Genomic DNA, 138,148 nt, shown 5'->3' on the forward strand with positions numbered 1-138,148 from the left:
GCCCACTGTTAATGAAAAACGCGGCCCACCCGGTGCCTAGACAAGGCAAAGCTAAGCTGCGACTCAAGCTCTGTGACCTTTGGCTTTAGCTGTACTGCGCTCATTTCTCTAGGGCTTCATATTCGAGCCGGTCAGCATTTCCCACTAACCTAGTCTGCCATGTTGGCCATTCCCCTCTCGCCCCCCCCACCCCACCCCCCGCCCCCTTCAGCCCCAGCCGGCTTGGATTATTTGCCCTTCATCAGGTGAAAAGCGAAATGGCAGTGACTTGTACTCCCCCCCCCTAAAAAACCCCAGCTGTGGCAGTGGCGCTGTGTTGGCAATGTCATGGCCTCCTCTGAAAGAGAGAGAGTGCCGGGGAATGCCCAGTTTCTCAGTGTGTTTTGGGGCAGAAAGTGGTCAACCTGCTTGTGAAGCCAGGGCCTATTACTATATAAAGGTTACATTGAAAAAAAAGGAAAAGTGAAACTCAGTGAGGTTGCGGGGAGGAGGCAGGAGTCAAAATTAATGCTGGGAGGCTTGCCGCTGAAGTACCTGGGTGTTTCACAGCAGAGAACTAATTAGCATCACTTAAAGCTAAGCACTGACGCACTACCCCATACGGTATGTGACCCAGAAGAAGCCAATGGGCCTTCCTCAAGGGGCATTTGCTCCTGTTGGACCAATAGGAGTAGCTGCCGTTAAATTTCTCTTTCTATAAAGCCATAGCAAGAGCGTTGCCTCTTGCACTAATACTAGTGACGGCTCGCTCACTGGAATACGTACCGCTTCGCAGCCGTCCATTATGTGCTGGGGTTGAGGGAACGAGGCAGTCTAATGCCACTGCTTCAGTGTAGCGAATGCCCTTTCCTGGCATCTTCCCCAGCCCCGGCTTTCAGAAAGGAAGGAAAACTTTCTACTGAAAAGCAAGTCATGGTGGTTGAGTCAATTGTATTAATCACCCACCAAACTCCCTCCCGCCGCTCGAAAAACTGAAATTTAGCAAAGCAAGCTAGTCCGTTATGGGGCATATGCTGCCGTCAATAATTGTGGGGGAATGGCACTGAAAATGGCATGCTGGGGGGTCAGGTGAGGAGGGGGGCGAGCCCCTCAGCTTTGACCAGCATGGTTTTACATGGTGGAAGTCAGGCCTTCCTAAACTACACCTAGTGACTGGTGTCTGACTGCTCTGCAGACACCCAGGGACGGGGGCAGCATGGTGCAGCGAAATCATGCATTAGTATTTTTACCCACTTTTGCCTGGTGTGCCAAAAGGGCTAGTCCCAAGCATTTATGCAACAAAGCTCATGGACCAAATATGCAAGCATGGTCTTAGCCAGCCATGATCCTTGCATTTGGCTTGGCAGACCTGACCCCCTCCTGGTTTCTGCTAGTGCTCGCTTTTGCTGAGATAGGTGTGTGTGTGGGGGGAATTCAAAACCTGCGTTTTGGAGACAATTCATGCATGGCAGGCCTTTTATCCCTCAGCACTGTCACGTTATAGGTACGGTCATTTGCACAGACAGGAATCAGTTTACTGATACCGAAATGCAGCCACTTCTGGGCAATAGCAGTTTAACACTGCTGAGCTGCAGCACCCCATACGTCAGCCCAGAAAGTGAAAACCACTTTTGGGTAATTAGTGGTGGCACACTAATTACCCAAGCTGGAATTTTACCAGCCCTACGCTTGTGAAGAGTCTGCTCTACAAAGGGCTCTTGGCATGGCTAGATGTGTAAACCCGCCTCGCACAGAGACAGCTTATACGGGCCAAAGAGTTCTTTTAAGTGTAGCCCCGGCTGAAGGCGGGGCCTGGGCTCTGGACCGACCACTTGGGCTAAAGGTAGCGCTCATGCAAAAGGCAGCATAGCATGGTGCCTCATACCACCAGCCACAGTTCAGTAGAGATCACTGGGAGGAAAAGCCCATTCCCTGAATCTTCACCACCACTTGTGGCAGTACTTTACATTTGCTCCCAGCAAAGTATTAATCAGGCCCAACAGTTATGAGCTCGTAAAAAGCCAACACTACCACAGCCGAGGTGGCTACTCCTGCACGTGACAATAAGTACGGGCCAGTGTCTAGCCCAGTGGGGTTCTGGGCTGTGACAAAGGCTCCTACACCATTACACACCATTGATAAGCATAACAGGCTCGTTACTATCCTCTGTGAGGCATACAGTTGTCCTCTAACTGACCAGTTTGGCTCAAGGAAGGTTCAAGAGGCAGCACCACCTTCCTGATGTAGGGCACAGACACAACTGGCTGCCAGCATTACACCTAGCACGGGCTAGAATCAAGCAGTCCATCCATGTCAAGGATCCCCACACCAAAAGGGAAGAAAAATATGTAACCCCTGGCCCCTCCCCCGTTAGCAAAATGTATGTGTCTCCCTCTATGGGCTGTTTCTGATTCTCCTACTGCATCAAGCCGGCTAACCTAGGCTCAAGCAGCAAAGGATTATGCTTTTGGATTTGAAGGGCCTGAGTCAAACGTTACCGTTTCAGGCCACGTGAGGTCAGTTAGGAGCATACTGCAGGAGACAGTGCATAGACAGTGTCCGCCGATGCTGCAAGAGGCGATTTCATTTGGATGGGGCGCTGGAACAATTTGTACAGTGGGGGGTGTTAAGAGCCATTGGCCCAAACTGTAAACCTTGTATATGATGAAAACCACAAGCCGGGAGGGGGGAGATGCGGCAGCACCCCCAGCTCCAGCACCTATAAATGTGGATGCTGTACATTAAGACGGACCTAATGGCTATGTACAGCTCATATTTCCTTTCATATCACCTGTGCCACAGACTTAACATGACACATGTTCCATTGAGTTGACATAATAATTTATTGGTTTGAATGCCATTTAGTACCACAGTTTTATTACCAGTGACATAACAAATGTATACAACTGACAAGATGGATTTCAGATTACAAACACTAACTTAAGAAATGCATTTGACACTCAAATGTATTGTTCCGTTATTTAAGTGGACATGTTTCATTAGTTCAGGTAAAAATTCAAAACATGATATATACAGTACTAATATCCATTATATCCACCTGGACATTCCAAGACTTCCTTTAGTCACAATTTTCTGCAACTATGTTGAAATGTCACTTTAAGCAGCTTTTGACAAATAAAATAAAGAGAATTATAGTTAAAAAAGTGCAACAGCCAGTTTGTAGCACGAGCAAACCTGATGTCGGCCAAGGAGCTGTGAAGGAATGTATAGGATACAATGGGTCAAACTGTTTGTGCTGGACCTGTCAGTATAAAAGAACTGGAAAGATCAAGTCTCATGCCTCAAACTGGCGTCCCCCCAACCTCCCACCAAATCAAATTCAGCTCTTTTCACAACCGAGTGACACAAAATAACTGAACTAAGACCTCCCTCCCCAGCGGGGAGGGGAGTCTTCTCTGGACGCCAGTGGGGTGACTGATAATGAATACTTACGGCAAGTAAATCTGTCATGATGACCTTTTGTGGAGTGCAATATTTGTTTGCCAAAAACCTTTGAGTCATGTGACAATTCATTCATGCAGGGCTCTTGGCACAGGCTTAGTATGGCGTTTAAAAGACCCCTCTCCCTCCATCCCCCCCAAATCTGTAAGGAAAGTGTGGTCAGGGTTAAGGACAGAGTCACTCTATCCAGTTAAAAAAAAAAAATCACCGTGACTGACTTGGTTTCACTATCATGTCAGCGTCAGGCTGGTGGCTGTCTCCTACACATCCTGATGCTCAATTACTTTGTTGTGCTTGGTGGAGGGGAACTTAGCTTCACATCACCTCTGTGGTCTGGAGCCAGCCCTGGGTGCAAGTTAGAGCAGCCTCAAGGGCCCCTATGGCCCAGGTAAGAAGCGAATAGCTATACTGTACCGTTCTCGTGCCACAGCCCTGCCACAATCTTTATGCTGGGGGAGGTGGTAGGGAGACCTCTACCAGCCCCGGAGGCCCTGTAGTGTTTTCAGGGAGGCCTTTTAAGGTAGCTCCACAGAGCAGTATAAAACGGCCTTGTTGTAACTGAGAACTAGACCTCCTATTTTTAACCCTGCCATTGGCCAGATGGTCTATAGCTTGCTGTGCCTATGAATGAGGCTCAATGATGCCCTCCCATGGATGAGCTCAAATGCCACAGGTAGGGGCACAACGTAAGTGAGATTAGCTAGAAAGAAATGAATGTGAGATAGTTCGAGATAATCTGTTGACTTTCTAGGGCAGGGGTGTCTACATTTTTGCTGAACCAAGGCCCATTTACCAGGAGGCCCCCACTTAATCTGACATATAATGGGCTGGACTGCAGCCATGGAGAACAACAGGCCCAATTCCAGCATCACATACACAGGTGGATTCCTGCTCCAGGCCATGGGAGTCACCCTCCCCCTGTATGTGAAGTCTCCACTGATGCCCAAGTGTGATACCCCAGTGTGTTCTGGGCAGTGAAGCTCCCCAGCTCACGGTCTAGCGTTGTGGGGTGGGATCTGCATTCTCCACAGGGCCCCCCCACCCTCACATTATGCCACCCATTCATCCTGCCTTACTATCTCCTTTGTCTCTCCCTTGCTGAATTTTTCCACACTGCCCCCTATGCTTGGAACCCCTCCTGCATCCAGGCCCCCCCATTCCTTGCTTTTCAACACACCCTCCCCGCCGCCTCACAGCCTCTGGGAAGCCCAAACACGTCATCCAACTCTGTATATCAAATCTAAACCACTCAAATGGCGTCATTTTGTACTGACCCCAGGGTTAAATCCTTGGGGGAGGGCTCACATCTCCTCTGATTTGTTGCTGTGCTGGATGCTGTACGAGGCAGTGAGAGAGAGAAATTTACTGCCGCAATCAATGCTCGATAAAGAAACATGAATCAGGGACCAAAGATAGAAGAGCACCCGCAAAAGATTGGCTGGGTGGCCTCACTCATTTCTGGATCTACCTTTTCAGTGAAATTTTTCTCTCTCCCCCTTCATAATCGTCTTTCCCCACTAGACTGTCTGGGTTGCTCCACACTGCACAGAAAAGGCCTGCGGTAGCAAGTCTCAGAGCCCAGGTCAACTGACTTAGGCTTTCGTGGCTCACACTATAGGGCTAAAAATATCAGTGTCAATGTCTGGGCTCGGTCTGGAGCCCAGACTCTGAAACCCAGCAAGGGGGGATGGGTTTCAGAGCCCAGACTCCAGCCTGAGCATCTACGCTGTTAGTTTTAGCCCTGTAGCAGGCGCTCAAGTCAGCTATCTGGGTTCTTAGACTGACTGCTGCAGGTCTGCCGGTTTTTGCAGTGTAGACATACTCTATGTCTGTTCCTTTCCCTCTCAGATTTAGCAAAGCTCTCAGTGCGCTTACAATGAAATTTACCCTTGTGCAGAGGTGCCACAGAAGCCCTATGCATTGCTTAAGTCCTCAAGATTGGACATAAGTGGTGCATAAGCCTCATGCTGGGCCTCTTACCTGGGCTGAATAAATAACAATGGCGACCATTGCTCAAGTGTGAGTTGAGAAGATATAAAAACCCAACATACACTGACGGGCCTGAGGCCATGGACCGTGGTCATCAGGAGATTTATGGTCGTGGAGGGTAAGTGTGTATTTCAAAGCTAGTCTGATTGTTGGGTCCCATCCCAGCATGGAAATAGCAACATGCAGATGCACTAGGAGGGTATTGCTCAATCCCCCCAGCTTTTGTGCAATGTTCTCTCTTGGAGTAAACTGGAAAGCTCTGAACTATAATTAGACCCACGATGCCCTGCAAACAGGGCCAGGGTTGCATGCGCCCAGCTGAAGGACCGTGAGTTTTTGTCTGTGCTTATCGACTGACTCTGAATGCTGAATTCTCACACTCCACTGTGTAGGCCCAGGGCCAGCGCTTCCACTAGGCGACCCTAGGCAGTCGCCTAGGGAGGCAGGATTTGGGCGGCGGCATTTTGCCATCCCCGGCGGCAATTCGGCGGCGGAGGTCCTTCTGCTCCGCGTCTTCGGGGTGCTTCGGCGGCGGGTCCTTCATTTGCTCCGGGACCCGCCGCTGAAGCACCCCGAAGACGTGAAGCGGAAGGACCCCCACCGCCGAATGCTCTGAGGCGGAGCGCTGCTGCCTAGGGCGGCAAAAACCCTGGCGCCGCTCCTGTGTAGGCCTACAGTGTTCCTACGGGGACATGCCACAGTCATTGTGTGATTTCTCTGAGTTGACATTCCTTTGTCAGTCACGGGCACTTCCTGGATGTGCACTTTGAAAAGCAGCTAATGAGGCCAACCCCACGGATTTCTAGCCTACATCAAGTTAGCATGACTTACAAGGTGTGATGGTCACTTACATTACATCAATTTATTTATAAATTCACCTTTATGATAGCTTGAGAATGAATCATTAGCAACATTTACACATCACAAGACCACGGAAGCCGAGCTATTTCAAATGCCATTTTGGCTGAGCTTCCGAGGAAGTGCACATGCAATATTCTTCAAGGCATGGCCATTGTGTGCTTCTGCAATGCACTGTAAAGCCATCTGGCTGGATCTGCTATGAATAGAGCCCTTTGTTTTGGCTAGTACCTCATTCAGCTCAGCCTCTCCACAACTGAAGAAATGCCGAGATAGCATGTTAAAGTCACGGACAGGCACTGGCAATACAGAAGGAATTGTCTGAAGGAATGATCTGTGCAACTGGCATGCGCATCTGCACCGAGTCACACTTTAAATCATGCCCTAAATATACCCCCAATCCTGCATTCCTTACCCGCCCCCCATTGGAGTCCATAGGCGCTGTCATTGTGCAAGGGATTCAGGATCAAGTCTTAAATGGATTCTGTTCGAAGTGTGGGCTAAGTTCATTTCTCCAAGGTACGCTGCATACCTCTGCCTCAGGCCTGGTCTACACAGGGCGGGAGGGGGGGGAATCGAGCTAAGTTATGCAACTTCAGCTATGTGAATAACGTAGCTGAAGTCAACGTACTTAGATCTACTTAACGCGGTGTCTTCCCTGTGGTAAGTCAATGGCTGACGCTCTCCCGTCGACTCCGCCTGCGTTTCTCGCCCTGGTGGAGTACCAGAGTTGACGGGAGAGCGCTCAGCGGTCGATTTATCGTGGCTAGACTAGACACGATAAATCGACCCCCCGCTGGATCGATCACTGCCCGCCGATCCGGCCAGTAGTGTAGTCAAGCCCTGGCGTCAGCATCCTTGATGTCAGTGAAAGCTCTTTGCTTGGTGTGATACTTTATGCAACAGAGAGCCACACTATGGTGTGAGGAGAATGCTCCCCAAAGCCTTTGGAGTCAATAAAATTTCTTGGCAAATCATTTCCTCATCACCACACTTTGAACAAAAGCAAAACATTTAGTCACTTAACCACCAAACAGAATAAAAAAAGAAGCATCTGAGACCCTGTCCAGTATACATGATCTGTATGGAATAACACAGAGGCAATTTACCATTGAGACCCTTAATTTAAGCACCTAAAAGCAGTATTTATGTTACTTGCTTTTTAAAGCATTTGCACCATCCGCACCACAGAGCATATTACACTGCTTTCCGACGCGTCACAGCTAACTTCAAACTCCCCTTTCTGGTTATAGTTCATCATTCCTTCACTTAAAGACAATGGGTTTTAAGCTTGTGCTCTATATTCTGTTAGGACTTAATGATCTCTTGGGAGATGAGAAAATGCTTCGTAAAAATAAAGTTGGGAAAAGTGAGTTCATCAGGGAAAACCCTGTTGAATTCGAATTCCCTGGCCCTGCCAGGAGAAGGTATCCCAAAGACTAATGTGTCTAAACTAGAGGCTGAGAGCAAAGCCAGAGATGTGAACTTTGAGAGACTTCAGAGTTGGATGAGAACTTCACAAATTTGCCCCTGTGACAATACCAGGTCCAGACTCTCCAGAATGTTGGGAAAGTTCAGATCTGAAAAACTAGGATCAAATTAGAACCATTCCTGATCTAAACTATTGAATCATTACAGAAGATAAAGGGCAGGTAGCCAAAACCCAGTCATCATTAGTATAACTGTTTTTTGAAGAGGTCTATATATATGAGATACAACATGAAGTGCTTTTTCTTCCCTTCTCATCAAGAGCTAAATTGCTCATTTCCATATTCCACAGGATGTTTTGCATCAGTTATTTCTAGCCATTGACCATGTTTACAGACTGTCAAGCACACCATATCTTTGGGATGTGCCATTAATGTTTTCAAGTCAATCATCAATACCCTGTGAAAATGCTACTTAGGGAAAACAGCCAAATTTGTTTCACAGAGTATTCTGGACCACTCTGGACGGGGTTGTGTTATTATTACAAGTTAGCACAGACCCAGGGGCATCCTGGTGCACATCATTCAGAGTCTACGATGTTGACAACGTGCTCAGGTATTTGTGGTATTTCTTTACCTAATGTAGTGAGATACACAAAATGGCGGCACATGGAAGTGTAGCCTATGGACGAGTATTAGGTGGTGCTGTAAACAAGAGCCCCACAGCGTCTACCTAGAGAAGTGCAAGGTTTGTTTTTGCTATGGCTCAGCAACTTCTATGTGATGTTTGCCGCTGACTTCTTGGCTTCCAACAGGATTAAGTGAAGGACGTTTTTCTAATTTTCTTTTATTATTTTTTAAACATTTCAAATAAAACCATCTTGTGTTGTAAACATAATCTCATTCCTTGGGTCTGCTCCGACAGTCCCAGCTAAGGTTTATGCTTGAAATGGGCTTCCACTGAAATGAAAAAACAAACAAACAAACCAAAAATGACGATGCAATGGATGTTAGAAGACGGATTATCATGCAACCCTTGGGGATCCAATCCACCAGCCGGGCTTAGCTTTGAACGAGTGGCCGTAGGGGCTTGTCTTCACTACAGAATGTTGTTGTGTTAGAACACGACTGCAAAGAGTTGTGTTCACCATTGCGTCAGCTGGTCGTGGCTAAACCCTGATCCCAGAAGCGTTTACTGATAATCGGCTAACAAGATACTGAACATGACACATCCTTGTCTACACTGATCTGTCAGCACTCAACTCGATTGTTAAAAATCAGGTTTACGCACACTTAAGTGGATTCCCATGAAAGGTTCCTTATAAACTATTTTTTTAACTTCAACTGAATGCCGTGTTCATAAAGGTGCTGGAGAATGGGTAAAGCATAATAGAGCTTCCTCTATGCTGCCCCTACCAATGGGCCTCCACTCTAGACTGGCAGCACCACCTCCAGGGTAGGTTTCCTCAGCCTGCCGATACTGTTGATAGGGGTACCACTTTCAGGTGGTGGTGATGGGGATTGTTATTACTACAGTAGCAGATAAAGACCCCAACTGTGATCAAGGCCCCATTGTGCCCCACTGTCCATACACATAGGGAGAGAAAGCCCCTGCCCTGAAGAGCTTACAATCCAAAAAGACAAGAAGACAAAGGATGGGACTAAGGGACTGCTACTGTCCCATTGATGTGGACACCTATCTACTAGGAATTTGACACATTTTGCATAAGCTTCTGAACAGGCAGCAGATGGTAAGGACTTCCCATGCAGACTGGATTGGATTTAGAGGTGGAAGGCTCTGTCTCTCCTTCAGTCTCCCCATTATCTAATGTATGGTGGATAAATGGAGGCCTTAATTCTCCAGGGGTCTCAGTCTGGCAGGGTGACTTACCTGCATATTCCTGAGGCAGCATCGGCCTGCTTATGACTTTCTGAAAAGCTGTAATCCATTCTTGCTGATCACTTTCTGTCTCACAAGCAAAGAGAAATTTTCTGTCTGGGGTCACAATGGTTATCCCATACTGCCAGTGATTTCCCTGGGTGGATGGTGGGAGTCCTTCCAGGACCTTGTAGCTGTTTTCCTTGCTCCCAATAAATACTTCCCCTCTAGCAAAGGCATCCTACAAGATATAAATAAATGATTCAGAGCCCTTTCAAAGTTCCTTGACAAGGTGATGTGGAATATGGATCACGCAGCAAACTAACATTAGTGTTCTCCCTGCAGAGCCTCCAGCACTCACATCAACAGAAAACAGTGAGAGAGGCCTACGAAGCAAATTCCCAAGGTCAAACACCCGCAAAAATTAGAGGTGTTTGAAATACACCAGATTTCAGTTTTGCAAATACTGTAGTTCCTACTTAATAATGAGCCAAACCAAGCCCCTGGATTCCAATCCCTCCTCCCCCCCAAACTTCAGGTGTTCTAAATCCAGACATATTTTGTGCTTTGACCTCATTCCCAGAGAGAGAGAGAGAGAGAGAGAGAGAGACCTACTACTGCCTCTATCCTTCTAATCTCTCACCCCCAAAACTCCTCATTAATGCGGATCAACTCCAACGGTACGTCTACATTACCCGCCGGATCTGCATGTAGCGATTGATCTATCGGGGATCGATTTATCGCGTGTAGTGTAGATGCAATAAATCGATCCCCGATCGCTCTCCCGTCGACTGCTGAACTCCAGCAGTGAGAGAGGCGGAAGCAAAGTCGACGGGGGAGCCGCGGCCGTCGATCCAGCGCCGCGAGGACCCGAAGTAAGTCATTTTAATTCAATCTAAGATACATCGACTTCAGCTACGCTATTCTCGTAGCTGAAGTTGCATATCTTAGATCTATTTCCCCTCCCCCCCAGTGTAGACCAGGCTCAAGAGACAGTGGGTCAGATCCTCAGCTGATGTAAATCATCACAATTCCATTGACTTTTGATTTCACGGCCTCCATGCTTCAGTGGGGTTCTTTCGCTTTACACCAGCTGAGGATTGGGCCCAGGGATTCTGCAGCCTCTCAGGCGCTTGCTCCAATCCCAGACTCTTCTATTTTTGAAGTTTTCCAACCATTTAACCTGCACGTTCCTAGCTGCATTTTAAACTTTTCAGCTTGATATTTTTCTAGCCTGCAAGATAGAAATCTCTCTCTCTCTCTGGTATATAATCTTTGGTGTCATTAATTCCAGTGAAATGGAAATATTGCATGTACTATTATAAAGATCTGACTATGTGGCAATTATTCTCTTACCAGACCTGTCAGTCAAGACAAAAGAGAAAAAGGTGGGTGGCCAGTTGCTTAGAACATGCGATTAGGAGCCTTGAATTCTAATCTCAGCTCTGCCATTGATTTGATATGAGGCACTCATCAAGTTACTTAAATCATTGTTGGCCCGATTCTGATCACATACTGGAATAAATGAGACGTGGCTCCAGTGGAATGAGATCAGAATCAGGCCCTTTGAGGGGATAATAATCATCATGCCTACGCTGGAAGGATGAGGTGAAGATGAGTGTTTTTACAGTGCTTTGAAAGGTCCCATGGTCAACATTAAAATCTTTACAGCTTGGTGTTTGGTATAAACAACTGTCTATCTTAAGTTCTTACGTGTACCCCATTCCCATATTTCAGTATTTCAGCACCTCACTATCTTTAAAGTATTTATCCTCACAACACCTCTATGAGGTAGGGCAGCACTATCGTCCCCATTTTACAGATGGGAAACTAAAGGTATGTCTACACTGGATCTGGAGGTGTAATTTTCAGCTGTGGTACACAGACCCCAGCCAAAAAGATCAGTGTAGTGGTGGGACAGGCTAGCCCCAGGGCTGGATTTAGGGGCAGGTGACCCAGACGACCGCCTGGGGTGCCGGGTTTGTGGGGCGCAGGGCTGGCAGATTTACAGATCCTAGCCTGCAAATTTATCATCTTAAGGACAGGGATAAATTATGCAGGCAAATCGTGCATCAAAGTCATGAAACGGGCTACAAATGCAATAAAAAATTAAGGTATTCAAAAGTTTAACAAATGGGGGGGGGGGAACGCCATTTGGTCTAAGGCTACCCCCAAGTACAATCCCATCTAAAGCCCTATGCATGTATGTAGTCCTGCTGCTTGCACTGCTGTGGCTACACTGCTACGTTTAGCGCACTAGCTCGATCAGAGCTAGCGTGGGTATGTGTACCTGAGCCAGCTCCAGGGAATATCCCAAGGAATAGGGAGGCTAAGTGAATTGCCCAAGGTCAAACAATAAGCCTGTGGCACAGCAGGTCTCCCAAGTCCTAGCTTAGTGCCCTAGCCATGGCCCATCCTTCCTCTCAGTGGTAATATTAATTAATATTGTGACTACCACGGCAACGTTAATTACTAGCAACGATTTTAGTTTGGGATTTTCAAAGAAGCCTCATGGAGATAGGGACCCAGTGGAACTGGGCAAGTGACTCCCCTGAAATCCTTTACCAATCCCAGCCCCGATGGCAACAAAGCACAGAAAAGCCCTGCAAAAGAGCCAAGGGAAAGAAAAATCTGGTAAATGAAATAAAGGCCAGGAAGGGGGGAGGGATAGCTCAGTGGTTTGAGCATTAGCCTGCTAAACCCATGGTTATAAATTCAATTCTTGAGGGGGCCACTTAGGGATCTGAGGCAAAATCAGTTCGTGGTCCTGCTAGTGAAGGCAGGGGGCTGGACTCAATGACCTTTCAAGATCCCTTCTGTTCTAGGAGATAGGATATCTCCATTAATTAATTTATTTTATTTTACTAGATGACCTCCTGAGGTCCCTTCCAACCCTGATAGTCTATGATTCTAAGGGACTCATTTACAGCCATTTAAATAGAGGTTCATGGATGTTTCCGTGACTAACTGTGAACCAGGCTATTGTGCACTGGGCTTTGGACCAAAGTAAAACAACCTGCCCCAAGTATTTTCACTTTATTCCCAAATTAGACCAAACTTCATTACAGGCTATTCCGTGCAGACGCGCGCTGAGATCCAACCCCCTTGCCTTACCAGAGGATCTTTGAAATACATCAACCTTCGGTCGTCCATGGTGAACCATCGCTTCTTGAAACCTTCTGTTTGCTAAAGAGTTGGGAGGGAAAAAAATGATTGAGCAAAGGCAAAGGGAAACCTGGCTCGCTTCTAAGGAGAGAAGTTGAGGGAATTTACGGGGCGCTGGTGTCGTTCAAGGTACACCTCTATCCCGATATAACGCTGTCCTCGGGAGCCGAAAAATCTTACTGCGTTATAAGTGAAACCGCGTTATATCGAACTTGCTTTGATCCGCCGGAGTGCGCAGCCCCGCCCCCCCAGAGCACTGCTTTACGGCGTTATAGCCGAATTCGTGTTATATCGGGGTAGAGGTGTCGTTCTGGTGGGTGAGACATACTCACCAGTTCAGAAAGGGCCGGTTCCACACTAACTTAAGGGCAGAGTGGCTATTATCTGCCAATGGGTGATAATACTTCCCAGTACAACAGGACCATTCATTTCAATGGGAGTTTTAGGGAGGGAGAATTGACAGGCTAATCTGTCAATTGTTTTAAGATACATTTATATCCCCTCCTCCACCACTCAGCCTGTGCCTCTGCACACCCTGGCACTGCGTTCCTCCTTATCAACATTTCCCACACCGGGGGTCTTTTAGGTACAGCATTCGCTGCTTTACAAATGTGTGACGTCAGGAAAAATGACCCCTATGCACCTTATGATGAACAAATGCCTTGGGACGTATGTTTCAAGGAGAAAGAGACACCATCTTAGCACAGCTTTTGTGTGGCTACAATCTGCAGTTTGATCAGCTGCAACCTCCTATCCCACAGCCCCTGATTTTCCAATGTAAATAGATTCAGGGTCTCACAGCAACAGAGTTTACCGAAGTTCCGACCTCAAGAGAAGTTGTAGAAAAGACCTGAATTTCTCATACGAAAAGCAAGCAGAACCCTCAGATGTTGTGCTTTTGGGGCAAAGTGTGTGTGTGTGGCGGGGGGGGGGGGGGGAGGAATGGAAACCACTCAAGGCCATATTTGTACCTTATAGAGAATTAAAAGAAAAAGACATAAACCAGTTTTTTCCCTCAGTGCAGGTTGCCTTTAAGCTTTTTTACCTCCCTCCTTCCAGCTCCTCACGCTCCCAGAGCTGTTCCTCCCAGCCAGTATGTCAATGCCATTCCTCTAATAGCCAGAAGAGTGCTGGAGAATGGCAGAAGATGCTTCCTCCATTCCAACTCCAGAGCCTCCAGCACCCGGCCAACCCAGGAGTTTGAGATCCCTAGATTGTAGCACAGGCAGTAAACGGCCAGGCTACTGGCCTCATTAATTTCAGTGGATTTGTCACCATTAGTCAATTCACCAGCTGATCCCACTGAATTCTAGAAGGTCTGGGAAATCTCATGATTGGCTGGTGTTTTGATTGGATTAGCAGATTTCTAAATTGGTCCAGGTATGTCATGGCCCTTGCAGCTCTAAATCTCCAGCAGGGTTTGTTTATTTAGGGTAGGATTGTGCTTTTTCTTGGAATGCCCCATTTACCTCTATTAGACATGAAGACAGGGCATAGGTGCCGATTCTGTGAGTGCTGGAAAAAAAAATAGTGGGTCCTCAGCACCCACCAGCCACAGCTAATCAGGGTGCCACCAAACAGCTGTTTGGCGGCTCGGGAAGGGGCTTGCAGGAGGCAGAGAGCAGCGAATGGTGTGTGAGCAGAGCCTCGGGGGGGAATGGGCGGAGCCTCTGGGAGGGGGTGGAGCAGGATGAGGCGGAGCAAGGGCAGGGACTTGGGGGAGGGGGTGGAATGTTGACAGGGCCTTGGGGTGGAGTGGGAGTGGAGCACCCCCGGAGAAAAGTTCAGCGCCTATGAGACGGGGCTTTTCTAAGCGAAGTGCTGTTTGAGGAGCCTCATCACTCAGTCATTTGCAGAGTGCTATAATGGCTGGAGCTGACACTGAAGGCAGCTTGCTCTTCAAGTGTGCGAGTCACCAGGATTGATGAAAAATGCCTGTCCTTGAAACAAGAGACCCAAAGCATAGCCCGGAGGTCAAATGTGGCCCTCAGAGTTCTAGAAAGCAGACCGTGGCCATCCTTATCTTTAACAGGGAGCTGCACCTTGCAGATCCCAGCATGGAATGTTCTCAACCCAGCCATCCACGTGCATCAATTTGTAGAATTGCATGCTGGGATCTGTAGTCTCCAGAGACCTCAGCTCTGTATTATATAAGTGGATGGCTGCAATCTGCTCCATGTCATGCAAATTATGCATTTTATGAAGCTCTCTGGCCGTGCCCATGCAGCTCTCAGTTGAGCTAATTATAATTAACAGGTGTCCCAGTCCGATAAGGGCTGATCACAGAAAAGACATCAGAAGGAAACAAAAATGACCATAACCAATTTATCTGGCCTTGATTTCTGAAATGTTTCTGTTCTGACAACTACAATCTCTTGCTTCCTCCTCTCCCCGCCCCGCTTTAAAATGAAGAAAAAGAATTTAAAAAGATAATAAGAAACAGAGTTCCACAATGTTAAAGAAATGCTCCTGCATCTAAAAAGATGGACTCAACCTCCACCCGCTAAATGCTGCCCAACACTTAACCGGGCTATATAAGGAGATCCTCTGTAGCTGTTTTGTAAGACAGGCCCCATAACATGCAGCAGCTGTTAGGGGAACTAGTCATAAAAAGAATAGATGTAAGTCATGTAAATCAATGGTACGTACATTACTACTATCCAGGGCCTGCCATAAATTATGGCATCCTCCTTTTCACACAGTGGTTTTTAAGGCTTTGTTTACACACAATAGTTGCACCACTTTATATCAGTTAAAGCGGTACTGGTACCTGGCGTCTATGCAGTGCTACTGGTATCAGAGTGCTTATACTGATGTAGCTTATTCCAGTAAGGGAAGGGGAATAAACGTTATAGGTATAAGGCACCTTTATACTGGTATAACTGTGTCCACACGAGGGCTTGTACCAGTATAATGGTAAAAAAATCCCACCCCTAAGCGACATAGTGATACCAGTACAAAAACCAGGTGCAGATCAGGCCTAAAGGTTTTTTCATGCATAGATGACATTTACCACTATGAAGAAGGCCAGCACGAGGTCTATGCCTACTGGGCTTAAGCAGTGTTTACGCCATGCGCTAGCACTCTGCATGGGGATGAATTTCACCCATGTATGAAGAGATGATTATACTGTTCAAAATGCTCCTCCTTCACCTGATTGTGTCCCCACTGCAGCTGTGCACTCCTGTGTTAATGAATTTGAGGGACAGGGCGGTGATCTCATATAATAGCTACCAAGAAGAGGGGGTTCTGAGTCATAAGCGGTTAGTCCATATACTAGAGTGTGTGAAAACGGGCATTTACTTGGCAGGAAAGGTGAGAGTCCAGCTTCAACAGCGGAAGCATTTCCTTGCCTTTCCTTTTCCCCAGAGGGATATAAAGCCCAAAGAGAAGAGTCATTACTCAATTCTTGGCACAGTAGGAGATTTTATTCTCTTTTTTTTTTACTTGCTGACAAGGATGCCTGAAAAGCCAAACCTGCTCCCTGGTTGGAGACTGGCAGTGAATCCAGCGATGTGGGCATTTCCCACGTACGCAGCAACCTCTTGTGCTTCCACAGAGGCCTTGAACGCCTTCAGACACCCCTTTTTCTGGCTGCCAGCTGTGCAGGGGAACCTCTCATTCTGCAGGCATGCCAGCCACATGCCCTCCATTCCGAGGGGGTGGGGAAAGGCACTACAGAGTAGCGAGCAACAGCGGCTCTGTGCATGGGATTTGCTGGGAGCACGGTGAGGGGATTGAGCCGGTGGATCTCTTGGTTCAGAACACCATGTAGTGGGGGCACAGTGATATGGAACGGTTGCACGTGCTACCTCTGATGTGGGGCTGATGCAGGGAGAATCTCTCAGTCCCACACCAAGTTCTTTTACTCGTGCATTGCATGGGGGAATGTGGATTTTACCTTTAGGCTATCTCTAGCCTGCTTACAAAGCTATAAGCGCACAGGAAAGTGCAATGAATAGTGGAAACAAGGATGGGTAGCAGGGAGAGCACAAGAAACTGGGATATAAAATCCAGTGTGGGGTGCAGAACAAAGAGATCATTTCAAAGGCATTGAAGTGTTGGTATGTGGCTGGATTTTACACCTTAACCCTCCCAAAGCACCTCTGCCCCACTGTTATGTGGATCACAACGCAGTACAGAACAAACTCATTTTTGGTATGAATACAAAATACATGATGTCCCACCTTTGGCCCAGTTTTTTCCATGTAACCTTCCTTCAAGTAGTTCCTAGAAAGCTTTGGCACCAACTAGAGTTGTCAAAATAAGAAAGCAAAAAAAAGTACAATGTTAGTGCACGTTAGACAGATGGAGACGTGATGTGTTGCAGACACAGGCTTACGTGATGTCCTGCCAGAGCCCCCAGTTATCATTTCAATGGGAGCTTATGGAAAAAAATGCCAAGAGAAAGAGTTACCTACGGCCCACATACAGGCGGGGGACAGCTTATGACACTACTCTCAAGGCATACTAAAGTGGATTTATTTATTCCTATTGTTCTCTCATCTTCCCATAAGAATTTTTCAGTTTCTTTGACCCCGTGTTAGCTTTGTAATACAGGTATGACTACACTGCAAAAAAACCCCAAAACACCCGGCCACTGCGAGTCTCAGAGCGCAGGTCAGCTGACTCGGGCTCGCATTTCGGGGCTAAAAACAGCAGTGTAGACGTTCCTGCTCGAGCTCTGAAACCTGGTGAGGGGGGTGGGTCAGAATATTGAGAACTGGAGGCCTTAAGTTAGGTTTATCCATCATCTGGCACCCAAATAAGTGGCCTCGTTTTCACATGTACAGAGAACTCACTAGCTCCACTGACTTTCATGAGGACTACTGGGTGCTCAGCGCTTTTGAAAATCAGGCCACTTATTTAAATGTCAAACTATAAACTTAGGACCTAACTTGAAGCTTCCAGTTGTTAAATTCTTAGCTAAGAGCTCTCTAATCCTGCCCCCCATTAAAGTCAACAGCACAACTCCCATTGACCTCAAAGAAAGCCAAATCAGTCTGCAGTTTAGGACCCTGTTGTCCCCAGATATTGTGAGAACTGGGGTTGTATCCAAAGATGTAGCGATAATATTTAATTATTCATTACGTGTATTGCAGTGGCACCTGGAGGCCCCAGTCAGGGTCCACTGTGCTGGGCGCTGTACACACATAGTGAAAAGATGATCCCTGCTCCTGGGTTTGAGGAGGGAGCAGACCCCAGGGAAGCCCTGAGACGGTCCCAGTTTCCTATGCCCGCTGCCCCTCAACTTTAGGGCCATGCCAGAGTTCCCTGGCTCACTTTTCAATAGCTACACTATGTCCTTAAACATTCAGCCTGGTTAAAGTAGAGACGAATCATTCTAGGCAGCCACATTTATGGTTTAACTGTCCTACAGGTGTTGCTCATGAAGTCCTTCAGCCCAGTCCTGCTTCCACTGAACTCGGTGCCAAAACTCACCGTAATTCCTATGGGGTTGGGATCAACACGACTTAGAATATTAGGGTTGGAAGAGACCTCAGGGGGTCATCTAGTCCAATCCCCTGCTCAAAGCAGGACCAACACCAACTAAATCATCCCAGCCAGGGCTTTGTCAAGCCGGGCCTTAAAAACCTCTAGGATGGAGATTCCACCACCTCCCTACGTAACGCATTCCAGTGTTTCACTACCCTCCTAGTGAAATAGTGTTTCCTAATATCCAACCTAGACCTCCCCCACTGCAACTTGAGACCATTGCTTCTTGTTCTGTCATCTGTCACCACTGAGAACAGCCGAGCTCCATCCTCTTTGGAACCCCCCTTCAGGTAGTTGAAGGCTGCTATCAAATCCCCCCTCACGCTTCTCTTCTCCAGACTAAATAACCCCAGTTCCCTCAGCCTCTCCGCATAAGTCATGTGCCTCAGCCCCCTAATCATTTTCGTTGCCCTCCGCTGGACTCTCTCCGATTTGTCCACATCCCTTCTGTACTGGGGGGACCAAAACTGGACGCAATGCTTCAGGTGTGGTCTCACCAGTGCCGAATAGAGGGGGATAATCACTTCCCTGGATCTGCTGGCAATGCTCCTACTAATACAGACTTGGGAGGTTCTCATCGCAAAGGGTGTTTTGCTGGAGTAAGGGCTGAGTAAAACTCAGGGCCTGGTTTTGTAACCCTTAAACAGGAAGGTAGCCCCAGGGACACCAACAGGCTACTCGCCAGAGTAAGGACTGCAGGATTGGCCCCTAAGAGCTGGTCCCAGATCATTTTCACATCAGGTATGAGCCCCAGACACCCAGTTGTCCTCTCCTTTCCTCACCTGTTCTCAGATCAGTATGACCCAAAAGCTCACACAGGAGAACCACAAGCTCTAATATGCCATCTGCCTTTAAAGGCTATTACACATGTCTGTGAACTCCCCTTCTGCTGAGATCTACTCAACAATAATTACCAGGGCCTAGGTTATTTTTAAAAATGCTTGGTGCAGATGAGCTGCTAGCTGTGAGATCTCTGCAGATGGATGCGTGAGGCTCTTTAAAAAGAAAAGTGAGACTCACCAGCAAATGGAGCTGACAGGGCTGATTAAACACTTCTCACCTTCCCCCACTCCCAGCCTCGCATTTAAACAAGTTATTTATGGCAAAGCTTTAAAAATTATATTCCTGTGACATGTAATTCCGTCTAACAAAAGGCTCTGATAAACCAGTTATGTGATCACATAAAAAGCACCCTGGAGAATCCCACAGCCAGGTTGCAGAGATCCTGAATATCTTAATCTCCAGTCTTTAGACTGGCAGCCAGCTGCTTTCAGAAAGTAGTTTGGTCTTGACTGGAAAGAACCTTTATCACTTCAAGATTCTTAACCCTTTGCCGCCAAGCATCATGCTAAGCTGCATCCAGGGGGCAGTATTTTTGTGTGCAAAGTGTCCTTTCTGTTGGACACAGACTTTCCTCATGTAGCAGGGCCGGGCGAGCTTAAACCATTATAAAAGTCTGCAGGTTTCTTAAAAGGCGTAGTTTGTGGTTCTTGTGTCTATATCAAAATATCTACCCTATCTGTCTCCTGAAGCTCTTAGCCTGATTCTCATTTACATTTAGGCCGCTTTACGCCACTCGAGCAACGTAAAAGAGCCTGAAAGTGGGTATAAATTCCAGTAATACCCTCTGTAAGATGCCTTAGTGTAAGTAACAATAAGGTCTGATCGAGTTTTCCACCAGCATAAAAAGACGAGAATTTTACCTTCCAAGGTCATACATCCCGGCTGGCAAAATTCTACTCACAACCTAGCCCCACCAGGTAATCATTTCTTTTGATGGGCACGTAAAATCTCATTAGTTTTTCTTCTGTTGTCAATGGTTTCGGGAGAGCAACCAGATTTCTAACATTAATCATCATGCGAATGGCCAGGCAAAAAGATTTTGTGTTTAGGGCTTGTGAATTTTCATGAGAATTTTATATGGCAGTGTACAAACAAATTTAAACAGAATCAAGTACTTAGAGATGGAAAAGTCTTATTAGACAAAGGTTACACTGCAGTGACTATAATTATGCGGCATTTGCACTGCGAGTACAGAGTAATTATGCTTTTCAGTACCAATATTACCACTAGTTCATACAATCATTAGTTAGTTAATGCAAGTGGATTCTAAAATATATGTATTAGGTATAAAACCAAGGATGTAATAGTGCATAACTCAATCATGTTGTTAACTTGGTGATTATATGAATTAGTGGTAATTACACATATCTAAAAGCAAAACCATCATGTAATTAAACTGTAATTGCAGTGTAACTACAATGTAATACACTCATTATATTATAAGGGTAACTCATCCTAATATTATACTATATTTTGTGACTATCCCTGCAAATTGTAGCTAGATCATCAATTCCAGCCTCCAGCAAATGCAAGGCAGATTCTTGCAACAGAAACTGCATCAAATTGTAAAGCAACACTGCACTTGATCTCAGCCAGAAGGCCAGGTTTTGGTAAGACACTCTCCCCCTCACCGTTTTATTTTAAACTCCGTTTTAAATGCGTAGCTTTGTAGCAAGCAGCCCTTTACAACCACAGAAACAGGATCTGGCACAATACAGAGAATGCAGGAATTAAAATGTACACCCCCACCGCAGTTTCTGTGGCTAGATGCAGTAGCAGGTGTTGCACCTGGACGCTAGTTCCCAGCAAAATCATTTGAACATAATAATTGTAAAGCAGACACTGAAGAATGGAGGGTTCGCCAGGCTTTCCAGCTTGTTAAGGAGATGCTAAAAACGACAAGGAAAAACTCACATCAACATCGCTAGCTCCAGGGAACGCCACTTGTAAATAATGGAACCGTGCTGCACGGATGGCATTGAACCAATCCACTGTTTCCTGATAATGAAAAAGAGAGGCTGGAGTCAGCAAACATACAATCTGCACAGTGATCATTGCGGTGATGTTGCTCTGACTTGTCTTCCCCATCATTTTGTCTCCGGTAACAGGGCTCAGCTGTGCTGTGGTTCTGAAGAGGGAGGGCCAGGCAAAAGCAGAGATTTTAAAAATATGCCTAAGCCCCACTGAGTTCAAAGGGTGCCTAAGGGCTTTGCTGAAGAGGGATGGACTTAAGCACATGCCCCAAGTTAAGCACGTACTCAAGTGCTTTGCTGAATTGCAGCCTAAAGATACAAACAAAATTAAATCAAAATCTAGAATGTAATTCAGTTTCCATGGCTGAATTGTACTACCCAGTATTTCTCACATTCGTCTCAATGGTGTTCTTTGAACACTGTATTCTATTTCAAAAGAAGTTAGTTTTGCTCCTTTTGTATTCCCCCAACCACTTCATTAGCCAGCAGTGATCAGCTTGAAAGACCTGGTAACATTCTGCAGCACAGCGTTCATATTCTATTGGAAATAGTGGAATGGCAATTAACCCTTTGAGTACAGGACGAAATATACATGCAGGTGGCAATGGCCACGCCTACACTATGCAGTAATCGTTTTCATTAACACATAGGGTGTAGTCAGCAATTTCTTCTACAACTGCTTAGCTCAGGACAGGCCATGGGGAGACCCTGTGTGGTAACCACAAGCAACACATGTTCTTCTAGTCAGACTGGAGGCTACAGTCAGAGAACTAACAGAAAACCCCTCTATGTTCACTACAACAGAGCCCTGTCTCTTCTCTCCTACATGGGATTGTTATGACGAGGGTTGGACAATACAGAACACACAGTATCACAGTGTACAGCTGCCATTTCATTGTACATATGTCTGAAGTCCCTGCACCAAAGCTTACCACAAAGGATTCTTACACAACATTTCATCTGACAGAGTGCATTTTATTAGCGCTTTGGTAACATGCAGCAGTCTCCAGATGCCACAACATAAAACAGTCACTGCAGAACTGGGAAGTTTCATTTCTCAAAACAAAACGAAACAAACACAGTTCTATTAGGGTTGAGAAAAACTTGTACCACATGAGTCATAATCCATAGCTCCCAGCCTGCAGCTCAACACCTCAGGCTACGTCCTCATTACGGGGGAGGGGGGTGTCGATTTAAGATACGCAAATTCAGCTACGAGAATAGCGTAGCTGAATTCGACGTATCAGAGCCGACTTACCCTGCTGTGAGGACGGCGGCAAATCGACCTCCGCAGCTCCCCGTCGACGGCGCTTACTCCTACCTCTGATGGTGGAGTAGAAGTGTCGATTCGGGGATCGATTGTCGCGTCCCCACGAGACGCGATAATTCGATCCCTGAGAGATCGATTTCTACCCGCCGATTCAGGCGGGTAGTGTAGACCTGGCCTAAGTCAAGCTGGGCCTGGGATTGACTAGGATGTGTGGTTTCCAGAAGAAAGCCCAGGTGCTGCAGGAAGTGAGGTTGGTGATTCAGAAGGTGCATTTATAATTTGTATTACCATAGCACCAAAGAGTACCTGGATACCTGGACCAGGACCCGATTGTGCTACGCACTGTACAAACACAACAAAAAAGACAGTCCATGTCCCAAAGAGCTTACACTCTAAGTGTAAGACAACAGGTGGACACAGACAGAGGGGGAAATACAAGGAAACAATGAGACAATATTGGTCAAGCCTGATAGCCAATGGTCTCAGCACACCAGCCGGTGGTAAAATTTATTATAGGCATCACAGCAAAGGAGAATTTTAATGAGGGAGCTCTGTGGCTATTTACGGTGAGTTCATCCCAAGCGTGAGTGGCCATATGGGAGAACGCTTGCTTGAAAACATAACAAGTGAGCAACGTAGGCTGGCATCACTGGCTGATAGAAAGTGGGAGTCAACATTTCAACAGTGAATGAGAGACTATAGGTAGGTTCCAATTCAGCAAAGGACTTAACCTTGTGCTTGAGTCTCATTGAGGCCAATGGGGCTTAAGCACATATTTTAAATTCTTTGCTGAATTTGGGCCTATTTTAGGGTTTTATACTGCCACCCATTGCCATGATTTCTGACCACCTTCCATGTAAAAATCTATAGTAATAGTAAAGTCCTTAATGGACTTCCTGGAGTCTCTAGCACTTTTTCCTTTTTGGAGTAAATTCTCTCTTTGTGTTATGTCTTTAATGATTTAGATTGTACTAATTTCCATTTTTTCCCCAGGCTGATTTGTGGATTTGTTTCTGGAGAGATTTCCAGATCTTGTGCTGTTGGACTTTTTTTTAAGTTTCATTCAGGACATTTCAAATGAATTTAAAGTATATTACCTGCATCAGTGCACTTTCAACTACTGCATTACAATTCAAAGGTATGAGACAATTGAAGGTGTTCTGGAAGGGATGTCCGACACCTGTCTGCATCTCAATTAGTGTGGAGGAAGATTTTGAAATAACTGCATGTTATTAATACATGTGAAGACTTCACTAACTCACAAGTCTGGAACACTTTAAGTAAGCGAGACTTGAACCTACAATAAACATCTCAAACTCTTTCAAGTGAGGTTGTTTTAGCAGAGGAGAGAATAAATCAAACCTGAAGCCAACTTCTAGGGATGCTAAACTTTTCTATGCTTCAGAGCCAAGATTTTAAAGAGCAGCTAGTGATTTTGAAGGCTTTCATTGTTGGATGTCCAACCTGAGACACCTTAAAATCAGACACCTGATTTTTCAGGACATGATGTGCCCTCGAAAACTCATGGGTCTTTTAAGTGTCTCAAGTTCGGCAAAAATAGAAGCACTCAAAATTGCTAGGCATTTTGGAAAGTCTTGGCCAAAGGTCTGAGATTTTACTTAGTCGTCTTTTACTCTTTTATCTGGAGTAACTAAACAGACCCAGCCCTCACCATACCACCAGAAAGAGGAAGAGCAGAAGGCAGTGGAATCTGATGTTAGTGATGAGCAAATTGAGTTAGAATTATGGGAGGGGGGAGGTTTTTTATCAAAATGCAGATGAAGAATAAATACAATGCCACCAAATGGATCAGTAGTTTGTTTGCTTGGGATCTCAGGTTGGAGGGTTGCCTCCCTGACCCTTGTAACGTGTTATAGTGTTTTATGACATCTTTCCTCCCTACATGGGGGCAGGTCCCCAGCTAGGGTAAATTGTCATTGCTCCATTGACTTGTTTCATAGCTTATTAAACAGCTATCCCGACATAAGGAGGGCAATGGTAAAATCAAGTTTATTCTAGCAAGTCAGAAAAAAAATGTACAGGTGAGTATGGCAAGACAGGAAGATCAACCATCAGGCATTGAAATTAAATTATAAATATAAGGGAAATAATCTCCAAATAATATATCAACCAGAAAAACACGTAAAATTCCTTGCCTATTTTATGACTAAAAGGATGTCTTTTCAAACAGCCTCTGAAGAAAAGAGACTCATTTATCGCTTTATGCCTCTAATACTTCAGCAAGCGGAAACTAAGCTATTGACTGTTACATTTGACTTTGGTGGGGTCTCCGCTCTTTGCCACCTCACTTGTGAAGGAGAAAAAGAGCAACTGCCAACTCCAGATTCTTGATTTTAAGCAACCACATTGTGCCTCCAGCCCCAGACTTGAACTTCAACATCCATACATTGTGGGCCGCGCCTCAGATTCATGAGCCCAGGGAAACCTACAACCTTCCAATGTGCCTTCCTACCTGACAGTCCCCGGAATAGCTGGCTCTCAAGCAACAGATGCTTAAGATATCTGCATCTCCAGTTGTATTAGAGATGCTATGCTGACACCTCTTTCAGTTCTATTGGACCCAGCACAGTCCAGTAACCAAACATTTCAGAACCTTACCAAAGCTCGGTGTAGGGCTTCGAAACAGGGGCAGCTTTGGGGAGAGGGGCTCCCCCAACTCATCGCTTCTCTAGCCTGGAGTAACCCAGCAGCTTAAGGCTTTTCGCCTTCCAAGCAGGGTGCCCTACAGGAGACTTCCTGCAGAGAGGAGCTCAGGAAACCAATTCAGTAGCTAAACCCTGAACACGCCAGTAGCCATATGTAAATGGTGCTGTGTGTGAATGGTCTGGGCTAGTGCCCATGTCACTCAACTCAATTACTCAAATAGGTTTTAATGGTACAATAGACTCAGGAGATTGATTGTTAAAAGTGATCAATTCCCACTCCTCAGCCTTTCCTACCCAAACAGCGTGCATATTTCAAACAAGACTTTGCCCTTCCACAGCACCTTCCATCTGAGGCACCAAACCCACTTTACAAACATTAATAAATTAAGCCTCACATGTGTGCGACAAGTAGGCATCTACCTGGGCCATGTCTGCATGAGAGAGCTGAACCGGTTTAATTTAAATCTGTTTTGAAACCAATATAGTTACATCAGTGCAAACTCCTGTGTGCATGCTCATACTTGTGGCACCTTAGAGACTAACAAATGTATTTGAGCATAAGCTTTTGTGGGTTAAAACCCACCTCATCGGATGCATGCAGTGGAAAATACAGTAGGAAGATACACAGAGAACATGAAAAAAATGGGTGTTGCCATACCAACTGTAACGAAAGTAATCAATTAAGGTGAGCTATTATCAGCAGGAGAAAAAAAACGTTTGTAGTGATAATCAGGATAGCCCATTTCCAACACTTGACAAGAAGGTGTGAGTAACAGTAGGGGGGAAATTAGCATGGGGAAACAGTTTTTACTTTGTGTAATGACCCATCCACTCCCAGTCTTTATTCAAGCCTATTTCAGTTTAACTTAAACCTGTTCCTAGTAGACTAACTAAACAACACAAAAAACCAAACCAATACAAAAAATGCCACCCTTATACCGGAATAAGAATCATAGACTCATAGACTTTAAGGTCAGAAGGGACCATTATGATCGTCTAGTCTGACCTCCTGCACAACACAGGCCACAGAATCTCACCCACCCACACAGTGGTTTGCACTGGTTTAAACTCTCACCTTAAGCTATACCAGGGCAACTTGCCCATGTAGATGAAGCCCTAGGTATTTATGCCACACTCTCTCCTGGTTATAGCATCTGAGTCCCGCTGTTATTTGTATTACATTAGCACCTAGAGACCTCAACCAAGTTCAGGACCCCACTGTGCTACGTGGACTACATAGACACAGTTAGAGACAGTCCCTGCAATAAAGAGCTTAAACAGATGAGACAGACAAAGGCTGGGAGAGGAAACTGAGCTACAGAGAAGTGAAGTGACTATTAGCCTCATTTTGCAGATGGGGAAACTGAGGCCCAGGTAGATGATGTGACTGGAATGAGGTCACCCAGGAAGCCAGAAACAGAACCCCGACCTTCTGAGTCCCATCCTGCCCTTTGGCCAGAAGACCACCCTTCCCTTTTAAAGCTAAACAATATCATCTCCAGCTTTAATACATTTTCCATTTAAAATTTAATACTAGCGTTTAACATTTAGTGCCATTTGAGATAGCAACACTTTGTTTCAGTGAAAACTCTGTGGGAAACAGTGGGGCTCTTTACATAACTATTTAACTGACTGAATAAACATTGAGATGGGCCTGTGATTACTTCACGTTCTGGACTACCCAAGCTCATGAGAGGAGCGTTCTGGCATTAGAACTACTTGGAGAGCAATCCCAGAGCGCTCTCAGTAAGTTTACCTCCCACCCATTGCATGCTGATGTACGACTGAGCTCCGACACTGTATTAATGAAACCTCCCCCTAGAGCTGGGCTACATTCAGTTCTGATGGGACATTGCTAACATCAATTGTTACACTGGGGATGAATGAGGCCCTGTGACAGTAGAGGGAAAAGTCCCAAATCAGGTCATTCCTTTATAGCAGCAGTTCTCAAACTTCATTGCACCGCAGCCCCTGCCCCCTTCTGACAACAAACACGACCCCAGGAGGGGGGACCGAAGCCTGAACCCACCCAAGCCCCACTGCCCCCGTGCAGGGGGCCTGCAACCTGAGCCCCGCCACCCAGGGCTGAAGCCCTTGGGCTTTGGCTTCGGCCCGGGGCCCCAGCAAGTCTAAGCCAGCCCTGGTGACCCCATTCAAAGGGGGTTGTGACCCACTCTGTGGTCCAGACCCACAGTTTGAGAACTGCTGCTTTATAGTCTACACAAAAACAACAGCTCAGCATATAAAAGCTACATCAGAGGTCTGATTCTCCTCTCACTCACCTGAAGAAGAGCTCTGTGTAAGCTCAAAACCTTGTCTCTCTCACCAACAGATGTTGGCCCAATAAAGATATGATCTCACCCACCTTGTCTCACCATTGTAACGCAGGAATAACTCCAGGGCGAGAGGAGAATCAGACCACAAGGTCCTTCTTAAAAGAACAGACAAAGCCACACAAACCACTTCTTCTATGAGGCTGTTCAGCAGGGAGTTTATCATTTTAAAAGAAAAAAACTAGCCCTGTCTGGGTTTCCCCGTATGTTTCATCTTGTCTGTATCTGTCTTTCAGCTGTTCGGGACAGGGAATGTTTCTATTTTGTGTGCTGTACAGGGCCAAGTAGATCATCAGCACTAAACCAATCATAAATAGTCATGATAACATCTACATCTTTCATAAGCAGGAGTCGCTGGAGTAAAATTGTTGCCAGGGAATTGACTGTCCATGACATGAGTGACACCTTGCCAATGTTGAACAGCTACCTCGTGATCAGGTTCATCACCTCCATTGTATAAGACTCTGATACCTTGTCACAGCTTTCACATGTGGGGCAGTGGGAGTTTTTGGAGAGAGCTCCTGTGGGGGGCAGCTCATTGAGATTCAGAAACACACTGCACTATTAACTGTGACTGTCTCCTTGTGCGCTGAGCAATGAACTGCAGAGTGCTAAGACGGAGAAGCCATCGCCACTTGATTCAGACTAGGCTAAAGAAACACAGCTCTGCAAGTATATCACCAAAGCAATCACAAGGTATGCAGACCTAATCAAGCACCCCTTCCTGCCTATGGCAAGACCTATCCGTTTGAAAATGGGGAATCGGTGTTTGCTTTCATCCATCCGTCCATCCATCCTTTGCTAGACAGAAGAGCTAACACCATGGAAGCGCACCATTCTACTGACTAATTTGACTGGACACACTAATTGCTGCCTACAAGGAGGGTCAGAACTAAGCAGGAAGCCAGTTCAGATCCACTGCAGCGCAGCACAAAAGCAAAAAGGTGTTCTCAAAAATTACCTCACCCTGAATCTGTCACAGAGGAAGAGAGATCACTTTTGTTACAGATCTATCAATGGGGTATTGTTTCCTATTAGCACCACGGGCCTGTTTTGTCTGGAGATGAGTTGGGGAGTGAATCTACCCTGCATCTGGACCGCTTGCCACTAGGAAAGCTGTTGGATTTACGAGGTCTGTGTGGACAAATAGTGAGCAACTGGTTAAGCAGCAAGGTGATCCTTCTCCTGCAGGAATGGCTAGTACTGTGAAACCCTGCTGTGCTAGTCTGACAGTCCCTGCTTAGTTTCATGCAGTGTCCAAGGATGAAGGCAGCTTGACAACCAAAGGAAAATAAATCCATAAACATGACAGCTGTGGGCTTTAATTTGATGACCATTTCAGGGTTGGCCTTATGATCCAGTGGGTTCCAAGTAGCTGGGGGAAGGAAATACAGTTGCGAGATGGCTCCTGTCACTCCGGTCCCACTCTCTGAAACGACACCAGTGATGGGAGCCAACCCCTGGATCCTATGAACTGCTAAGCTCCTTGGGTCTGGACAGTGACTGACCACTGCAGAGGCAATGCAGGGTCACACACCCCCCTCCCGATTTCTGCCTCCTATTTAGCACAGAGTTTTTCAATCTGTGGAGCACACACCCCTGAAAACCGTCACCTCCTGCCAGGAACCGGCGGATCAGAACCTGCTGGGAGCCTCCTGGCCCACTCGGGCCCCTGGCTTTCCACTCTAAATGTGCTCTGCCCCCCTGATGCATTCTTGCCTCTCCCATGAGAGCCTGTCGCCAGCCAGCGATGCCCCCTGGAGCTGGCCCCTGCCCGCAGAGGCTGGCTGCCACTAGAAGCTCCCTGAGGCGCTTGTTCGCTGCTGCCCTGACACTCCTGGCTCTGCTGCTGCTCCTCAGCCCAGAGGCGACACGTGGGCGGTAACATCTCCCTCCTCCCTCCACCATCAAGAGTTACCTGTCATCTCTGGATCCCTGCTTCTAAGTCTGGGTCTCTCAGGTGCATTCTGAGGTGCAGACCCTGAAGCCTCTGTCCTCTTGATCCCCCCAGTTGTTTGGACACATTCCCTGCCAGAGACCACGTGGCTGCGGGAGCTCTGGTCTTAGTTATACCCTTCAGGGACCACATGGCAGTACAGCAAGGCACACGGGCTTAGGAAAGGGATTTCTCACACACACACACACACACACACACACACACACACACACACACACACACACACACTTAAGAAGGACAAGAGAGTTACAGCTCTATGGAAAATCACAAACTGCTGAACACCGCTCTCCGGCTGATCTCATTCCCTTTTGTGAGCCTGAGTTAGGTCCTTAGGGAAGGCACGGTACCTCCAGCCTCCACTCCTCTGCTGGGCTTTCTCTTCCTGGAGATGGAACAGCTTCCTTTGGCTTGGAGGAGGAGCACAACTTTTGAAACAATCTCTGCCCCTCTGGCTCAGGTGGTCAAGCCAGGAAACAATTCTCTCAGCCAGGTGTGTAGGCTGGAGGAGGTCCAGACCCCTCCACCCTCCAACTGGTTTCAGCATCGAATGTCTATTCAAAGTCACTGGCCCTATGGGGGGCAGCCCCATTGTTTCACCAGAGGAGAGCCACTCAGTCCGGATGGCTCTTGATGGCAGCCTGTCGCAGCTTTCCAGACAGCTTCCCCGCTACAGAGTGGATGATCTAATCCAGAGCGACGGTTCCAATTACAGATCGTGTTCACACAACCCAACGGAATTCATAACTGGAGGCAGACATACCCCCCAAAACTGTCGCAACTGCCTCTCCAATCTGACTGCCACACAGCTGAGGGGGAAGTGGGTTAGGACTGCATTTTGGGGTGCCCATGGGCAGCGCTGCTCTTACATATATTTAGAGAGACAAGGTGGGTGAGGGAATATCTTTTATTGAACCAACTTGTTGGTGAGAGAGACAAGCTTTTGAGCTTTTACACAGTACATGCATTTATTTAGAGGCATTCAGGGACCACTTGGTTTCTTCCCTCCCCCTCCCCAGGAGGCTCTGCCTCTTCTGCCCCTTCTATTTGCTTCCTATTAAATAAAAAGAGAATTTTTATTGCCACTAACCCTGTGGTTCCATTGATTGGAAGGCGCTAGGCAAGGGGGCACCGCATGTGGCTGTTCTAGTGCATCTAGGCTGGGGTGACCAAATGTCCCCATTTTATAGGGACAGTCCCGATATTCGGGGCTGTGTCTTATACCGGCGCCTATTACCCCCATCCCCATCCCAATTCTTTGCCCTTGCTATCTGGTCACCCTAAGTGCATCCCTTAGACCAGGCTCTGTGGAAGCACCCATGTCACCTGGGACCTAAACCAGCCTATTCCGTTAGCTCTGAGCTCTCACCTTGCCATCTTCATGATAGACAAAGATATTCCTTGTGCTGTTGTCCTTCAAGTAAGTGATTTGTAGTCCATGTGGGTTCCCTATTTTTGAAGGTTGGAAAGTCGCATTTAAATGTTCAATCTTCATAATTGCTTTGGGTTCTTTTGCCTGGAAAACACAGTTGAATGAATAAACATCTGAAAAGCAACCAGAAAAGCATCTTTCAAACCAGCGTGCAGTTCATGTACTCAGAAATGCTCCCTATTCAGGCTGCTGGTCAACAAAACGGCCTGGTGATTATGCAGCCAGCCCACCATGAACGGCTTACCTAGCCCACCATGAACGGCTGCCGTCGTCTTGGGAAAGCGCTTTGCAGCTCTGGGAAATTCAGCAGAGTTGGTGTAATACTATAGCACAAGGGGGGAAGGTTCAGGCCAGAAAAGGGGTGAACCAGCTAGGTCACAAGACAAGATGCTGTGCAATACAGTGACTTCAGACATGCCTCCTCCCTAGCACAAGAACCCCCTCTCCCACGCCCTTCTCAGTCACCTTCCTCCGGACTCCAGATTCCCACTGGCATCTTCACCGGACTAGCAAATGGCCTGTATTTTTGCCTGGCTGAGCACTATTACCAATGTGCTCAGCCAGGCAAAAAATACAGACCACTTACCAAATAGGCCAGGATGCTTTCAGCATCCCAAGCATCCTGGACCAGTCCACTGCTGGCCTGGGAGAACTGAACATTATTCCCTTGCCAATGACAATGAATCTCGTATTGCCACGCTATCTGTCCGGACGCAAAGTGCCAGTTTCCACACGGGTCATGCTCTCTCTCCTACACAAACACATTTGTTTGCTTTTAACTGAACTCCTCACATTGCTCTGATCTGCCCCCACACTGGGAGGTCCTTGGGCAGAGCAAGAGACAGCCGAGCACTTTCCAACCCTTGCAAAGGAGGAAAATCATTTATTTCTCTGGTGAGATCTGTTTTACGGATTAGGTCTAAGTAGGAGTCCGGGAGCTGGGACCTCCTGCGCACTAATCCCAGGGCTGACACAGACTCCCTCCGAGGCAGCTTACTGAACCTCTGTAGCACAGGTTCCACTCATATGAAGTAGGTCTAACAATTAACCTGCCCCAAAGGGGCCCTCTGTGGATTTAGCTACTGAAGGTGAATAAAGCCCTTTGACGATTAAGGACCCTACTACTGTCCACTTGGTACCACTGGTTTTATGCCGCTGTAGCTCCCTTCACTTACAACTGGGTGCAACTGGTGTAAGACAATGGAGAACTAGGCCCTAAAAGTGCTATGCACCGTGCGTCAGAACTTCAGCTGGTGCAAATCAAAGTAGCCCCACTGATGTCAGTCAAGGATCTTGCCCTGTAAGTGCTTTTATTTATTTAGCATGTGCATGGTCATCTAGCCAAGCGCTGTCATCTTCAGTGGCGTGATGCAGTTCTTCCAGGCCACCGCGGAACCTAGTCAGCAGGCATTTATCGACAACATGCGTCATCGTCTGCGTCGCGCCGCAGCTGCACAAAGGGCTGTGATGAAGGCCCCGGCAATACTGGTTGGCTGCACAGAGACCTTGCCCAGTCTGGAACCTGTTCAACAGGGACCACTGGCGATGGGGCAGGTCAAAACCAGGCGGGCAAATTGTAGGGTCGGCGACGAGGGACTGGCTGGGGATTATAACAGATCCATTCCTCTCGCCAGAGCATTCCTGCCCTAACGTCCTGGCGTGGTGGATGAGACCATAATGGGCGACGTGACAGCAAACATGCAGCTGGTGGTTTAAAAAGGTCGTTGTGCAGCGGCAGGCTTGAGTTGGCGCGAACTTTCTCCAGTAACTTGCCAGTGGCAACCTCTCATCTGATATGAGGAGGAGCGATATTGCTCAGAACTGGGAGCCCTGGGAGTGGAGTCGGACGCAGGGTGCCAGAGATGACACGCATGGCAGCATGTAACTGCGTATCCACCAGTTTGGTGTGTGACGATTGACTCCAAACTGGTGCGCAGTGCTCCGCCACCGAATACAAGATGGCAAGCGCTGACGTCTGCAAAGTTGGAGCACGGGCACCCCATGACGAACGTGGCCAGTTTGCTAAGAAGATTGTTGCATGTTTTAACTTTAGCTGCTGTTTTCCTCAGGTGGGCATGGTAACTCAGAGTGCCGTCTAAGGTCACACGTAGATAGACCGGTTCTACTTCATGCTTCACCTTCTGACCATTCAGATAAACATTCAGTTCTCGGGTTGCGCTGGCGTGATGAAGATGGAACAAACTGGAGACTGTTTTTATGACACTTGGCTGGAGGTGCCAAGTGCTTTAAGCCCTGTGATTAGATGCATAAGAGTGGAACAGCCACTAAACTTGCTGGAAGCCATGTTTATTCAGCGGTGGAAATTGACCAGCAGTTTGTATCTATTTTGTTCTAACAGAAACAATGACCAGGAGGCTGGTTCGCATTCTTTGTAATCTCTTCTCCCAACTACTTCAACAGTGAATTTACACTAGTCATACTCCCTTGTCCAATGCCCCTTCTAGGCGAAGATCTCTAAGTGCTTATTGAAATAAGCCTCCCAAGGCCCTCGTGAAGTAGGAAAGCATCATTACACCCATTTTTCACAGGGGGCTCAAATACAGCATGGCATGGACCACTTGGGTCCTGATCAAAGTTATCCCAAAATAGCCAAGTGCCCCTTCAGAGGAGAGACTGGTGATGATTTTGGATTCCTTGGCTTTAGAGTCAGAAGGAACAGACATGCCCTTACTCTGTACAAGTGAGAGCCCATTCCACCTACAGCCAAGAAGAAAAACAAACCAGCTCCCACCTCCTGTAGGTGGCCTAAGATACTTGTACTGAATTCAACGAACAGGCAATACTTCAAATATATCTAATATGCCTTGGAGATGGCAGCCAGCCCGCCAGCCATGACAGAATACACAAGCAGGCCCAATAGAAATGGACCCTGGTAGAATGGGCCTAAACCAAAATCCTGGATTTATGAACATCGCTATCTCTGTGGACAGGCTTCGTGAGGGGTTTTTCTTTTCCCATGACTTGGCTTACAACTACTTGCTTGAGTGAGATGCGCCGTCTGCCACAATTATTTTTGGGCAGGGAGCGGAGTACATCTAGGATCACAGCAGCTGATTTTTACCATGTGCATATGGTCAGACTAGCTGAGCTCCTGTATCCCAGTCACCAGAGGGTAAGTCCCCACCTCACAGCGAATACAAGTATGCAGCCCTGTGCTCATGCAGCCTTTCTGTGGTTTCGAAGTGGATGTGGATACGAGAGGTGGTGGGGAAATCCAAGCAGGGTGGAAGTGTGTGGACAATATGGTTCCCATCACACCCGTGGTTGGTGCTGGCGTCACATTGAGTACCATGAAAGAAGTTTTTAAACCACTGGAGTGGACGCAAGCAACTTCATCTGGGTTACCAGAGACTCTCACTTCCTTTTAGGCTGTGATTGCATTTCTCCCATCCACAAACCAGGACTGCCTCAAAGAGCACGTGGTGGAGATGACGACAGCAATACCCCTCTAAATTAGCCACTGGAAATGGAGGAGAAAGTACCGGGAGAGATGTCTCTCCCTCCATTACCATTCCTCTCCATGACGCCATCGCTCATCAAGCCGCCACAAAAGACAGCTGCTGGTTCGATCCACTATTATTTTAACAGAATTTTTGCCCACGGCTTGTTAACGAAAGATCTTACAATCATTAAGCCCGTACACAAAACGGCTGGCAAATCCTAGGATTGAGGAAATAAGGCTGACATTAAAAAAAGGCTGCAGGGGAGCAGAGGGATAATGCTTGAGGCGCGAGGGAGAGGGATCAGCATTAAAAGTGACACTGTTTCGATGCATCGGCTGGTTAGTATTGAATCTGAATGTCACTCCTGACACCACTAAATGAACTGGCCCAACGGTACTTACAGATAAGGACCAAGATTGGGGTTGGGGAGTTGTGGGGGGGAGTTGTGAGAGGAGGGGAGGAGAGAGGGGGGTGCAGCACTGCCTGGGTTTGACATTAACAAGAGTTCTACTTGGGTGAGAAGGAGAACTGTAGTGTGGGAAACTAACGAGAGGATTTGGGGGTAAAACAAATAAAATAATGTCCAGTGTCCACATCTCACCACATCCTTTCATCCAGCATTCATACAGACTAGCTGCACCATCATGCGTTTAATGGCAGCGCTGCCTCCGGCACAGAATACTGTTCAGAGACACATCATAGAATATGAGGGTTAGAAGGGACCTCAGGAGATCATCTAGTCCAACCCCCTGCTCAAAGCAGGACCAATCCCCAGACAGATCAGATTTTTGCCCCAGATCCCTAAATGGCCCCCTCAAGGATTGAACTCACAACCCTGGATTTATCAGGGCAATGCTCAAACCACTGAGCTATCCAGCACAGCTATGTGTTAAGAGCAGGCAGTGGGGCAGGTGGCAAATCAGCTTCTCTTCCCTACTGACTGGGGCCCACAGAGGTGCAAGGTTTTCACAAGGACGGCAAGGCACCGCTGGGTTTATGCAAAAAGGCCAGGAAAGCACATTGGATTTCTCTGCTTAGTGAGTGCATGACAGTAAAGTTCCTGTCCATTCATCACAAATGTAATTTTTTTTTAATGGCTCCACGTTTCACTTACAATAAATGAGATCCACTCCTGAGAAGAAGACAAATACTTCCTAGCCTGACACTGAAATATAAAAAACCAGATGCATTTTCCTTTATGACTGTTTGTCATGGTCTTTAAGGGAGCATTCAGAATCCAAAGGAGAACTCTTCACTGTCTGCCCCTCTGTGCCCTTGGAGTTTACAAACCAAGGACTGCAGCTGCCGTAGGCTTTCAAATTCCTTCTGCTATCCAAACACCACAGTGGGCCTGCAGCCTCTCCTCTGTTGTGTGATATTGCCGCCACTACAGTGTGGCCGCAGGCATAAAACTGATGTTGAGAGGATTGGCGGCTCCTTATGATCTAGCATCGCAGAGCTAGAGCCAAGAGAAACTTCTTGCTCTCAGAAAACAAAGATGATGGGATCAGGGAGCTGCAGAACTCTACACAGGTGGGCCCAGGTATTTAGATGTTGCTGTGCTCAGTGTTGCAATGCATAACTGATTTCGGAGCCCAAATATCATTTTGAAAGGGGATTTAGGCACTTAGGAGCCAAACTCTCACTGAGAGTTGATGGAATTTGGCCTCCTAAATGCCTAAATCCCCTTTTAAGATGAAATTTTGGCTCCTAAATCAGTTCAGTATTGTACCACTGAGCCCAGCAATATCTAAATACTTTTAGAAATCTGAGCCTTGGGCTTTCGTTCCTAGAGCAGTAGAAGAATAAACGACCTGGCATCTTTGAAAAGTTAGTGACTCCTTATGACAAAATGGTTCCAGGGGGACTGTTTGATCAAAGACAAACCCACATGAACAAAACCTCTGGTGACTGTGCTGTGGTCCCAGATGCTTACATCATTTTTGTTGAAGTACTTCAGTGCGCCTTCCCGTTCCGATAACACAAATTTTCTGCTTAAGAACTGCCCATTGTCACGTCCTCTCTTCCAGAGAAGCCCTTCTCTGTACCCTGCAAAGGAAAGAAATAACAGAGAATCATGAATGAAAAGTTTTGTTTTTTAAAGAGAAAAGCTGAAAAATGAACATTTTACAAGACACAGAGCCGACAGGCCACAAAGCCACTTTTCCCCTCAGACGTGCCTTCCTCACTCTGCTCTCTCTCTCTTTCTTTTGTATCTTGTGCTTCAAAGGTCGCCAGTCTTTGATACCGCGATTTGACAGGCGGTCTGGGATTCGCACTGCACATCGCATTCAGAGACACTGGGGAAGCCTTCAGAGACACTGCTGAGTTCTTTCATTGGTTCCCAATACACCACCCTCACCAGAATGTCTCACCCAATAATCTTGCTCATTTTGCTTGCGCAAGGAGCCCTCTGGAGCAGAACTGAGGCAAGCAGGATCTGGCCCCAAGTGTTGACATTACTAAGGAATCAGAGGGAAAAAATAAAACCCAGTTCCCGGTGGATAGTTGTTGATAACACAGAAAACCAGAAGGACATAGCTGACTGCTTTTGGAGTCTGTCTGCTCAGATAGGACATACCCAAAACTCGGTGAAGCCAATGGGACTATTTCCACATACCTTAACAAAAAAACACAGGGAAAAAAACAACTTACAAGCTTTTCCACTGACTTCAGTGGACTTTGGATCAGCACCTGACTGAGCCATGGGACACTCAACTACTTTCTCCCGCTTTGAGCGGTTCCATCCAGCTCTGAGGTTCTTTAGCAAGACATCACAGGGAAGCATGCGCATAACCCTCAGTGGAATACAATAGGGACTATCACTAGAAGAAGCAGCTTTCACCACCCATATTGTTCCTGTTCGGTTTCCCCACACGGCTTTCACCAGCACTAAAGTCCATCCAAGGATTTTGTTTTTGCAAATTATTTTTAAAACAAATCAGGAAAAGGCTGATTTTTATCCTACCTCAGCATTCCCGAACAGCAAACACAATGGCAACTAACCACTGCATGCCCTTCTCCAGTGGCACAACAGCCGGAATGTGCAGGTTAGCCAGATTATGTGCAGGTTAGCCACAAATGATAACATTTTAAGCATTGTCCTTACTTTACAACATTTTGTTTGTTTGTTTTTTACAAGCAGTTTCCTACACAATCACTATAAATACTGATCGAGCTGTTTGATGCTCTCCTTCAGTTTGAGATCTTAATTATAAAAATATTCCCGTTGAGATTTCTCTCTCAATTTCTCTTCTCTCTTCTATTTAGTTTTTATTATTGACTCTCAGTAGCTAGGATTGTAAAGCGAAACAATTAAATGCTTTTTAACTTGTAACTAAGCTCTCTCTATATGCAAAGTAGCTACAATATTAGTAGGCAGACTATTATCTGCATGCACATTATAAAACGGCAATTTACAGAAATGCCATCCTGGGAGTGCATTTCAGAAATTTCTACCAGTGACTGTTATTGTAAATGTCCATCATCAAGCCAAATTTATATAAACCACAGACAAAAAAAAAAAAAAGTGCTATTCGCTTTCCAGGTATGAGCTGCATAAAAATGTTCTGTATGGATGAGAGCTTGAAGCAAGATAATTTAATTGTATATGCTACTGCTAAAGATACAAACAAAACCCCTAAATGTGCCTATGTTTATAATCTGTAAACCAGTATCACACAACTTTCTTTTTCAAACTATATTTACCCTTCTGGATTTATGAAAGCAAAGGCCAACTGGTCTCCCAAAAGCTGAAATGGACCTTCCCTGAAGTGTTAATCAAAGCCATTAATGTTAGGCATAAATAAACGCAATGGTGAAAACTCTACTGTTGCTAATTCCGAATGTGAACTCCACAGCACAGCATAAATCCAAAATACCCATCAGACTGCTGGAATGCAGGAGGTAAATGGGCCAATAACTTGATTCAGCTGTAAGTGATGGGACGATTTAGAGCCTGTCGGCAGTGCTTTCTTTTCCTTGTCTCTCTATCGGGGTCAGATATTGGAGCGGGTTTCATTTTTAAAATGCTGGGCCCTGTCGTACCATCCCTGACAACCCCTTGGCTGCCAGTAGGTACAGATGTGTGCTACTACTCTGGAAAGAGCACTTGCATTTTCACCCGTCGCTAGGGATATCCCATAATACATTATTGACATACCTATCATTTAAAATTAGTACAGATTGTGCACAGCCACACACACACAGCTATGAGGCATGTACAGCTGCTGACTTTCATTTTTCTGGGTGGGTGCTCCATCCCCACTCCACCCCTTCCCCCAAGACCCCACCCTTACTCCGCCTCTTCCTCCCCCCACTCCACCCCCTCGCACACCCCTGCCCTTGCTCCGCCTCTTCCCCCATCTCCCCCCTCCCCCAGCACCTCCCGCCCGCCACTGAACAGCTGATTGGCAGGTGGCTGGTGGGTGCTGAGCAACCACTATTTTTTTTTCCATGGAGTTGGCGCCTATGGAAGCAGGTGTGTAACAGAAAGGATCCCTCCTTGGAGCTAGTACCCACTCATACACAGCACCGTACAATCCCTGTTACCTGAGGTCGGTTGAACCTAAGTGCCACAAGTCCCACGGATTCACTATCCTGATGCTAGCCACTGTGCAGGTCTCAGCTGGTCCCTCAGCCCACAGCAGAGCAAGTCTCGTGAGGAGCTGCTCACCACCTCTGTGTGCAACCCCTCCCTCATTTTTTACAGTCAAAATCCTGCTCATTGGTTTTCCTCAGACTCTGCGTAGCCCACCACCCACCACCCGTGCCTTATTCACTGCACTAAATCCAGGATAAATTAGTTTCTCTTTGTTTCCTCAGGGCTGATCCCAGTTACACTGATGTAAATGGTCAATGGAGTTATTCCAGGTTTACAGTGATTTAAATCAGAGCAAAATTTGGCTCCATTATTCCATGCTTCTAGTCATCCTGCTCCCACGGGATCACCAGGATGTGTTACACAACTTCCTTTACAGTTACCAGATGGCCCTAGCAGGGCTATTGTCTTTACATTCTGTGGTCAGTGAAATTCTTCTACCTGCCAGCTCTCCTCTTCCCTCCTTTGTTGGAAAAGCTCTGCCATTTTAGGTTAAACCTCTGACTATCTCCTGCCCGAGTACGAGCAACAGAGACACGTATAAATCCAAATAATGAATATAAAAAAAACCACAAATATTCTCTGCAGCACTGCGAGTTGGAACCAAAATTGTTCTGCACCATTAGTACCTCCTTCTCAATGACCTATACAGGCCTTCTGTCCTCGGAGGACAGAGTGGGCCAGAGAATCCAATTCAAACTACAGGGGCATTTTTTTCCCTCTTTCTCTTTCATTTTTTAATAGAAAAAAAAATCTGAGCTCAGCAAGCACCTGGGATCTCTGGGTGCATTTCACCAAGCAGTAGAAATGGGACTCATCGCAAGCTGAATAGTCAGAAGAAGAAGAGAAGAAGCAAACTGAACAATCCCACACCTAATTTTGGCCTATATGTGGCCCGCTAGTATAGCAGCTAAAAGGATCTAGTGTCAACCTGGCCAACAACTGCAACAGCTGCGAATATCAAGATGAGCATGAAATACACTGATTGATGCCAGAGGACTCTCATCACCACCATGGTACAAATTAATTCACTTGACCTCATGAGGAACTGAAGCTTTGAAGGCTTCCTAATAAGACACATCTACCTGTCAAGTCTGTATCCATCAGTGAAAATGCTACATACTCTGTACGCGATGGATCTGAATGGGAATAATGTGTTTCTCCTTTGAGGGTGCTGACAGAAGACAGACAGTCTGTAGGTGACGCCTAGCTGATATGATATGAAAGTGCGAGATTTGCTTCACATGAGGCAGAAACACGTACTGGGTTCTGATGGTCTATGTCTGTTGGTTGCTCTCTTGAATAACAAATGTTATACAGCTTATTCTCAAAGATTTGCCATGTGGTTTACAAATCAAGGGTAGATATTTAAAGCGTTTGTATTTTCTTGAGGAAATCCATATTCAGCATGGAGCTAATGGAAGGGATTGGAGAATACATCAGAATCCATTTCTAGTCGTCCCTTTAAACTAGAGAGGCAGCTCCAGAATCTCAGCAGTATGAGGCATCTGGGAAACAATAACACCTCTCCAGAAGCGGTATGACAGGCTAGCCAGAGGCTGAATTTCGGGGGGGGGGGGAGGGGAGGATATTGCCAGGAGAGAGTGAACAGGAAGAACATCTGATGCCGGCCTGACACGGTGACCAATATCAAAGCTAACAAACCATAAAGGGGAAGCATTTTTTTTCCTCTTTAAAATCTCACCTCCAGTTTTTCAGAGTTGCCAACATTTCAGATGTTTTGTCTGGGATAAAGGGCAGCTGAGGGCCGCTGGGCTCTCAGCTTCCAGGGCTGCCCGGAAGTGTTGCGGTTCAGACAAAGTTTAGACGATGAGGACAGGGTCATAATTCAAAACGATCTGGACAAATTGGAGAAATGGTCTGAGTTAAACAGGATGAAGTTTAACAAAGACAAATGCAAAGTGCTCCACTTAGGAAGGAACAATCAGTTCCAGACATACAAAATGGGAAGAGACTGTCTAGAAAGGAGTACGGCAGAAAGGGATCTAGGGGTTATAGTTGACCACAAGCTAAATATGAGTCAACAGTGTGATGCTGTTGCAAAAAAAGCAAACATGATTCTGGGATGGATTAACAGGTGTGTTGTGAGCAAGACACGAGAAGTCATTCCTCCGCTCTACTCTGTGCTGGTTAGACCTCAACTGGAGTATTGTGTCCAGTTCTGGGGACCGCATTTCAAGAAAGATGTGGAGAAATTGGAGAGGGTCCAGAGAAGAGCAACAAGAATGATTAAAGGTGCGGAGAACATGACCTATGAAGGAAGGCTGAAAGAATTGGGTTTGTTTAGTTTGGAAAAGAGAAGACTGAGAGGGGACATGATAGCAGTTTTCAGGTATCTAAAAGGGTGTCATAAGGAGGAGGGAGAAAACTTGTTCACCTTAGCCTTTAAGGATTGAACAAGAAGCAATGGGCTTAAACTGCAGCAAGGGAGGTTTAGGCTGGACATTAGGAAAAAGTTCCTAACTGTCAGGGTGGTTAAACACTGGAATAAACTGCCTAGGGAGGTTGTGGAATCTCCATCTCTGGAGATATTTAAGAGTAGGTTAGATAAATGTCTATCCAGGATGGTCTAGACAGTATTTAGTCCTGCCATGAGGGCAGGGGACTGGACTCGATGACCTCTTGAGGTCCCTTCCAGTCCTAGAATCTATGAATCTATGATTATCTCAACCACTGGAGGCTTCACAATCCTCCTTCCCTACAAGCCGAACCCCCACAACAAACTTCCCATGCCTGTTGCATGTTGGTTGAGCTGCTCTGGGGAGGCTATCACACCTTGCTAGTAGAGGTAGCACTCCTAGGCCCCAACACACACCAGAGCCGTAACAAGGAATTTTTGCGCCCGAGGCAAGGGCCGGCTCCAGGCTCTTCGGCGGCAATTCAGCAGCGGGTCCCTGAGTCCCTCTCAGAGGGAAGGACCCGCCACTGAATTGCCAGCAAAGAACAAATGAAGCGGCGGCGGCAATTTGGCGGCAGGTCCTTCCCTCCGAGAGGGACTCAGGGACCCACCGCTGAATTCCCGAAGCAGCGGTAGCGGTAGAGGTGCCGCCGAAGCGCTGCCGATCGCGGCTTTTTTTTCCCCCCCCTCTGCCCCGCTTGGGCAGTAGAACTGCACCCCTCCGCTTTGTGCGCCCAAGGCAAGTGCCTCGCTCGCCTCGCCCTTGTTATGGCACTGACACACACCTCCCCTCCAGCACAAAATGATCCTCTTCCCTGACTCTGCCCATCCCCACAGGGGCTCCCTGCCATGCAGGAGTGCACACTCCCCCCAAATATACTACCTACCCTACTGGTAGCCAACAGGCACTGGTTCCACTGCCAGGAGCCTTTCCATGACTGCAGAGGAAGGGGCAGGATTTCCCTGCAGGGGCCAAATCCTATGAGCTGCAGGAGTTGTCCAAAGGACCAGGCCCTAACCTGGTGGGGTCACAGTGTCAATGTGCAGCCCATGAGCACGGGTAGAAGCTCTGTGGCTGTTAACAGCAGCAGTTCCTTGGGCAAATCCCTGAGTGGGGTGAGCAATAGGCCCACACAGCTTGTGAGGTAATGTGGAGCTGCCCCTGAGCACTACAGCTGTTGAATTTTGGGGTGAAATGTTTGTTAATATCACTTTTCACAATGGACTTACTCGCTAGCAATAAATAAATAAATGACGATGATTTGGACATGTGTATTTGCATGTTTATTTGTTTTTCCTAAAGCGAATTAAATGTTTTAGGAAAAAGCATGAGAGTGGCCACCAGCAAGAGTTGGTGGCCGCACTCTGAGGCCACCAAAAAATATGTCCTGAGAACCCTAATTGCTGTATAGCCATAGCTGCTAATCCCCATTATGCACTGGTATCGATTTTTATAAACCCGTTGCTTGCTTCATTTCTCTCTTCCTTCCTTTAGGGCAACGTCCTTAGGAGTCACTTCTCTAGCCTGCCCAAAATGAGAGTCTGCACCCCTGTCAACACTGATAAGCAGAAAAAACATGGACTTGGACTTGAACTGAACATGAACTCATCCAAGTTCCCTAGGCAAATTAAATAGGTCAGCAAGAGGCTCTGATTTGAATGTCTCTGTCTGAAAGATCCTGAAAACAGCTACGGGAAGGCACTTAAAATACTGGCTGCAGAATGGGGGTGGGGAGGGGCTTCCCTAAAAGCAGAGCATTTTACAGGGGATGCTATTAGGTTTGGAAAACGAAACCCCTTTCCCTTATTGATTCAGAATGAAAACAGACATTGAATGTCACAATTTCCCAAGAAGCAGAAATTCCGTTTTCCGACCAGGCCAACCTGCAATGGTGACTCACAGGGGCAGCCCTACATAAGTCAATGGGACTTGTTCAGTTATGAAGCACTAATCATAATCATCTAAGCAAGGGTTTGCGGGATAAGGCCCTAAATGGTCTCTTCATCTACCACAGAATGTCTCCAGCTCTCTTCCCTGACTGTCGTGGTGCTGAAGAGTTTAAGCTGCACAGCTTCTTACAAATAATTGCATAGTCATTTCTTTGAACAAATGCACTTACTGCCAGTTAAGTGTTTACTGGTGTGTAGAAAAGACTTTATTGGTGATGTCAGCAACCCCATGTCAATTAAGAGGGAGTGAGTGGCTTGGGGACTTGCTAATGAGAGATTTTGCCTCTAGGTCACTGGTCCATGGACCACGCAACCAGGTTGGTTGCAACTGATAGTTGTTACCAGCTGAGGTTGTTCAGTGGCCTGTATAAAAACCAGAAAACGCAGAGTGAGCATGGAGACTGAACTACCCTTTTGCCCTCTGAAGTGGTACCTAAAAAATCAGGTTGAGGCGCACTTGCCGGGCCAGGGGGGGGCACTGCGGCTACTTGTGTTATTGCTTTTTTGTGACTCAATGAATCTTCTATTGCTAGTTCTGTCATTCTGGCACCGATCAGGATCACTCAAATACTTGAAACAACCAGTCTCCTTGGAGACTGGACGCATATTCTTCACATTGTAACTGGCTGCCAAGGCCCAGGTCTCCACGCACTAGCACCAAAATGGTTTCTTATGCATGAACATATTTCAAATGCAAGAATTTCCAGTCTTTTAACTAATCAGTCCTTTCCTAACAATCACTTAATATGCAAATTATCTTTCCTGAAGGCCATTTTAAACAGAAAAGAGTTTCCCATTGCCATCAAGTCTGTCTTTGCTGCCTTCCAGGAGCTAATAAACCAATTATTGTCCTGCTGCATTGCAGCGCCTCAGCTATGGAACCAAGCTGCTGATTAAATTGATTGCTTCCACTATACCCAATTAACCCACTCACTCTGCAAATGATTGACTGAATCAGAGGCAATTAGCACTTGAATGGCTAAATCACGCAGGAAGAGATGTCTTGGAAGGTGATTGAGAAGCCATGTTAGGGACATCTCAGTGGCCTTCCAAGGGATAATGTCATTATTAATGTATAGATCAGTACTGGAGCAGCCTGAAAGGGTATGTCTGTGGTTTTAGCTGAAATATAAAATGGAAGACAGGAGGGGCGAGACTGCATGCACACGGAGGCTATTTTCTGACAGGATTTTAGGAAAAAATTGACGTTATTGATGAAGGGAAAGGTAAGATGGGCGAGGTAGGTGAGGTAATATCTTTTATTGGACCAACTTCTAAAAGATACTACCTCACCCGCCTGGCCTCTCTAATATTCTGGGACCAACATGGCTACAACAACACTGCATATAACATATAACAAAGGGAAATGTGTCATTTGCCCCTGGAGATGGAAGATTTGTCATTATCCACTGCGCACGTGGTTGTGGGGTGGAGTGAGCTTCCCCACATCATGCTGGCAAAGCACCTCCACCTGGTTCTGGAGGACCCATCCTCTACACATGAAATGTTCATTCATTTTCCATGCTCAGCGCCTCTGCTGAGAATGCCAACACGGGAGCCCAGTAACATCATTTGTTACTTTGTGTGTGTGCGGGTGGGGCCCATCAGCCCATGTGAAGCTGCATTGAGAACACTAACCCCTTTCACATAGGCCACAGAACAGCTATCAGGAGGTGACAGCATTTAATCACTAGTGACCCTGGCTGGAGTCAAACTGGTAAGCTACTGGTTCCAGGCTCTCTCTCTCTAAGGGTACGTCCAGACTACCCACCATATCGGCGGGTAGCGATCGATTTATCAGGGATCGATATATCACGTCTCGTTAAGATGCGATATATCGATCCCCGAACGCGCTCCCCGTCAACTCCGGAACTCCACTGGAGCAAGCGGTGGTAGCGGAGTCGACGGGGGAGCCGCGGCCGTCGATCCCGCGCTGTGAGGACCCAAGGTAAATCAATCTAAGATACTTTGACTTCAGCTATGCTATTCACGTAGCTGAAGTTGCGTATCTTAGATCGATCCCCCCCTAGTGTAGACCAGCCCTTACACTATATCAATCCTTCAGGCTAAGTCAAACATATTTTACAAAACCATCTGAACACAGATTTCATGCAAGGTATTCTTTGCCACAACATAACACACAACCACTTAAAGACCGGGCTTGCAGGCAGTGTCAGGACTATATGGAGTTAGAGACAAAGTACATAGACATCATCCTTTCCAGAACCTATGTACTGGTCTGGAGAAATCATAGATCAAACACTAGCCCAAGAGACAGCACGTTCCCAGCTCTTTCACACAGAGTAATATAGCAAACACAAATACTGACCTCCAGGAGTTCAAGCGGTGTGAACTAATAGCCTCAGAAGCAAAAATGGAGACAGGTTTAGACCACATCCGGATTGACTTTTGGGCTGGAGCCAGGTTAATGGTAAGGAAGAAAAAACTACATCTATATAGATCAGTGCAAAAATACATATGCTATTTTGCTGTATCTTAAACAAGAGAACAGGAGTATTTGTGGCACCTTAGAGACTAGAGCATTTTGAAATGAAAAATGGGTAGTTTTCCTGCAACTCATCTGTTGGAAATCAATGTAGTGAAATGGAGCCAAAATACAGTGTCTCTAAAGGAAAACATCAGACAGAGCTTAACAGAACGTTGGAGTCCTTGGTTCACTTCAAAGAGCATTGGACCTTTCCTATGTGGATCTGTGTTGTATTGAAGCACAAGGTCCGTTCCTGAGATTTAGGGTCCTGTGAACGTCATCATGAACAAATTTGCGTTGCAGGCTCATGCCTGAAAATCCAAATTGCTTCTAAGTAAATCTCCAACAATAAAGCTAAAATCCTTTAAGCCTGTGATGTTTGCCACCATTTAAATCTGATTAAAATAATTCATGACACCAACTAAACCTAACAGTCAGAAAACATTCCTGCCAATTCTGACGTTACCCAGAGTAATCCAGACCCCCCTTCTCTCAGAGAATTGTCAGCTAAAGGGAACATAATAGGAGATGATGTATCTAATCCAGCTTTATACGTTGTTTTTAACTAGTTCCTTTAATCACACGTTAGGACTACCACTGGAACAGCTCTCAGCAAACAAGAAATTAATATTTTCATCAATACTCCCGGAAGGTATCAGAGATGACATCATATTGTTCCTTCATTTATTGAATCTATAGTTGGCGCATACGGGATAACATATGGCAAGGTGCACAGGTGTCAAATGAAAAGAAGTCACTGCTGGGATGAAAGGTGGCCGCTATTCAAGTGATCAGAAGATTGCACTGTACAGGTTAGCCATTATAAGGTTAGCTGCTAGAAGGGGTGGATGCGCTCCTGGTTATTACAGCTTCCATGAATGCCCAAGGGATGGGGAAGAGGGGTTAGTTTACCTGTGCAGCAGGCAGCCAGAATCTTGAGACTAGCATTCACTGAACACAAAGGGAGAAAGGCGCAGAACCCCCAATGGCACTAGAAACCCCACACAGGGTGCAGGGCTGGTACTGGGGAAGTTCATGCTGCACCCTGTGTGCACTCCCCAAGAAGGTATGTCCATGCACTAGGACGCAGCATGCACACACTGGTCCTGGTCACGTATCTAGCACCACTGGTTTGCTATATTTCTATCCTCCCTTGGACTCTGGGAGTGCAAATACCAAGATTCTGGCCGCCCCCTGCACAGGTGAGCCAAGGTGCAAAGAGCTTTCTATGCCATCTTCTTTCTCTTCACTTGTGCATCATGCAAGAGCAGCCAGAATCTCACCCAGTGATTGCCAGAACTTCGGACTCAGAAAAGGCCCCAGACTATGGGAGAGAAAAGATTCCTTTATTTATAATGTTCCAGGAGAAAAAAAATCACCTTTCAGCCAGTACTTTCAGAAAATGCTGGGTGAGGGGGAGCTTGGAGAGGGGGAGGAAATATATTGAAGCTTAAAGTATGTTTCCAGCTCATCATCTGATCATTTCAGAGATATTCGATACAGTTGTACTACGGAGATTGCAGCCACCTCCTCCTCGTCTATCAGTTTATCCTGTAACTGATTGTCGATATCGTAGCTTTCCTGATGACTGAATTACTGAGTGTTTACATATTAAAGATAACACAGCAATGAGCTGCTATAGTGAAGTTAGACTGGATCTGCTGGGAGATTCGGAAGTGCTCTCCTAAAGAGAATTTCTTTACTGGAAGTCTTGTGGTTGCATTACTGAGAACTGCGGCATGGAATCCAATTTTACAGAGAAATCAAATATTTTTTCTTTGAGTGGCTTCTGCATATTCCCACAAGGAGATCCAGGTGCAGTAGGAATATTGCAGAGGCCACTTGAAGAAGAACTACAGTTACAGTGATATTGATCTATCAGTCCTCATCCTCAAAGGAAACCTGCACAACTCTTTCAAAAGATGAGCCTGGGAGCTTAAATCCATTACTCTGCTAGACACTAAAAATGATGGACTGAACAGACACACTGGATTTATGGCTTATTACAACAATCTGTAACCCCCCAAACCTCTCCCTCCTCTTTGTCCTATAACTGCAGAGGTGTTAACGGGCCTACCTTGAGTGGTCCCTTAGAATATGTGCTAACTACTTATGCTAAGCTGTGATGCTGCAGTACCTTTCCCAGACCTGAAGAAGAGCTCTGTGTGCCTCAAAAGCTTGTCTTTCCCACCAACAGAAGTTGGTCCAATACAAGATATTACCTCACCCACCTTGTCTCTCTAATATCCTGGGACCGACACATCTACAACTCCATTTACCAGTATAGCCTCGGTGAAGCGTAGCCCTGTTCAAACCACAGTTGTGGAAACAGTCCAAACTATTCTCCAAGCCAGGAATAGTTTTAGATGAATCTCTGCATAGCCACGTCTGTAAATAAAACTCGGGCCAGGACAGCTGCTCACGTCACTCAGGACTAGCAACGACTGGAAGAACTCACTCACTAGGCCTGATCCCCAGCTTGTTGCAGTCAATGGAAAAGATCCCCACGGCCTTAGGATCAGACCCTAACTCCAGAGCACTCACTCTGGAATAAATTAGTGATTAAGTGCTGCCCTCTCCCCCCCACTAGCAGTGGTCCAGTACAGTAACAAATCAAGGCAAACATCTTGCCAGAAATCTCATGCAGACAACATTCCCTTTCTGTTTGCTTTGAAGAGCAATCCAAAGGGCTTCAGCACATCTGCTGTTGTCTTGAATGGCTCCTTATCATCGATGATTGAGTGTCCCTCACATTTAGAGTCAAAACTGTTGCTTTACGCAGTGCGCGTATGAAAAACTTGTTAAATGTAGGAATCATTCCGCTCTCCTCTGCCGGTTCTGCAGTTGTCCCAGACATCGGCTCAAACTGCAGGCTCCTGTCACTAGCAAGCTGATTTAGGTGATTCAGTGCACTACACGGCTGCAACAATTTGCTTGTTTGACTTTTCTAGGAGCACTGCCACAAAATAGTGTCATCTAATTTTATGGAATGATCCAATTGTATGGACCCAGGGTGAAATCCTGGTTCCACTGAAGTCCATGGCAACCCCCCCCCCCCTTGCCTTCACTGGGACCAGGATTTCATCTGTAGCTTCTGTATTTTTTGAAGGTTTAATTCTCCCCTCTCCATCGTGTAACTTTCTTGCCTTTTAGGGCATGTCTACACCTCCCCACAGTTCAGACTAAGGGTGTCCGAACAGCAGTGTGCACTAAAACGCTGAGCTGCAAACCTCCCTCTTGGGGAAACTGTGGCACGAGCTTAAAGGTCTCGAGTTCGTAGTCTGAACTGTGGGGCAATGTAGACATGGCCTTTGATACTATGGGAATGGACACCATTAATATTTGTAACTGCCGTGGGGTCTAAAGGCCTCGTTAGAGATTCCCACTGAGCTAGGCCCTCTCCGGCAAAAGCGCTCACAGCTCAGCAAGGTGGCCACTGTGTGTTGGTTCAAGACAAGTTTTTTAACCCCCAGCTTCGGACGTGCTGACAAAGTATCTTCCAATCCAGTGCTGACCACGGCTTCTTCAGCACTGTCAATACTTCTCTACAAGCATCCGAAGAAAGAAATTACTGTTGCAGATGTATCTGCTGAATCAGAGATTTCAAAGTGAAAACAGAGACAGGCTTATTGCGGGGGTTGAATGCAGTGCACCTCTCTGCCCTGTACCACTGTCGGATATTCCTTCATATTGTTCTCATTAGCATAGCCAGCAGCAATCATCCTAGTATAACATTCCAAACCTGAAGCTTTGATATGGTAACAGTCAAACCTATTCTAGTAGCTCTAGCAAGCTGACCTACTTCCCATGATGCTATCAGATGGATAGTCCCCAAATCAATGAATGTTTGCCTTGTTTCACTCTTCTCTTTTCCATTCAAGAAAAGGGCAGGCGTTCATTTCAGGGCTGATCTCAAGAGGTGCTGAGTGGAACACAACTTCAACAAGGGTCAACGGCAGTTGAGGGGGACTTCAGCACATCACAGGATGAGGGCTTATTCTACGGTCTGCAAGATCTGTGTTTTTACATGATTTTATTTGTTGGATCCTGGAAATATAAGGAGAGATGTGATGGCTCCCTACAAGCATCAATGTCAGCAAAATGCTGTTCGTTATCATCAGTTTGACCTGTTATTTGTTAAGCACCAACTATACACTCAGCAACCTACAGAGGAAGATGTGGCCCCTGCCCCAAGGAATGCTTTATTTGGTAAGAGCCAAAAACTGCTTGGCACTGCACAGGACTCAAATGTAAGAGACAGTCCTTGCTTACAGGAGGCTTAGACAAGAACAGTTGCACTGAAATTAAATTTGTCACAGTACTTAGTTATATTATTACTTGTCTACTCGCTTTTCCCTTACTGTTAAAACAGAATTAGCTGCATTGTAAATTTAGACCAACTTTTTGGCTCCATATTAGGAAGCAGGGAAAAGTGCTTTGTACGGTGTTTAAACCCTGAACAACATTGAATGCAGAGATCCCCAAACTGCAGGGTCCGTTGGCAACTTGTCAGGAACACCAGGGGCTCAGCTAGTCTGCACCTAAAAGTGTATAATCAAAGACATATGCACACAAGCTTTATTAGTTCCTTGTATTTGTATCTTCCATTATGTCTGAATAGAAACAATATAAACCTGTTATAGACACAGGGCAGCCTTGGGCCACGTTTTAAGCCTCCCAAAGACTCACTTTAGATCATAGGCGCCAACTTTCCCTGGCGCTGGTGGGTGGTCACGCCCCCCCACTCCCTGCCCCACCCCCATTCCAACCCCTTCCGCAAAGTCCTTGCCCCAACTCTGCCCCCTCCTTGCTCCTATTGGACCCCTTCCCCAAATCCCCGCCCCGGTCCCGCCTCTTCCCCAAGCATGCCACGTTCCCCCTTCTCCCCCCTCCCTCCCAGCGCTTGCCGCGCAAAACAGCTGTTTCGCGGCAGCAAGTGCTGGGAGCTAGTGGGAAAAATGGGCATGCGGCGCACTCAGGGAAGGAGGCGGAGCAGAGGCGGAGGTGAGGTGAGGTGAGGTGGGGTGGGGGGGCGGGGAGCTGCCAGTGGGTGCAGAGCACCCACCAATTTTTCCCCATGGGTGCTCCATCCCCAGAGCACCCACGGAGTTGGCGCCTATGCTTTAGACACCCTCTGGCAATACCAAAGTGTTTTGTTTCTAGTTGGATTGACATTAAACAGTGCCAACCTGAGCTATTGCAATGCCTCCTGGGAGCTATAGTTCAGGTCCCTTGTGCCCCTATTCTTCTCTATGGGCTGGGCCCCCTGGCTGGACTACATCTCCTCTGATTCACTGTGTTCCCACAGCTAGGCAGCCAAAGAGCATCATGGGACATGTAGAGAGCTTAGCCTGTGGGGAGAACAGAGGCAAGAGGGACCCAAACTATAACTCCCATGAGCTGTTGTGGCAGCTCAGGCAGACACAGATTGATGTCAAACTGATCCAAGATGAGAAACATTTAAATTTGGTTCGGCAAACCGAAATATTTCAATTCAGGATGAGCCAACCTGAAACAAAATACTTCATTCCAATTTTCCGGATGGCAAATAGAAAAATTTGGGGAAGGGGAGGAGAGCGGGAGGGAAGCAAACCACAAAACACGGATGAAAAAATTCCTGAGCAGCTATAGTTTCTATGAGCAGAGTTCACTACATCTCATGTAGCCTCCTTATTTTTAAAACAATCCTGCTTCTACTGTAGCAAATGAAGCCATTGATTTAAACTGTGCAAAAAAGTTACTATTGTGAGTACTTCATAGAATATCAAGGTTGGAAGGGACCTGGACCTCAGGAGGTCATCTAGTCCAACCTGCTGCTGAAAGCAGGACCAATCCCCAGACAGATCAGATTTTTGCCCCAGATCCCTAAATGGCCCCCTTAAGGATTGAACTCACAACCCTGAGTTTAGCAGGGCAGTGCTCAAACCACTGAGCTATCCCAGGCTACAACTCTACTTATAGAAGCCTTGGACCTGATTCAGCATTGAGTTAATCCAGTTGATTTGAAATTAGTTACTGTAGCCCAGTGAATCAGATTCCTCCTTTCTGCCTGCTAAGAGCCACCATGTTTCACATTAGCTCAAGGCATCAGCTCATTTACCTACTCATGTCAATTTCCTTCTTACTCGACTTTCACTTTCAGAGGAATATTGATTTCTTTCCACTTTGGCATGTGTTCAGTGTGTTAGTTTCCTGGAGAGTGAGCAAACACAATAGCAGACTCTGCCCTTCTAACTGTGGCCCACACAAGTCTCTACTGCAGTCTAAAATGCAGATAATGCAAGTCTTAAAGGGTACATCTACACTGCAACAAGAGTCCCGTAGCACAGCCGCAGCTGGCCTGGGTCAGCTGTCTCAGGCTCACAAGGCTCATGTCCTGGGGCTATAAAATTGCAGTGCAGGCATCCAGGCTTGGGTTGGAGCTTGGGCTCTGAGACCCTAGGATGGGGGTGGGTCTCAGAGCCCAGGCTCCAGCCCACAACTGGATCTCTATACTGCAGTTTTTAGTCTCACAGCCCAAGTCCCATGAGCCCGAGTCAGGTGACCCAGGCTCTGAGACTTGGTGCCCTGGGTTTCTTATTGCATAAGCTCTCTTTGGATAGAGTGACCAGACGTCCCGATATTTCGGTGTCTGTCCCGCATCCCGAGCGGCAGCACTGTGTTTTTGTTTTTGTTTTTTCTCAGCCAGGGCAGGAAGTTGAAGCTAGACAAATTCAGACCGGAAATAAGGCATACATTTTTAACAGTGAGAGTAATTAACCATTGGAACAACTTACCAAAGGTCGTGGTGGTGTTTTTTTTTTGCTCTGCCGGCGAGCACCCCCCCCCCCATGTGTCCCGATATTTTCTTCCCCAATCTGGTCACCCTATCTTTGGGGGTGGGGTGGCATAATCTCTTAGGAGTGGACAGTATTAATATTCAATATAATCAGTTCTCAAATCCCATTTAACATCCTTGTTTTCATACACCTAGTTCCATAGAACAGAGAGGCTTTCATGTGTGACTAATCTGACTGACAACCCAGGTTTTACTTTAACTACCATATTAGGTGCATGCATTCTTTGAACCCACACAGTCTCTGGTGCTAAATGAAATGTCTAAAAGCTCTCCTATTAGAAGCACTAAAGCATGTTGTATTGTATACAGCAGCCAACTCCCTGATGTCCAGTCCTGCTTCCCACAATGAGTCATTTCCCCTGCATGGCAGAGTGATGTAATTGACTAAAGAATACCAGCCCTCTCTCCAGTTCCCCTGCCACATGTACAGGAGGTGTCTGCCTTGTCAGTAATGCATTATTACTTCTGCACTGCTCAGCTGGGAAATTTCTGCATGTTAAACCATCCCTGACTACAGCACATCAGCATTTTTGTAAAGCCTGTATATCTGATAACCTTGACGTTTGTTTTTAGATATTTTCTTTTACCAATATTTAATGTCACCGTGAACGTGCATGTAGATGTGCACGATCTAAACTCTCAACCCGGACATGAGAGATTTTATAGCGCACATCCGCGCAGAGGGTAAAACTTACTTAGATTGCAAGTTCTTTGGGGCAGGAAGCATCTTTTTTTTTGTTCCGTGTTTGTACAGCCCTGGCACAATGGGGTCCTGATCCATGCCTAGACCACAACACAGACACTTAATACACACACATCCCCTCTTTGGAAACTGATAAGCCCCAAAGTGCAGGATAAATGACACATACTTGCTGTTTTCTTTTTAGAGATTTCAAGGCCAGAAGAGACCATCTAGTGATCATCTAGTCCGACCTCCTGTAGGACACAGGCCATGGGACTCCCCCAAAACAATTCCTAGAACAGATCTTTTAGGAAAACCTCAAATCTTGATTTAAAAATGGTCAGTGACTGAGACACCACCACGACCTTTGGTAAGTTGTTCCAATGGTTAATTACTCTCACTGTTAAAAAAATTTATGTTATTTCCAGTCTGAATTTGTCTAGCTTCAACTTCCAGCCATTGGATCATGTTATTCCTTTCTCTGCTAGATTTCTTTTCAGTGAAACTCCGTTTCCCTTCCCCATTGCTAGTACCCTGCCAGTCATGGACCCTGCATAAGCTGTTTATTATTTTGATATGAAAATACTGTTCCCCCATAATAACACCTCTCTCTCTGTATCTTTCCACCTATGCAAAATGTCACAGCCCGATCTTACCTATCTAAAGACACTGACATATTAAACCCCCATCACCACAGCATGTGAACCTCTCACAATCTTTAGTGTACTTGTTCTTACAACACCCCAGTGGGATAGGCCAGTGCTATTATCCCCATTACGCAGATAGGGAACATGACTAAGGATACGTCTATGCTGCAAGCAGAGGTGTGACGGCAGCACATCGGCACGGGCTAGCCGCTCGAGCACATTCCCCTTGTACAGCCCGTGCTGCAGCTTCACAACTATTATTATCTGCGCTAGCTGGAGCCAAGTGCTGCAGTCACTCTTCTGGCTGCAGCGTCGACAGACTCTAAGGGTACGTCTACACTTACCTCCGGGTCCGGCGGCAGGCAATCGATATTCTGGGATCGATTTATCACGTCTGGTTTAGATGCGATAAATCGATCCCGGATCGATCCCAGAAGTGCTCGCCGTCGATGCCGGTACTCCAGCTCAGCGAGAGGAGTACGCGGCATCGACGGGAGAGCCTCCCTGCCACGTCTGGACCCGCGGTAAGTTCGGACTAAGGTACTTCGAATTCAGCTACGTTATTAACATAGCTGAATTTGCGTACCTTAGTCCGAAGTGGGGGGTTAGTGTGGACCAGGCCTTTGTGACTTGCCCAGGGACGCATAGAAGTTTATGGCAGAGCAGGGACCTGGATCATACTTCCTCTCCTGATGCTCTGGTCTTACTACCTTTCCTGCCCCTCTCCTCAACTCCCTTCACCAGCCTCCTCTTCAAGCACCTCATCCTGATCTTCCCGGTCCTGCCCAGCTCTGCTGCACGCATTTATACCTCTGCTCTTACCTCCTTGTGTTCCTCAGCTTCTCTCCTCTTCCACCAGGGGCGGCTCCAGGCACCAGCGCAGCAAGTGCGTGCCTGGGGCGGCAAGCCGCAGGGGGTGGAGTGCCGGTCTCCGTGAGGGCGGCAGTCAGGCAGCCTTCGGCGGCACACCTGCGGGAGGTTCGCCGGTCCCGCCGCTTCGGCGGCAATTTGGCGGCAGGTACGCCGAAGGCGTGGGACCGGCAGATCACCCGCATAAACGCCGCCGAATCCGCGTGACCAGTGGACCGCTCGCAGGCGTGCCGCCGAAGGCCACCTAACTGCCATTCTTGGGGCAGCAAAAAACATAGAGCCGTCCCTGTCTTCCACACACCTTCTTTCAGGCCATACACCTGAAACTGCCTCTCCCATCCCGTGCACATAGTACCTCACTCGTCTCCATCAAATCTTCCTGTCTTTTTTGAAGCCTCTGCTCTCCTTTGTTCTCCATGCCTTCTTGTCTCCCTGTGTAGGGCCTGATTCTGCAAACCCTTTTCGTGGGTTTCAGTGGAATTATGCACAGAAGGAAGCATGGCACCTGGCGGGGTTTGCAGGATTGGGCCCACAGACCGCAAGTTTTCGGGGTTCAGATTTTCAAGTCCCACCGTATTTTGAGTTTGGGCCCATCTCCATTTATCACACAGGAACTAGGCCTTGGGGGCTCTGTATTCCTGCTGGTATGAAAGCTTTTCATCATTAATACTTGAAATGGAACAAAGTCAATAGTAGATACGTTTTAAAAGACCAAGCTTTTCCCATTGACTTAAAACAGACACAGAGCCCTCTCTGTTAAATACTGAAGTGTCCTTTATCCGTGATAAACGTGCTCAAGACACCAACTTATGCAGATTCTCCTACACGCAGACCTCCCAGAGGGGCCCGGCATTCTGATCCTCAGCATACTTCACCTCAATGTGAATACAGAAAAGGTCAGGCTGCCTTCAGAGACCAGGCCTTCTATTACTGCAGATTCTCTCTATATGGAGAGGCAGGGTGAAAATGCAAATTGCAGGTGTGTGCTAAGCGGGGCCGGCTCCAGGCACCAGCCGAGCAAGCTGGTGCTTGGGGCGGCAGATTGTTGGAGGCGGCATTCCGCCCAATCCTAGGGCGGCACGGCCGCTTTTTTGTTTGTTTGTTTGTTTTTGTCTGTTTGTTTGTTCCGCTCTGGCCGCCCTGTAGGGGACGGCGGCGTGGAGAACCAGAGCGCCCTGCAGGGCAGTCCACTTCCTTCCCTCCCCGCTGACCGGAGCGGAGCCCTCGCGGCAGGCGGCAGTGCAGTGGGAGGGGCCGCGTGGCAGCCCCCTTCTCTCTCTCTCCCGCCTGCTCCCCCCTCCCCCGAAGCCGGTCCCCCTGCACCCGCGCTCCGGCCGCGCTGCAGGTTGTTTTTTTTTTTTTTGCTTTGCCATTCTGGCCGCCCCATTTTTTTTTTGCTTGGGGCGGCCAAAAAGCCAGAGCCGGCCCTGGTGCTAAGGCCAAACAAGCAGAGCTGTTTAGCAACGGGTGCATTGAAAGCACATGATGCCTCAGTGCTGCTTCACCCAGCTAGGTCTCAGCTCTCATTTGCAAAGCTGATTCACCTTAGTGCATGCGTTGCTGCTTCTAGTCCAGTTGGAAATCTTCGCTACCCACTGATCCCTCCCAGATCCAAATTCCGAGCCATACCTGGCTCTCTAGGCTCTGGGAGCACTTCGAGCAATCACGTTCCAGTGCTCTGCATGAAGAGATGCCCCTCCGCTAAAGGTAGTTGTTTCAGGAAGGAAACTGGATTAAGAGGCCCTGATTCTGCTCTCCAATCAGCAGCAGTACTCCTGATATACGCTAGTGTACGTGAAAATGGAATTAGGCACAGTATCTAGGGTTACAGGCTAAATGACTGAGATCTTTTAAATAAGGACGGGACTGAGCTGCAAACCTGCACAGTTCAGAGTTTTTCCAAAGTTCAGGTAGGTTTGAAGCTGGGGTGTTGGTTCAGCCCCTAACTGGTACACAGGCCAGCTGTGCAGCTGGGATTTCATTGGAACTATTCCACAGGTAACAGTGCAACAATGCTGATTTGCTTAATAAACAGCTGTACACATTACAAAAAAAAATTCTCTCTTCACACTCCTACCCCTCCAAATCACACCTTGTATTTTACATGGACCCCAAACATCTGCCGTATGATAAGAGATTATGAGAATCAAACACTATTTTCACGTTGAGGATTAGATCCTTTTCTTTAGGGTGCACGTCATATGGGCACGTTTTGTAATAGCAGGATTGTTAACTCGAGTGCCCTAGCCAAATTCCAACTTGGGAATTCTGCCTACACTTCAGTATGTAAATCGCCAATTACCTCTTGCCTACAGTTCTAGTCAGACCCAGAGCCGGATTCCACTCTCCTTACATGAATGTAAATCAATAGTGTTACATTAGTGGAAGACAGATCAGATGCAAGTCCACAGATGTAAACACTCTGTATGCAGAACCAATGAACTTCAGCCAATGTTCCATATAAGAGTACTGGCATGATCAGGAACCAGAACCAGTTGTGTCATATTGAAGTAGAGTGTTAAAACAACTGCTGGTTTCCACCCCAGGGATGGCTGCATTTAGGGATGGGTAAAGTGTTCTTTGACCTATCACAGAGGTTTAATAGTTTGTAAAGTATTTTGAGATCCTTGGATTGAAGACACTAAAACAAATGTGAATTCTTACATTAACACATATGGAATGCAAAAGGTTTTGCTTCTGTAGCAATTTTATCTGAATTTTAAGAGAAACGTGCAAAAAAATCTTTTACAATAGCAAACACTGTATAAAATATGATAGGACTAAACCAGGGGTCGGCAACCTTTCAGAAGTGGTGTGCCGAGTCTTCATTTATTCACTCTAATTTAAGGTTTCGCGTGCCAGTAATACATTTTAACGTTTTTAGAAGGTCTCTTTCTATAAATCTATAATATATTACATACAACAATACTTTAGTTAAGTAAATAAGGTTTTTTAAATGTTTAAGAAGCTTCATTTAAAATTAAATTCAAATGCAGAGCCCCCCGGACCGGTGGCCAGGATCCGGGCAGTGTGAGTGCCACTGAAAATCAGCTCGCCTTCTGCACATGTGTCATAGGTTACCTACCCCTTGACTAAACGAATACAAATACTGGTGCCACCATGGTCTTTACCCACTTCTTATCTACAATTTTTAGGCCTACACTGTAAAAAAAACAAAAACAAAAACAAAAACAAACAAAACACTTGCTATCAAAATGGGGCAATGGCAGGAAATGCTTGAGCATCATTCAAATAATACAACTTTAATATTCAGCCCTTTTGAGTATGAGAAGAACATTTACGCCAATTTGAGACTAAGATCAGGTAGCAGTGATGTTAAAAGCCAAGCGTAACAAAGCAACAACTCTTCTCTGAAACTAATTAGGAGAAATAACTGGCTACTTGTTATTCAAAACTCCACTCTATGATCTCAGATCGAGGCCCAATATTTCTGACGACTCTTACTATTTGTCAGTCAGTAAGTCACACTTCTTTTTCTTTAAATAAAAGATTTAGTCATACACTCCTTAGGAAAACTCAGATCTTTTTGTCTGGGCCAAGATGATTAACGTAAATCCAGATCCGCTACCTTAAAAAACAAACAAACAAACAAAACCAACACAGGAGATCCAGTTAAAACTACAGCTGGTCAAAAATTTTCAATTAATTTTTGTCTAAATTTTCTACAGAAAATTTTGATTTTCTTGGGGGAGGGGGGAGGTGGTGCATCCTGGGAATCCCTGGCCATAGTGCATCATGGGAGAAGTAGTCCAGATGAAAAGCCCAGTCCATAAGAGGAAAATGAGGACATGAGGCAACCAAACTACTATTCCCACAAGGCACTGCAGCAGCATTTCCAAATCAAAATATTTCAGTTTGAAGAAGTTTGGCTTTTTGATAAAAAATAATAATAAATAAAATTTTCCATGGAAAGCTGACACTTTTCATAAAAAAATCTGTTTAGTCAAGAACCCAAATTTCAATTGAAAAATAGTTTTGGTCAGCCCTAATTATAATAACATCTGATCGCAAGACAATCAACACCTGCAGTGGGATGGGACTTAACTGTGTTGCACAAGAGTCACGTAAACAGACTAGTGCCTTGGACATGCTTTATGTTGATGTGTAGATCAGCTCCAACTCACGATATTACAAAAAATAACATTCACATTCAAGATAGACAGTAAAACACCAAAAGGTTAAAGGAGGAAGAGAACTGAAGGGAATTGAAGTCATCCAAACTTGGAGGAAAAAGAGAGTGTGTGTGTGTGTGTGTGTGTGTGTGTGTTCCGAGAGCTACAGAAACTGCTCACTTCGACACTCTGCCATGGCTCCGCCTTCTCACCCCATTGGCTGATGGAACTGGAGGGGTGTGCCAAGGGAAGCACATTGCAACATCCATAGGCCGTGTACAGTGAGTGCACTTCACCCGCCAGCTGGCCAACTGTTGGTGGAAATGTTCCTCTTTAGGCACAGTCCTTCCCAGAACTTGCCTGGGAGGCGGTGACACACCACACACAGTCTGGCCCAATGCTCTTTTAAGAGGCCTAAACTATTTGGATCTTTAATAAAGGAAGATCCAACGTTTGTGATGTACCAAATACAGGAACAACCACTTTCCAGACAGGCAGACAGACTTATAGTTTAAAACCAGTGATAGAATCCATGAAAACAGTGTTTAAAATGATCTTTTCCTAACAAAAAAGCCAGGTTCAGGAAAGTTCTGTACGTGATTCAGCTGTTCCTTTATTGGACCTTATTCTCCTCTCATTTACAGTGGTATAAATCAGGAGTCACTCTACTGAAATCAATCGAGTTACACCATTGCTAAACCAGAGTGAGCAGAGAATCAGACCCATTATTTATGCAGCACCAGAAATGTGCTAGGCACTTCCCAGACATGGAAGATGACAAAGCCCTGGCCCGAAAGGCTTATGGTCTAACATTATATTTATATAGTCTTCTAACGCATGCCATGACACTTCCAGTCTAATGTTACTTAACATTTGCAAGACACTTGGGGCCTGATTCAAAGTCCATTGACGTCAATGAGAATCTTTCCTCTGACCTCACAGGGTTTGGATCAAGCTTTTGATGACCATGGGACAAAAGAGGTAAAAATTACGACAACTGCTATTTAGTTACTTCCAAATTACTCAAAAGGAAGAAGCAGGAATTGGAGATTTGGAAACTGATGCATCTGTAGTAAATTGGCTTTTGTTAAGTGAGGGGAAAAATATTTATGGTTTATTACAAATTGCTCCTAGCTGCTATTATAAAGCATGCCACATTAGCCGCCTGATCTGCTCCAAGATTTAATATTCCTGGAAGCCTTTCCCTTGTTTATGTTGTCGTCTTTTAAAACAAAGGGCAGCCAGATCTACAGGGGCTCTGCTCAGCCTCGTACAGCTGAGCAATGAAACAAGGGGTTTTGTTTTGTTTTTTAAAACACAAGGAGTTCTTGTGAACTCTTTGGAGAGAAGAAAAAAAAATGCAAAAGGATCTCGTCAGGTCATAGAACGAGAAAGATACTGTGTGTTCCCTAATGAGGCAAGTCCCAGATGCACACAGCTGTATCACATCCAGTCCTACCCACCCTCAGCATTAACAACGTTATTGTTAAGTGATGCACAGGATGAAAGGCAGAGCTCAGACATGAAAGCAGCTCACTTCACACACATTACCCATGAAGAAAGGTGTCAGGCTCCTCTCACAGACCTCCTTACACTTGATGCTCTGCAAAAGTAAATACCTGCCTGGATGCATCTGCCATAGAATTTCCACCCACCCTGCTTTCCCCAAGTACTTTACGGCGGCTTGGGAATTCCTGTGTTCAGATTGCACATCTAGGGTTGGATTTATTCATGATTTTCACTGGTCACATAAAATATTAAGTTAAGGGTCTCTATGGCTGAGTCTGGATGTCACATTTCATTTCCTGCTCACATTTTAAGTCTCCCACGTGTACACATTACACATGCATATGTTTCTTTCCCTGATGCCAGAGAGTTCTTTTTACTTTGCAGGCTGCAACTATTTCATAGCTTTGTGCCCAATGTTAGGCTTAAGCAATGTCTCCACGACCACTTATGTCAGCAAAACTTATGTCGCTCAGGGGTGTGGAACCCCCCCCTCCCCCCCGAGCAACATGAGATTCACCGGTAAGTTGTAGCGTGTACAGCGCTATGTCAGTGAGAGAAGTTCTCCCGCCGACAGAGTTACCGCTGCTCGTTGAGGTGGTTTCATTATGTCGCTGGGAGAGCTCTCTCCCGTCAGCATAGCGCAGCTACACGAGCGATCTTACAGCAGAATTGCTGCATCCGTACGACTGGGCTGCTGTAAGCTCACTAGTGTAGATGGGCCAAAGAAATGGTTTGAACTTTTTTTTTTAAATTGCTAACTTCTTTCTTGTTCTCCCATAAGATGAAAAACCATACGATCACAGATGTTGGGGATGGGAAAGTCTTCCTTCTCTCATGGGATTTGCCCTCACTCATCCTGCCCTTGCAGAGGGATGGACTGTACAGATGAAATTCCATCTGTCTCTGGGTTTTTCACGTGGTTTCTAAGCACCTTCCATATACATCCCTACTGGACTACGTGGAGGCTCTAGACTTTCTGCCTTTTTGGGGTGAAAACACTGCTTGGGGTAGAGTTTTTGGATTTTTTAATTTTATGAATTTCCTTTTATGTATTTGGAGTGGGTTAGGTTGATTTATTTCAGGAGGGGTTTCGGTTTCATTTTATTGTATTGTTTTGGATGGTTGGGGTTTATTGGGGGCAGAACAGGTACTGTCAATGTTGTGAGTAACAAGGCAAAAATCCCATTGACTTCAGTAGAATCAGGATTTCACCTAAGGTCTTTTCTAGGGCTTCAATTAATCACAGTTAACTCACGCAATTAACTCAAAAAAATTAACTATGATAAAAAAAATTAATTGCACCATTAATCAACAGAATACCAATTGAAATGTATTACATTTTTTGGATGTTTTTCTACATTTTCAGATATATTTATTTCTATTACAACACAGAATACAAAGTGTACAGTGCTCTCTTTATATTATTTTTATTACAAATATTTGCACTGTAAAAATGATAAACAAAAAATACTATTTTTCAATTGACCTCATACAAGTACTGTAGTGCAATCTCTTTATTGTGAAAGTGCAACTTATAAATGTAGATTTTGTTGTTGTTACATAACTGCACTCAAAAACAAAACAACATAAAACTTTAGAGCCTACAAGTCCACTCAGTCCTACTTCTTGTTCAGCCAATTGCTAAGACAAACAAGTTTGTTTACATTTACGGGAGATACTGCTGACTGTTTCTTATTTACAATGTCACCAGAAAGTGAGAACAGGCATTTGCATGGCACTTTTGTAGCCGGCATTGCAAGATATTTACGTGCCATATATGCTAAACATTCACATGCCCATTCAAGCTTCGGCCACTATTCCAGAGGACATGCTTTCTTGCTGATGATGCTCATTAAAAATAAATAATGCGTTAATTAAATTTGTGACTGACTTCCTTGGGGGAGAATTGTATGTCTCCTGTTCTGTTTTACCCACATTCTGCCATATATTTCATGTTAGACTGGTCTACAATTTTTGAGAAGTCGTCTGCTTCAGAGATAAAATGTGCTATTTATTATGTATTTTGATGTGCTGAATTCAAATATGACAATTAAAACAACTGATTGGCTACTGTTTCTAAGATATTTAAGTTTTTAAATTTTATGTCTATGTATATTGTGTAGATAGTAGAGTTTTAATCATAAATTGTAAACCTAGGCCTTTTCATGTGTTCATGGTTGCTTTACATGATAATATTTCACCTGTCCTGTTTATGTAACACTTTAAAAATCAGCAAAAGGGTTATATAAATAAAATTTATTATGAAACAAAAGGCAAAAAACTATTATGTACATAGTTTAGTCCTATTCAGTGTCTACTCGGCGCTTCTTGGCTTGTCTCTTGTATTCATTAAATGGAGCATCTCTTGTCACTGTCCAGCAATAGTCTGCAAGCATTGATGGGCTCCATTTGCCCTGATAGCGTTTCTCCATTGTTGCAATGTCCTGGTGAAATCGCTCGCCGTACTCGTCGCTCACTGCTCCACAGTTCGGTGGAAAAATATCTAGATGAGAGTGCAAAAAATGTATCTTTAGTGACATATTGCAACCAAGGCTTTTGTATGCCTTAAGGAGGTTTTCCACCAACAACCTGTAGTTGTCTGCCTTGTTGTTTCCAAGAAAATTTATTGCCACTAACTGGAAGGCTTTCCATGCCGTCTTTTCCTTGTCACGCAGTGCATGGTCAAATGCATCATCTCGAAGAAGTTCACAAATCTGAGGACCAACAAAGACACCTTCCTTTATTTTAGCTTCACTTAACCTTGGAAATTTTCCACGGAGGTACTTGAAAGCTGCTTGTGTTTTGTCAATGGCCTTGACAAAGTTCTTCATCAGATCCAGCTTGATGTGTAAGGGTGGTAACAAAATCTTTCTTGATTCAACAATTGGTGGATGCTGAACACTTTTCCTCCCAGGCTCCAATGACTGTCGGAGTGGCCAATCTTTCTTGAAGTAGTGGAAATCTCTTGCACGTCTATCCCATTCGCAGAGAAAACAGCAGTACTTTGTGTATCCAGTCTGCAGACCAAGCAAGAGAGCAACAACCTTCAAATCGCCACAAAGCTGCCACTGATGTTGGTCATAGTTTATGCACCTCAAAAGTTGTTTCATGTTGTCATAGGTTTCCTTCATATGGACTGCATGACCAACTGGAATTGATGGCAAAACATTGCCATTATGCAGTAAAACAGCTTTAAGACTCGTCTTCGATGAATCAATGAACAGTCTCCACTCATCTGGATCGTGAATGATGTTGAGGGCTGCCATCACACCATCGATGTTGTTGCAGGCTACAAGATCACCTTCCATGAAGAAGAATGGGATAAGATCCTTTTGACCGTCACGGAACATGGAAACCCTAACATCACCTGCCAGGAGATTCCACTGCTGTAGTCTGGAGTCCAACAGCTCTGCCTTACTCTTGGGTAGTTCCAAATCCCTGACAAGGTCATTCAGTTCACCTTGTGTTATGAGGTGTGGTTCAGAGGAGGAAGATGGGAGAAAATGTGGGTCCTGTGACATTGATGGTTCAGGACCAGAAGTTTCATCCTCTTCCTCGTCTGACTCAAGTGAGAATGATTCTGGTGCATCAGGAACCGGCAGTCCTTCTCCGTGGGGTACTGGGCGTATAGCTGATGGAATGTTTGGATAATGCACAGTCCACTTTTTCTTCTTTGACACACCTTTCCCAACTGGAGGCACCATGTAGAAGTAAATTGCTGGTATGATCTGTTGGCTCTCTCCAAATCATGGGCACTGCAAAAGGCATAGATTTCCTTTTCCTGTTCAACCACTGGCGAAGATTTGTTGCACAAGTGTTGCAGCATATGTGTGGGGCCCACCTTTTGTCCTGATCTCCAATTTTGCAGCCAAAATAAAGGTGATAGGCTTTCTTAACCACAGTGGTTATACTGCGCTTTTGTGATGCAAAAGTCACTTCACCACAAACATAGTAGAAGTTATCTGCACTGTTCACACAAGTACGAGGCATCTCTGCTCACTTTGGCTAAACAGAAATGTGTCCCTTTGCAAAATCAAACACTGACAAATAAGAGAGCACGACACTATGATTTCTAGAGCTGATATAGGGCAATTTGTTCAACAGAGTGATGTAAGCTTCATTATGATTGCATCATCCATGACTTCTAGGAATAACATGATGCAATTCATATCATGTATGATGCAATACCAGCTTCAGATTGCATCATTCATTGTTTTGCCTAAAAAGCAAGTACTGTCCAAACCCAGTCATAGATTTATTCATAGATCCAGTCAAAGATGTATTTTAGTCATTTCTGATTTAAATTGAGATCCTTTCCCTTTATAACTCACCTATCCTCCGCCATTCCCAAGTCAAGGGTCGTATATATTGACCCAATAGCATATCTTGAAAACTAGAGCCAATCAACAATTTTAAGCATCATTTTCGTTCTCAGTGACCCAGAATTAGTAAAGTTTGACTACATTTATTTCAGAAGCATTTTGGCTGTAGAGCAGTGTTATAGCAGTCTCAGATGATGACCCAGCAGATGTTCATTTTAAGAACACTTTAACAGCAGATTTGAAAAAATTCAGAGAAGGTACCAATGTGAGATTTCTAAGGATAGCTACAGCACTCAACCCAAGGTTTAAGAATCTGAAGTGCCTTCCAAAATCTGAGAGGGACAAGGTGTGGAGAATGCTTTCAGATGTCTTAAAAGAGCAACACTCCGATGCAGAAACTACAGAACCCGACCCATCAAAAAAGAAATGCAATCTTCTGCTGATGACATCTGACTCAGATGATGAAAATGAACATGCGTCGGTCCGCTCTGCTTTGGATCGGTATCAAGCAGAACCCATCATCAGCATGGATGCACGTCTTCTGGAATGGTGGTTGAAGCATGAAGGGACATATGAATCTTTAGTGCATCTGGCACATAAATATCTTGCGATGCCAGCTACAACAGTGCCATGCGACCACCTGTTCTCACTTTCACGTGACATTGTAAACAAGACATGGGCTGCAAATTGTAACCAAACTTGTTTGTCTGAGCGATTGGCTGAAGTAGGACTCAGTGGACTTGGAGGTTCTAAAGTTTTACATTGTTTTCTTTTTGAATGCAGTTATTTTTTGTACATAATTCTACATTTGTAAGTTCAACTTTCATTATAAAGAGATTGCACTACAGTACCTGTATTAGGTGAATTGAAATATTCTATTTCTTTTGTTTTACAGTGCAAATATTTGTAATCACAAATAAATACAAAGTAAGCATGGTACACTTTGTATTCTGTGTTGCAATTGAAATCAATATATTTGAAAATGTAGAAAAGATCCACAAATATTTAAATAAATGGTATTCTATTATTAACAGTGCGATTAATCGGGCAATTAATTTTTTTAATCCCGCGATTAATCACGATTAATTTTTTTAATCGCTTGACAACCCTAGTCTTTTCCGTTTCCCACCCCAAGCGGATGTTGTTCTTCTCTCTGCTTTGATAAAAGACTGATCTCTGCATCACAAGACTGAGCCAATGTCCACTGAATGCAACAGAGGTCACTTAATTTACTTCTGTGGGAGCTGGATCAGGCCCTGAATCTGGAAATATTTTATGCAGAGCACGGACTTGGTAAGGCCATAGTTTGCTCCCCACCATAAAAAACAATGTTGATATATTAGAGAAGCTCAGAAGAAGTGTGATGTGGGTCCACATCAGTTTTATAGAAGGGGCACAGCATGGCTTCAGTGCAGTAGGTCAATGGGACAGCTGACATGTTTAAGTTAAGCACATGCTTAAGTACTGGCTGAACTGGGTCCTTAATGGGATATCTGTATGTTGGTTTCCCACGTGTTGTAAGTCCATTTGTTCTCTCTTGCCTTGTATTGAGATTGTAAGCATCTTTGTGTTCTGTACAATGCCAAGCACAATGGGTCTGGGCCTTATATGTGCTTATATGTATCAGTAATAATAAACTTACTATGAGAAGAGGAAATCACTGCAACTGTATGGTGTAAATCAGCAAAGCTTCACTGAAGTTGATGGAGATGCTCCCATTTATGTCAGCTGAGGATCTGGCCCCACAGGCCAATTTTGGTAGACTATGTTTGTGAAGTTGTGTTTGTCCTCTAGGAAAAAATAGGTAAGATAGCTAATGTGATTTGGACAGCCAACATTAAAAAAGAAATCATGCTAAAAGGAGTCTCCTCTCCAGCTGCTGGCAGTTTTGCAAGAGTGTAGTTTCTGAGCGGCAGGCTGTGTTGTTTTAACACATCTAGCTTAATGACCACAGTAGAGATGCTCGGCAGATAACACCCACACTTCTTCAAGCCACTTGAGAATAGGTGGTTTCATTTCACAAAGCAGCCTAGTGAACTACATATAACATAGCTCCTCGGGTTTCCCTATCACCATTTGATCATGTGTCATTAGGGACTGTGCAAGGGAATGCAGCTGTAGACAGAAGCGGACACGGTGTTGTGAAAACAAACACATTTTGTAAGTGGAGAGACTACTGATCTTCTTGGTTTCTAGATTGCCAACTAGCTTAAATCTACTTGCTGGTTTCAATGGAGCTATGTTGAGAATCTGGACCTTTGTCTGGAGCAGATGCCACACCAAAAAGATGAACTATTTGGAGGGTCATAATGCTTGATAAACTTGATTATGGTCAACGCAGAGCCCAGCAAATACCAGACTAACAAGCTCCATCCTGCCACTAGGGAGCATTTTGTGGGGAACAGAAATGTCACTGTGATATTCTGAGCAGCACTTTAGAGGTGGCTTTTAGACAAGTCTTTAACTGCAGCAGTGAATTGCTATTCACAGAAACGTGTACTCTTACGAGGCAGGCCATGTCCATCTCTTGCCATTTGTTTATTTCTAAAAGCTCCAATCTCCTGCTTGGAACATTTCACTCCAAAGGCCACAAGGGGTAAGAACTGTTTATGATCCCCTATCCTTTACACTGGAAGTTTCACACAATTCAGAATAAACAGCTGTAGACAGGCAGAGGAACAGAAGAATCAAGATCTAAATTAAGGTCTGGAAAGAGTGTTGTGTAGTCTCTAGAGCAAAGGACTAGATGACAGGACCCCTGTATTTTAACCCCAGCTCCATCCCTAGCTCACTGAGTAACCTTGGGCAAGCCACTTAAGTTCAGTCTGTCCGCCTCAATTTATCCATCTGTAAATGGGAACAGCCACCTTACAAGGGTGACGTGAGGCTTAGAGCCAGATTTTGGATACATTGAGTAACCACGGGTTCCATTGGCTTCAGCTGGAGTTGTGGGTGCTCAGCACCTTTGAAGATCAGGCCCTAGTGAATAACTGGGGTCTATAAAGCACTTCGAGATCCTTGGATGAAAGGTGCTACAAATGCTCTGGGTACTATAGTTTAACACTTTTATTGTAAGATTGCAAAGCACATGCATTATGGTGGATAGCAGTCTTGCCATGAGGACAGCAATGCTAAGAACTGCTCCCTACCAACGGCAACAGATGCAAGCCTAGGCCCTGACTGAATTAACATAGCAACTCCTGACACACTTCTTGACTCTTATCACCACGATGCAGCTGTTGTCTCAGCCAGAAAAGTGTCAGCTTATTGGAGTAACAGCTGCGCCTCTCTGCATAGCCTTGAGAAAAGTGAGACCTGTGCTTGTGGTTTCTCTTCCAGCTGTGACAGGATACACAGGTACCATATAGTCACAATTTATTGCTTTGAAATAAGTAAGTTGTGTGTGTGTGTGTATGTATATATATCTTTACCACCTCCATTGCCTTAATTAGAATAGCATTACCCACAATGTTTTGCAAATTTCCCTTTTGAAACCATACTGTATTTTTCCTTGTCACCTCACCCTCCCCAAAGTGTCTGAGTATGAACATCAGAGCTTTAGAAATGCTACCTGTCTATTACAGAGCCACTAATGCAACCAACTCTTTACTCCCCTGTACATTTCACTTTCACTGAAAATACTTGCATCCAAAACGCAGGAGTTCTCCACAAACTGAATCAAGCCCTTCAGTGCATATCATTCAGGCACCATATTAGCAGAAAGATTCAGAAAAGGGAAATCTTTGATTAAACATAGAAAGAAAACAGAAGCCAGGATACACATTCAGGGCTGAGCAAGCTGGTGCTTGGGGCGGCAGATTGTTCGAGGCGGCATTCTGCCTAATCCTAAGGCGGCACGGCCGCTTTTTTTTTTTTGGTTCCGCTCCGGCCGCCCTGTAGGGGGCGGCGGCGCAGAGAACCAGAGTGCCCTGCAGGGCAGTCCTCTTCCTTCTCTCCCCGCCAACCGGAGCGGCAGGCGGCGGCGCAGCGGGAGGGGCCGCGTGGCAGCGGCCCTGCTGTATCCCTGGCTGCCCCCTTCTCTCTCTCTCCCGCCCGCTCCCTCCTCCTCCTCCTCCCCCCCCCCCCGCCAGCCGGTCCCCCTGCACCCGTGCTCCGGCCGCGCCTCAGGTTCTTGGTTGTTTTTTTTTTGCTTGCTTGAGGCTGCCAAAAAGCCAGAGCCGGCCCTGTACACATTCATAGGAAAAACCCAGGGACTAGAATTTCTCACAACATGGATGCTATTTTCATGTACCTTTCTGCAGGGAAGCTAGCTACAATCAGAAAATACCACCACCAATTTCTTTGCCCTTATCTATGTAACACTTTTCATCTTAGGAACCCACAGTGCTTTGCAAACATTAATTCTGCATAACAACATTTTTTGCAGGGGAGAGAAAGTAGGACTCTACAAATGGATAAACTGGACATACAGGCACATAAGCGTCCTGCTCGGACTGAATAGCCAGACAGGGATAGGTCAAGGACGAGAACCCAGGATGCTAATTCTGAGCGCTAACCACTCAACGCTCTCCCCTGTGAACAGCACATTCCTTTGCTTCTGCACATAGAGTTATTTCACAAGCAATTGTTCAAGATCTTGTGCACTACGCTTTGCATGCTTTCTGCCACAAATCCTCACAACCAGTGTACGGGGCTAGTACAGTGCATGGAACAATTTGCTACTTCCAGCATCTACTGCAGAAACCAGAATGCACAAATGGCTTCTACGCTTGACACTGTTTGAGGGTCCATAATTGAGACTTTGCAGCTGCCTCTTTCATAAAGACCTTTTCCCAAGCATCATTTTCTTTTTTGCTTTGACCCTCCTCCCTCCTGCCAAGGGAACTGCATTGAGAGAGAACGAAAGACATTGGAGAAAATTCCTTCCCTCCAAGCTCTGTGTTCTCTCTTCTCTGTTCAATATCTCCCTAGCTGGGGTATGGATTTTCCTCTCTCTCGCTACTTTCCCCCTGTGGGTTGCAATATAAAAACTTGCTGACTGTATGACAACACACTATTCATCTCAGCTTGCAGCTTTCAGTCCTAAGCAGAGCTCATCCACCCAAGAACATCACTGACTTAGGTAGCCTATTCTGCAGCCACCTCCCTACCCCTCTGGACATCAATTCCAACTAGAAACTCTGCTACCTGGTGGTATAGCGGGGTCCTTACTGCCCCTTGTGCTGAAAGCATGGCCTGTTCTTTATGACCAGTGATCAGTCCAGTGACAATTTCATGAAACCACCAGGGCTAAAAATACATGATACATGTCACTAACAAGTTGGGCACAAATCTCAGCATTCCTGAAAACAGCTGCTTCATAATCCTTAAAGTTCCATTATTCTGATTACCTTCTTGCCTGCTATGTCCCGTACTTGTAAAGTACATCTGGAGACACAACCCCAGTCTGCCCCCATCTTCTACCTAGAGGTGGGCAGGAAATGTTTTTCCTGCATTGCGATTTGATTTTGTGATTTAAGATTTTTTCCCCCAACCCAAAAAGTCAAAATCTTAAAACTCCAAAAGTTATTGCAGATTGGCTCAAGCACAATGTTTCGTTTCGATAATTTCAAGATGTCTCAGTTTGATTTTGACCTTTTACATTTTTATCCCCTTTGTCTTTTTTTAAATACTATAAATTAAAACCTACATTTCAAAATGAAGTAATTTCAACCCCTAAAATAGAACTTTTTCATTTTGAAAGTGTTGAAATGGGACATTTTGACAATTTTGAAACATTTTTGTAAACGAAGAAATTTGTCAAAACTGGCCCTTTCCTGTGAACAGGGTCAGTTTTGATCAACTGGCATTTTCCAATGAAAAAATGTCATCCAAAAATGACCATCCCACTCTACTTCTAGCCTCATCTCAGTCCTCCTTTTCCTTTGGAGGTCAGTGCCTACCTCCCTGCAGTAGCCGCCCTAACAGTCTTTCCACCTCCGTCCTCTCTGCTTCCTCGTCCTTTTTCAAAATCACAGCTTACAACCAGCTCTTCTCTGCCACCCGCAGCTACCATCTAACTCCACACACTGACACTGGCTCTTACCAACAACTCATCTCTTTGTCTACTGCCCTCACCTATTACCATGCTTCTTACTCTTAACGTTTCCGCTGCTGGGCTTTAGGGACAATTGTAAGAGTGAGGCGTTATGCATGTTTTTCGCACTGTACTGCACAAACCTTTGCATTGCCAAGACGGATGGCGCTGGTTCGGATAGCACTGCAAGCTCCCTTTGCTTAAGAACCCTGGGCGTTCACATTTAGACAAATGACTTTGTGCCTCCCAGCTTGTGTTGTATTTTCTTTGCGCTGGTTGGTTAACATAGCCCATCTTGTGTTATGGGCTGTCTGATGAGCAGTAAGCTTTGCCCTCGTTAGATTATCACTAGGGCTTGTTTGTTCTTTTGCTTCAGCTCAGCTTCACACACAGCTTGAGAAGCTAAGTAGGAGGAGAGAGGAGCTTCGGTTTTGAGGCTGTGTGTAATATAACAAAAATACAAGGCTGCAGTGTGTTAGAGACGATGTGTTGCTCAGACACTTAGCGCTTTCGCTAGCTAGTCGCAGTCAGACCTCATCCTCTGTCTTGGACCTGTCAGTTAAAATAATTGGGGTTTAGCTGCTGTGCTGCTCACCACTTTGTCTGATCAGGCCCAAAATAAACTGCACCGTGTCTCAGCAGGTCAGACAGAGCTAATAAGAGCATCTTTCTCATAGCCAAGAGGAGTGTATTTATGTCTCATGCATTTTCGTTATTTCCTTTCCAGCAAAGTCTCCTTCAAATTCAAGTGCAGATGAGAAAGAATTCCAGCTGCATTTCCCAAGTCACATGAAAATCTTTTTGGGCAGAAAACAGATAATATTTCCAGTACAGACTAACAGATTTTGCTGGTATTTCGGGGTGTTGTAATATTGCCAAAATTCTACATTAATATTATATTCATATAGCCAACAATATGGACTAACTTATACGCTATTATTCTAGATAGCATTTGGGAAAAGTGTTATGGACATGCATACATATACGCAGCTAAACATTGCCTTCGTTTCCACCCACTCATTGCCTTCAATAGGCTTGAATAGAGTAAAAATTGGCCCATGCTATAAACACCTCCTCCACATTATATAATATCATCCTATATGTGTCTAGTCACATGCACATCCACCTGCTCTGGCTTCCACCTTAAAGGTCCCATTTCAGATCCTCTGCTGACATCAATCCAAGTAGCCCCATAGATTTTAAGGGCGCTATCTGGATTTACACCAGCTGAGGATCTGGCCGGCCATGATTCAAGGTGGCTTATTAGGAATGAAAGGTGACTTCTACATAAAGATGGACACTGATCTTTACACCCCTCCCCTGGCAAATGATTGTGACAATTCAGCATCTGGACTGAAGCTTTTTGAAATCAAAATGTGTCATTATGGATACTTAGTAACAATGAAGGGAGTGATTAAGGGAAGCCCACTGTTTTCTTATTCTGTTAGAGTGATTTCACGCCAGCACACAGGTTTGGTAGCAGTGCATTTATCCACCTTTCCTGCCACTAAATCCTCTCCTGTCATTGATTGTTCTTCTGTAACCTGGTAAAGGGGGTATGGGAATTAACATCAATGTGATTTATAGGATTAAAAAAAAAATACAAGAAAGTAGCACGGCATTAAATTCCATAGCAAAATTGCAGAAGGCTGAACTTTTCATTAGACGATGCTGTTTTACTGTCAGTTTATGTTGTATTTAAAAGCACTTGCACTCTCTGATTTAAAACACACACGTCACTTTCTAGAATTGTGTTAATGATTTATTAAATAAGAAAGCTCTACACCAGATAAACTGTTGCACAGTCCACATTTCTCCCACGTCTGTAGCTCACCAATGGGATTTCTCCTTCCTATACCCTGAACTCTGGCCCTTTAAGAACAATGAGCCAGATTCTTCTCTCTCTTACACCAGTGTAAGTCAATGAAGTTACTCCGCATTTACACCAGTTTAACTGAGAGCAGTATGTGATCCAATTACTATGCATATGCCTTTGGCTGGTAATAGGGTATGTAATATTTAAAATGTCCCCCTCTCCTTGTTGGCACTCACTCTATGGTATCCCAGTCTTTAATAGCAGCTCTCAGTCTTTAATATACTTAATTGTGAGGCAGGGCAGTGTTATTATAGCCATGTTACAGAGGGGGAACTGAGGCACAGAGAGCCTAAAGGACTGTCCCAGGTCACACAGGAAGTCTGTGATGGAGCAGGGAACTGGATCTGGATCTCCTACAACCCAGGCTAGGGCTGTGACCACTGGGAAATCCTTCTTCTCCCACTCTCCACAGAGATTGTTTTACACACACACACACACACACACACACACACACACACACACACACGTCGTGTCCTTGGTACCCGTTACCTGCCACATAGGAATATGATGCAAGGTACTTGTATTCACTAATTTTGCCCAACCACATTTACACCAGCAGATGGCAGAAGATCTCTCATCTACAACAGCATCACTTTGGCAGGCGAAATACTTGGAGTTCTGTCCTGAGCTGTGCTGAGTTTACACCTAGCCTGGGGATGCCCCAGGACTGCTCCGGGAGGAGACAGAGTGCTATGGGTTCCGCTCTCTCCTTCCCTTCGGCACATCCACTCCCTTGGTTAAGTTTACAAAGGATGTAGGGAGAAGCGGAGATGGTACGGCACCAACCCCTCCTCCCCTCACATTATTTCCACTCAACCACTACAGCTTTCTTCAACCCCCAGTGCAGCTAATACACAAATTTGCCCCGACTGCCCATAATTATCACCTAGTGGTGCTACGAATACACTTCAGTGACAGTGCTCCAGGGGTCTACAACAATGGTTCCTAACAGTACAGCTCACAACAGGGACACGGCAGTGTTCTGGGCTACAACTGTACTATCCGGCCATGGTTTTTGTAATATGTGCAACTTGCAACAAGATCGATAGGATTTAAGCACAGGCATTGACAGAACTATGCAATGCTTCTTACACTCAGCCCAACCTGTGAAGCGTCACAACATCTCACACCGCAGCAGGACCTCAGACTTAGGGCATTATCTTAGCAGCTACCCAGCCACAGTGACAGTTAGCAAGTGACAGCCCTGACATGAATGGTTTAATGAAGGCCAGAAGATAATCGGGGGTGAGTTTCAAGGGCCTGGATAATTGGAGCCTTCTGAAATCAGCCTTCCATTTTACACAGTAGAATTCATAGAGAGCTTTTTTCCCCCAGTGATACGTTATATATATTCTGCCCCATAGATGCTCCATCCATTTATCTGCCCCGCTCAGTTTATCAGGTTCCAGGCTACAACATTCCGGAGCGTCTATAATGCCATCTCCTGCTGAGCGATCGCAAGGCAAAATAAATCCAATGCATAATAAGCAGCTGGAGCGCCAGCAAGCCTTGACTCCTGACAACATAGCCTCTTGTCCTATACGGCAGCAGTGCCGGGTCAGCCACCAAGAGTGAGATGATCTTAAATCTTGCCAAAACAGATGAAAGTTAGTGACCGTAGCTTCTACATACAGAACACCTCTACTGCATCGGTTGTGATCTCCCCGGCGAACGGGAGTTAGGCACCTCACCTTAAGGCATCTTTGAGAAATCTCAGCCTTTATAAGATGCCTGACGACGATGAAACAGGAGGAGGAGGGGAGGGAAGCGAAGGATAGGCGGCTTCCACCGGAGAAGGGCAATAGGATAAGGACAAGGGAAACAAGAGCGAAAGCTGGAAGGAACATTTAAAGCTGGTTTAGTTGCCGCCAGTCATTTCATTCTAGTTTGCTGGGGACAGTGTTTAGTTAGACCGGGGTCGGCAACCTTTCAGAAGCGGGGTGCCGAGTCTTCATTTAGTCACTCTCATTTAAGGTTTCGCGTGCCAGAGTAATACATTTGAACGTTTTTAGAAGGTCTCTTTCTAGAAGTCTATAATATATAACTAAACTATTGTTGTACGTAAAGTAAATAAGGTTTTTAAAATGTTTAAGAAACTTCATTTAAAATTAAATTCAAATGCAGAGCCCCCCCGGACCTGTGGCCAGGGCCCGGGCCGTGTGAGTGCCACTGAAAAATCAGCTCGCGTGCTGCCTTTGGCACCCGGGCCATAGGTTGCCTACCCCTGAGTTAGACAATAGATTCATTTTGTTTGGTCCTATGGGAATAGAATAAAAATTTTAAATAAAATTACTGATGTCCATAGGGTGGGTTGCATTTGTCTGTGCTGGTGAACGTATAGTGTACGTACAGGCACGGATCCCATTAATGTGCTGGACAATAGAGAGAGCTGAGAAAGAGAGATGTTACTGCCTTCCTCGGCATACGCACATACAGAGGCAGTTCTGTTAGCTTCCCAAGACACAGATTAGCCCTCTCAGAGAGAGCACTCACTATATCAAGCCTTTGAATGGATGCTTTAAAGATCCTAACAGTGAAGTCAAGTCATTTCTCCTTGCAAGGATCAAGTGACTTACTACCCACTGAAGAGAGGAATCACCAGCTGTCCCTTCTTGTTTTCTTCTGTTAAAGCAAGTACAAAGACAAGCTGCACGTGCATCCTCCAGAGTATCCCCTTTACCTGTCTTAGGGTCCAGCATGCACAGTAACACAGCACACAAACAGCACTGGTCCGGAAGGGATTTATCCGGGGACAATAAAAGGGACAGTTGGAATGTTGGTCATTTTCAGATCATTTAACTTTTCCCATTTGTACCCACCACCAACTCCAAGCCATATATCCACACCATTCTCCTGCTCTTTGCCCGGCATGCACAAAGGGCTGCAACCTTCATGACTTTTAACCCTGAAGCTGGCACCCTCTCCCTCCTCTCACCATACTTCTCCTCGGTCACAAATATACATGCAGCTGATTTTGAAAGTGTTACCCTTAAGCACCTAAGTGACTTGGCTTTCAGTGGGATTAAGGCACTTTTGAAAATGTTCCCCTAAATGCCGACAGCTAACTATGATATTCCAAGGGAAAACGTTACATTTTTCAAAATGATTGAGGGAAAAGTAAAACCCTCTCTGATGACTTCTGGTTCCAGATCTTCCCTATACTTTGTTTGGGATTATCTCCATTCCCAGTTCCAAACAAATACAAAACTCGTGCTCCATTAAACTGAGTTAAAGGGAATAACGAGCTGTAGACTGACAGTAATTTAATCAGCTCATTTATCAAAAGAAACTAAGCCAGGCTGAACCACACACAACGATCTGAGACACTTTAAAACTAGTATCATTATATGTCATTGTGCCACTAATGTTTCAATTGCCCGAGGAATGCAAACTTTCAGCATTAATCTAAATTACTGAGATGCAAATAGTTCTTTGCTTCAAAATTTGGCGAGGGTGAACAAGTTATTTAGCTCTAATACTACATTTGAAATTAAACAGCTCCCACAGATCAAAGGTATAACTCAGTTAAGTATCCATAGCAGATCACTGAAGCATTTAATTGCTGTTTTGCTAATCTTCCTGCGCCATCTGAACTCGAAATGACTCCTCACTCTAAAATCTATGGGGCTACTATACCCATTAATGATGGTCCTTCTGAAGCAATGAAACCATCAGTGTGTGTGTGCGTGCGTGGCGGGGGAGAACCGAAGCATGGGAGCTGAAAGATACGGATGTAGCTGGGAACACCATGAGGCCTTACAGCTACAGAGCAGGAGAGAAACTCTGCAAAATTCCCTTCATGGGGTTTCCAGTGCAATCCCCCTTTGGAGAACAGGGGGGAGGAAATGACTGTTGCTTCCATGTCACTGGATGGCTCTGGATGGCTCATCGGTAGCAGGGACTGAATCCAGGGCTTCTGGATCTAAAAAACACAAGCCTCTACTGCCTGCGTTAGAAGGCCCAGGTGTATTACTTCAAATCCAGTAGTAGACCCATAGGTCTGTGTAGTCCAGCTATAGAGGGGGACAGAGAGCCAAATGTAGTAAGTACAACCTACACATGGAAGAAGGCCAGGATCTGGCCAGCAAACCCTTCAGGTGCTTAAAGGGGATATGCTGCATCACAACATAAACGCATAAGTGGGAGCATGGTGGGGGGTGAGGGGAAAGCTTGAATTGATCTGTATTTGGGTTACACTCCAGATTCCGGACAAGGAGTCCTGTACTTGGAGGTTGTTATTTATTACTAATGACGATTTCCCTAAAGCTCCATTATCGCTAGATGCTAGAGACAAGACATCCAATTCCGAACTTCATCCTTCCCCCTCCCCCAATCAGAAAGAAGGGTTTATTTTAATAAACATTAAACTAGGTACATTGGATGTTGATTTCTGAAGCCAGTAGACTCTTTTGGGGGGGGGGGGGTAAGCTGGGTGGGGACGTGCTCCCATAGCACTTGGGGTATGAAATCAGAGCAGCAGTGCAAGTCCCAGCTTACTCCGGCTGTAAGAGTGAATTCCCCCTCACCGCTCCTATCCCCCCAGGCAGACTAACCTAGCAAAGAGACCCAATGACAGCCGGCTCAGGTGCTCTGCAAAACCGCTATGGGATGGAACCTTTTATTCCCTGCACAGCCCGGAGTCCTTCCTCCTCTTGCTCTCTGGCAGCTGTAGGGTTTACTCACATCCTCCTGGCAGACTCTGTTCCTGCTTCCCTGTGCACCTCAGTCCTGACTTGCAACATCTGACATTCCAGTCCCGAGACTCCTTTAAGCGGTGACTGTCAGTCAGGCTGCAGTAGTTTTTGTTTGGCATTTACAGACTCTAGACAATCTCTCCCCAGAGGCTGTTCAGAAACAGAGTAAGCTGAATTTCTGATCAGGGCTTCAAAAAATACTTCTTGTTATTAGACTGGCTGGAAAAGGACCTTGCTTGGAGCTACTTAAAGAAGAGCTTTCTCTTATTTTTTATGCAATTATTGCAAAGATATTAGAGCACAAAATTGCCCCTGGGATTGGAAGATGGAATTAAATCTTCCAGCAAACACTAGGAAATGGAGCCTGATGTCTCTGTTAGTAGCAAAATGTTTCATACTTGGAAACTGGCAATCTAGCGCCTCTCCAGGGAATCCAGCATGGTGAGAAAAATAGTCAAACATAGTGTTAAGGGGGAAACTTCACATGGAACACAAAAGAGGGAAAATGCACACTCCAGTGAGATGTGTTATGCATGGTTGTGATATAAGACACCTTTTGTATAGGACGGAGGTCATTAACGACCACCAGCGGCCCAGATCCCCTGATGTGTTCCTGCAGTGCAAAGAAGCCATAAGCATGGGGCAGCCAGCCACATACTGCTCGTTCCAGCATAGGGGGAATTGACCAAACTGGCGTTGTGGTTCCTAAGCCACTTCACCCAGCATTTGGTGGGAGGGGTATGGCCAGAGCACACAGTGTGGTCAGGACTAGGGCTGGATGGAAGTGTTGCACTGAAACAGTTTTTTCGATAAAAAATGACATTTTCTTCAAAATCAAATCATTTCAGAAACTGTGTTGATTTCAAAGAACAGTCTCACGGGAAGAAATATTCAGAAACGAAAAGCTTTTTCCTCAGGACAATTTTCATTTCAGGGAATGTGTTCATTTCAGAACTCCAAAAGTTTGTTTTATCGTATGGGTTTTCGTCAGTTTCAAATTATTTTTACATTATTTCATAGCACGCCAGTAGTAGCAGTGCATAATTTGTGGCTCCTGTTGAGTCGTTGACACAAAGTGTTAAACTGTTTCATAAGAACAGGGACAGTAGAAACTTTGATCTAGAAAAACAAGATAAAATATTTCAACATGTACAACCGCCCTTAACGACTGAAAATTAACAAATAAAAAGACTATTTCAATTAGTACATCAGATTATGATAAGTCAGCAGCAATAGCACATATTATGCATTACTAGTACTGCCATGTTGTGAAATAATGTAAAAAAAGTTATAAATATAACAATGAACAAATTAAAATGAAATTTTGGAATTCCAAAAGGAACATTTTCCAAAACTCAAATCTTTTGGAAATTCTGATTCATGGGAAATTTTGAAAATATTTGTTTTCATTCTGATTTGGACCAAGAACAAATTTTGAAATTTCCCGTGAACTGAATATTCCAAGTTTCAGCCATCTCTAGTCAGGACTTTCCTCTGTCTTGACAAACTGCAGTTGATCTTGGAGCCATTTGCAGGCAGTGTAAATTAGAGGAGCTCTTAGGCCGCTCTAACTTGTGCCACATGACCAAACTGGCATGCAGCTGGCTCAGGACTGAGGGACAGTAAAGTGGCTAACAAGTTTTTTTTTGCAACCCCACGGCTGATTTGTATTGTGCATTCATTGGCCATAGCTGCAGATCTTGGCTAATATTTCTAGATTACATTTGTGGCTAATATACATGGGCCCTGTGTCAGGTCTTAACTGTGACAAATTCTCTTTCCCCCCCCCCTGCTCTCCCCCCCCAAGAAAAGATGAGCTAAAAGCATACAGCAATACAGATGCATGTAGTTGCATTCCTTTGTCCAGAGACTGGCAGAAATGGCTGTGATATTCATTTAAAAATGTCTCATTGTTCTATTTTGTTCTCTATTTAATTTTTCATTAAAGCTTTTTAAAAAAAGCAAAAAAAACAACAACCCAGAGTGCATCAATACGTGCTTAAACAATGCATAGTTTTCCCTGACTAATGAAGTTATCAGACAACGCCTGTAAAATATGCCGCTAAAATTAACTCCTGTTTGAATCCTTGCTACAACATCTGTTTAGAACTCTCAAAACACGTAGGCCCCAATCCAAAGCAAAGCACTGATGCACATGCTTAACTTTAAACCCCAGTCATTTTATGGAAGTTAATGGAATTACTCATGCGTTTGAAGTTAGGCCTGTAATTAAAGTGCCTTAACACTAAAGATTAATATTTGGTGCACAGTAAAGTTGTCTAGGGGATTTATATAGAGAGATCCATTTTAATGGATATATACACCATCCATTAAAATTAACAAACTGTATATAAATCTGCTAGGCAGCTTTGAAAATCTCAAATACACCACTTTTATGCATACATACATATATTCACACACACACTCTCTCTCTAATATGTACATTCTATGTAGTGACATATAAACATGAAATGGCCTAGCAGAAATTCTTTGACCATAAACTGGGTATATACGAGGTCAGATTTTAATTATGGTTCAATTAGCAGCAAACCACTGGTGCTACCTGCTTATTATTAGGCTCCACAAGCAGCACTAAATTAATATTTTAATCTTTTCGTCACTAACAAGGTCCTCGTTAATAAAATTATTCCGGCGCCATCCATGCACATAGCTGGTGTAAAAATACAAAAAACAGTACAATATAAATGCAGAATAAATTCAATGCCACCTTCATCTGGTGAAAAGAAAAGAACAGGAAACCAGCCAATTTTAGGTCTTCTTTCACGTCACCCACAACAGCCTCAAAAGTAATGTTCGCCAAACCTCAAACTTCCACTTAAAAAGATCCCCAACAAACTCTTCTGAAGATCCATCTGTTCCACAAGTCAATCTATCTACAGCCACCACGGTTCCTCACTATATTGTATTGCATGCACGGATTTGAACTATTTGGAAGAGAGACTTTGATGGCTGCATGGGAAGCCTTTTCAACAGTACACTTGCTATGCCATGGACTTGCCCCTGCTCCCTTGAAGACAATGGGTGTTTTGCCATTGACTGCAATGGGAGAAGGATCAGTCCCTATATACATAAGTAATAACCTCCTGGCCTGAAGTTAATGGGGAGGTAGGAAGGATCCACACGACTTTTGAATCAAATCAGATGGCTTAGCTATCATTGTGATAATTCTAAAGGATAACCCTCTGATTTCTTTTGTTAAAAACAACAGTCAACTTGGCACTTAAATGTGGGCTGAATTTTAGACCCTAATCACAAGAGCGTGTGTGTGTGTATATATATATATATATATATATATATATATATATATATATATATATATACACACACACACACACACATATACACACATACACACACACACACACAAGAGGATGGCACTCACACATACATACGCACACACATATATATACTGTCACCTTGCATGAAAAACAATTTAAAAATATTGCCCCCAAATACTTACGTACAAAGACATCACAACAAAACCAAATGAGTTAATAACCCCAATGGAAAACTCTTCCTGATGATATCCTTACCAAATAGTGACCTATATTTTAATTCCCATTAACACACCCAGCTACCAGAAAGTATCCTATTTGTACTTTTTTTGTTGGTCACAGGCATGGTCCAAAGCCCATTGAAGTCAATGAAATGACCCCTCCATTGATTTCACCGGGCTTTGGATCGGACTCTAAAGTCTCGACCCAATCCCAAGGGGAGTCTTTTCCCAAAGAGTTGCACTTTCCCCTCCTGCCTAGGGAGATGTAATTTTTCAATGTTACCACAGAAAGGAAATGGATGCTTTTGTACACAGCAAAAATCATCTGCTGAGAATTTCTTTCACTACCTGCAGAATAAGGCTCTTGCTTCTCAGTGTAAATGAATTCTTTTCTTTCATATTTGGCTCTGATCCACTGTTCTCGTAGCAGTCTGAAAAAAAAAAACACACAGAAAAGGAGACATAGTCCAGAATAAGCTAAAAAAGAATTTATGATCATTAATTCTTCAATGGAAATGCGAGTGCAAGTTGAAAGCCCTCCAAAAATTAAACTGTACACCAGCCAGAGTCATTGGCTTGGCTTGTGTTTCCTCTGTTTGTCATTTAGACCACAAGTTGATTCTTGTACACACAATTCTAATGGAACTTTTTAAAATTTATATGCAAAAATTAGCAGAGTAACTCAGCATCTAGCCTCGGTGCAAGATGTCCTCCTTAGGACTAATTTCAAATATTATTTCATTTCAATTCGGAATTCTGGGCCAGGAAATACATTTGCTGGATTGAATTCTTTAACAAGGGGGATCAGTCCAGGAACAAAAGGAGAATATTGTTTCAGTGCTGACGGTATACAGCAGAAATCGGGCATGCTTATGGCAACGCATTCAAATGGTTGACTTTTTAGCAATTAAAGATTGAGAGGTATCATCTCTTCTCAATGCCTGGAGCCTATGCAAAGAGATCTCTGTGCATCAACATGAGACGGTACTTCACAGTGTAAAAGAGATGAACTCAAAGCGCATAGCAGAAAACTTTGTAGAAAACCATCCGTCTATTGTTAAATGCCCTACATTTCCAACTGAAATCTCCAGAAAGAAAACTGGTGTCATTTATATGGCACACAAGATCTTTATTTCCAGAAAAACCATTTAGATCAAAGATTACAAATAAGTTAAAAATAAAAAAGTGACTGCTAGCATTAATCAGGGGACCTATGTGAGTTTGGCCTGAAATTTGCTGTAGCCTCAAGACTGTTTTAATTGTTCCTGTCTATTGACCTACAATCTTAAGAGCACCACGTGTTACTCCAAGTTTGTTTTTTGTGGAACATTTAGAAATAGGTTAACTGATCTCAGCAAGAGTATCACTTAGCTATGGCCTCGTATGGGGTTAGATTTGCTCATCATTTGCAGAGCTCATTGCACTTCTACCCCATCATATCTGTGTGACCAAATAATGTGTGCACGGAAGGAGTGTCTGCAAACCCAACATGTATTTATGCTTTTACGAAAATTAAACACAGTATCTGCTTGGCATAACTTCCTCATTCTCAAAAAATGCTTCAGAGAAAAAAAGTGTTAATTTTTTAAAAATTGATATCTTTGGATAAAGAATGCTGAGATAGCTCAAATGATGTCAGACTTTTATTACATCTGACCTCTCTGCCTTTTCACCTCCCTCTTCCCATCCACTTGTTCCTTCCTTTCCTTTTTTGCCTATTTGTGTATTTCTTTTTATTTTATTGTTACCCTCACCCTAACGTATTATGTCTGTGTAATATTGCCTGATTCTGTATTGTCTGGTCTTGTAACTTTGACAAGTTGTAAAGTTGTGTGATTGCATAATTTTATTGGATATCCTGTGAAATGTGCAGTATTTGGGTAGCACATACAAGCTGTAATTCATTTATCTTTTGTTTTTATTTGTTTCCTTATGAAAATTAATACAAAATTAATCATAAAAATTCATTTCTAGCTTCAGCGAACAACTTAATCAAATTTACAAGAGAATATCCATTCATAACTGTAGGTATAATCATTTCCTGGTCTGTCAACGTGGGGATAGTGATATTTCTTTTCTCCCATCCATTGTCTGTTTTATCTACTTAGATTATAAACTCTTCGGGGCAGGAACTGACTCTCATTATGGGTGTGTCTACACCACAAATGAAGGTGTGACTGGAGCATGGGTAGGCATATCCATGCTATCTTTAATATAGCAAGCACAGGTAACAACAGTAGTGTAGACATGGTGGCATGGGCTAGCCACCTGAGTTCAAGCCTGCCAGGGAACTTGGATATGTACTCCAGGGGCTGGCCCATACCAAAGCCCATGTCACCATGTCTACACTACTGCTGTTACCCATGTTAGTCAAATTTAGGCTAGCATGATCATGCCTAACCATGCTACCACTACACCTTCACATGCTGTGTAGACATACCCTGTGTAGACATACAGAGCCTAGGCCAACAGGGCCTGATCTTAGTTGTGAACTCTAGGCATTACTGCAATATAAATGTATTGGGTCTGCCTTTCCCCCTCTGCCTCCAAATCCTTTTTCGTCTTATTTTCACATCTGATCCTTAATTGTTAGGCTTGTAGCTGTAATTTAGACTGTAAACTCTACAGAGGAGCACAGATCTTGTCTTCTTATGTTTGTAAAGTGCTATGTGGCTGGATTTCTGCGCTGGTGTGAGCGGGAGTTGCAAGTGGTTAGGACCAATGAGGATCATGCCTTAATTAAAGGCTTCAGAACACAGAGCCCACTGATCTCAATGGGAGTCCTTCCACTGGACTTTGGATGAGACCCATGTTTCACTTTAACACACCCTTGGGGCTGCTCTACATACGTGCTGTAAACTTATTTCTGCATGTTTGATTTTAGCTGTATTTACCATGACGTAGGCTCTACATAAACTGAACTGAAGGGTAAAGAAGTAAAAAATTAAAGAAGTTGGAACAGACAATACATGCCAATACAGGACCGAATATGCAAAACTCCCATTAAATCAATAGGAGTTCTCTAAGCAGAAATAACTGCAGCCATTTATTAGGTTTAGTGTGACCAGTGGGCCCACTAATGAGGTTGATATTTCTAGGAATGATCCAATTTCTATTTCTAAACTAGGAAGATACACAGCTTTTGCAATCTGATCCAAAACTTACAACCCACCTAAAGTCTGCCAGACTGTTAGATACAGGGAATGTGTCATTCCTGGCAACTGACTAGAAAGATGGTAGTGGGATCTTTGTTCTGTAATCAACACAATAGCAAACTGAAATAAAAAATCAAAATGAAAGCAACATTTAATGGAGGAGAAAGAGAAAACAGAACATGAGTAGGCTACCACTAAAATAAATGGAAAACTCCCATTTGAAAGAGATGGCAGAACTAGAGGTCTAAGAAGGGGTCAGATGGCATTGTGCTTGAGAACTCCAAATCTCATACTATTTTGTTTACTTGCTTGCCTTTGGAAATTAAGAACGTGCCATTGACAAAGCAGATGGTTTCAGGTCAAAGGGACAGCAGTAAAGGTTCCAGATGGAGTCAGTTGAGTCGTTTTAGTTCTGAGTCAGATGCCATTTAAAATGAAACAAGTAGATGGCACAGATTCAGGACAAGTCTCTGTCTAATGATGTTTTAAAATATACCACATCACAGGAAAAATATATTTAGGGAGGTGAAATTAATAGGAAAGAAACAGATGTCTTCCTCCCTTCCTCACTGCTTCAAAGCTATTTTCCATTGAAAATATAAAGCAAAAACACCAGAAGTGTCCAATGAAGAGCTGGCTGGAGAATAGGGTATTTTCCCCATGAAAAATGTTGATGAAAAAATTTCATTTTCATCAAAACAATTTTTCCATGGAACATTTAGGCTTATTGTTGAAAGCCCAAAAACGTTTGGCTGAAAACGTAAAGTTTTGGTTGGGAAAAATTGAAATGAAATATTGGGTTAACCCAAATAGAACATTCCATTTTGAAGCAGTCTGACAAACTGTATCTGCTTGCACTGCCACCGTGCTTCATGGGAGGTGTAATTGGCGTACTTTATGCTCCCGTTCTCCCTGGTTGGACTCAGGGGCGGCTCTAGGTATTTTGCTGCCCAAAGCACGGCAGTCAGATGGCTTTCGGTGGCACACCTGCGGGAGGTCCGGCTGGTAACGCGGATTCGGCAGCATGCCTGCAGGAGGTCCACCGGTCCGTGGCTTCAATGTACTCGCCGCTGAATTGGCGCTGAAGCCGCGGGACCGGCGGATCTCCCGCAGGCACGCCGCGGAATCCGCGTTACCAGCCGGACCTCCCGCAGGCGCGCTGCCAAAGGCTCCCTGACTGCCACCCACACAGCAACCGGCAGGCCGCTCCCCGCGGCTTGCCATCTCAGGCATGCGCTTGGTGCGCTGGTGCCTGGAGCCGCCCCTGGTTGGACTACATCTTCCATGATGCCCCAAGTCTCCTCTCTTGCAAAGGAGAAGTCACGTGGCTCTGAGGCATCATGGGAGATGTAGGGGCATAAGGCACCAAAACTAGGACTCCCATGTAGCACTGCGATGGCTCATGAGAATGCAGTTTAATGTTGAATCAAGCCAAAACAAAGCATTGGGATTTGGGACATGTCCTTTCTGAATTGAAAGTTTTGGTTTTCAGGTGCTGGGTTTTTTTGACAAAAAGTTTCCACAGAAAGCAGACACATTTCACAAACAATTTTGTTTAATCAAAAACTCAGTTTTCCATCAAGAAACTGTTTTGATTGAAAATTTTCAACTTGCTCTAGTCCAATGCCAATTTTCCTTGAATAAATGGTCTCCCTCCAGCTTCAGTGTCACAGATATGAAGAAAAGCAAACAAAAAACACTTATACTCTGGTTAAAAACAACACCTGCTCAGTTAAAATCATTGCATAGGGATGGGCCAATTAAACACCACATCTAGCTCACAGCAGCATTATTTTTGAGAATGTTGAGCATTTGGGTTAGAAATGTGCAGGAAACAGCCTGTGTATCTGTACTATTGTAACACAGAACTCCTCTGTGAATTAAATAAATCAATATGAATGAATAGCCTTTAGAATTTATAACAAAAGACAAGATGATTTGTATGGGGGGAGATTCCCATAGCACTGAATCGAGGGAAGTGGGTAGATTACAAGCAATCATGTTCCAGTAGAACTTTCCAAACTCAGCCAAGAGTTTCAGAAGTGACCAGTGATTCTGGGTGTCCAATCTGAGACACCATAAAGAGTTCTGATTTAGAAAGTGCTGAGTATCCGCTCTCTGAAAACAGGCCATTTTACAATGGCTCAAGTTGGGCACCCAAAAAAGCCAATGGTGACTTTTGAAAAGGTTGGCCTTAATACCTTAGTAAGTAGGCAGGAGTCAGGTATAAAATGAAACCCTTTAACCACAACGTTTTATGGCTAACGGGAAAGAAGATCTTGTTAGTATTGATACCAGATTCCAGTAGCATTGGTTATTGTCACATTTCCATGACATACCCTTGTTTTCATAGGCTCACAACTTTCTGAAACATTCACCTGGGGAAGCGACAATTTGAAAACTGTGCCTCAGAGCCATATGTTGATAACAACTAGGGTTTGCACAGAGAGCTGCTGACAGTATGGCAGCAAAGCTATGGAGAACGGCAACTGGTTAATTCTGCAACACATGCAGGTATCCCACAGCCCTTGAAGATTCTAACCTTTCTCGCACCAACCTATGCTGCTGTTTGCCTTACCAGGACTGCACTTCTGTGTGCCAAGCAGGACTTACTCTGACATATTATTTGTATTACAAGAGCACCTAGGGCAGTGTTTCTCAAACTGGGGCTGCCGCTTGTGTAGGGAAAGCCCCTGGCAGGCCGGGCTGGTTTGTTTACCTGCCTCGTCCGCAGGTTCGCTGCTCCAGGCCAATGGGGGCTGCTGGAAGCGGCGGCCAGTACGTCCCTCGGCCCGCGCCGCTTCCAGCAGCCCCATTGGCCTGGAGCAGCGAACTGCGGCCAGTGGGAGCTGCGATCGTCCAGACCTGCAGACGGGGCAGGTAAAGAAACCGGCCCAGCCCGCCAGTGGCTTTCCCTACACAAGCGGCAGCACCAGTTTGAGAAACACTGACCTAGAGGCCCCAAACTGAGACTGGGGTCCTGCTGTGCTAGGGGCTGTACAAACACTTAACGAGATAGCATCTGTGCCTCAGACAGCTTACACTCTCAAAATGCAGAGCATGAGTGGGGAAACACAAGCAGAGATGGGGTACGACTTGTCAATGGTTACAGAGCAAGTCAGTGGTAAACTGGGAGTATTACCCAGTTCTCCTGATTCCCAGTCCAGGGGCTCACTCACTGGACCTCACTGCCTCGTCTCAGTGCAGCTTAAGCCGATGTAACAGAGGTTTTTCTGGCTAGGTGTAGTAGCACCAAATTGGTGCCGGTGTTGTATGATGCTTCTCTTCAGGTTGGACCTGAATACCTAGGTGAAATGCAAAAAGACCCCTAATGGGATGTGTTCACACTACAAAACAGATGACGCATAGAGGCAAATAAGAATGGAGGATTTTTTTTTAAGTTTGACACAAGCCTTCTGCTAATTACCTACAGTTTTCACTGTCAAGTGCCACAGGCCAACTGACCAGACAGAGACTCCTTGTGACTTAGGTTACCATCCAGTCCCCCTGTAGCACCCTTTTTAACAGGTGGGGGAAGCAAATTTTCAAACTCCATCTTCTGTGTGAGATACAAAAACCCAAATGAGAAAAAAAAAAAGTCGTGTTTTTTGTTAAAAGGCCGCCTGTTGTGTGATTCAAGTATGGAAATTTCACAATAGCACAAACATGGGACCTGGCTAAAGGAAGCATGTGGCCTGTGAGACAAAGGACCTCCTGCAACAGGGCCGCTCCAGCATTTCTGCCGCCCCAAGCAAAAAAAAAAAAAAAGCCGCGATCGGCGGCGGCAGTTCAGCGGCAGGTCCTTCGCTCCTAGAGGGAGTGAGGGACCTGCCGCCCCCGAATTGCCGCAGGTGCCGCCCCTCTCCCTTGGCCGCCCCAAGCACCTGCTTGTTAAGCTGGTGCCTGGAGCCGGCCCTGTCCTGCAATGCTTCATATCCTGATGATTTATTGAGCCCCAACAACTGCTCCGTGCTGTTCAAAATGTAGAAGACAAGGTCACCGTCACCATAGCTACCTACATTAGCTAATGCCCATTTATGATGGTTTCAGAAGTTCTCACTTACTTATTTCTAAAAAAAATGACTACACCAAATAAAATAATCGTCCTTCACAAATCACAACTGGTATCTCAGAGCTGGTGCGGAGGGCAATCAAAACAACTTTGCTTAACATAGACAGACTACAGTGGCCTGGCTAGAAAGCACAACACAAATTAGGTATCAGGGGGTAGCCGTGTTAGTCTGTATCTACAAAAACAACAAGGAGTCTGGTGGCACCTTAAAGACTAACAGATTTATTTGGGCATGAGCTTTCGTGAGTAAAAACCTCATCCGAAGAAGTGAGGTTTTTACTCACGAAAGCTCATGCCCAAATAAATCTGTTAGTCTTTAAGGTGCCACCAGACTCCTTGTTGTTTTAACACAAATTAGAACGCACTGCTACAGCCTGGCTTAATAGGCCTAATCCAAAAGCCCTTTAAAGTCCATGGGAGTCTTTCCCTTGTCTTCACTGGGCTTTGGTTTTGGCCCAAAAGTGGCTATGTAAATGGGTAGATAGTCTTCTCCCTTAGCAGATCTGTTCCATGCATGTTTTCACACCTGCTGCCTTCAGAGACATAAATATGGGTCCACTGCGTTTGCTTTTGTGAGGTCTGAAGAGGCGACCCAGCTATGAGAGTGTGAGCTGAATCCTAGCTTTGTTTGCAGAACATCAACAGACTGGCTTCCTAAATTCCAGTCTGTTACATTTGTGCAAATCCAATTAAGGCAATAGAGTTACACAGTTGTAACTGATGGCATGATCTAAAGACAATGGGATTGCACAGACAAAAGGGAAAAAAATTGGGCAGAATTTGGCAAACAGAAGCCACATTACTGATGCTGCTACAGCTGCTGCATGGGCAGGGGAGGACTCAACTTTACTTTCAGGGCCCAGCATGGATTTGCAGGGCTGGTAGTTAGGGAAAAAACAAAAACAGAACAGAACAAGCGAGCATCTAACTATCTGTGAATTGAGCACATTAAACCTGGAAAAAAATATCAATAAATATACATTGTTTGCTTTTCCAACTAGAACAGCGCTTTGAATGACTGAACACATTTTTAAAGTACTTATAATTTCACAATGGCAATGATATTAGAAACCACTTTTTTTCCTACCTATAATTATCTCTCTTTATATCCACAGGACTATCCAGGGCATCAACCCTACTGGGACATTGCTTTTCTTGGAGGATTTGAAAGCACCTGACCGCTCTGGTTTGTCATCTCATTGCAACCCAGGTATGGCAAAAGCCCATGGTACTTTGTGCTCTTTTATTTAAATCTAATGTGTCCCCCACTCCCACCATAAACACTTGGGCACTGAATGCTGATTCATTAAAATATTATGTTGTTAAAGATGAAGGGCTTGGTGCTGCTTTCACTCACATCAACGTAAGCCTGGAATAATCAAGATCAAAGCCTGGTCCAAATAACTTTATAGACTGAGACAACACACTAGATTTCACTTATAGCATTAGCCATGCCCAACCTCACAGAGTGCCACCGTAGGATTACGAGTCAATCTGAACATCTTGCTGCTGGTAAGTAGTGAGTGAAGGTGTGGATTTAGATCCACAGAAAGTAAAGCCATATACAGAGGGGCATTTCTGTATTTTTCTAATCAGTTTTCAGCCAGCTGTGTGGCCAAATTAAGACTTGTCTTTGCCTCTGTTGAGAAGTATTGGTAGGTTTCCTTCTTCATCCACAGCTCACCTTGGGTATGTCTACACTGCAGCTGGGACTGAGCCTCCCAGCCCAGGCAGACAGACTCACACTAGAGAGGCTCAAGATAGCACACTACATAGAGCAGCGTGGCTGTTGCAGCTCTGGTGGAGACTCGGGCTAGTCATCTGAGCTCAGACCCTGGGGGTCAGGTGGCCTTGAGGCAGGAACGCCAGAAGCTCCTGAGAAGGGGACCCCTCCCCGCTCCACCTCTTTCCCCGGACCTCTGCCCCGACCCTGCCTCTTCCCCCGGGTCCTGCACGCCGCTTGCTCCTCTCTACCCCTGTCCCCCTCTCCCTTAAGACTATGCCCTCCCACTTTTAAAAATGATGGGGCCATGGCCCGCTGGCTCCTCTGTTCTGGTGCCCCTGACTTGAGGGCTCCAGCCACTGCCCGACCTACCACCCGAAGTGCAATGTCCACATTGCTATTTTTATCATGCTAGTTCCAGCTAGTGTGAGTCTGTCTACAGGGCTGGAAGGCTCCTCAGGTTAGAGCCTGATCCTACAAATCCTTCCTCACACGTGCAGTCCTTGCTCGTAGCAAAACGTGAGTAGTCAGAGCGTAGTCTTTCCCAGTAGGGCCACTCCTGCGAGTCAGAGGCTGCAGGAGCAGGCATGTCAATCGCAGCTCAGACACCCTCCATGTCTGACTGTTTCCTGAGTAGCCCTCTGCTCCCTAGCAAAGAGGGGTGGGTAGATACTGTAGCAAATCAATGTGAGTAATGAACACGCGACCTGGATTCCTGTGGGCTGCCAGATGACTGATAGCTGTTTTCCTGTCCTAGCCTATCTCTAAAGGGGCACTTGCCTCAGGCCACTCATGTACCTGTATTGAAAGCGTCTCCCAGTTTCAACAGGTACAATGGATTGTTGCCTTACTGTTCTTGATGTTGCTAGGACAGTTTAATAAGCTGGCATGTAAAACACCCAAAGCACATGGACTCACCTGAGAGGATGCTATGGAGTGCATTTGTAGACAGGGTTCCAGGTATGTTTTAAAGCACAGTGTTGCTTTTCCAATTTTGCTCAGAGTAAGTACAGACAACACAGTGGATGAAACAGTGCCAGCATCTGGCCTGTGTTAGGCTCTCCCCAGGAAAGCCTGATATGCAGCAAACAGAGCTAGACTAACGGGTCTTGGAAACAGCTGCAGACGTGGCCACAGGCCCTAAAGTGGACAGTTTGCTCTTCTAGCTACAGACTATCCTATAGTCTCAATTGCACCGGTATCAAGTAATTTCTGTGTATGCTGTAGGAGGACTGAATTTCAGACCACTTTCCTCATCTGTATCACAAGAAATGCGAAGGCAGGAAAATGAACATGACTAATGTTCTGCACAGAATCTTTCAAGAAGCTGTAAATAGATTGTTGGTTTCAGTCCAGCAATGCAAGAGAAAAAATCAGCAGCCGTTTCTTCTCGCACAGTCACAGAGCTGAATGATGGCAACCATTCCCACAGCAGTTAATGCATAGGGGTGAGCTGAGTTAAGAAGCTGCAGCCTTGCAATGGGGCAATGCAGAGCTGCACCACTCCAGTGGGGACTCTGGGAGACATGCTACAAGGGTGTTACCCGGTCTGTAAGAGGACGGAGGCTGTTGAACCATTCAGTAAGGGGTGCTCCCCTCCATAGCCGGCCAGCACGGCTTGTCCATGGGGAAAAGGAGTGGCTGGAAAGTCAAAGTGGCTGGGAAGGTTCTTGTGCCCTTTCTTCTTCATACGCACCTGGGGGGGGCCGGACACTATCTGATCCCTTGCTTGGTGTCAACAAACACCATTCTTAGAAGAGCCCTGTCCCTTCCTTAGGTACAGTGCAACCTGTCTGAAGGGACCACCCCAGGGGTGAACAAAAACTTGGCTATCCATCAAGATGTGTCTTTAACCAAAGGTCAATCAAAACTGCATGAGACACCTCAGGGATGATTATGTAAGTATTATTGTCACTACTTGTGAACAGGGAAATTGGGTCAAAGAGACTCAGTGGCTTGCCTGGGGGGTGGGGGCGCTGTGCTCTTGTCGATTCAGCATGGGAATGGCAGACAGGCGGCACCAGATTGTGTCACTGTTGGGCTGTGCGACCTTGGACAAGTCACTTCAACTTTCTCCAAACCTCGGTTGGGATGCAATCGCATTTACATAACTCCCCGGGGGGGGGACTAGGAGGCCTTATTAAATACTAGGCCTTGTCTTCCAAACTTATTTGTGAAAGTAGCTCTTCATCACAGGGGAAATCCCATTGACGTTAATGGGACTCACTCACACGAGCAGCATTTACAAGGTCTGGCTCAACATCTGATGCATGCAAGCAAAGCATTAAGGCCAGGCAGAGGCAGGAACAGATCCTGGCAGGTTCTGAGTGCCCAGCCCTGTAATCAAGGCTCTGGGCCATGCTCCCTGTAGGGAGCGGCAGAAAATTTGGGCAAAAAAGTAGCAAATTGTAGAACTATCTTGAATTTGTAAAGAAGCACTTTTTCCCCATTGAAATGGGGACAACCTTTTTGAGATGACTGAGCTCCAGTGTTCCAGCCTGAATTCTGTTATTTTTCCTACGAATACAATGGCCACAAGTCTAGGTTCTTGGGAGATGTTTTCTTAACCAGTCCTTAGAAACGTTACCCTCCGGGATGAATGGGACTCCAATTGTGCCCCGGGGGCAGGCTGTTTGTTTTATGGTTTGGTGTCACACCAGACTCTTCTGAGAAGGAGCAGACTTTTTTGAGAATTGGAACAGTAACAAGATGAGGTTGTTTTCCATTTGACAGCATTATTGTTCTAAAGGAGTCGTTTACAGTGATTTACCCATACTCAAATCATTTCTCTAACTGTCAGTACCGGGATCTGATACCAAAAATCATTTCAGACCAAAATCAAGATCTGCTAACACTTTGCAAATGAACAATTCTCTAGTGCCAGGCCAAGACAGACTCAAGCTGGTGCTTCCAAAATCCTACACCTGGGATTGGGTATTTTAGAACAGGGGGTGGGGAGAAAAAGACACACAGATTCTAGTACACAACAAGAGCAATCAGTTAGGGATCCCATATACTCTCTTCCTCTCCATGGAAGATTTATTTGGAAAAAAAAAGAAAAGAAAATTAAGAGAACTTTTCTTAACAGCTATAGCAACAGGATTAAGAATCCAGTAAAAGTAGTATCACGCACATGGGTTCGATCGCCGAGTTACTGAGAGGTATTTTCTGGTCTGCTTTAGGCAGGAAGTCAGATTCTATATTCAATATGGGTCCTTCTGTGAATCCTTCAATCATTTCCTCCACTCTCAGAAGGGAAACAGAGCCAAGGCCCCGGCTTGAGAACAAAGGGAAAGATGACAGGTGGCGGGGTTAAGAGTTGCCCTCTGCAGACAGGCAGAGCCCTCACCTTGGACTGACAAAGGGAAAGAGAGACAAAGCCGAGAATGGAATCTATAGCAGCTTGGCTGGCTGACTGCACTGGCGTGGCCAGATGGACCACATCTTAACCTTTCTCTGTGCTAATCCAAGGACTTCCGATGCTGTGTTCCAGTTGACTAATAACCCCTACTCTGTTTTTAAAAGGCTGCCAGGTGTCACTGCATATACTTGCTGAGGTGCATGGGTCCCTGAAGGATGCACAAGTCCCTGACCAGGAGTCTCTCTCAGTTGGACTCACTGGGCAGAGCTCCCAGCATGAAAAAAAGAGTGCTGGAGCCTAGAGGCTTCAGTCTCAGAGGCATTGAGACCATGTGGCCCAACCTTAAGTACAAGTATGACCTCTTGGGGGGAGGGGAAGGACTGCCACACAGAAGGGGTTCCTCCAAGGGACCGTTTAAAAGCTGGGGCAGAGCACACATCTTGTCGATCCATGACAGAGTGACAAAGTGGTGCTGTCATTTGCCGATTGGCCAACACTATGACCTCGTTCCTGGAAGTACCGCCTTCCTGGGGCCTCTATCCTGCAAAGTGCTGGCTTCAATTGGTGTCAAGGGCACACTGGATTTTGCAGGATCAGGCCCTAGAGATGGGTCTAATCAGACAAGCAACATAAACAGATTTTCTCCCCTCCCTCCAAATGCTGGAGCAGGGTAATTCTGGACATACTATGGCACCTTCGTCATGTTGGATTCCACCACCCTAAGTGTTTACATGCATAATATTGTGTAGAATCTCTCTTTTATTGTCCTATCCTGGAAGATTATGTCTTGGGGATACGATGCTAGCTTTGGCACTACGGAAAAGAGCATCTTGGTATTACAAACAACAACATAGCATCTAGTATATCAGATGGTAGAGCCACGTTTTCATGCAGAAGGGCTATTTAAAAAGGTGGGGGAGGGTCTAAAAACCATAATTAAAAATTGACATTTTTATAGCCTTAGAAAGTTGGAAGGGTCTAGGGAATGCGCAATCTATTGACTCTTCCCTGTCCCACCCAACTGTAGTTATTAAATAAAATCTCACGCGTAGTACTAGCCTACCATATAAATCCAGAGGACTGGAACTTCTCAAGGCCCTTTATAACTGAAACCAAAACCAAACCAAACCAAACCCTGAAAACTAAAATATTACAGAGGCTGCAGTTGCACAAACAAATAAATGCTGTTTACCAGTGAAAATATGTAGTTACTTACTGACAGTCAGGAAATGTTGGCTTGTAATAAAATGGTGGTATTTTAGATTCATATCTTGCTTTTGCTACGTTGTTTCCATTTGCAGCCATAAACTGTAAGGGGGGGGGGGGGGGAAGAGAGAGAAAAATTAAGCAATTTTAGCTCTGGTTCCTTCACTCGTCTCTGGTTCTACAGAGTAGTAACAGTACCCAGTTCTGCCCACACGTATGACAACACTCCATTGGGGCTTCTTATGGAAGATCTTGTAGTAGTGTGTCTGCAGGATAGCACCCATAGATTGCACTTGTATAGCACTTTACATCAGAGGATTGCAAAGCAACTTGTAGATGTTCCATTCGTTTCACTCTCTGTTGCCAGGTTGTATCATTATGTCCATTTTACTGATAGGGAAAGAGAGGCACAAAAGATAAAGAGCTGCTTTCTCGACACCAACGGACGTACATCTGGTATGGAATGGCCCAGAGCAGTCTGTTTCTCATATACAGCAGAAGCGCCCTCAAGTCACCCAAGTACAGCTGCTATTTAAGTGGGTTTCCAGCTCTCTTAGCAGCTGTTGTCAACATGATGCATCATTCATCAGACAGGTGACTACATAGGCTGCTACAAACTTGGGAACAACCTCTTCCATCAAGATTGGACATTTCATCCCCTTAACATCCCTGGGGCCAAATTCTGCCCTAGGTCACAGGCGTGATCCCCACTGGTTTCAATGGTAGGTCAATGCATGTAACTAAGGGCAGGTCTCTTCCATTTCACACTGGCGGATTCTCCAAGCCAAATTCTGCCTTCATTTGGGCATGTTCAAGGGCAGAATCTGGCACTGAATCTGCTCCCTAACGTTTCTACCCTAGCCAGATGACAGAGTCAGAAAAAGATCCTCTGATTTTATTATTTTTTTAAATAAATCTGTGCCTACTTTTGCTCCTTGGGAAAGATTAAGTGATCAGCATAAAAATGAAGGGTGACGCTTCTGTGCAAAGCCACTCCAGTCACCTAAGCCCCCTGTGGCTGATGGTGCATGAGGATGTGCTGGACTCAGCAATTAGTTTGTATCTTAATCCAATTCCGGCCCCATTGTTATACCAGGAAGCAGAATTTAAGAGCTATATTGACAAGCACCCTTGCAATTCTCACCAGCGAATGATTACCCTGACCAGCCTCTAGGTCTCACTATGCTCACTCCCCGTAGGTACATGCCTTTGCAGAGTGCGATTCCTGGTGCTATACGGCAGAGAGAAGGAGAAGCAGCTGTTCCCTTGCCTCTGACACTCAGTGGCATAAATGTAATTTGCACTCATAGCAGTTTGCAGGCAAAATGTAATTGATCAACACGCCACCCCTATTTCACATTCAGGGAAAATGAGGATCAGAGAGGTTATGATCAAGGGATGAAATCCTGGCCCCATTGACCCAAGTCAATGAGAATTTTTCCATTGACTTCAAAGAGCCAGGATTTCAGGCAATATTTTCATAAGTGGCCTCTGAGTTTGGGTGACCAGCTCAAGACGCCTTGTGCGTGATATTCAGTGGTACTGAGCACCCACCACTCATATTGAAGTCAACGGAGGTATGGCTGTTCATCACCCCGAACAATCACACCCAACATGCCTCAAACTGGTCCCTGGAATGGAAGAATCGAAGAGTCAGTGCCCACTTTTGAAACCGTAGGCTTACATGACTTGTCCAAAGTTTTACCCGAAATCGGCATCACAAGGAAGGTTAGAACCTTGGTCTCCTGGAGAAGAAACTACAGGAAGTAGGTTGACAGTTTAGTTTCAAAGTGCCTTTAAACCTTCGTCCTACAACTACCTCAGAAACGACAACATTGGAACATGGACTTGTTAATTAGTCTGTCATGGCAGCCGCTGTCCTCATTGCCTTCTGATCTAGGATTGAAATTGCTAAATTGAAAACTCTGCAATGATTGGCATGTACCTGCTCACAAAATTCAGTACAAATTCAATGATAAACATAAACATAGAGAGGTTTCAGAGTAGCAGCCGTGTTAGTCTGTATCCGCAAAAAGAACAGGAGTACTTGTGGCACCTTAGAGACTAACAAATTTAGTCCGAAGAAGTGGGCTGTAGCCCATGAAAGCTTATGCTCAAATAAATGTGTTAGTCTCTAAGGCCAGGTCTACACTAACCCCCTAATTCGAACTAAGGTACGGAACTTCAGCTACGTGAATAACGTAGCTGAAGTTCGAAGTACCTTAGTTCGAACTTACCTCGGTCCACACGCGGCAGGCAGGCTCCCCCGTCGACTCCGCGGTACTCCTCTCGCCGAGCTGGAGTACCGCAGTCGACGGCGAGCACTTCCGGGTTCGACTTATCGCGTCCAGACTAGACGCGATAAGTCGAACCCAGAAGTTCGATCGCTCGCCGCCGAACTACCAGGTAAGTGTAGCCAAGGCCTAAGGTGCCACAAGTACTCCTGTTCTTTTTATAAACATAGAGAAAGACTCTGCTCTCTATGAAGCTGTATTTCCTCCCAGAGAGTCTTATGCATTCAAAAAACATGAGTAAACCCCCCAAAATCATGACATTTGCATAAAAATCACAAGTCTCTAAAAATAATAACGTTAGGGTTCTTTTATATGGTTTGAAGCTTTGGGGTTCCTGTATTCTAACTTTTCTCTATAGCCATGAAGGCTGGAAACTTTTTTAAAAAAGAAAGCTAATTTTCTCATGTATATCACATGACTCCAGGAACTGGGGCTTTAAGAAAAAACACCAATCATGGGACTCAGGATGAAATTGAGAGTTGGTAGCACTGCTCATGCCTTGGAGTATAATATACGTGAGAGCCTACAGGTTTTCTAGTTAGATTTATTAATTATTATTATAACCCCACAGCCAGCTAGCGAGGTGTTTTTCATACAGAGAAGAGTTAAGGTCTCTTTTACAGAGAGCGCAACGTAAGAGCCCAATCTGCAAGAGGGGATTTGAGGGCTTTCAGGCCCAAATAGCCAAGATACTGGAGGTGACAGAATGCAACTAAAATTACATGAGTTAGCATCAGGACTGGTTAAAAGTTTTTGAAATTTGCAATTTTAACACCAAAAAAAAAAAAAAAAGTCAAGATTTCTATGGGAGAAAATAAAATGTGCCCAACATCGTTGCTTATCTGAGGTTGTCAAAAATAGGATCACGTTTTTTGTGACTTGTTAAAAAATAATGTATACCTCAACTTGAACATCATCCCACGAATCTAAACGGACTGATTTCACTTTGCTGACTTGTGGGATATTGCGATGGATTCCTGAACAATTTAAACAGATAAACACTCCTAGGGTATGCGATGCCCAGTCTGGATCTGAAAGACAAAAGAAAACAGTATTGCTTTAGTACAGCTTATTGGAGTACAGAATTTAGCGAGGAGAAGAGTGGACTAAAAGATAGTGGAATCTGGAGATCCCCCAGAGCCCAAAAGGGCTTTATGAGAGACAGAGCCTGATTTTGAAGGCATTTGATGTGCAAATGTACATGCAAAAGGCAGACAAGTTTGTGTGTCTAATTTACATTCAAAATGACCATGCAAAGGGCTCATTTATGCACACAGTTACTGGATTTGCATGCACAGTCATAGTGAATCCAACCGCTGTAAAGTTCATCTCTCTTCATTGTCAGCATTTGTTCATGAAACGAAGAGAAGAAATTCTAACTTTTATGATAAAACCTATGTCTCACTAAGGTGCTCAGGCACTGCAGAAAACAATTATAATTATAGTAGACACATCACAATAATAATAATAATAAAAAAATCCCCACACTATTATGCCAAGAACAAGCCAGACAAAGAGACATCATCAAGGGGCTGGGTTAGATGACCTCTTGAGGTCTCTTCCAGCCCTACATTTCTATGATTAGAATAAAGGAATTCTACACAGGGCCCCAAAGTAACCAAGGTAGAAAAGTTTCAGAGTAGCAGCCGTGTTAGTCTGTGTCCACAAAAAGAACAGGAGTACTTGTGGCACCTTAGAGACTAACAAATTTATTTGAGCATAAACTTTCGTGGGCTACAGCCCACTTCTTCGGATGCATAGAATGGAACATATATTGAGGAGATATATATATATACATACAGAGAGCATGAACAGGTGGGAGTTGTCTTACCAACTCTGAGAGGCCAATTAAGTAAGAGGGGGAAAAAAAAACGTTTGAAGTGATAATCAAGATAGCCCAGTACAGACAGTTTGATAAGAAATGTGAGAATACTTACATGGGGAGATTGTTTGTAATGGCTGAGCCATATTGAATCTATCTCCCCTTGTAAGTATTCTCACGCTTCTTATCAAACTGTCTGTACTGGGCTATCTTGATTATCACTTCAAAAGTTTTTTTTTCCCCTCTTACTTAATTGGCCTCTCAGAGTTGGTAAGACAACTCCCACCTTTTCACGCTCTCTGTATGTGTATATATATCTCCTCAATATATGTTCCATTCTATGCATCCAAAGAAGTGGGCTGTAGCCCACGAAAGCTTATGCTCTAATAAATTTGTTAGTCTCTAAGGTGCCACAAGTACTCCTGTTCTTTTTTCAAGGTAGAAAAGGCATCTGAACCAGAAGGGTTTTCAGGCTTTGCTTGAGCAGAAGATGAATGCTTGAGCTACAGCTCCGAATTTCTGCTGAGCCAAGCCCCACTGTTTACAGTGCTGGCCTCTGAGCTGACAAATAGCAAGGGCACTTTAAATTTGATTCCACTCTCACTGAATCCCTGTTTTGTTCTTTAGCACCTCAAATGAGAGACGTCACATTCTACTGATAAATGCAGGGTTAAAGTAATTGAAGGAGATTAACAGAGAAAAATAGCAGGCGTTACAGCAGGACACACACGCCAATGTCTCTTGCACTGCGTCACTGCTAATGCCAATGCAATGATCTCTGTTTGAACGCCCAGTAATAAATGTCAGCACTTGCTATTCCAACTCAAATGCAAATTGCCTCCTTGGTGCAGCTGAGCGTCCTTCTCAACCATCCCCCGGCCCTAGTCAGCAGGAGCAGTGAGGCACTCTGCACCTCACAGGATCAGGCTGTTAATGAATATGGGGAACTATCATTTTCTTGAAAACTGTCATAACTTGTTTATTCCCTTGCAGTAATTATGCTAAACATTTACTCTATACAGAGCAGTAATTATTTATAAAAGGCAAGGGAATGTGCTTTTTCTCCGTATGCATATTTAATGGCCCCCTTGTATTGCAATTAGTGCAACTGAACAACAGGAATTGGGTTAGGAGGGGTTGGTCAAAGAAACTCAACTGTAGGTAGTCTCTGTGGTTCTCCCATGCTAGCTTGGAGCTGCTCGTTGGGATCCACTGTTAGAGTCTGTCTTAAGGAGAGGACCATGAGCTGCTTCCCTGGGCACACCCCAAAAGAGGAATATGGGTTATCCACATCAACCTGCAGTTTTGTTGTTCTGATTTAAAACCAATTAAGCAAAATGAATTGCCTGGTCAAACTCATTTTATGACCACTATGCCCCATTTTATTCTACAAGTTCTGTCACATCTGCACAGGAGGAGAAATCCTACTCCCAGGGAGACGCTAGTCCCGAGAACCAGCGACAATTCTACTGTCACAGGGTTGTAATCCATCTTCCAGACCCTATGGGCTCCTTTCATTCTGTGGAATCTACCATCCTACGGGACACAACCAAGGCTCAAGCCTGGAATATATCCATGAGCCTGTGAAATGCTGAGCACATCTTGTCTGGTACCAAGCACCCTCCAGCCCCATCAAGATCCATGGCAGTTGCGAGTGTTCAGCACCTTGCAGCATCAGGCCCTAAGAGAGGAACACAATTTTCATAAGCCAGCACCACCAGCCTGGTTCTCCTCCCACTTACATCTGTGTTACTCTATTGAGTTACGTGGAGTGACTCAGATTGACACCAATGAAATTCAGAGAACATGCAGGTCCCATATATTTCCACCACAAAGGTAACGAAGATTGCTATCAGGGGCTAGATCAGTGGTTTTCAATCTGTGCTCTGCAGACCCCTGGGGTCCACAGACTATGTCTAAATTCCAAAGGGATCCACACCTCCTTTCAAAATTGTATAGGGGTCTGCAAATGAAAAAAGGTTGAAAACCACTGGGCTAGATTATAGGCGTACCCAGATGGTGATTAAAATATTTGATAGGCGTGTACACAAACACACACTTTAATTTTTTGCATCGGGTGATCTCAGAACATACCAGTAGAATCAAATCCTGTTCTAAGGTACCTCCTAGAATCTGTGGGCTTCAAACAGCGAGTGAGTCCAAAGTGCAACAATAGCTCACATGCAGCCTTGGCCTTCAGAACCTGCTGAGGAATGCTGGGCAAGGTCAAAGCATCAAGGACTCAAAAAGTTGCAGGTCTTTCACTTCTACCTGCACAGCTTGAAGGAAGGCCGGACATCAGCTTAATACCACAACGGAAGGGTCGCATCTCTAACCTATCCCTCTAATACAGCAGCCAGCACATTAGCCCTAGTCCCAGTGTGATGCTCAGATCCATAACCTTCTGGTGAGTGGTGCTTACTACTCCCATCTCAAACAGCAAAGAGAATCTTACTGTGTGCTTCTCTTTAAAATTACCTCCTGCATTGGGCGTGGATATGATCATGATGAAACCTTATTCTCACTCCAGCCCCACACAGGTAGGGTCTATATTTCTTGTTGACTTTGGTTTGGGGAGGAATTAACAAGTTGTATAGAGACGCTGATCACTTTTGTAACCACAGACAGCCATCACCAATCACACCCGGGAGTCATGGCTCATAAAAATTAAGTGTGGCACGTCCGAGAGGCATAGCTACAAAGGTGCAAGTGGTGCAGTCGCACCAGTGCCCATGAGGTTTGGGGGGCCCACTCGACCTTCGGCCCCATTGTAGTAAGGGCACAGTCTACCTATTGGCAGACGAGGCTCCAAGGACAGAGCAGGACGTGGCGTCCTGCCAGGGAAATGCTTCCACGCCTACCCTAGGTACTCCTCATCCCCAGCATGAGTAAGATCAAGGCCACAGCTCCTCAGACATCGAGTGGCTTGGAGCTGCTCCTGGCAGCACCACCGGTGTGCTGCTATCTGGGGCTTCAGCCACAAGTATAGCAACCCACCCGACTCCAATCAGCGCCCTGCTCACCTGCTGGTCCATGTCCAATCCCCACACAGGTCTGCTGCCCAGGAAGACCCTAGCCCCTGCCCCGGCCGCTGCTGCCTGGACTCACACATTGAGGCAGTGAGGACCTCATCTGGAAAAGTGTGGCGGATGGACCGGGTGGTGTGGGTGTTGCTGAGGGCTGACCAGCAGGTGCAGGCTGAGCTGGGCTGGGGGTGCAGGGTAGGGGTGTGGAGTGCAGGGGACCAAAGAGGGATCCCCAGGTCCAACTGTGGTTGAGCTGAATGGCTCCAGGGAAAGGGTTGTCGGGGGTGGAGCAATCTTCCAGGGCAGCCCGTGTCTGGGGCGACAATCAATTTCTCTGATATCTCCTACCGGGATGTGCTGACACACATATCAGTATCGGTGTCTCTTGTTCTGATGGCAGCGTGTGTGTCTTAGAAATCAGCCCCTGCCCATCCCCCACCACTGTCTCTGTCTTGAGGCTGCAACCCTCTCGCCCACAAACCACTGCCCCACGGCTGCTGCCTTGCCGCAGCCCAGGTGCTCGAGAGGGAACTAGCCCTACCCAGGACGTGCAAGGCACTTACACCCCGCATGTGAGCAGTCTGCAGAACAACCTGCCACAGGACATTTCCTGGCAACGAGGACACCAGCTTGTGACACAAGAACTGCCCTGCCCAGCAACCAGGCCAATATCCTGCCTCCAGCTGGGGTTGATGCTTCAAGAAACCCGAGCAAGGTGCTTCCACCCCCCGCCCCACTTATTGCTTTGTTTGTATGCGGGTTGATAGACAAACTCTTGGAAGACTACAAGGGGAAACTGACCGGGATGGCTCTTCCAGCTATTTTGAAATAAAAATCACTTTATTTCAGAACAGGTATTCCAGTCAATTTCCTCAGGTAGACAAATTCTTCATTTTTTAAATCCTACTGACAATAGCTGTGAATCTTCTAGTTATCCATGTAAACGGATAATTCTTGTTTGTCGCCTACCAAGCTGTGAAACTTTCATATGTTGTATAAAGCAAGATATCTGTAGCCTTTTTAAATTTGCTGCCTCTCCACTGCCATGAGCATCCCACTTGAATGGGTGGCAGTAAAGAGCAGCCCCCAATTTACCATTAATTGTTGTGTGCACCTTTCTTAAGTCCCTTCTGATTCATTTCCTGTCAACTACAGTTTAATTCTCTCTTCATGCAACAGCCTCTGCCTGCCTCAGTCATTCTCATTATCACTCAGAACCCCTTCTGGTTTTGCTATTTCTATTCCGGAGGCAGGGGGGGAGGATTACCTGAGCTGTACACACTATTTGAGTTGAGGACACAGGGAACACATCTGTGTGTGTTATGCTAACTTTAGTATTTTGTGGGATGTCCCTATATATCCTACCTCTTTGTTTTGTTGATTGCCCCAGTATACTGAGCAAAGATTTCCAGTTTCCATTGTACTTGTCACAGGGATGCCTAGTTTTCTGTCCTGTTAATTTAGTAGTCAACAATGTAGAACTCAGCAATGTGTATGAGTAGTTCCGGTTTATTCCTTCCAACGTGCCTTAACTTGCATTTGTCAGCACTGAACTTCATCTGTCTGTTATCATGTTGCCCAGTCACCTAGCTTTGTTAGATCTCCCTGAAATTTCTCACGTAGGATTTTTTAAACATGAATATTTATATCCCTTATGCTTCAGTGTTTAAACCAGCCACTAACTGCTGGGATTTGGAACACACTTCCCTATGGAGAGGTTATTCTGTGGTATTGTCCGCTGTGGTATTGCACCTTCCGGTGAAGCATCTCGTACTTGCAGTCTCAGACAGTGGCATGAATCATTGGTCTAATCTGGTGTAAACAAACCTTAATTAGTGCTAAATTAATTCATGAGTTATCAAAACAAAATAAAGTATATGTAGCAAAGTATGTTGCAAGTTTGCTGGTGCACTTACGATACCGCTCTGTCAGCGCACCACTTAGCATACATGTGTAAGTGGACTGTTGTCTCCTTACTAACGTTCAGTGGGGGTTTTGGTGGGCTAACTCCCAGTGCCAAAAGAAAGGGGAAGATCGATGGGAAATCAGGACCCTGAGACGGACAGTCCCCAGGAACAATGGGGAGAGGCCAATGCTCCAGGTCAGCCTGATTGACAGGGTGGGCAGGCTAATTAGGGAGTCAGGGGGGCCAGGGGGATCCCATCCTCCGTGTGAGCTGGAATTAGGGTGACCAGATGTCCCGATTTTATAGGGACAGTCCCGATTTTGGAGTCTTTTTCTTATATAAGCTCCTATTACCCCCCCCCCACCCCCATCCCGATTTTTCACACTTGCTGTCTGGTCACCCTAGCTGGAATTGCCTGGGTCAGACAGAGTGGGGCAAGCTAAGGAGAAAACAGGGGCCCAAGCTGAGCTGGGGAGCAGAGCCGTGCCAGAGCCAGAGGGGCCAAACAAGCAGCCCAGGGAACTGGAGGCAGAGCAGCAGCAGCAGCCGTGCTGAGGCAGAGTGGAGCTGGAGCTGGAGCTGGGGCTGGAGCAGTCCGGAACCAGGTGCGGTGAGCAGCTGGGAAGAGCGAGGGGGAACCTGGGCAGCAGGCCAAGCGCAGGGAGATGCCCGAGCCAAGAGGCTCTGCAGGCCAGAATTGGAGGGGGATCGTAACCCCGACGGGACGGGCGCGACACTGGGAAGAAGGGTCCTGCCACCTAGAGCCTGAGAGCATGTGGCCATCGCCAGAGCAAGTGTCCGACCTCAGCATTCCTGCAGCACAGCCAGGGCTTGAGAAGAGGCCTGGGACTTGTGAGGAACAGACTGAACTTCCCTTACATTCTAGAGACGCTGGTTGTGATGTCCCTGTGCCACAGAGCGGGGTTATGTGTTTTTCTTTAACCTTTCCCATTTTTTCCTTGTTTTTTTATTGATTGCTGTTTAATAAGTTGTATTTGCTTTGAATTGTATGTAATGATCCGTGGGGTCAGGGAAGCATCCAGTACAGAGAGAGCACCCCAGAGTGGGGACATCCTACCCCCTGTCCTAAGTGACGACTACAAGGTTGGGGGTCAAGCTCCCCCAGGAATCCTGGGCCCAGCCTTGTTGGGGTTACGAGCACTCTGCCACACAGGAGAGTGGAAGGGGAGCCCTTGAGGTCAGGCAGGGCTCTGGGTAAAGGAAGTGGGAGTGGTGACTCAGATCCTTTCGCTAGCCCACTTCACCGGGGTAGTGTATAAGCCAGGAAAGTTCCCCACAATAGTGGGACCATTCCCCCGCTTACACATGTGACAAAACAAAAAGTGAAACTACAGGAAAGTCATTTTGACAAACTCTTCTAAACCCTTTTTTGGTCTCTTGGGGTTTTTGTGTGTAGTTATTATAAAGAACTATATCAATTTGTTAATAAATATTCTCTCTCAGTAGAGAGGCTCTTAAAAAATCTGGAGTGCACTTAAGAGTTTCTCATATGAGCTTTTAAGCAATTTTACATGGTTTACACGGTTTTATTATCAAGCTAACCCGTAACCCCCAGAGAACAAAAACCTTATATAGTAACAATGTTTAAATACTCCTCTAGCAATTTTTAACCAAAACTAATATCCGGGGGAGGGAGTAGCACTTATAAACACTAGGCTTCAAAAATTCCAATAAAAATAGACATTATTCGTCCCGTTTTGCCTGTGTCTACCTGGCAACCGCATCAATCTATGGTGATGAGCTCCCCAATTCTCCCATACATTCCCCCTGCTTGTTCCACATGGGGGCTATTCGCGGACTCTCCAGTATCCTTTACTTTTGCTTTGGTGAATGTATGATCTGACTTTTTTTTTTATTCTTTGCATTTCAATACGCTTTAGTGTGGAGAAATAAACTAGACGTTTAAAATTCCTTCAGTCTTACTCTAAAATGGTGTTAGAAGCAAAGGTAAAGAAACATTAAAAAAAGATTAACTTGTATCTTTATAAGCATTACAACGTTACCTGTGACTGTATAGTTTTGACAAAAAAAGTGTTATAAAATCTAAACTGAAGAGTGAGAAAGGAATATAAATTGCTACGAATGTGCCACATGGCTGAGTTAATGTTGCTGCAGAAGCCTTATGCTTTGAATTTCCTGACACTCTAATGGTTATTTTGCAAGTTACTCTTTAAGATAGATGTGACGGGTTGGATCACAGAAACCCCCTTGGGAGCTGCCACCCGATGTGCCAAGACTACCCCTGCTTCTGTTTTCCCTGCCAGCTCAGGACTCCAGCACCCTGTCTTGCTGAGCCAGACACTCCCGTTTGGCTCCAGACACAGATCCAGGGTCTGAATCACTTGTCCCAAAGCTGCAAGTTACCTGAAAACAGCTCACAGTAGTGTGCTTGTCTTTAGCACTCAGATGCCCAACTCCCAATGAAGTCTAAACCCAGATAAATCCGTTTTACCCTGTATAAAGCTTATGCAGGGCAAACTCATAAATTGTTCGCCCTCTATAACACTGATAGAGAGATATGCACAGTTGTTTGCTCCCCCAGGTATTAATACATACTCTGAGTGAATTACTAAATAGAAAGTGATTTTATTAAGTACAGACAGTAGGATTTAAGTGGTTCAAAGTAGTAACAGACAGAACAAAGTAAGTCACCAAGCAAAATAAAATAAAATGCGCAAATCTATGTCTAATCAAACTAAATACAGATAATCTCACCCTCAGAGATGTTTCAGTAAGTTTTTCTCAGACTGGACACCTTCCAGGCCTGGGCACAATTCTTTCCCCTGGTACAGCTCTTGTTGCAGCTCAGGTGGTAGCTAGGGGATTCTTCATGATGGCTTCTCCCTCTCTCTGTTCTCTTCCCCCCTTTATATATCTTTTGCATAAGGCGGGAACTCTTTGTCTCTCTGGGTTTCCACCCCCCCTCACTGGAAAAGCACCAGGTTAAAGATGGATTCCAGTTCAGGTGACATGATCACATGTCACTGCAAGACTTTATTACTCACTTGCCAGCACACACATATACAGGAAGACTCACAGGTAAAAACAGCCATCTGCAGACAATGGGAGTCATCAAGATTCCAAACCATCATTAATGGTCCACACTTTACACAATTACAATAGGCCCTCAGAGTTACATTTTATATTTCTAGTTTTAGATACAAGAGTGGTATATTTATACAAATCAGATAATCATACTCAGTAGATTATAAGCTTTGTAATGACACCTTACAAGAGATCTTTTGCATGAAGCATATCCCAGTTACATTACATTCACTTATTACCGTATTTTCTCTAAAACTATCTCAGTTACATTATATTGACTTATTATCAAGTTTTTATAAAACCATATAGACTGCACAACGTCACAATAGAAAAGCTTGATCTAGTTCTCAACTCAAAAGCTAGAAAACAACAATTGTAGTTAAATGTTGTATAAATATGTAAATAGAATGTTTCTGTGTGTAGACAGCCTGCAAAAATGTATAGAAACATCCTATATATTATGTTCATGGATATGTGGAAAAGATGGATATGTTCTGATTTTCCAAGTTGGTAAATGTAAGCAAAATTTTAGATTTTGGAACTGGGAAGGGGGCCCCTAACCTATTCTTGAACCAAGGCCCCTTGGGGCCTGGCTAGGCCCTTGCATATCCAAGATGTGCAGAAAGTGCAGTTAACTGCTTTTCTTTCACAAATACACAAAGAAGACTCAAATATAAACATCAAGGGCAGCAAAGGGTGTGTTTAACCACAAGGATAAACCTGTCAGAGGCTGACTCAAGTGATGGTTGGCACCATAGTCTCAGTAAAGCAATTCTGCAATGATGTTATCATGCTTTAAGATTTCTCAGAGTAATGAGATCAGATCAAAGCAGTGCCTATTTCAGCACAATTTCTACCAAAGTGCATATCAGCCTGCGTGAATTTTGTCAGAAGAGATTAAAAAAAATACCAGGTTTGTCTCTTTACAAAACAAATGTTTTCTTAAACGGGCAGGAATATTTAGGGGGATTTTTTTTTACACTGTTTGAGCTGTCTAGGTGCAAGCTTCCAAAAACCTTTCTGGAAAAGCTCTGTTAAAATGTTTTATAGCGATGGGAGATGTCACATTTTACTCCACCCACTAGATCAGGCTCAAAGCTTGCAACTTGCCATTGATGAAATGTGAGACACAAAAGGAAGGACAGAGTATCACAGATCAAGGGAAGAAAATCCATATTCGAGATGGGATCACTTCATGGATTAAGGGTTCTCAATATTTTGTAGCTGTGACCCCTTTCACACAGCAAGCCTCTGAGTGAGATCACCCTTAAATATAAAAATAAGTGGTTTTAATTTGTAACACTATTCTAAATGCTGGAGGCAAAGCAGGGTTTGGAGTGGAGGCTGATAGCTCACGATCCCCCACATAATAACCTCACCTGCCAGTTTGAGAACTGTTGGGCACTTGAGACAGGAGATGAGGTTTCAGTATCCAGCTCTGCCTCCTTGTGTAACTCCTGGTCAAGTCCCCATATGGCTTGATGCTCAATTAGCATAAATCAGCCACAATGATTTACACCAGCTCAGAATCTGGTCCTTAATATCTCTGTGCCTCAGCTCCCCACCTGTAAAATCGGGAGAGTTACACTACCTCTCTCTTTCACCCTTTGTCTGGTCTGCTCGGAGGGTCAGTTCTTGTGGGCAGGGACTGTCCTTTACCGTATGCTGGTACACCATCAAGCACCACGGGGTTCCAGGCTCAGATAAAGCCGCTAGGCACTGCCCTAGTGCAAATAATCAGTTCTGTGAACCAAATTCTGCGGTCCTTAATCACACAAAACCCCTATTGAATTCAGTGGCAGCTTTTCTTGATTAAGGATGCAGAATTTGGGCCATTAGCAGGAACCACGTTTTCGAGAACCGTATAGAACGTTTGTATTTCCAAAGAACAGATGGTGGCCAACATGCCAGGGGAGGGAAGACCCAATCTTTTGGAGCAACTGTACCAGTTTACCCGATAAAGCCTTCGGCTGTTCTTGCCATCTTTCTCTCTGCCACCTTCCTTTCAACCTTGCCTGTTCAGCTCTAACCTACAACGGAGGCTGTGTTGCTCCAAACTCAAGTCCCACCAAACTGCAGCAGAGCACGTTAACCTTTTCTATAGCATGATGAAAGAGCTGCATATTTCACTCTGCTTACCAGACCTGTCACATATAAGGCAGAGGGACTCATTTTTAATGCTGGGCAGCTCTCCCTAGCAGTTCTGTGTGTTAGCGGTGACTTTCTGTTTATTGCTCTTCTGGTTTTCAAATATTTTAGCTGCTCCTAAACGCAGGATCGCAATGGGGAGGAGGTGGTGGGGAGCGGGGAGATGTGCATTGATGTCTGTGTTTGGCTGAACACCGACAGCCGCGGCCCTCTCACAGCATAACTTGGTGATTGTTTTTGGTGCCAGCGGGATGAGTGGAAAGGAGCATACTCAGAATGTGTCAAGAGTGAAATTAATCCCCTCCAACCTAAGCCAGGGGAGAAAAGAACTGTGGAGAATTAAAATTCTCCAGGACTGACTGCTCTGCAAGAGGAACTGGCCCTCAAAACTCTATTGTTAAATAATCTGCTACTGATTTCTCCACTCTCCTCCATCCTCCAATTACCCCTGGTCTCCCCCTCCCCAGCTTCTTCTTTTTTTCCTCTTGCCTCTGCTACTGCGTAGTCCTCTGGTACACATTTATAACATTGTTATTAGAGCATACAGGGAACTCCCATTGGAGTCAGAGAGTTCCCTGCACAGTTTATAGGTTTGGTCCCCAGCTCTGCATGTATTATTCTGTAATGTGCTTTGCTCTACTTTTGGATGAAGGAAGCTATAATAATAACCAATCATAGCCTCGCTGTCTTCATTTCTGCTCCCCAGGGTAACAGGTGTTGAAAAATTCTCAGCTCAGACATAGAGCAACCTAAAACACACCCAGACCTCAGGGTAGTCACAGGTTTCATCCCAGCAGTTGGTTGTCTTGATGGACCACGATCAGATTTCAGAGACAGGACTTGATGTGACCAAGCAAATGACTACACTCATGAAGCTGTTTTAAAGAAGAGCCACCAACGAAGTAAAGAAGTTTTGCAGCAAGTTGTAGTTAACCACATTGATTAAATCCATGCTTTGAAAGAGAAGGTTCTTTTTAAAATGCCCCATAGTTAAACCGCAGTTGCACAGGCTGTCTAATGTAAATCTAGGTAGTTCAAAAATAATTGTGTCTCAGTCGACTTATGGGCTGTGCCCCTTTTGAGCCAGTAACAAATACTGTCACTCACATGCACTTTTTGCTCCATTAGTTTCGATTTATTACAGTTTTATGTCTGCCCAAGATAAAGTTTGACTGAATCAGTTCTTGCTGTTAGTTTTACCATCATCATGACCGCTGTTATCAAGCATCTCCCTTTAGTAAATAGCAGTAAAACCTGATAAAAGAAAACCTCCAGGCATTCCTAAGTTCCAACCAAATGGCTTTGTTCCCTTAACATGGAAAATAACATTGATAGGGGAATATTAAATAGAACATACCACCACAAATGCAATAAGCCACTGGTCTTTAAGTATCATTGCTACAGTACAACAGATGCCAATTTCAGACTACTTCCACTGCAAAACACTACAGATAATTATGGTGTTTACTGATTGACTATACTGGTTTTAAAGTTACAAATTTGCTGTTATCATGCCTATCTTTACAAATTAAGCCCAGGAGTAAGATATTCAGATGGCATTTTTATGCTTCATTCATCTTTGAAAGTACAGAAAATGAAGTCACTGCTAGATAAGGGCTAGAGAAGGACCCAGGACATATGGGAAATTCAGAGTCGATTCAGAAATTAACTTCCCCAACCAGCCCCCACCTCTGTCACATCCCAAAAGAAAACTCAGTGCCTAAAACACTCTTTAGCCCATCATTACTAAACACACAATTGTCCGGGAGGGAGTTTGGGTGCAGGAGGGGGCTCCAGGCTGGGGAAGGGGATTGGTGTGTGGGAGAAGGTTCAGGGTGCGGGGTCCCGGCAGTGCTTACTGTCGCTCCTGGGAAGCAGCCACCAGGTCCCTGCAGCCCCTGGACACATGGGTGGCCAGGGAAGCTCTCACACCCACAGGCATCACCCCTGTAGCTCCCATTGGTCACGGCTCCTGGCCAATGGGAACTGTGGAGCCAGCCCTCGGGGCGGGGGCAGTGTGCGGAGCCTCCCTGGCCACCCATGCATCTAGGGCAGTGGTCGTCAACCTTTTTACACCCAAGATCACTTTTTGAATTTAAGGGCAACCCAGGATCTAGCCCACCCCTTCCCCAAAGCCTCGCCCCACTCACTCCATCCCCCCCCCCCACCGCTTGCTTTCCCCCACCCTCACTCACTTTCACTAGGCTGGGGTGGAGGTTGGGGTTCAGAAGGAGGTACAGGCTCTGGGCTGGGGCCAAGGGGTTCACAGTGTGTGAGGGTGCTCTGGGCTGAGCCTGGGGCAGGGGGTTGGGTGCAGGAGGGGGTGCGGGCTCTGGGAAGGAGTTTGGGTGCAACTCCCCATTCCCGGCCAACGGGAGCTGTGGGGGCGGTGCTTGCAGGCAGAAGCAGCACACAGATGGAGATCCCTGCCCTCCTGCCCCCAGGGCCACGCTGGTCGCATCCGGGAATGGCGTGGGCAGGCAGGCAGGGAGTAAGCCTTAGCGTCAGCCCTGCTGCACCACCCGAGATCGCGATCAATCAGCTGGTTGGTGACCACTAGTCTAGGGGCTGCAGGGACCTGGTGGCCATGTCTGGGAGCCATGTGGAGCTAGGATAGGCAGGGAGACTGCCTTAGCCCCAGGCCCCCACTGTGCCATCAAGGTTCCTTTTCAACTGGGAGTTCCGGTCGAAAACGGGATGCCTGGCAACCCTACGTGGGGACCTTGTTCAATGGCCAGTAACGCTATAACATGTTAATGCGTCCTCCAGTGGACATCGCTGGCTCAGACATGTCATGCTGAATAAAGGGCCTGACCGATAAACTCAGTACGTTTGCATCCATTTGTGGCTGGCGTTGATGTGCTTTTAAGGAGAAAGCAACAGTGGTTCAGTAGGAGGCTTATAGTTCCTGATGGTAAAAAGAAAACCTTGGGGGAAGTTTTACAGGTAGACAAAACATTTCTTTCCACGTAATAGGAATGTTAACTAGCTACATGGTGTAACCATGGGAATTTTAATACAATTAACATTATTGAATCAATGGCTGACATTTCTTTCTTGAGTTTGGCCCAGTCTAGAGCAAATGGCTCTTCAGTAGCTAGCTAGCTGAAAGGCTTGATTTAATACCGGAATCAGAAGACGTTTGTGTGCAGTCAGGATTTTGTTGCTTCTCGAGGCTACTGTACTTTAGGAGAAAATGCTGGGGTTTTAGAAAGGGCCTTTGCTCCTTACACATGAGGATGCACACTGCAGACAACCACTCCCGGTCAGCAGAGCTTTTACCCGGACATTTTTACAAATATGCCAAACCCTTTGCATCCAGCGCTCTGGGGCTGAGTGCCCCCCTCAGCTTGTTATCCGCAGATCACAGCAGTGCTGCAAGCTTAGCGAGTTATGAAATTGGGGTGGACAGGCAAACCCCTGCAACATGAAGCGTTCTTGTAGTTCAAAAAGCCCTTCTCCCTGCAGAGATGGTCTAAAGCAAAACACAAATGCAATGGGAACCTTTCCTCTCCACCTCTGCCCACTAGCTCCTTACCCATCCTTTTGATAGATCTTAACCCTTCCTCCCCCCCAGCCCACCTCTTTCAATGCCCTCCTTCTCCCAGAACAAGGCAAGGAGTTTCTTGCACTTCTTTACATTTTTCTCCTGTCATCAACCTTATGTCATGTGTTTATTGCATTAAATGGCTCAGCCTAATTGGAGCAACAATTTAAGCACAGAAAGATGCCCCAGGTCCTGGGTATGTGGGAGCTACAGTTGTAATGGTCCCTGCTGTAAGCTCTCTCCTCAACCCTCAGGCTGTTCTGAGTGGCCTAGTAGAGCAAGGTACTAAATACCCTCAACTCCAGTGGGAATTGAGTGCTCAGCACCAGGGATAGCTCAGTGGTTTGAGCATTGGCCTGCTAAACCCAGCGTTGTGAGTTCAATCCTTGAGGAAGGCCACTTAGGGATCTGGGGCAAAAATCAGTACTTGATCCTGCTAGTGAAGGCAGGGGGCTGGAACTCAATGACCTTTTGGGGTTTCTTCCAGTTCTATAAGGTAATATATAGAGATATACCTAATAACATGGTCCCGCCCCACTATCATCTCTGGCCTCACTGTTGGTCTTCCTTTCCACTATCACACATCCTGTTAGAATTAGATGAAATTCATATATATTTAAGTGGAAGTTACACATTTGCCCATTTATTTCAATAGTTCCAGTGTGTGGCGGTGGACAAACAGCCCCAGTCAAATGGGAAAGATGAGAGCGCATGACAGAAAATTAACAATGAATACGTTGGAGCCCATAAAAATGCACTTGACGAGCTCTAAGGCGTAGCATCACTCCAGTGGCATTTGCACTTTTGCCTGCAGGTCCAGGTTTCTTCCTCCCTGCCTCAATGTAAAAAGATTTTGAACCAGTGGAAATGCAACCCTAAACCAGATAAGAATGGACTATGAAGAGAAACATGCAAAGCCTTGCTATGCCCCCAGACAACCATCCATCTCACAATGTGCAGAAAGATACTGCCGGAGACAAAGAATGGTTTAAAACCAATTGCATTGCCATATTAGGGCAAGTCTAAACTGGCAACGCTAAAGCGCTGCCGCTTTAGTCTTAAAGAAACATTCTAACATATTGGGAGACATTGCACGCCAGCCATTAGGAGAGATTATTCGCTGTGCCGTCAGACGGCACACCGCACTCTGCCTTCCCGGATGACAAACACCTTGGTCCAGTGAAACAGACTTGCTGCAACCTGGCTTCCACTAGGTGAGACACGCAATCTAACAAAGAGTCCTGCAGTGTGTGATACCCAGGGCCGTGTGTTCCGAGTAACAGTTTTGTTACAATGGTTTATGCATTGTAATTCAGTCTCAAAGACTCGGATAATGTGCTCTCACATTGTTCGCTATAGCAGGGTGGAATTCTTGGACAGAAAGCACTTATAGTCAAAAATGACCTTTTTCTACAAAAATGAACTTTTGCGCACGCGCACACACACACACACACACACACACCAAAAGAAAACCCCCACAATTAGGTTTTTATTAAAACCTTTTTTTTTAAAAAAAGAACAGGAGTACTTGTGGCACCTTAGAGACTAACAAATTTATTAGAGCATAAGCTTTCGTGGACTACAGCCCACTTCTTAGTCTCTAAGGTGCCACAAGTACTCCTGTTCTTTTTGCGGATACAGACTAACACGGCTGCTACTCTGAAACCTTTTTTTTTAAAACGCTCAATAAAAACTGCAAATGAAAAAAAATTGCCCGTTAGTTTGTTTTCCAATCGTAGGTATTTGGTTTTCACTTTGGTTTTGGTCTCCATAAGGCTTGGGAGGGGCAGTAAACCTAAGTGGTCAGGGGAGGGCAAGGGGAGCACGTGGACCAAGTTGCCAATACAGCCTGGAGGGAAAGGTGCTTATTGCAGGTTACATTTGTATGCTCATTTACCATTCTGGGGACTATTTTTTTCACTGCGCCATTAGGTTGCCACAGCTTAGCCACTAGGAGAGGTTAGATTGCAAGCTCTTTGGAGCAGGAGCCATCTCTTTGTTCAGAGTTTGTACAGCGCCTAGCACCAGGGGGTCCTGGTCCATGACTGGGGCTCTGGGGCAAAAATAATCAACGATAAGGGAGAGTTTTTCCAAATTGACAAAAATGTAACTTTAAAAAAAAAATCACAATTTCTAAAAAAAGATTTGAATCTGCAGAAAATTTCAAAAAGCGAGAAGTGAGCTGCTTTCTACACAAATGGAATGAAAATCATTTGAAAACAGTAGCTATTTTGTTTTGTTTTTCCAGACAGCTCTATTATTTACCATATTGTTAGAATCCCTTAGCTAAATAGCTGCATCTTGGAGCTGATACTCACTGGCTCATGAATTCTCCCTTGTATTTTAGTTAGACACACACACACTCCATACTAGAGAATATCAGCCTTTAGTTTCAACAAAACTGGGGTAGGGATAGCTCAGTGGTTTGAGCATTGGCCTGCTAAACCCCCAAGGTTGAGAGTTCAATCCTTGACGGGGCCACTTAGGGATCTGGGGCAAAATCAGTACTTGGTCCTGCTAGTGAAGGCAGGGGGCTGGACTCAATGACCTTTCAAGGTCCCTTCCATTCTAGGAGATAGGATATCTCCATTAATTTATAAAAATTTAATTTATAATTTATAAATCCCTGATTGCACTGGACTGGCAGCTAGATGCCTATTCTCTCTGTCCCCTTGCACCATCTGCCCATTGGCACTGGCCTTCCTGTCTTCTGTTTGTTTTCTCCCCTCTCTTCTCCCATTCTCATCTTGTTTGCTTTAATTTTTTCCTTCCCTATTTCTATTTTGTTGTGTGTGTTCTTTCCCCCACCCACCAGTTCTCTCACTAAAAGGAAGGTTACTCTCCATTGACTCTGTGGGTTTTCAACTAGTGGTTTTCAACCTTTTTTTCCATTTGCAAAACCCTAAAAAAAAATTCAAATTGAGATGCAGCCCCTTTGGAAATCATAGACATAGGCTGCAGCCCCAGGGGTCCGTGGACCACAGGTTGAAAACCACTGCTGTAGACTACATGTGGCCTCATGCCTGAGCTAAGTGAGACACAAGATGAGAAGGGAAACTTGAGCTGATATGCCTGCCCCTGCAGACCTTTAAACTGGAGAAACTCTTATGACTGGCTGTATTGGGAGCCACTGCAGGATCAGGGAACTACACCACCTGCTATTTAACCTGCACATGGCAGGATGTAGCATAGGGCAATGCAAGTCAAGGGTCATGTAACTGTTCCCACCTCACAGCTCCTTGCCTTGCCTAGATTGGAAAGCACTGCCCCAAATCCACTCTCCTTTACCCCAATGCAAATAACCAGATTGGGTCCACTGATTTTATATGTAATACACATGCACACTGTGTGTCTCGCTCATCTTTAATTGTCCTAAATAACCCATAACATGCACAGGCATGTCGGTCTACAGTCACTGAACCTCAGTCCGAGGCATAGACTACAGTAGACTTACTGTGCATGGTTACAAAAACTAAAGCGGAATGGTCAATGAGGAAATGGGGCTTTAGAGCAGGGGTACAACGCAGGAGAAAACCGGGCTGTTAAGGTTATGTTAGACCACATAGAAAAGGAGCTGACTTACAATAATAGTACATCCTGCATCACAAGACAGTGGCTCCAATTTTTCTCTGTTACTAGGTGCAATACCACTGAGCACATCTCTGCACCCAGGTGTGACCAACGGCAGACTGTGGCTTCATAGCTTTAAAACCTGCCTTTGGAGTCCCTAATAACCTAACCACAACATAAGCTATTTTATTGAGCCATAGTTTCATCTTAATCATGATGATAGTGGGTAACTGCTCCCTGTTTTGTTGGGTGGGTTTTGCATTACTCTCCCCTTAATAGTTATGCAATCGATCTGAACAGTCCCGGCCTGAAAATTCTCCTTCAGGAAGGTTTTTAGGGAGATTTCTACTGCAATCAGAGCCAAGCTGTGTACAGCAAGATGCCTAAAAGGTGGGTTAATAAGGTTATACCGCAAGAGGTGGGAGTGACTAGGTGGAGTTCTACCAGCCAGCAAAGCCACACACACTGTGTAGTAGCAGGTTCTTAGGCATCACTAGCCAGGTACAATGTGATTGAAAGTATCTTTAGGGGATCCCAGTTTAGCTTCAATGCAGATTAGGGACACAAACCCACAGTTAATGATCCATCCCAGATCCTATCTATATTTGACAAGGTGGAAATCAATAAGGTGCTACAGAAAGGTAATAACATTCTGTCAATGTCCTAAAAGCTATAGAGTGTAATAGCTTAAAATAGCCCTTCTGCAGGTTTGATATTTTAAAGTCAACCTACCAATTTCTGCAAGGGGGTATCATTCTCCGTCACTCTCCTCCGGAAGGTTATTTTCTATTAAACTCTGCAAGACTTTTCCCTAGGGGATCTGTACACACACCTACAAACACAGACCTGAGCATCACCACACTCAGTAAGGCATTCAAACCACCGGGCTAAGCCCCCAGTGACTTCTCTGTTCAAAGGACAAGGAAGGGTGTGTGTCTGGCTCAGAATCTCCCCCAGCCATTCCCTCCCCCACCCCCAGCAATGAGCACAACTGATAGTTTATCATCTATAGCTATGAATCATGAAGAAAGGGGCAAAGTCTCCAGCAAACACCTGTGTGGTGGTCAAAGGTTGGCTGGCAGGAAGTGGCACAGCCAGGCATTGGGAGCACCAGGTCTGTTGATTCCCTGAGAAAGGGAACCTTGGCTACTTGGCAACAAAAGCCCCACACAGTTTGCAGGGAGGGAACAACGACAGGAGCAAGGAGGGAGAGCCCCCAGCTTGACACGGACTAGATCGCCCAGCCCCACGCCTGCAAACCTCACCGCTGCCTGCCTGCCCACCCTGGCAAAGTAATGAAGTGTCATTGTCATCTGAGCGTAGGGCTTGATCTGCACTGCAGCTCTCACACACAAACCGGCTGAAGTAGCCGGGGATGACATCAGCATTCATAAGTCAGCCCCAGAGAGCTGGGGGGGGGGGGAGGAGGCGAGGTACCCCGGCTTTCCCTGCTGGGACTCCCCGGCACCCTCTCTTTCCTGGCACCCCATCAGGGTCTAGGGCACGGCTTGGCCGGCCAGCTGCCGGATCGGGGGCTCACCCCTTTCCTGAGTCGCCCCCTCCCTCAAACGGTCTCCTGGGGCATCCCCTTCATCACCTCCCCCAGCTGAGCAGCTGGGAGACCTTCCTCCTGCCCTGCCTCGCCCATGGGGGCTGGGAACCGAGGGTGGGGTCGGACCCTGCTCACGCGGTCCCCTTCCAGAGAGCCCCACGGCCGGTTTCCTCTTTCTCCAGAGTCCGCAGTTTTGCAATAGCCCGGCTAGGGGCACACCCCCGCGGCAGGCTGGCAGCTGGGCTCGCCGCAGCAGGGCGCCCAGCCCGCCGGGCTCTCCCCGAGCGGGCGGCCACCTGGCCGAGGCAAACTTGGACGGGACCCCGCCCTGGCCGGGCGGCAGGCGGAAGGGGAGCAGGTGCAGCCCTGACCCCACAGGGCGGCGGCCGCCGAGGGATCCAACTCCCCTGCCTGCCCCGGCCACGACGCTCCTCCACCCCGGGCAGCTCGCTCCAGCGCCGCGGTCCCCCGCTCTCCCTTACCAGGTGCAGAGCAGTCCGCGCACAGCTGGTTGCCCGGTCTCTGGAGCAGCTCCTGCAAAGCCTTCCTGGGCTTGTCCTTCGCCATGGGGACGGTGCGAGTGAGCAGGGCTCGGCTCTGGCTTCTCTCCTCCTCCTCTGCTAGATGAGCTTCATGGGGCTGGGCTGGGGGCGCTGGAAAGGCTACCTCGCCGCCGGGGGCTGCTTCATTTGGCCCCGGCTCAGACGGGCAAGGCGGACCCCCTGGGCAGCAGCAGGGCGCTTAGGGCTCCCGCTTCCCCATCCTCCTCACTGGGCTCTGAGCAGCCTCCAGCCCGGGCAGCAGCCGCAGCTCTTCGCACAGGGCTGGTTCCGCATTCCTCCCGCGGCGGCGGGGAACCGTCTGCCTTTCACAGGAGACCCGAGCCGGGCCCGCTCCTGGCCAGCCTTGTTCACCCGCGACCTCCAGCGGCGAACCCGCCCTCCTGCAGGCGGGCACCCCGGAGCCCCCTGGGCGTGAGAGCAGCGCGCTGCGGGGAGGACAGAACAAAACCTTCTTCCCACCTTTTGCCCCCGAGCTAGCAGAGACGAGTAGCCCCACTGAGACCACAGCTGAGAGGCTTCAGTTTAAGCCCGCCTAAGCGTTTGCAGCCTGGGGCCCTCGGCGACATGGATCTGTCTGGGCACTTCTCCGATTGCAATGAAGCGCTGCCTGGGTGCCCAGACGGACCCGGACAGATCCATTTGGGGCCTTAGTTTGCATGAAACCAAGGGGCACCACTCGCAGTGCCTAAAGTTAAGTATGAGCAGGGCCTTCTTTTGTGTTTATTTTAGCGGATGTTTGGGGGGTTGATCTTTGGGATTGTTTTTTGTTTGATATTGATCATTTAGTGTATTTTTGTTTAGTAAAATTAAAATATCTACCCCCTCTCAATTAAAAAAAAACTTGACTGATGTCCACACTTTTCCCCTGACCCTCCTGCTTCCCCCCACTTCTTTATTGATAAAATTCAAATAAAAAAAAAGCTGATTAGTTTATTTCAATAGCACTTTCCTTGCAAGGGTCTCAAAGCACTTTACAAATCTCTTCATCATCTTAGCACCTGAGTACCTTCCAATTTTTACATATTTATCCTCACAACATCCGGTGAGGTAGGAAAGTGCTATAATCCCCACGGTACTGATGGGGAGCTGGGCCTAACGGACTTATCCAAGGTCCCTCAGTAAGTCTATGGTCCAGCAGCAAACTGAAGCCAGGTCTTCCACATCCTAGGTGAACATGCTAAATACTGGCTCATCCTTCCTCCCCAGCTTAGTCAATTGCATCGAGATCATACATCGCCTAGAAATTACTGTGCCAGAATAATTTTTGATCCATACAACTTCAGTTTGGTTACGGAACCCTTTTTGGTTTTGTGAAGTGAATCCACTTGTTCAATTATACCCCATCCCCTTAAAAAGAAAAATCAAAGCTTTCATGGTGCAAAGGCTTTCTTATCTGTCTGACTTTATGATGAGGAATCCCATTGACTTGACTTCCATCCAAAGTTAAGCATGTATGCAAATGTTTTCAGGACCAGGACTCAAATAACCCAACAGAAAACCACCACTAAATTCAATTTATGATCCTGATCCTTCCATCACTTAATCACATGTGTAACTTCACTTCCGGTAAGTAGGGCCTTTGATTTCAATGGGACTTCTCCTTAATCTGGAAAATATTTCCCTAAATTATCTTGCCATTTTTACTGATAGATACGAAGTTTAACTGCATTAATTTCTGATCTTTTTAAAAATTGATATTATCATGAAGCGACCCTCTGTACATTATAGGTTGCTTCTTCCATCTAGCTTTGAAAAACCTGGCTATCATGTTAACCTAGGGGCCAATCCTGCAGCTCTGACTCCTGTGAAGTAATCCTACTATAGACTTTATCTGGACTATCTACAGAATTGGGCCCCCCACTTGTATGTCAAACAACCTGTCACCTCCTTAAAACTCAGAACAAAATTCTTTTTCCAGTTATACTGGTGTAAATCTGAAGTAAAACCACTGACTTCAGTGGAATTACTCTGGATTTATACAAGTGTAAATGACAACAGAACTGGCCCTGAGACAGACTCTTGGCCCCATGCCTGCAAACACCTGCATATGTGAATAGTTCCATTAAAGTCAATGGGATTACTCATATGCATGTTTGCAGGATGAGGGTATTATGCAAGTCTGTGTCCGGTTGCTGGGTTTTCATCTACCCTTTAATTTTGATGCAGACCAGTCCCTTGGCCCTTCCTGCCCCCAGAAGCATCCATTGTACATAATGACCTCTCCATGCTACAGCTGAGATATTGCAAATCATTACCAGAGGAGGAACAACAACAACAAAAGATTTTGTTTTAAAGTCCCTGTTTAGCTTTCCATCCAGGCTTATTGATTCTCTTAATTTTTTGTTCTCCTGGTTGCTAGGCAATTCCGCTCTCCTCTCTGCACTCTGTGTGCCAGGGCTGCAGAAAGAAATTTATATCTTGTAATAAAATCAAATATAACGGGGACTGTTGCAGATGATCAGAACAAGCCCTCTCATAAAGGAAAGGGGGATGGTAGGGGTGGAAGATTGATTGAGAGCAATCATCATAATTTAAATCTAATAATAATATAATTTGTGGAGCATGCCTTGCCACAATGCAAGAAAAACTTTGTAGTAAAAATCCCACTGCAAACTTCAAATGAGGAGAACAAAAAGTGCATGTGAGGAGAGAGGACGGGGGATCAGCATAAGAAGAGAATGGGAGGTGCAGAAGTCATAACTATGGGACCCAAAGCAGTCATAGTAAAAATGCTTTGGAAATAAAGGGCCCTGATCCTTTTTCACTTACACCAACTTTACACAGGCCTAACTCCGTCTGGCTTCACTCCTGATTTCTCCATAGATTTCAGCTGAGTTAGTACTCCTGATTTACAGAACCTTAGTCAATCAGCATAGCTCCATGAAAGTCAACAATGCTATGCTGTGTGACAGACCCAGACCAGTGGGGTACAGGAGTCTGGTAGAGAGCAAATATACTGGTCACTGGATGAGTAGTTTTCTGTTCCCTGAGTGACCAGAGCAGGGACTGCACTAGAGTAATCAGGAACCTGCTAGAACCAGTTAAGGCAGGCAGGCTAATTAGGACACCTGGAGCCAATTAAAAAGAAGCTGCTAGAATCAATTAAGGCAGGCTAATCAGGGCACCTGGGTTTTAAAAGGAGCTCACTTCAGTTTGTGGTGTGAGTGTGAGGAGCTGGGAGCAAGAGGCACAAGGAGCTGAGAGTGAGAGGGTGAGGGTGTGCTGCTGGAGGACTGAGGAGCACAAGCGTTATCAGACACCAGGAGGAAGGTCCTGTGGTGAGAATAAGGAAGGTGTTTGAAGGAGCCATGGAGAAGTAGCCCAGGGAGTTGTAGCTGTCATGCAGCTGTTACAGGAGGCACTATAGACAGCTGCAGTCCACAGGGCCCTGGGCTGGAACCCAGAGTAGAGGGCGGGCCCGGGTTCCCCCCAAACCTCCCAATTGACCTGGACTGTGGGTTCTTTCAGAGGGGAAGATCTCTGGGCTGTTCCCCAACCCACACGGTGAATCTCTGAGGCAAGAAAATCCGCCAATAAGCACAGGACCCACCAAGATAGAGGAGGAACTTTGTCACACTGGTGTCACGAGTGGAATCTTGGGGTGCACAGCGTGGCGGAAGAAGGAGGGTGATTTTTTTTTTTTAAAGTGGTTTATTTTTTTCACCACAATGGATGACGTAGTGCGGGCACTGATACAAGCTACGGCGGCCCAGCAGGAGGCTACCCGTGTCCAGGCAGCTGCCCAACAGGAGGCAGTGCGGCTGCAGCAAGAGACTAATTGCCTGCTGATGGACCAGGCTGCTCAAGACCGAGCTATGTTGTGGGAACTGGTAAACCAGGTGAAGTCCCTTACAGAGCTGAATCGCGGCCATGATGGGACGCGGCTCATATGGGCCAGCCACTGGCTGCAGAAAATAACACAACAGGATGATGTAGAGGCATACCTTCTGGCCTTTGAGAGGACAGCCCTATGGGAGGCCTGGCCTCGAGATCAGTGGTCTGGCATCCTTGCCCCATTCCTGTGTGGGGAGGCCCAGAAGGCCTACCATGATCTGCCTGAAGAGGCTGCGGCAGACTACCCCCAGCTGAAAGCAGAGATCCTGGCCAGATCTGGGGTAATGACAGCAGTGCGGGCTCAGCAATATCACGGTTGGAGGTACCAGGAAGACAAAACCCCGCGGTCCCAATTGTATGACCTCATCCATCTCGCACAAAAGTGGTTGCAAACAGAGTCCCGGAGTCCAGAAGAGATACTAGCGGTTCTGGTCATCGACCGATACATGAGGGGACTACCACCAGACCTTCATGCCTGGGTAAGCCAGAACGAACCCTCCACCTATGACGAGGTTGTCGCCCTGGTAGAGAGGCGAAGGACAGCGAGGGAGCTGACCCGACCAGTTAAGGAAGAGGCACCCCGGGTTAAACTAGCAGCACCAAGCCCTAAAGTTTGGGTGACTGGGCCACCAGGAGGGCCCAGGTGGAAAGAGAGAGGCTGAAGGCCCGTCAGAGGCCACAAAGAGTCGGAGCACTGAGGGAGAAGAGGATCGTGATGTTAGATTGCCCAAACCAAGAGACTGGGGAATGCCTAGGGCTCCATACAGATGTTATGCCTGCGGGGAGTGGGGACACATAGCTGCACAGTGTCCCAATGCTGAGGAGCCTATGCAGTGTAACCTGGGGAACTGGGCAGATCCATGCTCCCTAATCCACCTTGTGGGGGTCTCACTAACCCCACATATGTATACCAGACCAGTGAAACTAAATGGGGTAGGGACCACGGCACTGGTTGATTTGGGGAGTGCTATCACGCTTATCTCAGGGAAGCTCGTGAAGCGTAGTCAGCTGCTGCAGGCTAAACGTATGGGGATAACATGTGTCCATGGGACAGTTAGTTACTACCCCACCATCCCAGTAAAAATCGAGATCCAAGGGAACACTACTAAGGCAGCAGCAGGTGTAGTCCCTAAACTCCCATACCCGGTGCTCATAGGGAGGGACTTCCCAGGGTTTGGAAACTTACTCCCAGTAGGGGGATTGGAGAAAGATGGGGACCCTAAAATTGGTGAGGCATCCACAGCAGACTGTCAACGCCCAATCTTCTCTGAAATATCCCCAGATTTGTTCTCCACTCCCAGACAAGGTAGAAAGACAAAAAGAGAAAGCAGAGCAGCTAAGGCCTTGGGAACTTGAATACTGACCCAAAGCCAGAGGGTCGCTCTTGTAGGTAGGTGGACCCGCGGAGCTGAAAAGGAGGCCACGCAGGACGGAGAAGCACCTGAGTCTGACCCCCACCCTAACGCTTCTGAACCAGTAGAGGCAACAGAGACTGGGCCCCTAGATCTTGGGCAGATTAGCCCCGGGAGAGGAAATTTTGGACGGGACCAGGCAGAAGATCCAAGGTATGACAACATTAGGAAGGAGGTGACTGAACTAGATGGGGTCCCCGTGGAAGGGAAAACCCAGGGACCAGGACCCTACTTCATAATGAAGAAGGATCTCTTATACTGGGTTGCACAGGGGCAGAAGGTACAGCAGATCCTAGTACCTCAAAAACACCAGAATGCTGTATTAAGTCTTGCTCAGTCATCTTTTTGGGGGGCATTTGGGAGTAGAGAAGACCCTGGCACGAGTCCTGTGACGGTTTTTCTGGCCCGGAGTACATGAAGAAGTGCGGAGGTACTGTGCCTCCTGCCCGGAGTGTCAGCTGCACAATCCCCGTCCCCACTTGAGGGCACCTTTAGTACCCCTTCCCATCATAGAGGTCCCCTTCGAGCAAATAGCCATGGACCTAGTGGGACCCCTGGAGAAGACGGCTCGGGGCCACCAATATATACTTGTTGTTTTGGACTATGCTACTCGCTACCCAGAAGCCATCCCCCTGCGGAACACGGCCTCTAAAACTATAGCCAAAGAGCTGGTGGGGATCTTTGCCCAAATGGGGCTACTGAAGGAGATATTAACCGACCAAGGAACCCCATTTATGTCGAAGCCAATGAAGGACCTCTGTATGCTGCTCCATATACATACCCTGAGAACTTCGGTCTACCATCCGCAGACTGATGGGTTGGTAGAAAGGTTTAACCGAACCCTCAAGGCTATGATAAGGAAGGTGGCAAGTCGGGACGGGAAGGATTGGGACACCCTACTACCCTACCTTATGTTTGCTATCCAGGAGGTACCTCAGGCCTCAACTGGGTTTTCCCCCTTTGAGTTATTATACAGGCATCACCCCTGTGGCACACTAGATATCGCCAAAGAGACCTGGGAAGAGGAACCCAATGAGGGGAGAAATATAATAGAGCATGTAATGCAGATGCGAGACCGGATAGCCTGGGTTACCCCTATTGTACGGGAACATTTGGAGAAGGCACAGGAGGCCCAGCGAACCCATTACAATCGCCAGGCAAAAGTGCGACAGTTCCAACCAGGGGATCGGGTTACGGTGTTGGTACCCACGGCAGAAAGCAAGCTTCTGGCCCAATGGCAGGGGCCCTATGAGGTGGTTGAACCCGTGGGGGAAGTAACCTACAAGGTGCGGCAGCCAGGACGCAGAAAACAAGAACAGATTTATCACGTTAACCTTCTGAAACCCTGGCAGGGACAAGAGGCATGCACAACAGTCCAAAAATACCTAACCCAGGAAAACAAGCCTTCCAAACAGGTGAGAGTGTTTCCCGATTTAACACCAGACCAGAAGAATGAGGTGTCTGAGATGATCTTTCAGAACCAAGATGTGTTCTCGACAAAACCGGGTTGAACAACAGAGACATATCACCACATCGTCACGAACCCTGGGGCCAGAGTAACAATGAGGCCCTATCGGGTGCCAGCAGCAAAAAGGGAGGAAATAAAAGCAGAAGTAAAAAAAAATGCTGGAGTTGGGGATCATCGAACAATCCCACAGTCAGTGGTCCAGCCCAATTGTGCTGGTGCCCAAACCTGATGGCACCACAAGATTTTGCAACGACTTCCGGCGACTAAACAAAGTATCCCAGTTCGACGCGTACCCCATACCTCGCATAGATGAGCTAGTGGACCATCTGGGTAATGCCCGGTACTTGACTACCCTAGACTTGACAAAGGGGTACTGGCAGATTCCCCTTGCAGAAGACGCAAAGGAAAAGACTGTGTTTTCTACACCAGAGGGTCTTTTTCAATATACTGTCCTCCCTTTTGGACTACATGGGGCCCCAGCTACCTTCCAGCGCCTAATGGACAAGCTATTATGCCCGCATAACAGTTATGCTGCTGCCTACTTGGACGATGTGGTCATTCATACCCCAGACTGGGAAACCCACCTGGAGAAGGTGGAGGCAGTCCTCGATACCTTCAGGAGAGCTGGCCTTAAAGCAAACCCTGCCAAGTGCGCTGTAGGGTTTACAGAGGCCAAATATCTTGGCTACATTGTGGGAAAAGGTCTGGTAAAACCCCAAGTGAACAAGTTAGAGGCCATCCAAAATTGGCCCCGACCAAGTCGCAAGAAACAAGTCCGGGCGTTCCTAGGTGTGGTGGGGTATTACCAACGATTTATCCCCCACTTTGCCACAAGGGCAAGCCCCCTGACAGACCTAGTGAAAGCCCGTAGACCTGATCTGGTGAGATGGTCTGATGCAGCAGAGGAAGCATTCACAGACCTACGGACTGCCCTCTGCAGTAACCCCGTACTGATAAACTCCTTGGTGAAATCAGAGGCTATCCTGCAGACGGATGCATCGGAAGTAGGGTTGGGGGCCGTTCTATCACAGATGGTCGGGGAGGAGGAACACCCAATTCTATACCTCAGTCGGAAACTCCTTCCAAGGGAACAAAAATATGCAGTGGTGGAGAGAGAATGCCTCGCTGTAAAATGGGCCATGGAAACATTGCGCTACTACCTGCTCGGGCGCAGATTTGTCCTGTGACCGACCATGCCCCTCTTCAATGGATGCAGCGGAACAAGGAGAAGAACACAAGGGGGACCAGATGGTTCTTATCCCTCCAACCTTTCCAGTTCTGTGTGCAACACAGAGCAGGGAGCCGTCATGGCAACGCCGATGGCTTGTCACATGTGCACTGTCTGGCGTCCCAAGCTGCCCAACCCCTTGGCGTTGAGCAGGGGGGAGGGATATGTGACAGACGCAGACCAGTGGGGTACAGGAGTCTGGTAGAGGGCAAATATACTGGTCACTGGATGAGTAGTTTTCTGTTCCCTGAGTGACCAGAGCAGGGGCTGCACTAGCGTAATCAGGAACCTGCTAGAACCAATTAAGGCAGGCAGGCTAATTAGGACACCTGGAGCCAATTAAGAAGAAGCTGCTAGAATCAATTAAGGCAGGCTAATCAGGGCACCTGGGTTTTAAAAGGAGCTCACTTCAGTTTGTGGTGCGAGTGTGAGGAGCTGGGAGCAAGAGGCGCAAGGAGCTGAGGGTGTGCTGCTGGAGGACTGAGGAGCACAAGCATTATCAGACACCAGGAGGAAGGTCCTGTGGTGAGAATAAGGAAGGGGTTTGGAGGAGGCCATGGGGAAGTAGCTCAGGGAGTTGTAGTTGTCCTGCAGCTGTTACAGGAGGCACTATAGACAGCTGCAGTCCACAGGACCCTGGGCTGGAACCCAGAGTAGAGTGGGGGCCCCGGGTTCCCCCCAAACCTCTCAATTGACCTGGACTGTGGGTTCTTCCAGAGGGGAAGGTCTCTGGGCTGTTCCCCAACCCACATGGTGAATCTCTGAGGCAAGAAAATCCGCCAATAAGCGCAGGACCCACCACGATAGAAGAGGAACTTTGTCACAGCTGATGGACAGCAGCTGAGGATCTGGCCTCGTCATGCCATGGATTTCAGAGGAGCTATGCTTGCCATACAGGAATATGAAAGCACAAACAGCAGAAGTGGGGCGGAATGATCTGTGGTGGTTTGGGGGGGGGGGGGGGGGGAGGAAGCAAGTTCCACATGGCAGGGCCCATGACAACAAAGACAATCACCTAGTGACCTGAGTCACAATGATGGGACCTTTAAAGGCAGGGAGGGAGCTAAACACACAGACAAAAGGAGGCCCTGCTATCATGCTGCCTATGGTTCTGCTCCACTGCCTACTGAAGTCAATGGGAGCCTTTCCAATGACTTCAACAGGTGCTGGATCCACCCAGAGAGCGTAACCAGCTGGGGGACTTTAGCAAGCTCTGCAAAGCTCTCACTAGCTCCACTGGAGGTGGGACCAGCTCCGGTGCTAGGATGTCCTCACACCACTGGTTTCTGTCTTTTTCCATTGCCAATCAGCATTTTTAGTCAGATTGAATTAAAAATTAATATTTTAAACCTTTTTAATCCAGCAAATATTTTCTGAATTGCTAAATCGCGGCCTTAGTAACAGCTATTATGAGCCTGATCTTCAGAAGTGCTGAGCTCCAAGCCCACATGATGAAGTCAGTGGGAACTAAGCACCTTTGGAAATGCTGGCCTGTGCGGCAGAGTTACACTCAAGCCGAGAAACACTGAAGGTTTCATAGGAATCTTTCTGCCTAGGAGCTCTGTCCTTCTGGTGATACTTTGAAAATATCTGACTGAGACTACCCAAAAGGCCACCTTTTCCTCCCCAGCGTCGGCTCTTTCCTCTCTGGGATTTTGGCTGCTTCCCTTTTATTATGGAGGAGCCATTTGCACTGTTTAAGCGTTACAGCTGTGTCAGCGTCTATTATGAAAATCTATTTTTAGGCTTTACTGGCCATAAAAATCTCGTCTAGGCTGCAACTGGCAAGAGCCAAGAACAGTTGTTTTACAAAATAAAACTCCATCGGTCTGTTATTGGGAATTACAAAAGCCGCTGTCCCAAGAGGGGAAATCTGAGATACACCTACGTGAAACCAAGAGGACATATTAGCAATAATAACTCAAAGAAGCTGAGAGAGAGAGAGTCTCTAAGGCCCCGATCCTGCAATGGCCAAATCAATACCATGATTATGCAAGTAGAAAGGTATTAAACTGAAAGCCTGTACGTGATTCTAAAGGGTATTCGCTCCATTACACAAGTAAACAGTTCACAGCAAATACATGTACAGCAAAGCCAAACCGAAATATCCATAATTCAGGCAGACAGTAACTGCATACAGGCAAAACTGTCTGGAATATTATATCATCTGGAAAGGACATTGTTAGCTTCCCAATGAGCAGAAGAGAGGCAGCCCTCCCCCTTACCCTTTTCCTTATCAGCAGCTGGATAAAAAGCAGTTCCTCATACCAATTCTAACTGAATTGATAACAGTTACACTGTGGTCTTCCTGTTACATAGACCAAACCTCAGGGGTTTCCCTTTTTAAGATATGCTTGTTTCTTGGATTATTAAGTTCCATCCATAGACAAAGGATGCATATCAGAGAGAGCTGCAGTAATGAGTGGAGCACAGGCCAGGGCATTCCTGAGTTCTAATCCCAGCCCTGACACTGACTCCTTCCGGTAACCTTGAGCAAATCTCCTTTCATAGAACAGGGACAAGAACCCTCAACTCCCTCCCATGAGGAGTCATAAGGATGGATTTATGTACATCAAGTGTTGCCAAGATGAAGCAGGCTATGAAAGTGCAAAGGAAAATTAGCCATGGGTGATAAAGTAGCAAAGTAACAATCTTCGGCCTCACCTCTGCAAATGGCTTTCCCAGGCAGACCCCTGCACCTGTACCAAAAGTCAGGGAGGATCCATGTAAATCCAGGACTCCACACAGATGGGGCTTCTTGGAGGCTCAGGGCCTGTGTGATTTCAGCATCACTGCATTCCAGTAGCACCCGGTCCTTCTCAAAAGCACAGTGCCACGAGCACAGAGAACTGGACTGATTGTGAGCTCCGTCCTCCCGCTGGCTAACAGTCACACAAGCAGACCTATGGATTTCACCGGGACTACAAGTGCACGCAAGAGTGAGAGAACAGGAAGAGTTAGGCTGGTCGTGGGCAGGAAGAAGGAAAAGAGCTTGATTTCTCTGATGCTTCTGGGAGGTTTGTCTATGTATATTGGACATATTACCCACATTTTCAGTCTGTTACCATAACTGCCAAAGAGCTCTGCCCCCAGCCGCACCCTGGTCATGTCCTGAGTCTCACTCATACAAAGTGCTCAAGGGGAAATCACAAAAGGGAAAGTTAATGCTCACGGCTGCTTTAATGACCACTGGTGCGGGAACTAGGGGTGCTGGAGGTGCTACCGCACCCCCTCGCTTGAAGCGGTTTCCATCATATACAGGGTTTGCAGTTAGGTTCAATGGCTTTCAGCACCCCCACTACACGAATTGTTACAGTATCCCTGCTCTGGCTAGTACCACTGCATCCAAATAATCCATTTACAGTTGGAAACCAGTACATGGAGGTGACAGCGTGGATTCTTCTTGGTTGGTGCACAGCCAGCTCGGTATCTGAACAGAGCCAAGGGGAACAACAGGAGATGATTATGTTACTTGTGCCTCTAGGATACTTGTATATTTGTATTCCTCTGCTTTGTAACATAAACTATATAACACACTACATGAAACTCACATAGGTGTGCGGATCCCTTGTCATTAGTGAACAGAACCAGTTTTGTATGTGTGAAATATTACATCTAGGAGCCATTTCCTCAGCTGGAGTAAGGTGGCATAGCTCCATTCAGTTTGATGGCGCTACACTGTTTTATATCAGCTGAGAATCCAGCCGTATCCATGAGCCCTGTTCTGCTCTCACAGCAGGGAAACTAGAAGTAATTCTTCTGAAGTCAGTCATTTACACCACTGTTAATCCACTAACCTCAGCGGAGTTACTCCTGATTTACAGCGATGAAAGTGAGAGCAGAATTGGCCCAGTAGGGGAAAGTTGGAGTGAGTGAGAGGAGACGCAGACCCTAAGGGTACGTCTATACTTACCTCGGGTCTGGCGGTAAGCAATCGATCTTCTGGGATCGATTTATCACGTCTTGTCTAGATGCGATAAATCGATCCCGGAAGTGCTCGCCGTCGACGCCGGTACTCCTGCTCCGCAAGAGGAGTACGCGGAGTCGACGGGGGAGCCTGCCTGCCGCGTGTGGACCCGCAGTAAGTTCGAACTAAGATACTTCGACTTCAGCTACGTTATTCACGTAGCTGAAGTTGCGTATCTTAGTTCGAAGTGGGGGGTTAGTTTGGACCAGCCCTAAGTATGTATCAACTTATTCAAGTAAAGCTGAAGTGATTTCTCAGTGCTGGCGATCATCAATTCATTCCTAGTAGGAGACTGCAGCAGGACAGGTTCCACAGTGTGCAGCACGCAAGGCAAGCACTTATCAGGGAAATTGCTTTTGCTCAATTCCAGTAATTTAATCTCTTCCTGTTCAAATGCACATCCTTACGGGAACAGTTCTGAGACATTCGAACCAGCCGTTTGCACGGCACAATGTCTCACTGCACTTCAGAGATGAAAGTGAAAGTAAGCATGCCCAGGGCTGAATGCTGCATGCCCAGGGCTGAATGCTGCATGCAGATGGGGAACTGGTGGTTGCTGTAAGTGATGCAGTATATAGAACATGGAAGTGATAACACTGCCTAGGAGCATTCTGTGACAGAGAGAAAAAGGAAGTAGCAAAAGGTCACTTCTGGCTAGGGTGACCAGACAGCAAATGTGAAAAATCAGGACAGGGGGTGGCAGGTAATAGGAGCCTATATAAAAAAATGACCCAAAAATCAGGATTGTCCCTATAAAATCGGGACATCTGGTCACCCTACTTCTGGCCCTAGTATCCCAGAAAGAGGACTTTAAAAACTGGGCCCAGAGAAGAGAAAAGTAGTAAAACTTTATAATAATACGGTATGTGTGTCAGTATGTCTTCCAACCATGCTTTGTACCAATGCCCTCTGCTGGTTGGAATGTCAGAACCATTCAAACATATAAGACCATGTTGCCCTCTGTGGCTAAATGCTAGTACTGCGTAGCATTGATGGGGATACAACATTAGGCAGAATTTAAGGTGTGGTTCTCTAAGAGACTGTTTGGAGGAGGAAAGAAGCAGAGCTAGTTGGAGAAGGGTGGCAAAGGTCCCCTCAATTTCCACTCCCCTCAAAAAAAATGTTTCATGGAAAAAATTCACCACAATGAAAAAAAAAATTAAGCATTTCTAAGTCCCAAGTTGCTGTAACAATCCTGCCTTTCTCATACCCTAGGGCAAAATGGTCTGAATAGCTTTGGGAAGGCTTTATAACTTGGCATCTAACAGACAACATAACCAGAAATATTTGCTGTACCCTTATTATATTTGTTAAATATTTTTGCTTTCAGTGATGACTTCTAGCAAGAGGGGGCAGCACTGCTCCGCAGCCAAAGCCATGCGGGAGCATGAAGCCAACATTGTGAGAACCTGCAGCCAAACTTCTTCAGTGCTACAATAAACAGGTGCAAAAAATAAACGGTTTTATAAAAGGTTATAAAAGTCATCCAAGCCAGCTTAGAAAATGGCAGGAGAGAGACAGACAGGGCAACCATTTCCAGGCTCTTTGTACCCATGGAGTCTTTAGATGAGATGCCTGCTTAGGGGACCTCTGCAAGAGTGCTTTAATAAACCAACCAGCCCAGGCTGTAGGTGCAAACTTGATTCCATGTACCAGCCAGCCCCGGTTATTACTGCAGTAGTGGGTTTAATATATCAGTCAGCCCACATTTGTAGTGCCACTGAGTGATTTGCCGTACCAGCCAGCCCAACCTATTAGTGCCAGAATGATTTAAAATATTAGCCAGCTCAGGATTCAACAATAAACAACATCAGCCTGCTTATCACTTACACACACTGGCAGCCTAGATGAAGCCATCAATCCAGAACCCCCTCTGCTTTAAATTAGCCACGTTAGCTGGCAATGGAGCAGCTACTACTGCAAATGTCCTGGAGTGAATATTTAAGAAGCTGGGGACAGAGATTCCAGGCAAAATTCCTTCCTTCCTCTGCAGATTCTTTTTGAGGGAATGGGAATGAACTCTGGGATTCCCCCAGCACCCCATTTACCCCAAGGAAAGGCCCTACATGGATTCTGTTCTAAATAGGTTCTTATACCGCACACACACCACACGCCTCCCCAGGTAAGGAGGGCTGGATGTAGCTCCGTCTAGAGTGGATCAACACTGTTCCCATGCTGTCCACTTCCAGGGCCGACAAGAGGCGGGGGAAGCAAGTACAAATTACTGGGGCCCGGCGGTCCGGAAGGGGGTCCAGGCCCCGGCTTCCCCCCCCCCGTCGTCGGCCCTGTTTAGCCTGTCTGCCCTTGCTGGGGGGCCTCCAAAAATTTTTTCACCGGGGCCCGAACCCGCTCTTGGTGGCCCTGTTCGCTTCTACATGGAGCAAGGCACTCCCCTTGGGCTATGCTTGCTGCCTCTGCAGTGCTCCCAGACTCTCAGGGAGGCAGGGACTGAGTTGAAGACCAAATTCAGCTCATCTGCATAATATCACATTGACTCTCAACAGAAGCCACAGGGGGCATGCCAGGGTAGAGTGTCCTAGTCTATGCACATAGACCAGTACTACCTGAGCCAACGATGGCAACCATGTGTGTATTGGTACTCCTGGTTGAGATAATCTGAGGTGGGTACTCACAGGCATGATGGCATAAACACCTACTATATCTAGATGAGACAGCTGCAGATTGTCTGGACAGAGATGGAGTGACAGAAATATATAGCCAGGATATGGGCACATGCTGATGCTGCCTTTGCAGTATATCTGAGTTCATGCTCTGGAGACATACACACACTGGGCCAGACTATGGGCCCCTGAAAATGGGTGCGCTGTAAGTGGCTAGGACGTAGCACAAGGTGGGGAACTCAAAGGATTAATGACACTTTCCTACACCTTTTAGTCAGCAGCCTGTAGGGTGACCAGACAGCAAATGTGAAAAATCGGGACGGGGGTTTGGCTGAACAAGAAGTAGGACTGAGTAGACTTACAGGTTCTAAAATGTTTCATTGTTTTATTTTTGAATGCAGTTTTTTTGTACATAATTCTAAATTTGTAAGTTCAACTTTCATGATAAAGAGATTGCACTACAGAACTTGTATTAGTTGAACTGAAAAATACTATTTATTTTGTTTTTTTACACTGCTAATACTTGTAATAAAAAAATATAAAGTGAGCACTGTACACTTTGTATTTTGTGTTGTAATTGAAATCAATATATTTGAAAATGTAGAAAACATCCAAAATATTTAAATAAATGGTATTCTATTATTAACAGTGCAATTAATCGCAGGATTAATCATGATTAATTTTTTAAATAATTTGACAGCCCTAATCACAATTAATTTTTTGAGTTAATCGCGTGAGTTAATTGCGATTAAGTGACAGCCCTAAATTTCTATGCTTTGTCCCATAACAAGAGCCATGAACACTCCCAGAGCAGCTACACCAGAACTTTCTATAATCTGGAATGCAAACAATTGGAGAAGTTTTTGTTGGGCCTGCTGCCAGTCTCCCAGAGCCCTGGCACCTGTGTACTTGCCTTCCAATGTGTTCCTCTTGATCAGCAGATGTATCAGTGAGGTCAGGATCTGGCCATTTGTATCAGGTCTGATAGAACAATGACCTCCCATTCAACAGGGCTTGTTAGCACTGGGGAATCCAAGAAGCAAATAAGGAACCTCATCATCTAGCTCCTGGAAAGCTGTTGTTGAAACTGAAAAAAAAAAAGAAGTACTCTGCCCCCTGAAAGAAGGGAAGTGACAGCCCACATCTGGTGCTTTGTTAAACCACATCGATTAAAGGAACAAGCCTGAATCATTCCAATCCATCATACTGACTTCCCTCGAGGCTGACTGTTGATAATTACAGCATTTACTTCTGCATCTGAGGGCTTGGCTACACTTGCAAGTTAGAGAGCATTAAAGCAGCCCCAGGCTCCATAACTCCTGACCCGTCCACACTAGCAAGGCACTTAGAGCGCCCGGACTCTGCAGCTGGAGCGCTCCTGGTAATCTACCTCCACGAGAAACCTAACTCGTTCTGCGCCCCAGCTGAAACACCTGGGCGTCAGTGTGAATGAGGTGTTGTATAACTGAGCTGTGATCGGCCTCCGGAAACGTCCCATAATCCCCTGAAGTCAAGTGGCCACTTTTCTCATTGTTTTGAACTTGGCTGTAGGAATGCAGATATCCCCGGCATGCTTATCTGCTCCAAGACAAAGCAACCATTACTGTGGAATGCTGTGTGTGTGAGAGAGAGGCGGGGGGGAGAGGGGTCTGCTGCTGTCTTAACTTACAAGACAGCATGCTGACACACTCTCAGCACTTCAAAAACCCACTCTCTCTCCCCCCACATACACACAACACACTCCCTGTCACACTCCACCCCACCCCCCCATTTGAAAAGCATGTTGCAACCACTTGCACCCTGGGATAGCTACCACAATTCACTGCTCTCTGTGGCCGTTGCAAGAGCTGCTAATGTGGCCACGCCAGTGCTCTTGAATCTGCCAGTGTAAACACACGGCAGCATTTTCCCTGCTGCGGTCTCCGAAGGCTGGTTTAACTCCCAGCGCTCTATATCTGCAAGTGTAGCCAGGCCCTAACTCTTCTCTTTGCTAGGCTAATTCTCACCTTGGCTCATGACAAAACTAAGGCTCACCGATGCAATACAATGACTGCCAGGTCTGCATGTTGTTTGGAGTATGGCATTCATTCAAACAGACCCAGGTGGGGGTTAGTAAGCAATGGAAATTGATACACACATTAGCTCATCTGTTGACCGTGCCCCCCATTGACCTTACGATCTCCTGAAGAAGTGACGTCATCCAGAAACCAATGGCTAACCCAGAAGCTAGACAGAAAGAGAGATATCAGTGAGTTGTCTAAAAGGTCCCATGAAGAACAATCTCCCAACACCTGCAAGAGAAAGGGAAAAAATTAGAGATATGTTTCTCTTCTGGGGTGATTGATTGCCTCCCTGCCAGAGAGGGCAGACCTAGGTAATGATCCATTAGGTATCTGGACCTTATAAGCAGGCTGAGGGAACTCAGTTGGGAGAGAGACCGTAGGACTCTTCTGCCAGGGAAGGCCTAGCAATTTGGGGCTGGAGGTCTGAGCTACAGGAGTAGCACTAAGCCCTGTGGTGGACCCCTGGAACAAAGGACCAGGTGTCCAGGGAGGTACTCCTGGGGCAGTGTTATGGAAGGGGAACAGGGAATAGAAGAGGCCCGCAGAGAAGTCCTGAGCTAGGGCCTCTAAGAAGCAGGGAAATTAAGAGACCATTAAGAAGAACTATGAGTTGAACCCAGGAGAGGCGAAGGATCTTTTGTTTATGTTGGAACTTTGAGTGTTCCGGAAGGGGATTCACTTTTCTAATGACCTGGCTGGAGGTCCAGACTACAGATGACTCAGAGGGAGCCAGCCCATTGAAGGGCTAAAGAAGCGGTCACCAGGGGAGTGCCAGGGATGAGGATCCTGGGCAACATTGCACACTGAGTCACGAAGGGGTGCTACTCGAGGTGAGGATGTGCCATTACGCTGCCACTGCACCATAAGAACAGTGGGCCCCAGGAAATTAAAGCACAAGCTGCGGCTTAACAGGAACTCTGCATGCCTACACAACTGATTTGGATTGCTATCTCCAAAGCCTTTGTCTCGAGCGATGACGCTGACATTTTGCGTTGGAAGCCATATGGCAGTATTAGCTACATTCCAAAGCATTTTATCATGAAATCTGCAAGCCAAAAAAACAATAATCTCTGCTATGCTGATGGGAACTCAGCTTTGCCAGAGTTCCTCAAAGAAACAGGAGTGATTAAAAAACCTGGGGGAAGGGTAGCGAGGCACCCAACTTCCATTGACAGCCACTGGGAGTGGGGCACTTGCTTCCCATTTGTGCTTTTGCAAATCTCCATGTTTTTAACCTGGATCTAAGGATAAAGACTCTTGTGGATAAAAATCTCGAGAGTTAGGATAAAATTAATCAAGCCAGGTTAATAGTCTGTCAGGAATAGTTCACTTAAGAGACACTGAGGTGGAGCAGTCCACACTAATTAAACATTGGATGGAGCTCTTGTAAATCTTATAATAAATTACAAAGAGTCAGTGTATTAGTGGGGGTTCAACTCATTCCCAGATAGCATGAGTGAGAGAAGTAAAGAAATGCACTGATATTTGTTAGGAATGGGAAGGATCTGTGTGGTAACGCTTTCCTTGGTGCATGTAGCATTAAATGACACAGGGAAGTTCTCTGCTTGGTGGGCAGTGCTTAGCATGAAAGGAAACTATCACTAATAGGCTGTGTCTTTTTTCCTGGAATTGAACACTGTTGCTATCACCAGTTCAGTTCCGCTAGTGACAGCAGTGATGGAATCCTAGTGGAGACAAGGCATTAACCACAGTGTTGTCTAACCCTGCTCAGGGTAGATCTAGATGACATGCTGGTAAAGCATGCTAGTAGCTGCCTGGCACCCTGTCTAATCTAGCACCCCATGGCTGCTAACATTGAACCATACGTAACAAGAGTGTGGGGAGAGGGAAGGCTAGTGTGGACACAGACATACAGCGCTGTACATTTTAACATAGACTAAGGCTTGCTCCCTGTCAGAGCTTGCAATCTTAAGCCCCCCTAGAAAACCATTGGGATGACAGCTGGTAGTAAACACTATGCCCAGTAGTAAGGATATGGGTAGCCCTGAAATAGACAAGAAAAACAAGAGACGAGTCATAGGAAAAGAAGTTAGAGGTGACAGCATCAGCTTGCGTAGACTTCTCTATACACCGTGCCGAATGTTTACCCTTATGCTCGTGAACGTCCATTTTAATTGTTTTGTTATACTACACATCCCACTTCCAGACAGATCAGCTGCACCATAGAAGAATAAACCCAACTGCTAATAGCAATGGAATAATAATAATCCTTCACAGCCTTGCAAAATTCAACCCATCCATTTACCCAGCTGAGTGTGGGGTTTTTGGGTGAGTAAAATATCAATGGGTTTTTTCCCCCATTCTCATCAGTATGGCAGAGGAAGGTCAAGTCGATTTTGTGCCTGGGCTGGTAGTTTTGTGACCATTTTGCAAGACTAATATAGTCTATATAGAATACAAAAGGAAGTTACAGGCCATCCTACCAAAGGGTTGTTGCCTGAGGCCAGCAATCCTCACCTTTTTTCATACTATGAGCCCATGTCAGAAGAGAAAATTTCAGGCCTCATCTCTCCATAATGAAAGGGTGGGAGGTTGAGACCTCCATGGTGAGAACCCACGCATCAGGCCTACTTGGCAGGTCTCACTCTTCCAGAGACCCCATCCCACCCTCGTGTCTGACTGGTGCCAGTGCTCAGACACAGTTCCACAGGTGTGAACAAAAACCACACAGGATCTCAAAGGCTGCAGAGGGAGGAGCCAACAGTTGCAGCTGAAGCCACTGTGGCTATCTACAGGAAGCTGTGTAGGTCGATGTGCTGTCCAGCTCATTTGCTGTGGCCTGAACTCGCCTAAGGGTCTGATTACCATGTCTTTTCATCGTTTTTGTATTTGTCCCCTTCTCAAGGCAACAGGTGACTCAAGGAGAAACTTCTGCCTGTAACATCTCATAAATCATGCATTGCAGGTTGTTACGATTAACCAGAACACAGCTGAAAACAAGCGCCCCAAGATGTGGTGTGTGAGTTTAAGAACTGTTTGATAAAGATAAGTTGGGTGGAAGGAACTCAGCTCTCAAAACTGTACAACACCGTCTGTGGGGCAGCAATGTTGTAATGGAATGACTCAATGGGAGCTGGATCAGGCCTTTATATAGCACTTTTCATACAAGGCATTCCAGGTGCTTTAGAAATGTTAATGTCTGTAAGCCAGCTAAGTCCTAATAGCCCCATTACATGGGTGGATAAATTGAGGTACTGTGCAAGGTCACACTGCAAGTCCAAAGAAGGGCTACCTCAGGGCAGTATTCGCTTTGGGGAAATAACTGCAATATTCACATTTAAAAGGTTTTGGCTAAACTGACTTTAATCGTAACTAAAAGATTCCTTGGGTGATGCTGTCATTAGATACAGTGCTCAGAGTTTTACTGAGTTACAACCTCCCAGAGGGTCTTTGTGATTGGAATATAACTAGTAGAAAGCCTGGAGTTACCATGGGAATTAAACCACATAGAAAGGAAAGCTGTAGGCATTAATAGATTAAGATCTCTTAGATTAAATGGCTTGATTTCCACTATTGCCCCAGACAGCCAGTGCACGAGTCAGTACTGGGTATATAGGAGTAAGCTATTTTTCCCCACACCAGGCAGCTAGAACTACATTTAGTTTAGTAGTTTGAACATTGAAGTGTCTCAGCGGATCCCTATTCAGCAACCATTTGATTCTCCACAGTTGCCCCAGCTTTCCACGAGGTGGCGCTTTGCTACAGCTTTAGTAAGTGAATGAAGGCGGTGGAAAGTACAAAGGCAGTCTGA

The 138,148-nt window shown here is 45.8% G+C and overlaps 1 protein-coding gene across 3 annotated transcripts; it reads right to left on the reverse strand.

The window, feature by feature from the left end:
• Positions 1–8,546: 8,546 nt before the first annotated feature.
• ADAP1 (ArfGAP with dual PH domains 1) lies at positions 8,547–118,359 on the reverse strand. Of its 3 annotated transcripts, XM_008164677.4 has the most exons (12): positions 117,703–118,359; positions 116,401–116,500; positions 97,484–97,614; positions 94,300–94,391; positions 81,121–81,203; positions 36,127–36,239; positions 30,664–30,810; positions 21,013–21,096; positions 16,947–17,009; positions 12,709–12,780; positions 9,607–9,835; positions 8,547–8,675 (listed from the first exon to the last, which is right to left on the reverse strand). In XM_008164677.4, exons 4-12 carry the CDS (start codon positions 94,386–94,388, stop codon positions 8,647–8,649), a joined length of 909 nt encoding a protein of 302 aa, XP_008162899.1. In that variant the 5' UTR covers positions 94,389–94,391; positions 97,484–97,614; positions 116,401–116,500; positions 117,703–118,359; the 3' UTR covers positions 8,547–8,646. The 3 variants fall into 3 exon arrangements, with proteins under 3 accessions (XP_008162899.1, XP_005289208.2, XP_042709103.2); XM_005289151.5 differs by lacking the exon at positions 116,401–116,500 and having other exon boundaries at positions 117,703–118,171; XM_042853169.2 differs by lacking the exons at positions 30,664–30,810; positions 116,401–116,500 and having other exon boundaries at positions 117,703–118,063.
• Positions 118,360–138,148: the final 19,789 nt, after the last annotated feature.

Source organism: Chrysemys picta, chromosome 10 (assembly GCF_011386835.1).
Source record: "Chrysemys picta bellii isolate R12L10 chromosome 10, ASM1138683v2, whole genome shotgun sequence".
In the NCBI taxonomy this organism is placed as follows: Eukaryota; Metazoa; Chordata; order Testudines; family Emydidae; genus Chrysemys; species Chrysemys picta.

What these genes read in the sequence shown, in the direction of transcription:
- ADAP1 (XM_005289151.5), bottom strand. Translation starts at nt 117,787, where the DNA reads ATGGCGAAGGACAAGCCCAGGAAGGCTTTGCAGGAGCTGCTCCAGAGA. An exon ending in CCAACATTTCCTGACTGTCA is followed by an intron (nt 81,204 to 94,299) that starts GTAAGTAACTAC and finishes TTTTTTTTTCAG; the next exon opens with ACTGCTACGAGAACAGTGGA. An exon ending in TGTATTTCAAAGATCCTCTG is followed by an intron (nt 9,836 to 12,708) that starts GTAAGGCAAGGG and finishes TATATCTTGTAG; the next exon opens with GATGCCTTTGCTAGAGGGGA.